Source organism: Tamandua tetradactyla, chromosome 17 (assembly GCF_023851605.1).
Source record: "Tamandua tetradactyla isolate mTamTet1 chromosome 17, mTamTet1.pri, whole genome shotgun sequence".
In the NCBI taxonomy this organism is placed as follows: domain Eukaryota; kingdom Metazoa; phylum Chordata; class Mammalia; order Pilosa; family Myrmecophagidae; genus Tamandua; species Tamandua tetradactyla.
Genome location: NC_135343.1, coordinates 20,274,674 through 20,396,569, shown reverse-complemented (window position 1 = coordinate 20,396,569; position 121,896 = coordinate 20,274,674). Strand labels below are relative to the sequence as shown.

The window sequence follows — 121,896 nt, the reverse complement described above, 5'->3', positions numbered from 1 at the left end:
CTCATTTCTATGCTGTTCATTGTTGCTGGGTCTCTTCAGTGGAAAGAGATATGAGAGTTGAAAAGAAAACCTCCTTCGTAAAAACCTTTTGATTTAAAAACAATACACAGATACAGAAAACATACATTTTTAACAAGAAATACCTATGAGTTGATATTGATATTTCCAATTAAAATACAGCACTACAGTTTTATTTTTTATTTAACCCCTCCTGTATCTCATCTTCCACACTGGTTTTCAAGAGCAGAGGTAATATAGAATATCCCACAATTGCCATTTACTTTATCTCACGTTACATACATATAGTCTCAGAAAAAAATACAACTATCATTATCAAGAACAGCTAAATTTTCCCCATATTTTATCTTCATTCTTCCTTCAGTTTTCATAATTGTACATTGTCAGATAGCCAATATATACCATACTCTGTCTTTTAACCCTTATTTAGTCTTAGTCCTACAAGTAGTTATTTATTTAAAGCTAATGAACAAACCTTATTTTGGTCATCTAAAGCTCTTTATCTAGTAGACTCCTCAGGGAGAGAAAAGATAAGCAGGAAATACTCAAGTATTTCCTGCATGTTGATAAATGTTTGTGCCTTTTATATTTGAAGGTCAGTTTTGTTGTATATAAAATCTTTGACTCACATTTTCTTACTTTTCATGTCTTAGCTATGTTATTCCATTTTGTCTGGCATGAAGTTTTGCTGTTAAAAAATCTGATGATAAGTATAAATATAAATATATTTGTCTTATGTATAAATCACATATTCCTTTTGCCTAGTTGCTTATAAGAATGTTTTCCTTCTTTTTCTTTAAAGTCCAGTAATTTTAGTAGATGATGACTTAGTGTTGGTTGTTCTGGGTGATATTCTCAGTTATGTGGTGTGCTCTTTCAATATGTAATTTCAGTTCTTTTTTTTTAGTTTCAGGAAAGTTTTCTGGTATTATAGGTTTTAATATTTCTTCTGTTCCTTCTCTTTGATTTCTTTTGGGGGACTTCCTATTATATATATGTTGTATCTTCTTTGTCTTCAATTTGTCATTTTTCTTTTAAATCATTATCTTTTTTATTTGTAGAATTCTTGTTCTTTTAAGCTTCTGGTTTTCTTAAAATATTATCTGTATATTTAATCTTATGGTCCTTCTAGTAAAGTCTTAATTTCTTAAATGATTTTTATTTTATCTCTGATTGTTGTCTTAGTTCTGTCACTTCATTTCTGAGTTTTAAAAATCTGATGCATGTCTTGTATCATTTTCTTACCATCTATTAGCTGATTTTGAAATAGAAGTTTATATTCTTGATATATTCTTGTGGACATATTTTTTGGTGTGCATTCATTGTCTGGAATGATGTCATTCTGTTCCTTATTCTTTCTTTCTTATAACTTATTGCTCATTTTAGCTGCTATTCTCAAATTGGACAGTTATATTTTCTTATAAATATCTGTTGGCTATATTTTCTACTCTGTACACAGCTTTGTCAGAGGCTCTGTTGCTGTCTTCTGTTTCTTCTTTCTACCACACAGATGGCAGTTCTATGGGTATTGGTGGTTTTTTCCCATATTCTTGTATCTTGGGTTTTCTGAGGATACCTGGAACCTAATTTTGTATTAAATGTTTTCAGTTTTGCTATTTAGCTGCCCTATTTGTTGCTATGTGGGAACTTGGAAAAATTTAATAAACTATGCTGCTGCTACCATCTTCTATAATTTCAATTATAAAACATTTTCAAACATATATTTAAAACAACAGTACTGCTCATCATACATCCCCAAAAGAGATGGCCTCTTGACACCGTAGGTTGCTTAGAGCTAGACAGAGCCTCCGGAGATGATCTTATCCGGGCCCCTGTAGACAGGCAAGAAGAGCACCATCCTAAATTCAGAATAGAAAACAGGAGCTCTCAGAAATTAAATAGGAAATAGGACCTTTGTTTCAGGGCTTTAAGATGTGATATTTCTTATGGTGTTCATACCATTAAAAATCTAAATGTATAATAAGTACTTAGATATGCATACAGTTTAAAAATACAAACATAAGGTATATGTTACATTTGGGTATGGATGAGTATTCACACCTTTGTATTAGTTATAGTCATGAATTGGAAATATTAACTAAAAATAGCAGTGAAAATCAACTGCAAGCAATAGCCAATTCAGTCAGTTCATAAATAGCTTTTTTTGCGTAAGCCAGTGTATATTAACACAAATTCATGTGAATTAACTAGGGAAGAATCTCAAGTGATGTAAAATTTTGAACTGACAAATAATAGGAGTATTTAAAACAAAAAAAAGGAAAGGGAAAGAAAGGAAGAAAACAGCTCTCTCATAAAAGAAATAACTACAATACAAGATGAAAATAATCTAAAAGCAAACAGAACATGTCATTAATAGAGCCTTTCATTATCTAGCAATCTGTAATGGAGGAAACAGCAAGTGTAATTCTGTTGTCTTACCATAGGCAGTATGCACATACTGTAAAATCCATCTCTTCATTTCCTGGTTGAAAAGATCATTGTAGAAAAGACCTGCCAGGGAGTAGAGGTCATGCTGATTTATTGGCAATTAAACCTGCAGGATTTCTGCACACCCTTCAAAACAAAGTATCTGAGGCTATTCAGCCAGGATGATTACCTAGTGGGCTATCTACTAAAACCCAGGAGTCTTTCTGTTAATGCACAACAGATACAATTGACTTGGCTGTATTTAGAAAATTACTGTTATTTTCTGTGCAGATTCTTGTTGTATCTTCTTCAAATTGCTTGGGCCCAAAAGAAATACCTTGCTTGTTAGTTTAATAAAGCAAAATCTTACCAAGTGGTGTGTAATACTTCTTGAAAGTAAAGAACCCTGGTTCAAATACAAATGTACAGCCAGAGTTACACTCATCTAAAGCAAGTGAATGTATTACTGAATCTATATAATTTAATTATGGTGCCTTGGCCCTAGCTTTCTGAAATGTTAGCTAATTTGGGATGATCTTTTGTGAATTGACACTGCACATTAATTAGCTTTGATCCATTCCATTTCTAGACATTGTACATTACTTAGGCTAGCTCATTACATCATGGATGCCATTTATACAGAGACATTTCCACATGTCCTACAGATGGTGAAGAGCAGGTTCAGGTGCTAGGAATGATGGAAGCGCAACATCACAGGTAGGTAGAAGAGAGAAGGAAAGTGGGACTAGGTTGGGTGAGGGTGGAGGAAAGTGGTCAGAGTAACATTTCTGCCTCTGCCCAACATCACCTAATCTGGTTCTTCAGATCCTTAGAAAACAGTATTTTGGCACCATACATTGTCCCATATAGGACTATCTGCCTCAGGGACAGGACTCAACTTCTTCCTCCCTGCTGGCCTGTGTAACTAAGGTCTTATTTATTCATCCATCCATCCATCCATTCAGTAAATATTTATTGAGACTTTACTATGTGCCAATCATTGCTCTAGGCCTGGCTCTGGAATGTACTTTTTTGTTATTGTTAGATTTTTTTATTTATAAAAATTTCTTTTAAAAGAATTAAAGTTATACATTTACTTTGGAAAATAAAGAAGAATATAAAGAAGAAATTTTAATCCACATATAATTCCAAAAAGTACTGTTAAACATTTCACTGTGTTTCTTTGCAGTCATTTTACCTCTTCTAATGTTTTTAAGTTGAAATATTTTCAGGCATACAAAGAGTTGGAGATCAATTAAAAAAACAAACAAACAAAAAACACTCTGTTTCCCATAACCCAGTTTAGAATAAAAATCTTACATAAACTGTCAAAGGCCGATTCCCACCTGTATTCACCTTCCTTGCAGTTAGGGGTTACCACTATCTTGAATTTAATTTTTATATTTTTATCACATAATGTGTTATATGTATGCTTTTACTATGTATGCTTTTACTAGGTATGGGTGATATATAGAATTTTTACATGTTTTTAAATCTCTATATGAATATCATTCTGAATGCGTTTTTCTGCAATTTGCTTTTATGGCTCAGCATTGTTTCTGTTTGTTTTTAATTTTTTTATTGTATAGTATAACATATTGTCATGGTTGGGGACATGTGTCAACTTGGCCAAGTTGTGGTACCTGTTTATCTGATTGGGCAAGTGCTGGCCTGTCTGTTGCAATGAGGACATTTCATAGGATTAGATCATGAGCACGTCAGCTACATCCACAGCTGATTCCATTTGTAATCAGCCAAAGGGGAGTGTCTTCTACAATGAGTGATGCTTAATCTAATCACGGGAAGCCTTTTAAGGAGGACTCAGAGGAGACAGGTCCCATTTCCTGCTTCGGCTGGTGAGCCTCTCCTGTGGAGTTCATTCAAACCATCCATGGGGTCGTCAGCTTCACAGCCTGCCCTGTGGATTTTGGATTCTGCGTTCTTGCGGTCACGTGAGGCACTTTATAAATTTTATATTTGCAAGTGTTCCCTGTTGATTCTGTTTCTCTAGAGAACCCTAACTAATACACATATATACAAAGCAAAGATTTAAAAAGCAATAGTTTTCAAAGCACTCTTCAAAAGGTGCTTGCAGGATAGATCCCAGAGTTTGTCATGGGCTACCAAATGACCCTCTCATATTTTCCCTTCTAGCTGCTCCAGAATATAGAAGGCTAGAGGGCTTAAATACATTTTTATCATTACAATAGACTTTTTTTTCTTTTTTTGTGAATAATAACATATATACAAAAAAGCTATACATTTCAAAGCATACCACCACAATTAGTTGTAGAACATATTTCAGACTTTGACATGGGTTACAATTTCACAATTTTAGGTTTTTACTTCTAGTTGCTCTAAAACACTGGATAAATGAGATATCAATTTAATGATTCAGCATTCATATTCATTTGTTAAATCTTATCTTCTATGTATAATTCCACCATCCCCTTTGATCTTTCCATACCTCTCTTTGGGGTTGTTTGAGCTATGGCAGTTCTAAATTTTTTATATTGGAAGTGTCTGTCACTAATATGGGGTTAGGGAGATTTAACTATCTGATGTTCTGGAAAGGCTGGGCTAAGTTTCAGAGCTTATCTGGACCAGAGACCCATCTGGAGGTTGTAGGTTTCTAGAAAGTTATTCTAATGCCTGGAACCCTTGTGGAATCTTATATATTACCCTGAGTGTTCTTGAGGGTTGGCTGGAATGGTCCTCGTTGGGGGTTGGCAGGTTACGATAGGTAGCAAGGTCTACCTAAAGCTTACGTAAGAGCAACCTCCAGAGTAGCCTCTTGACCCTATTTGCGCCATCACTCCCATACTTTACTATTACACTTCTTTTCCCCCTTTTGGTCAGGATGTAATGTTGATCCCATGTGATGAATCCATGCCTGGTCTGGATTCATCTTTGGGAGTCCTCTTTTTTTCTGCTTTTGTTCTGCTTTTTTTTGTCCTGCTGCTGTTCTGACTTGTGGCTTTGATTTTACCTGTTGGATTTTGTAAGGTGGAAGCTGGTAGGTTGAAGAGCTTCTATAATATACCATCCTTGACATGTGATAGCAGCTCTGACCCACCTTCAGTAAAAATTATGCAGTGAATGACTGTTTTCATCTTTCCTCTCTGTTATGGGTTAAATGATGTCCTCCATAAAGACACGTCAAGTCCGAGCCCCTGGACCTGTGGATGTGATCCCATTTGTAAACAAGATCTTTGAAGATGTTATTAAGGTGAAGCTAAACTGAATCAGGATGGGCCTTAATCCTCTATTACTGCGGTCTTTATAAGCAGGGGAAGTTTGGACATGGTAGTAAGAGACAGAAGGAGATAAATGACCATGTGATGGAGGCAGAGAATGAGTTAAGGATTGCTGGTAAGCCACCAGCAGAATGCTACAGACATCAGAGAAGCCAACACCCTAATTTTGGCCTTCTAATCCCCCAAATAAATTCCTGTGTTTAAGCCAATCAGTCTGTGGTATTTGTTAGAGCAGGCCTGGTAGATGAAGACACTCTTTTACCCTGTCCCGCCATTACCCTTACGTCATGACCAATGGTGGGCATTTGTAAGGTAGCTAGCAAGGGTTAGGGTTCAATATGAAATTAAGTGATTCCAAGACCTATAGTCATATCCTATTAGACAGACAAAACTTTAATAAGCACTCAGTAAAACTCTGCCATAGAGTTTGATCAGAAATCTCCTTGGAACTTCTACATAAATATAAATAATTTATTTTCAGAATGGTGAAGATCCAGAAGTGCATTCCAAAGCATAGAAGAACCAGTTAGTCAAGCTGTGTTCTGAGCTCCTAACTACAGCTTCACCTAGGCACCCCACAGAAATTTAGAATAACTGTGAGAATGACTGCTAGTCTATTTGGTCAGCTGTGTGATAATGTCTCTTCCTTAGGTTAGAGCACTTCCCCTTGCTACAAACCTTGTTTTTTTCACAACCTTCTTCACACTTGTACTTACCTGCTTAGTGGGAGCTGCCTACTATTGTATTTCCAGTGCCTGGCACTGAGCAGTTCCCCATTAACTATTGAGTAAATGAATAGAAGTTCTATAAAGGCATTTCTATTAAACACAGCAGTTTGAAAGTTCAAATTGTCAGGTTAGGTTTTTCAAAGCTATACTACACAAATATAACATATTCAGAGGATCTTCCTTGATCCCTGACAACAACCTCCTCCCCAGGAAGGTGCCTTAACCTCATTACATCTTAAGAATCTGTTGTGCTATTTATCACTGTGTACGGTATATCTTTTTGTTTTCTTGCCCATCTCACCCACTAGACAGAGTATGCCTTGAGGCCAGGATCCCTTCATCTTTTTATCTCAGAGTTAAGAAATGATGGTTGAATGAATAACCTTTCTGTTCCTGCAGTTATTAAAGCTGCGCCCACTTGTTAAACAATACATAGATAGGATCAAACTGAAGCAAGAGTTTATAGTATTTTGATAAGATATTTATAGTATTTATCCCTTCAATAAATATTTGTGGAAAGCTGTTACAGATAAATTATTTTTCCATTGCAATTAGTTTTCCCAAGACCTCTAAGCCTTCATTTCCCTCTCTGAGTAAACATCCATCATCTTTCAAGATCTAAGCTTGTTTTACAGAAAAATGTGGCAGAGTCTCTCTGACGATAGTTTGAAGATTGGTGGGGACCCTCATTGGAAGAATTGTTGCCTTTTCCTCTTTGGTAGAAAAAATTAACAAGACTCTAGAATCTCAAAAGTTGATATATGAAAGCTAATAGTCTAGAACTAATATCAGAAAATGGTAATTACCAGGAAGGTAATTATTTAACTGGAAAAGTAGGGGCTTAAGTTACTTGGGCACATAAAAAAGTAAGATATCAATGCATATGGAACATGGTTTCTACTGAAAACCAAGAAGTAAGCATTTAATGATTTTACTCTCTCTTTTAAAAATGAAGACCCTTTAACTTGCTGTATTTTTAATAATCTAAGAGAAAAATACTCAGATATGAATCAGGCTTGTCTGATTCCACAGGTTGTAATTTTCCCCTGCCTAAATTATAATTCTATGGAGAAACAAGTGGGATGCCTTATAAACAGCACTCTTAAGGATTTATGCTTTATATTCTTTGATAATATGGTGAGATCTCCTGTCCTCTGGCTACAAAGGATTGGTGATAAGTACTACTTCCAGGTGAACTACTGGTGTAGTAGAAAGAGTGTGAACTGGAATTCAGGCTTGGCTCTTTGGCTTACTACAGTACAGCAGCTTTAGGCCAGTCACTTTAAGTTCAGTGGGCCTCCATTTTCTCTCAATGGAGATAACCTATGGAGATAACATTTTGTGATTGACACTATGTGTCAAGCTCTAGCGTAAGCATTTTATGGCATTATCATATTTAACCCTCACATTATAATAGTAGCAGACAATAATAATAATAGATAGTAGTAATAGTAGTAGTATTAGTAGTGATAGTAATAGATAGCTCTATTTTCTCTGAGGAAAACAGTCTTAGAAAAATTAACCTGCTCAAGATCACTCAACTCCACTACCCACAGCTTCCAACATTTATCCAATAGCTTACTCACCATCTCCATCTCAATGTCAAATAGTCAACTCAAACTTAAGCTGGTAAATGATTTCTTTACTTATCCATTGCCATCTCTCCTTCCCAGTCTTCTATGTCTTAGTAGATGGTACCAACCTTTTTTTCTGGTTGCTTGACCACAACCTAGGAACCATCATTGATTTCTCTTTTTCTCTCAATCCTCCTAAATCACCACTCTTCCATAATGACCCCAGGTATTAGCTAGTCTTTTCAGTTCTGTCTCAGAAAGATAGTCCTTATTCACCTACTTCATATTACTTCCACAACTACCACAATTCAAGCCACCATCATCCCTTGCCTGGGCTCCTGTAATAGCCCCATGCCTCTGATAGTGCCACACCACTCCCCAGCCTCCTCCCAACCACCCACAGGAGAGAAGACAGAATCCCAGAACCTGCATGTTCCTTGCAAGACTCTCATTCCTTCCTTCCTCACCAGCGTTACAGCCTCCCTCTCATAGTTTATCTGAGCGATCATGGGCATTCATCCCATGTTGCCCTTTGTCCAGGTTGCCATGAGGCAGGACTGCATCTCTCCCAGACTTGCATGCAATGAATGTAGAGACAATTCTCTACATTTTCCATCTGATCCCATCTCTTTCCCCTCCATAACTCGAGAAAACTTTTCATTATGCCCCCTCGTAGTCCATCTGCAGCAAAATTCTCCTTCTCTTCCTGTCCTAACTGAAAATAGCAGATACTGTTTCCTTTGCAGTTCTCTCCAGTGGGGCCTGTGTTTTCTCCCACCTCCCCAGTGGGGTAGGTGATCTATATGCTCCTTATTGTAGCTTTAAGACCATCATCCCTCTCTCTCCCTAAATCCCCCTAAAGTTTGAATCTCTTTATATCAGACTAAACACCGACCAACTCTTGTAGCTATCTACAGACCTGGGGCCCCTCCCTCTCATTGCTTAAAGATTTTACCTCCTGGCTCACTGTCCCTTTCTTCAAAAATATTCCTTCTTAATTCTGGGTAACTTCAATGTTATGCTGATGATTCTTCTTATATCTTGTCCTTGATCTCTCTTTTGCCTCTCTTCAATGGTCTTTTATTCCATCCTACCTTTGCCACCTATTCCTGTGGTGTTAAGCTTTGTCATTACCAGTACAGGCAACCCCTCTATCATCCCAGTCTCTGACCCCACCTCCTAACTTTCCTGCATCCTCCCTCTAGTACCCTGGTAGGATTCTACCACTTTTTTTTTGCCATCCCTCAGCCTCCTCCTGCCTCACTTCCCTGCTTCCCCTACTTTATTAGGTTGCATGGTCTTTCCCTTCAATCACCCATTGCAAACCCCCTTGGTCTCTTACTCCCTTTCTATTGTCCTTGCCTGATAAAACTCAAACCCCACAATGTCGCCTTACTACCTCCTTGGCACCACCATCCACATGGATAAACAGCACTGGAAAACATGCTCACTGGTCTCATTTTAAATTCATCATGACTAACCTCAATTATCTCAGAGGTGCCAGGTAATCACACTACCTTTCCTTAATAGATTGATTTTTCTCATCCCTTAGGTGACTATTTCACATTTCTCATCTTTCCTAAAAACCTCCAACACTGGGTCCCCCTCCTCACTCTCGGCTGAGACTTTGCTTCATATTTTACTAACAAAACTTCAGCCAGAGTAGAGAAATTCCACTCTCTCCCACTGCTCTATCTACCCTCCCATCTGCATCTGTTCCTATAGTCTGCCTTCCTCTTCCATAATTGATGAATATGCTGTGTTCCTAAGGCCAAACCCTGTGCTTGCACACCAATTTCCATTCCTCTTGCCTTTTTAAGGACATATGCCTCCCCTTCTTATATCATCAATTTTTATCCTTCCCCATACATTGTTATTTCTCCCATCTTAAGAAAAACAACCCTTCAGCAATACTCTATTTTTCTCTTCCCCTTCGTAGCATAACTTCTTAAAAGAGACTTGTCTATCAGTCTCCAACTCTTCTTCTCCCTTTCTCTCCTGTTTTTTGTATTTGTCTATCTATTTTCATTTTGTTTCTATACTTAAGAGAAAAAAACATAAAAAAGAGAAAAATGTCAGTTAAAAACAGCAATTGTTATCTGAGTTTTTTTAAGGTGACAATTTAAATTAAATAAGGTGAATATAAATAAATGTAGATTTTTTTCCTGAATGGTTGAAATTTGAAAATAAGAATGTAAATACTAATAGATAATATTTATTAAGGACTTACTATATATTAGACACTTTACAAAACAGTTCAGATATGTTATTCCTTTTTATTTTTACCACAAGTCTAAGAGAAATGTGCTAACATACTCATCATTTGATAGATAAAGGAAGTTAAGGTACAGAGAGTTCTAATACTTAAAAATTAATTTTCCTTTAATGCACTCCAACTGAAAACTCACCCCACTCCTCCACCAAAGCAGCTTGAGTCACTGCTGACCTCCATGCTGCTAAACCCAATGATACAATCCCAGCCCTCATCTTACTTGACCTGTCTGCAGCATTTGACACAGCTGTACACTCCTTCCTCCTCAAAGCATGCCGTTTTCACTTGGCTTTGAGGACTCTTTTGTTTATGTGGCCGTTCTCACTCTGCTTTGCTGGTTCCTCCTTATCTCCCTGACTTTGAATACTGGAATGACTCCGGTGCCCAAAGGCTCAGTCATTAGACATCTTCTCTATCTACACTGGCTCCCTTGTGAATCTCATCTAATATTATCACTGTGAACCAATACAAGCAGTAACTTCCAATTTTTATCTTCAGCTGGACTTCTTCTCTGAACTCTAGAACTTTATATTTAACAGTATTAATACCTCCATATGGATATCTAATAAGAATCTCAAACTTAATGTGCCCCAAACCAGTACTGATTCTCTGCCTACTCCTACCCTGAAACCATTCCTCCTATAGGGTTTCCATCCTAGTAAATGGCTCTGTGCTTCCAGCTGCTCAGATCAATAACTTCAGAGCCATTTGGGACTGTTTTGCTTTCTTTCACACCAGAAATCCAGTCAATCAGCAAATCTTGTTGATTCCACCTTCAACACATATCTAAAGTATGGCACTTCAACAGCTGCCATCCTGGCCCAATTTGTTATCAATTTCTCCTGGATTTTTTGCATTAGTGTCCTAACTGGGGACACTTCTTCTAGCCTTGCCCCTTCCAGTTTTCTCAATGGAACAGCAAAAATTATTCTTTAAAAACCTGAGTGAGATCATGCCATTTCTCCGATCAAAGCCCTATAGTGGCTTCCCCATCTCTCACACAGTATAGCCAAATTATCGACCATGGTCTCGAAAACCCTACATGATGGTCTCGGAAACCTTACAAGATGGGAGCACTGCCACCCCCACCCCAATCACTCCCACCTCCTCTCCTAATACTTTCTCTCTCTTCTTCCTATTCCAGTCACACTAGCCTCCAAACATACCTGGCCTGCTCCCACCTCAACTTTGTGCCTGCTATTCCCTTGGCTTCCACTGTTTCCTACAGGACTCCTTCCCTTCCTGCCTTCAGTTCTCTGCTCAAATGTCACTTCATTAGCAAGGCCTTCCTCAGCTTCATCCCTAACCTTCTTTTCTTTTATCCCTGTTCCATTGTTCTCTATAGCACTTATCCCAATCTGATATACTATGTTTTTATATGTAGATGTATGTCTTGACTGCCTCCTCCTATCAGAATGCAAACTTCATGAGGGAGGAACTTTATGTAGTTCACTTCCATATTTCCAGCACCAAGAAAAGTGCCTGGTACCTAGTATTAAATAAATATTACTTGGATAAATAAATAATATATGAATTTGTAGCTTTATCACTATAAAAATATCTTATTGATGTTGTTATAATAGTTCAGATTTTCTCTTTTTTTAGCTGGCTAACTTCTATTCATCTTTCAAGACTTCACTTAGGAGTCCCAAATTTCAAGGACGTTTCCCTTCATCTCTAAGGCCCCTTCTCTGAGCTTCCATTGCAAGCTGAGCACATGGTGATCAGAACTTTGGTCACTTGATAGTGTCTGTTTACTGGGGTGTTTCCCTGGTGAAGCATGCCCAGGACCCAGGGCCCCATGTTTGGAATGAATTAAGTGAACTGTAGACAGTTGAATAAAGAATGTGATGGCTAATTTTATGCATGTCATAATAGACATACAGAAAATTTGCAAACATAATACAGTGAATTCCCATGAACACTGCAAGTAGATATCCCAGATGTTAGTATTTTCCAGATGTTAATATTTTCCATTTCCCTCTAATCTACAGTCCTACTGGAATTTCACTGATTGTTGCAGCAATGTGCTTTGTAGCAAAGTAATTGTTTTAGGATCTGGGACCCAGTCCAAGATCCCATGTTGTATTTAGTTCTCATGTCTCTAATTTAGTTTTCTTTGAACTGGAATGTTTTCTCAGTCTTTCACTGCATGACCTTGACAGCCTATTTAGGTATAGAATATTCCTCAGTTTGGGTCTGTATGGTGATTCTTCCTGATTAGACTCAGTTATGCGCTTTTGGTTGGAATACTGCAGAAGGAATGCAGTGTTCTCAGGGCACCATATCAGGAATCAAGGCATCTCTACTTGGTCCAGTGATGCTAATTTTGATGTCTTGATTAAGGTGATATGATGGTCAAGTTCTTGTGTTAACTTGCCTAGGTTATAGTGTCCAGTTGTTTGGTCAAGTGAGCACTGTCCTGATTGCTACAGTGGGGATATTCATAGATGGATATAAATCATTAGTTAGCTGATTGCATTTATGGTTGATTACATCTGCAATCAACAAAGAAGACTGGATTCAGGAATGAGAGGCATGCTCCTCATCCAATCAGGTAGAGGCTTTAAAGCAAGAACTGAGAATTTCAGCAGTCAGAAAAAGAACTCCAGTTCTACTTCAGCCAGCTAGCTTCTCCTGGGGAATCCAATGTCACTTTCATTGAGTCTCCAATATATATCCTGGCCTACAGAATTTGAATTTGCCAATCCCCATGACTGCATGAACCTAATCTAATGTTAAATCATATATATATATATATATATTCTTGAATATATATATTCCTGTTTCTTTTTCTCTGGAGAACTCTAATGAAGGAAGGAAAAAAGAAGGAGCAAGGAATATTGGCTGTGATTTCCACTTTAAAATAGGAATCACCAGATTTTCCTTTTGAATTAAAAAAAAAAAACTGACCTCTCGCCTTTCTCACCTCAGTCTTTGTGAGAGTGCCCATGTTCTGTCACATGTGTACCTCATAAGTATTCTACCTTCTTACTCTGTGCTGTGCCCTTGAATTCCTTCTCACAGCATGGCCAAGAACTAGAAACCAAAATCCAGCAACATGTTTTGGCAAGCCAGCCAGGAGTGAGTTCCCTTCTCCTACTGTCCAGACTGGTAAGTCATGACTATAGACCAGGAGGCTTGGCTGTGTGCTTTTACCTTTTTCTTCTCACCTGGCTCATTGCTATCCTCTCCTATTACCTCATACAATTCTGTATCCCTAGGAGTCTAAGGGTTCTAATCTGTCTCTCCCAAGACATAAATTCGATTCACTCTGAGCCTTTGGCTCCCTCCTTGAAGGTAGCAGGAGCCCAGCTTTCTGCTGTGTAGATCCAAGGAGGTGCAGGGTGGCAGGTGATACTGCCCTGCAGGAGCCCAGCTTTCTGCTGTGTAGATCCAGGAGGTGAAGGGTGGCAGGTGATACTGCCCTGCAGGAGCTCAGCTTTCTGCTGTGTAGATCCAAGGACGTGCAGGGTGGCAGGTGATACTGCCCTTTGAGACCTGACTGGAGGCTTCTCCCTGTGTCAAGCAGGAGTCCAGTGGGAGCCAAATCAAGTCTCCATCTTTCTTTCTCTCTTTCCCTCAGCTCTCCAAGACTTCTCCACACTCTTTTTTCCCAGCCCTCTGAGGACCCAGACCCTTCCTCCTGCTGAATCTCTCTTCACCTCTTTAACAGAGGCCCTCCCTGCCTCCATGAGAACCTCCCTCTTTCTCCTCTGTCTGGCTTTTAGTGCCTTCTGAGACATTCCATCTTTTGTTACACAGGACTCTGAGCTAAAGATTCTTATACCAAACAAGGGGTTGTCTTTAACATTCTAGGGAGTCACCTCTGGTTTATGCCCATGGGAATTAGGTGCTTTCTTATGAGAATGTCTCCCTCCAGGCTTAATTATTTAGTCTCTATTAAGACCCTTTGGAAACATCCTGGGGACACCTGGTGACTCACTCCAGGGATGCCTGGCAACTGTACTCCCCTTGTTCCCAAGTGATTGAGCTGGCAGAGAGATTCCTTGAGAGCATTGTCCTGGAATTTTTCCAGGCAGGACTGGGGAAACCCCCTAGTAAGTGTAGGTCCAGGCATTTCTCAGGAAAGGTGCTGTATGGGGTTTGAGTCCACTACTCCTCAAGAATGTTGTCCTGGAATTCTTCCAGGCAAGGCCTGGGAAAACCTCAAAAGCATGGGTCCAGCCATTTCTCAGGAAGGGTGTTCCAGGGTTGCCTGGTGACTGTATTCCTCATGTTCCCAAGTGATTAGGCCAGCGGAGAGGGAAAAGCCCTGCTCCGGTGCACGTCAGGATGCCACATGATCACACTGGTGCTAGTGAGTCTCCTCTTTTTCCTTTTCCAGAGAAAATGGAAAATGTCAACAGTTAATATAAACTAGAAAATAGGAAAGCATAGCCCTCCTATGGGACTCTCAATTGTAATACCATCCTCCAGTCTGTAAAAGATAAGGAAAGTGGTCAGAAATTCCCTATGTCCAGATGTTTATAGCTTTCTATCAAGACAATGACCTGAGAATGACTTGTCACTTGTTATTATGCCCACATTTCAATTTCTATTAGAAAAAAATATTTATAATACCCTTTTGAAACTTATTTGTTAAAAGACGTGAGAAAATGTACCACCAAGCCAGTTAGTTGTAATAAGCTAAAGCAAATCATTCAGGGGAAAGAAGAAAACCCAGCCCTGTTCCAGGGGAGGTTAGTGGAAGTCCTAAGGAAGTATACTAATATAAGCCTGGATTCCCAGGAAGATCAACTTTTGCTGGGCACCCATTTCATCAGCCAGTCTGCCCCTGACATTCAGAGAAAGCTGTAAAAGCTCTCATGGGCCTGTAAACTCCCATTAATGACTTATTAAAAACTGCCTTTTCTATCTTTAACAATTGAAACAAGGCCGAGGAGGAAAAGAAAGCACAGAGAGGTTATAAAATACCAGAGAACATCTGAGCTTACTGCATTCACTGTTAACAGCACCCTATCCTCTCAATGTCACCCAAATCGTGGGTCCAGACCTCCAGGGCCTTGCTTCAACTGTGGGTTAGAGGGCCCGTGCAGAAACCTCAAAATAACCCTTGACCTTGGGACCCACCAGGGCCCTGCCCTAGGTGCCACCAACATGTGCTTCAGGCCCAGGACCTGCACTGTCTCCCCAATGGGGAGCAGGACAGCCCCTTGAGGCCTGCTCATGGCCAGTGATGAAGACTGAGGGAGCCCGAGGCTTCATATAGCCCTACTAACTTCACATCTGTTCTAGTTCACTAACTGCCAGAATGCAATATAGCAGAAATGGAACAACTTTTTTTTCACTTTTCTTTCCTTTTTTTTTTATTTGAGTGCATGGTCTGGGAATTGAACCTGGGTCTCCCTCATGAAAAGCGAGCATTCTACCAAAAACCACCCATGCACCGTAAGAGTGCTTTTCCTTTTTTTTTTTTTTACATGGGCAGGCTCTGGCATGGCAGGCAAGAATTCTACCACTGAGCCACCATTGCACCACCCTGGAACAGCATTTTTTTTTTTTTTTTATTAATTAAAGAAAAAAAAATTAACACAACATTTAGAAATCATTCCATTCTACATATGCAATCAGTAATTCTTAACATCATCACATAGATGCATGATCATCATTTCTTAGTACATTTGCATCGATTTAGGAAAAGAACTAGCAAAACAACAGAAAGATATAGAATGTTAATATAGAGAAAAAAATAAAAGTAACAATAATAGTAAAAAAAAGAAAAGGAAAAAGAAAGAGAAAAAAACAAGACACAAACAAACAGACAAAAAAAATCTATAGCTCAGATGCAGCTTCATTCAGTGTTTTAACATAATTACATTACAATTAGGTAGTATTGTGCTGTCCATTTTTGAGTTTTTGTATCTAGTCCTGTTGCACAGTCTGTATCCCTTCAGCTCCAATTACCCATTATCTTACCCTGTTTCTAACTCCTGCTGGTCTCTGTTACCACTGACATATTCCAAGTTTATTCTCGAATGTCGGTTCACATCAGTGGGACCATACAGTATTTGTCTTTTAGTTTTTGGCTAGACTCACTCAGCATAATGTTCTCTAGGTCCATCCATGTTATTACATGCTTCATAAGCTTATTCTGTCTTAAAGCTGCATAATATTCCATCGTATGTATATACCACAGTTTGTTTAGCCACTCGTCTGTTGATGGACATTTTGGCTGTTTCCATCTCTTTGCAATTGTAAATAATGCTGCTATAAACATTGGTGTGCAAATGTCCGTTTGAGTTTTTGCCCTTAATTCCTTTGAGTAGATTCCCAGCAATGGTATTGCTGGGTCGTATGGCAATTCTATATTCAGCTTTTTGAGGAACCGCCAAACTGCCTTCCACAGTGGTTGCACCATTTGACATTCCCACCAACAGTGGATAAGTGTGCCTCTTTCTCCACATCCTCTCCAGCACTTGTCATTTTCTGTTTTGTTGATAATGGCCATTCTGGTGGGTGTGAGATGATATCTCATTGTGGTTTTGATTTGCATTTCTCTAATGGCCAGGGACATTGAGCATCTCTTCATGTGCCTTTTGGCCATTTGTATTTCCTCTTCTGAGAGGTGTCTGTTCAAGTCTTTTTCCCATTTTTTAATTGGGTTGGCTGTCTTTTTGTTGTTGAGTTGAACAATCTCTTCATAAATTCTGGATACTAGACCTTTATCTGATATGTCGTTTCCAAATATTGTCTCCCATTGTGTAGGCTGTCTTTCTACTTTCTTGATGAAGTTCTTTGATACACAAAAGTGTTTAATTTTGAGGAGCTCCCATTTATTTCTTTCTTCAGTGGGGAACAGCTTTTTAAAAGGGGAATTTATTAACTTGCAAGTTTACAGTTCTAAGGCCTTGAAAAGGTCCCAATTAAAGCAAGTCTATAAAAATGTCCAAATTAACACACCAACGAGAAGTTACCTTCTCTTAAGAAAGGCCAATGGAGTTCAGGGTTTCTCTCTCAGCTAGAAAAGCACATGGAATGCCTGCTAGCTTTCTCTCCAGGCTTCTTGTTTCATAAAGGGCGTTTTCCTTCTTTATCTCCAAAGGTCTCTGGCTGCGTGGGCTCTCGTGGTTCTCATAGCTCTCTCGAGACTGTCTCCAAAAATGTCTCCTCTTTTAAAGGAGTCCGGTAAACTAATCAAGACCCACCTCAAATGGGTGGAGTCACATCTCCCTCTAATCAAAGGTTAATCTCCATAATTGGGTGAGTCACATCTCCATTTAAGATAAGCAATATTGAATGAGGATTAAAGGACATGGCTTTTCTGGGGTCTGCAAATTCAAACTGGCACAACATCTAACCAACTTAGAGGAGTCCTGGGTGACATTGATGTGACAGATAAGATTATTAATTTCTTAATTAACACTAGAACCACTCTGTCCTAAACAGCCATTCTGGACCACTCAGACTTAGACCTAGTTATGGGAGTTGACTGTAAAACCAAAACCAAAACCTTCACTGAATCCTCTCCTTTGTAAGCTTGAAGACATGCTGGTATCCCATCAATTTCTCATTATCCCTGAATGCCACACACCCTTTCTAGGGAGGGATCCTCTTCATTCTCTGGGCGTCACTTTAAGACTAGTGTTTACCCCTTGCTTTCCCTGAGGCCCCTACTAGATTGAGGCCTCTTTGCATCCCATAGGAGATCCTTGCATAAACACCCTGTCTGTATGGAATGAGGGCATCCCCGGCTGTGCTCACAGAATAGTTCCTGTCTGCACTCAATTTTTCAATCCTAGACCTTAAAAACACATTTTTTTTTTTTTTGGTCTTCCTCTTCATCCTAACTTTCAATACCTATTTGATTTTAAATAACAGGGATTTAACAATAAGATTCCCCGCTCTGCTCACTTAGACAGTCCTGCCCCAAGGGTTTCAAAATAATCCCCATATCTTTAAGAATGCCTTAGCAGCAGACCTTACTGACTTCCTACTGCCTCAGAGCACAGTCTTGTAGTATGTTAACTTTGTGGACTAACATATTCCTAATATGAGAGTAAATTTTGTTTGTTGCAGTCAACATAGAGAATGGATATAGAATGTTGTAAAAGGTTTATGAAAGTAAGTTCTATTTGTCATAGTCAATACTAACCAAATTTACTAAGCCTGTTTATAATATTATTCAAAAAAATTTTTGTGTAAAACCATGTATATATACAAAACTAGAATTTAGTTCTTTTCTATTAATATAATGTAGATTGCTAGTCTACTCTTAACTGAAAGTTATGAAAAGTTTCTCATAACCATTTGAGTACTTTCTCTAAATATTTACGTTGACCTTCTCATTCTTTATTTCAGAAGACAAGTCCTCTCACTCTTAAAGGAAAACAGTTACAAAGAATGTTCTCTCACCTTGTAAATGTGTAGTGCTAAAATAGTTTTATATAAAAAGTAGTTAGGGATATCCATTCTTGGTGGTTCTAAGTGTATTGTTTGTTTTCTTCAATAAAAAAAATTTGAAAAAAAATGATCAAAAGACTTGAATAGACATTTCTCCAAAGAAGATATACAAATGGCCAAAAAGTACATTAAAAGATGTTCAACATCATTTGCCATCAGGGTACTACAAATTAAAACTACCATGAGATAACAGCTTACACTTACTAGAATGGCTACTGTTAAGAATCAAACAGAAGATAACAAGTGTTGGAGAGGATATGAAGAAATAGCATCACCTTACATTGTTGCTGAGAACGTAAAGTGGTGCAGCCACTGTGGAAAACAATATGGTGATTTCTCAGAAAGTTAAGTATAGAATTACCATAGGATCTGACAATCCCACTTCTAGGATTTCAATCCCAAAGAATTGAAAATAGGGACTCAAATAGACATTTGCACACCAATGTCATAGCAGCATTATTTACAATGGCCAAAAGGTAGAAGCAAACGAAGTGTCAATCGGCAACTGAATAGATAATATTCCATCAATTCCATCAGTAGAATATTATTCAGCTATAAAAAGGACTGAAGTTCCAATAAGTCCTACAACATCAGTGGATCTTGAAGATGTCACTTTGAGTGAAATAATCCAGACACAAAAAGACAAATATTGTAAGATCTCACATATGAAATAAGCAGAATATACAAATTCATAAAATCAGATACTAGAAATTTGCTGTAATCTCAGTTTATTAAGGGACCCAAGTGCCTCTAGGCTGATGTGATCCTCATCTTATTCTCCAATGGCATTATCCATTTTTCCTTTCCTTTTAAAAATATGACGCTAAATGCAAGCCAGCTCCTTTACCTCATGGTTCAAGAGGTGAGCTGATCAATGTTAGAAGAAAAACCATCTGTCTTGTATGGACTGTAAATTGTAGTTCAATCTCTTATGTGTCATATTATTAGAGAATTTCCAAGAAAAATTTTGACTCTATGTAAGCTTCATTTTAAGAACACAGTTCAGACCCTAAACTCCTGTAGATTGCAAATTCAGTTGACCATGTTGTATTAACTGGAGGAGTGTATTTTAATGTTTGTGGAATAAAATGTCTTTCTAAAAAAAAAAAATACATTGACTATCAAATTCTGGAAAAAAGTGTTTAGGAAATATTGCAATAGTTAAAAGAAACTTTCTATCTCTGTTAAGCTAAAGTTTCTCAAATATTTAGAAATTGTATAAAATTCCTGAGAACTTAACAATATTCTCATTTTCTATGTTATATCCTAATACTTAGCTGTAAAGTAACCAAATTTACTTGTCATTTACACTACTTTAAGGCTTCTTTAAAAGTACATGTGGTTAGGGTGGGCCACAGTGGCTCAGTGGCAGAGTTCTTGCCTGCCATGCCAGAGACCTGGGTTTGATTCCTGGTGCCTGCCCATACAAAAAAAAAAAAAAAAAGTACATGATAGTTAGGTATAAATCAGAACTTCATCTTCAACAAAAGAATTTCAAAAGAGAAGCAGAGAAATGTACAAACCATGTTCACCCTATTAATTAACTTAACCCTAGTAAATGTATTAAAGTAAAATAGGACAAAACTTCTGCTGTAGTTTGTCAAATATTTTTATTTCTAAAAGTAGTTTCATTAACCAAAACACAAAGAAAGCAACATCTGTGATAGTCAAACTAAGTGAAGCCAAAGCCCTGCCCCCAGGGACTTTAGCTCAAAAAAGCAGAACTAATTGCCCGCACCTGAAGTCTAGAACTAAGAAAAGGGAAAAGGCTGTCTTCTTAGCCCTGCATGTTCATGCAGCAGTGTAGAAAGAGCAAGGCTTTCTCCCAATTAAACACCACCAAGAAATACTTAATCTCTTAAATGCCATGCTTTTGAACAAAAATAGCAGTAATTCATTGCCCTGGCCATCCAACAAATAATACTAATATCTCTCAAGGAAATAACCAGCAGCCAAAATAACAGCAGCCAAAGCTGCAGCCCAATCAATCAAACCCCTTCTAAGCCTCATTCCTGCACCCCAGAACTTGCCACATGTGCAATCTTACTCCCCAGTTAAGCAGGAACAAGCCACCTAGCTAAAATTCACTTTTGGACCTGAAGGGTGGTCATTTCCTTCCCTTTTCTCCAGTCTCATTTAGGTAATGTCTCTCCTAAATCCACTCACTTACTATTCATTGGCCCTTACCTTTTTAAACTTCTCATCAAGTTTGTTAATTCCAGATTAGAAACTTTTCACAACAAACTTCTTGCCAGAGGCTATGCTGCTGTTCCCCAAGATCAACCAGCCACCTTCAAGAGTGTAGCTAGACTTCTATACTTCCACTAGTAGGGCCTATGACTACTAACAGCTTGAAGCAATTACAGAAGATGGACCATCAGTCCAAATTCCCTTAAGATTAAGGGTAGTGAGAAGTGTCTGAGGGGAAATGAGGTAGGGTAGAAATCGGGTGGTGACTGGTAAAGCAAAAGGCAAACTCCAAAAATGCAGAGAAATATACCTCTGAAAAGAACAGCAACAAACAGCACCTGGCAGCCAAACAACCCCCATGTGAGTGTGTCATCTACGGAGAAGGGTGGAGCCAACTGACCTACCCACCCAAATGCACTCTCTACCACCAGGCACCACCATAGAGAGAAGGGAGGGTAGGAAGGGAGAGGGGGAGCAAGTAAAGCTAATCTATAAAAACAAATGGCCCCACATTACCTTTGCCTCTCCCCTTTTTCACCTCTATCTTTGTGAGTGTGCCCGCGTGTTCTCTCACATGTGTACCTCATAAATACTCTGTTAAAAAAAACTCTTTGAATCCTTTAGAAATTCAATTACACACTTCAAGAATGTTGCAGACTTCCTTTTTAAATCTAAATACCTCTGCAAATAGGTACAAGTCTCCTGTTGTGAGTCTTTAGCCCAAAAGGCAACCAGCAGTTGTGCTGAGATGGGCTCTCAGAATTAGTTCACCAGCTGCATAGACAGTTCCTCCTCTCTGCTGGCTCCCTCTGGCCACTGCCAGCAGAGTCCCACAAATACTGTTGAGCAGTTTCTATTGTGCAAATTCACATGATTCCTGGTGCCCAGCTCTCGACAACATTAAATATACACTGTGAAAGTTACTCTCCTCTGTTCTCCGTGAACCACACATATTCTCTCTGCAAGCCAGTGGGCAGTCTCCCCAGGTTCCTTGTGGGTCCCTCTTCTCTCTAACACTGGACAATTTACAAAAGGCAACTGGAGAACCCCACAAGGTTTAGTCACAGGAAAGAGACAGCATAAAGGCAATAAGCAGTCTGAGTACATGGTAAGATCAAAAGAAAGTGAGGGCAGATTCTGCAGACGTGTAGTACAAGGTGACAAAGATCAGTGAACACCTGGCTGACCCCTTCCTTCAGCCACCTACCCCAGGGCATAAGTCCATCGTTCTGTGGAGTCCAGCTCCCATCTTAGGCACAGAGCAGTCCCAGTATCTTCGGTGTGTCTTTGGATCACTTTCTCCATATCCAAACAATTCTTATACTTCCAAAAACTTCTTTTTGTGCAGGCTAATGGAAGAGAAGCAATGACTTAAATGTTTTAACTGTTTAATTAGTTTAAAATTAACTGTTACTCTGAGTAAGTCAGTAAACTTCATGGCACCTGTATTTTCAACCATAAAATGAAGCTATTGGACAAGAAGTCTTTAAGGGCTTGGCCAGCTCTAAGTAATTTTAATACCACATCTTTGGATGATCCAGAACAATTTTTCCCTTTAGTTTTATATATATTTTTTCTTGGACATATTCACCCCATAAGGTTTTGCATGAACTAATGTTGAAATAAGTTATCATTTCCTAAATATAACTTAGGCAGAACAGGTCACTTGGGGTTATGCTGGCTAAATTTCAAGGACACAGTAATCCCTCAAATAGAGAGTTCACATATGGCCAAGAACTGCAAGGCTCCAACCAGTCCTGAGTCAAAGCAATTCTTTCTTATTCTGCCCTCAATGCTGTTCTCTTTAATACTGAGTAAATCTCTGAAAACCCAGAGTGAGATGTTTGTTGCTGTTTTTCTCTGCCAGGAAATTGCAGATTTGTGTGTCTGCATTTGCAGAGAGCTATGGCTTCTCAGTCTTTTTTCTCTTATTCACCACTACCTCCAAATGCTCTCATCTAAAAACACACCCCAAAATGTCACTAGATTAAATGGAAATATAAAAAGCTGCCTCAGAAATGAACATATTATATCAGGTGTGTGTTTGATGGTAGGCAAAGGCTATAATTTTCAAGGTTTCACTCCTTTTTATTCATTCACTGTCGGAGTCACGTTGCAACCAATGTAAAAAGAGAAAAAATTCAGAATTGTCATCATTTCCCACAGCATCAGCATAATTGAAAGGTAATGAACCCATGTTTGCTCTGGGCCAGGAGATCTCTCAATGGCTTTCCCAGCCTGTCGAGAGCTATTTCAAGATGCTGAATCAAGGAGAGTGAAACCTGGAATCACCCAGTTGTCTCTGACATACCTTTTAGTTGATGTCATTGAGCACTTCTTAGAGAGTCAAGCACACACCATCATCCTGATAGTCATGTTCATTTTCACCAATCTTTTTTTCCAAAAAAAAAATTTAATTTCTCAAAATAATCCTTAATACCTACTCATTTTATTTCTGAATGAATTTTAAAAACAAAGCTAAGCATGCTGACACAATTTAATGTGCACTTTTGATGCACTAGTCTAATGACTAGTGCATCAAAAGTACTCACAGAAAAGAATCTCAAAGAGAATTCTCAATTTTTAGAGTCCTTGACACTCATTTTGATACTTTATACGGTATAGGATAGCTACAAATAAAGGAAATAAATGGCTCTAAGGTAGATGGTTTGCAGGTTCCCTATTTTAAAATACCATATTTTCCGTTACATTAGTTCAACGGTTGCAGCGAAGAGAAACCACGCTGCCTATTTTAAGCAGAAGGGGATTTAATACAGGGAATCAGGCACCGATGGAATTGTTGGGGAGGCAGGAGTTGTGGGGTAGGCTGGGCCCTTCCTAATGACCAGAATATCACCTCTGAATTGTTGTGCTTGGGACAGGACAGGAAAGAGAGGAATAAGGAGCTCTCTCTGGAACTGTTCAGGAACAGAACACTGAGGCTGTTATCCAGGGATCCAGAAACTGCTACTGCAGCTGCCTCTTAACATCTGCAGAGCTAATATCTGGACCCAGGGGCAGCATTGCAGAAAACTCCAATAATTCCATTACCGTGTTGTCAGCAGCAACAGCCCAATCCACGAGAAGTTGGTGGCTGCCCTTTCTGCTTTCCAAATCTTGACAGTGCCTTAAACTTGTGCTCTCTATTCCATATCCAGCACCCCAGCTGCAAGGGACTATGAGAAGTGTAAATTCCTTTTTTGAACACAAATAATCATGAACTATTGTTGGGATAAGTATGATAAAGGCAAAGCACAGGATATCATGACATGTAACAGGACAATCTAGTCTTCAGGAGTCGAAGATTAATTTTCTCCTCTATTTTTTCACAAATGGTAACAGGTTATACACTCTCTTTTACATCTTGCCTTTTTCATTTAATAAGATATCTGGAAATTATTTTATAACAGTGCGTAATGAGGTTTTATAACCTTTCTGTTAATAATGGATGTACATAATTTATATACATGGATGTACATAATTTATCTTGCCAGCCCTCTGTCAGTGGACATTTAGACTGTTTTCAGTTTTTGCTATCACGAATAATGCAGCAGTGAATGACCAGGTATTTGCATAACTTCACACGTGGGCAAGAATAAATACCTAAAAGTAGAAAGACTATCTGGCTAGTGTTCATTTTCTAGTTATGACATAATTTTGCCTTGATATACTATAACCTAGGAATTCATTTATAAAATTAACTACTACCAACATACCTTATATGAAATAGCAAGGAAAGAGAGAGGAGAAGAAAATTGCTTATTATATATGATTACTGCGCGTCAAGAAGATAATATGGGTAGCTGCTAGAGTCCCTGTTTCTGAAACTGGTCATGAGGCCACAGTTGGTATTTATAACTTCCTTCCTTTGTACTAGCAATTCAGCTATTTGGGGTTCATTTTGTTTGTAAACTCAATAAGTGCCAGGGCTAGGCGTTTTGGACCGCCCAGGAGAAAATTCACAAAAGGTCCTCCCTCTCCTTTGTTTTCTCCAAAATGCAGATTTCCAGCCTTCTGGCACTGCAGGTGTATTTTGATATTATTGATTCCGATGAAAAGAGAAAAGCAAACAGGGACCATGTGTTGCTCTTTGTGCATAAATGAGAGTCCCAGGTGCAAGTTACAGCTTGACTACTCAGCACATTTAGTAAGTTAAGCAAAAGTGGATGGCTATAGTCTTAGAGCTCAGAATGTTCTGATAATTCTTAGGGAAGTCCCTGGCTGATTTCTCAGAATAAATAGAAGCTACAGTGCCCCTTGGATGGTCCTTCAGTCTCCCCACCCTGTCTGACAGTTACATACGTGAGTGAGAACATTGGTAAAAGAAGTGAATGTGTAAGTACAGCTTTATATCTTACTTTTTTCCAGAAAGGATTTGATGTATTGTACAATAATATGCCTATAAAAGATAAACTTATTAAAATTCAACTAGAAAACCTAAATCATATAAAGGAGGAGAATGAAGATTAATATAATTCATGTTACTGTTATATTTGTTGCAAAAGACTTGGAGGTGAGAGCAAACAGTAAAATCCAGTGGATCGTGTAACAATGAGATGGAAGATAGCATATTAATTGCTCAAGAAAGGCAAATATTTTTCGGTGAGAGTAGTAGCCAAAAGAAATTGATTAGATGCTACTGTTTTCAGGTGATTAAGAGACTGCCTGGAAGCAATAGGCTGAGCCCCCAATCTTGGGGTTTGTTCCATATGAAATTTAACCCCACAAAGGATAGGTCAAGCCTACTTAAAATTAGGCCTAAGAGTGACCCCCAGGAGAACCTCTTTTGTTGCTCAGATGTAGCCTCTCTCTCCAGCCAACACAACAAGCAAACTCATTGCCCTCCCCCTGTCTGTGACTCCCAAGGGTGTGGGAAATCCTCAGGAAAGCTGAAGGCCTATCTTTAAACCTAATTCACTGAAGGGGATTTTGCATGAGGCCATACTAACAAATACTAATCTCTGGCTTTCTGTTGATCTGTATAACTTTACATTAGAATAGAATTTAAACCAATGTTTATCAAAGCCCTACATCAGGATCCTGGCAGGGAGTGGGGGTAGGTGCTTGTAGGAAGGAAAAAGGCAAATTTCTGAATACTCCCACCAAACACAGAGAACCAGAATTCTCTGGGGTTGGAGCTCAGGAGTCTACATTTTTAATCCACAGTCCAGATGATTTTTATGTACCCTAAAGAAGAGCATCAGGGCTTTAGAAGCACTTTTAAAAATCTTATCACTCTTGTCAAGCAAGCTAGCTCTCCCTGGCAGCCTGGGGTGCAATGGTCTATCACCGATGGAAGAAAAATGGATGTGCTTTGAATTGAAAGCTGGCGAGTGGTAAAGGTGGCTCTGATTGTCGTCCAATTGAGAGGACTGACCCTGTGTTCAGGAAAGTCACCAACCTTGATCCAGAGAAGGTCAAGAAGGGTATCTGTAAGCAGAACTAGGGCAGTCCTCAAAAAGCAGTTTTGGAAGGGGAATAAAATATGTTTGTGTCCTCCTTCCTTTTTCATCAGACTCGGGTTTCCCTTCTCTCCCAAGCCTATGGTTACATTTGTACATGTCTCCTAAAATATCAACTGTTCATAATGTGTCAACTGATAAAAGATTGGCATAACCCCTTCAAGGGATATTTGCATTTCAACAAAGGATTCAACAAAATGGAAAAGATTTCAAAATTAGGAAGAGTAGAAATTAATGATAGAATAATGGGCAGTGGGATTGATCTGTTCCACCCCCACTTGATTTTGAGCAGAAGGTCCCACATGCCCATCAAATCATTCTATTGAATGGCCCTGTGATAGGGATTATAATTAGCCACGGGGGCAGGGTTATATCTATGTCTCCTGACATTCACACCATATACACATTTTATTTTCAGAGAACTCAAAGGTGGCTTTATTAATGTATAGCGCTATCCTTATCAAGCTCAGAATATGCGGGTAGGGGCTCGCCTAGATGTTTAAGACACAGAGCTCCAGAATATTCCATCTTAGACTATCCATCTATCTTCCAAAGTCATACCTGGTCATTAGGAGAGCGAACCATGGAACCAATGGTAATCTTTCGAGGTCTGTTTCATCTTCCAATTTAAAAACACTTCTTGGTGCTGATTTCACATTGGGAAACTCTTCATCAAGGTTGACATAAGAAACAGTGCATTTTAGATACTAAGTAGCAGGTGTTTAACATTAAGGATTTTTCAGGGGAGAGAAGGACAACTATTGAATAATATGGTAAACCTGTAAAAGGATTACTTTAGGTTTGCTTTAGGGGTGAGAGATAGGCACAACCTTTTGGAAACCCTACGTCTGCCCTGGGCAAGTCAAAGCAGGCCTCCAGCCCTCAGATCTTATACCAGTTTGGAGTTTGTGATCCTTTAACTTTGCCTTTGCACTATGTATGAGAATAAGATTAAACAAATTGACTAAAAGGAAAAGATTTCAGAGGGAGATAATGAAACTATTTTAGAGGATGAACTTTTGTCACAGAAATAACTGATATTCTAGTTGAAATGATCCTTACCTGTTAATTGTAACAGGCCCAGGCTAATAGTGTTTTATGTAACGTTATATAAAGCTAATAATGTTGCATTAGCTTTAAGTCTAGTTACTTTAGGTGCTCACAATTAGCTATAGCTGAATGCATAATCTACCTATAATCGACCTCCTAACAGGCAGTTCAAAAAGTGGAGCTTTATGGAGGGCTAAGTCAGACCATATACCGCAGAGTCAAACTGAAGAAAACCTTGAGTCCTTGCTCAAGAAGGCAACCCTGAGCTCTCTGAAAGCAGTAAAAAGCTTTCAATAGGAAGGAAGCAAATGACTTACTATTTGGATAGTCTGTCAAAGAACAAACCAGAGGAAACTGTGGGGTGGGTCAGGAAAAAGGTTAACTGGAAAGACTTCCAAAGTTGTAAACAACCCCGCTGGAGTGAGTGTACTTGTGGGTTTGGTAGCCGTGAGCTGAACGTCTGATGAATGTGAAGAAATGGATGGGTTGAGAATTTAAAGGACCTGGGGGAACCAAGATTTTGAAAACCTCTGAGCATTTTGTAGCCTTTAGACTTTGCAGGGAAACAGCGTTGACATCTGGAGGGGGTTTATCCTGAAACTTGCAGATAGAATGAGGTACATTTATGTTAGCCTAGCTACATAATTGAATGGGAAACCTGTTCAATTGAAAGGCAATTCTCTCAGGAAATACCCCCTATTATGTTGATCTAAAAGAGCTTTATACTGCAGTTTAAAAAAAAAAGTATTTGCTTCTGTTGAACTTGAAAATATATTTGCACTTTTAAACAGGTTTTCTTAAAGAGGTGCAATTAAGAAAACTGTAATTGCTGTGTCTATTTAGGTGGATGTTTTCCTTTTACGTGTATATAGACATTTGGCACCAAGCTCTCTGCCCTGGAGGTTGGCAGAGAAGAGAATGAGGGAAAGCCAGGGCACTTGCTTGTTAAAATATATATTAAAGAAAAAGTTTAATTACTAAATAAGGGAAAGGAGAGACAGAAAAGAATTTTCTGTCACAGAAATGACTATTCATAATATTTAAGTTTCACTTTTTTCATTTCTGCCATAGAAATAACTATTCATAATATTGGAAACTAACTTTAATTTTGTTAACAGCATTTTTCAAAAGGTTTTAAAGTTGTGACTTTCCATTTGGGATGCTTTATTTTGGCCCTGAAAGTTTGTACCAGCCTGCTTCTTTGGTTGTTCACAAACATCTCTCTCCCTGCTAGAATGGAAGCACTTTGGGGGTAAATTCTAGCCTCTTAACTCTCAAGATGCTTTGCTCCCTCCCTTTCCTTGTAAATCAACCACTGATAACTTTAGCCAGTGCTTTGATGCTGCCAGGACCAGAGGCATTGTTTAGGTATTAGAAATTACTGGAAGGCAGCCAGAGACAAATAGGAAAACTAAGCCCTCATCTGGAATTTTCACTTATACATTATACTGGTCACACTAGAATTCTGGAATTATTTGCAAGGAGTTAAAAAGAAAATGTAAAGGTAATCAAGGCTCCAGGGGAGCATGCCAAGGTAGAGATGAAAATAAGGCCTTCTTTGTTTACTGTCCTGCCACCATCTCTTGTGACATCTGCTAACAGAAGCTGCAAACCTTGAAATGGGTACCACCAGGGACTGTGTGCTCTGGAAAGCATCCTATTAACAGCACTGCCTCTTGAACATCAGGGGAAAAAGTTCATTTTCAAAAGAGCAGCCTGTGAATAAATATAATAATGTGCTCTTTGACTGTTTGAGTCATTTTCAACTTGGAAATAGAATGAAAAGATGCCAAGAAGGAAAACTGCATCTAGTGTTCTAAAACGATGTAAATCAAATCAGGCACAAAACTGAAGGAAGCCAGGGGCATGTGCAAGCCCGAAGACAATTTTATCAGGTGAATGGAATGCGTAGAAACAATTGCAGCAGTCGGTGGAGATCTGAGCACCTCACTGGTAGGGGTTGTGCTGGATGGCACTTCATCTCTCTCACCGATGCTTAGTGAACTTGGCTATTTGACTAGGAATGACAGTATTTTATTTTCTGGCCATGAAGCTCCTTTATCCATACCACTCCCACCTAATTACCTCAGCAAGAGCCTCGTGGCCACCTCAAGGCTGGCTCACGTCAGCTTTGCTCTTCTGTGATGCAGTGTGAGTCACCCAGAAGCACTCCTCTCATCATGTCACAGCCCCAACTGCAAACCACAGAAATGATTGCCTATCGCAATGGTGTTCAAAGTGTGGTCTCTGCATAATCTAAATCAACCTGTCTCAATAGCTCATTTGAACGACCCAGACTCCTGGGGTTTAGGGTGGGAATGAGACCTTGTAGTTCTGTGTAGCTTGGGGTAAAGTCAGGATTCATCTCAGACTGTGGTGGAATGATAATTGGGAACTGCTGGTCCCTTGAGGGATCAAAGAGGGAAAAAAATACACACACACACACATATGGAACTATTGAACTTTCCCATCTGGGAAGCCCCAGGTATTCTCTCAACCATTGGGGACTCCCAGGAAAATGGCCCAGGCTCTTGGCTCTGAGTCTTGACCATATGAAACTTGCTTCTGTGTGTGTATATGTGGCGGGGGCCGGGTGGGGTGGTGGAGAGAAGCTAAGACTGTTCATGGTGAGGCCTGGGAGTTGCTCCCAGGAATCTTGTTGCTTAGATGTGGCCACTCTCTCTCTAGGCCTACTCTGCAAGGAAAGTCATTGCCTTCCCCCTTCACAGGACATGACATTCATGGGTGAAGGTATCCTTGGTGTCATGGGGCATAGCTCCTGGGAATGTGTCTGGCACTATGGGATTGACAATGCCGTCCTGACCAAGGTGGGGAAAAGAGATGCAATAAATAAGGCATCAGTGGCCAAGAGATCAAATGGAGTCAAGAGGCTTTTCTGAAGGATACTCTTATACAAGCCTCAGTTAGATAGTGCTAATCGTCATGGTTTGCTAAAACCCAGCCAACATCGCTCCCAGTGACTCTTTTTTTCTAGTTGTTCTTTTTTTTAAACATATTTTTATTGTGAAATCTTTATACATATATAGTCCATCCATAGTATACAATCAATGGCTCACAATATCATCACAGAGTTATGTATTCATTATGATGATAATTTTTAGAACATTTGCATCACTCTAGAAAAAGAAAAAAAGAAAAAGAAAAAGACTCATACATCCCATACCCCTTACCTCTCCTCATTGACCACTAGTATTTCAATCTACCCAATTAATTTTACCCCTTATCCCCTGTATTATTTATTTACTTTTTATCGTAATTTTTTTACTCACCTCTCTGAACCCTGGATAAAGGGAGCACCAGCACAGGGTTTTCAATATCATATGGTCACATTGTAAAAGCTATATAGTTATACAATCATCTTCAAGAATCAAAGCTACTGGAACATGGTTCAACAGTTTCAGGTACTTCCCACTAGCCACTCAATATACCATGAACTAAAAAGGAATATCTATATAATGCCTAAGAATAACCTCCAGGATAACCTCTTGACTCTGTTTGAAATCTCTAAACCACTGAAACTTTATTTTGTATTATTTCTCTCTTCCCCCTTTTGGTCAGAAAGTCTTTCTCAATCCCATGATGCCAGGTCCCAGCAAATCCTGGGGGTCCTGTCCCACGTTGCCATGGAGCTTTACACCCCTGGGAGTCATGTCCCACATAGGGGAGGATGGTAGTGAGTTCATCTGCTAAGTTGGCTTAAGGGAAAAAGTCCACATCTGAGGATCAAAGAGTTCTCTGGGAGTGACTCCTAGGCATAATTTTATAAGTACGCTTGGCTTCTTTGAGGAATAAGTTTCATAGGGGTGAGCCCCAAGATCAAGGGTTCAGACTATTGAATTGGTTGTCCCCACTGCTTGTGAGAATATCAGGAATTCTCTTGATGGGGAAGTTTAATATTTCCTCTTTTCTCCTCAGTTCCCTAAGGGAACTTTTCAAATACTTTTTTATTCTCTGCCCAAATTCCTCTGGGATATTTCAGGACATTATACTAAACTCTACAAACCAACAAAATCTCACACCCTAGTCAGGATTCTATGTAATTATGGTGTTTGAATAAACTGACCATACAAGTTAAATTAGATAATGCACTACTCAAAATATAAATTTTGCACCAAATAAATATCTCTCCCTTTGGTCTCACATGGAAGTTGAAGCTTTAAAATATAGACCATATCATCTTTTACCCTGTATTCTGATTTTCCTTAGTCCTATCCAAATCAGCTTCATTCATGTCTCTAGCTGAAGTCTCATTGCTTTTTTTCACTTTTGTGAAAAAGTTGCTGTATGGGATGACGCTGACTTTTATAGTTCAGTGCTCCAACTCTGAGTCTCAGGTATCACATAAATACCTGAAGTTTTAGGGAACTGATCGGGTTATACACAAATAGCTCAGAATCGCAGAATTTAGAAATTGCAGTTAAACTACGGAATATATGTAACTACTGTAAGAGCTAACAATTTAGGACTCTTTACAATAGGCCCCCAAACTCACAACACTTGCTCTCAACTTCAATTCTCCAAATTTGTATATTATAGTTAGTCTATATGAGTGAGACATGATAATAATTGCCTTTTTGTCTCTGACATTGCATTTAACATACTGTCTTCAAGTTTCATTCACCTTTCTGTTGACTCTTGAGAACACCTAGCACTTGAACTGACTCTATATAGGTTTTACGTCCTAAATGCTTTTCTGGAATTTATAATTCCCAGAGGATTCCTAGGTCAGATAAATCCTGAAACCCAGAGGGACCAGCATCTCCAAGATTAATTACATCCCCCTATCCTTTAATGTCAACACTCCTTCTTAACATGAAAAAGTCAGAATGGGCATTGCCCAGAAATCCCCATAGATTGGGAGAAGGATCAAAGGAGAAGGAGGAGATATAACTGAGAGAATAGGATTTGGCAGATGAGTATGGCTGCTTAATCACTATATTGATATTCCTTCTAGCCTCCAGCGTTTAGGAGCAGCTAGAAAGGAAAATCTGAGATGGTGGAATAGTAGCCCATCACAAACTCTGGAATCTGTTTTATACCTACTTGTTGATGTGTTCTTGGAAAATTATTGCTTTTTACTTTCTTTGATTTGTATATATGTTATATTTTACAATACAAAATGTTAAAAAAAAAAAGTGGTCCCTGGACCAGCAGCATCAATATCACCTGGGAACTTCTCAGAAATGATTGCCTATTTTTATTTTTTAATGCATTTAATGTATAATGTATTCTCCCTACCTTAAACAGACATACTGAATCAGAAACTCTGCATGGGGTCCCAGCAATCTGTGTTTTAACAAGGCTACAGCTGATTCTGATTCATGCTAAGGGATGGGAGCCACTGGCTTATTGGATCTAGTGGAATCTCCTTTTCTATCCTTCAGAGCTCTCCAATATCTCCTCTGGCCTATGGATTTGGTTCTGCTGGTATTTAGTAAGCTTGTATTATGTGTGTGGGATTTTCTGAGAGGTAGCTTTTGACTACCTGGCTAGCTTGAGCCCTAATTTGTCAAACTTGGTATCACACTATCACCTTTCCATTTATTGACAATGTCAAGGAATAAACTGTCCCACATAAATGAAAATTCCATATGATCAAGACACATTCTTTTTCTTTCTTAGATCAAAAAGGAAGTCCCACTTTAATTACTTCAGAGTCAAACTTTATACATGACTCACACTTTTGTGTAAAATGAATGGCACACAACTAGAAGAAAGGTAGAACAAGGAAAGACAGCCTACAGGGCAGGCCACGGTGGCTCAGCAGGCAGACTTCTCGCCTGCTGTGTTGGAGACCTGGGTTCAATTCCCAGTGCCTGCCCATACCAAAAAAAAAGAGGGCCTATCAATTCCCCAAGTTTGAGGGAAGAATCTACTCTTTACTGTCTTATTTGCCCTTCTAAGATATATTCTTTTCTGTGCTAAATCATTGGAGAATGATTAGTAAAGATTTTTACATGAAAAATTCCTGATTTAGTTGTCTGTTGCTGGGTAACAAATTACCCCCATAATTACTTGCTTAAAACTACATGCCTTTATTGTCTTATCATCTCTGTGTATGGGGAATGAGGTGCAGTGAAGCTAGATGCCTCTATCTTAGTCTTTTACCACACTGCAAGCATGGAATCAGCTGGGGTTGTGGTCTCCTCCGGCTCTAAGCTCACTCACAAGGTTATTGCCAGGATTTGGTTTCTTATGGATTGTAGGCTGGAGGACTGTCGTTTCTCACCAAACCTTGGCAGGAAGCCTCCCTTGGTTCTTTGCCATGTGGACTACTCCATCATGCGGCTCACAACATGGCAGCAGGCTACCCTCAGAGTGACCCAATGAGAGCATGAGAGAGGGTGAAAGAGAAGCCATAGGCCTTGGATAACCCAATCCCAGAAATGGCATCCCATCATATTTGCTGCCTCTGAAGTGAGTCACTAGAGAAAGGGATTATACAAGGGTGTGAAAGCAGGAGGCAGAGCCATTGTAGAGGCTCTACCACAATTCCCAAATAATTTAACATAATTTCTTAAATGGATTATTCAGAATGCATTTAAAAATTTTTTGATGTATTTTTACTGAGACATTTCCACACACCATTCAATCCATCCAAAGTATACAATCAGTAGTTCACATTTTCACCAATTATTTGTGTATTCATCACCATGATCATTTTTAGAATGTTTGCATTATTCCAGAAAAATAAAGAGAAAAAAAAAAAACCCCATATATTCCATGCCCATTACCCCTTCCTCTTATTGTGTACTGCATTACAATCTCCCTAATTTTAAGATTTACAAGAGGTAGGTTAACTAAAGACAGTGTGGTATTGACAGATATAACATACACAGACACACACATATATGTATCAGTGGAACAAAAAAACCCATCCAGATGTAGATCCATACAAACACAGCAGCTGATTTTTTTTTTTTTTGCAATATAGTCATACAAACAGTATCAAAGATCAGGGTTGTTGGATTACAGTTCAGCAACTTCAGATATTCCCTTCTAGCTATTCTAAAACACTAGACTCTAAAAAGAAATATCTATATAATGAGCCAGTAGTCACAATCATTTTTTAAATTTTGATTTCAGAATGCATTTTTAACATCTGAATAAAGTCATCATTATTATCATTATAAAGCTGTGTTATGATATAATGACAAACTCAGCCACATGTATGGCTTTTTGTTTAAGTGATTATCTACTTTTTATAGTTTTTCTGTTTCCTCTTTTACTCTTCTAGTACATTATGAATACATACAGGCTTTAAGAATGGTAAAAATGGATTTTACATATTTTGGCACTTAAAATATTTCTGTTACCTGGAAAATTCTGATTATTATGGTGTCTCTTGGCAAACGTGAACTAGAGTCAAGCCTGTTAACAGTCAGTGCCTGGGTGTGTGCTGGTTGTTGATCCACACAGCAGGGGCCTCTGGATAATGACAGAGTCAGAGCTAAGGGAGGTAACTAGAAGCAGCACACCAGCCAGTAGCTGAAAAAATTAGGAATAAATGCAATCCCCTAGAGAGAAGGAACGGGCAAGGGCTGGACATGAGGCTATAATCAGACATTGGATTCGGAGCAGGTTTCCTTCAGGGGACCACGAGAACCAAAGGAAAGCCAAGTAGAAGCCAGTGGCCTGGATGCACACAGTTCACCTTATGGTTTAGGGACTCAGCTGGCTCCCGTGGAGCAAAGGGCTCACAGTTACAGCCAATAGACTAATTTTAGTTCCGTTCCCTGTTGGCTTGTGTTCCAAAGTCTACTTTGATGAAGTCTGATTCAGCGTCTGGTTGTCAGAAGGCTGAAGTCCCAGGGTTTAGGTGGAACTGTGTTTTCTTATTTTCCAATATTTACTATGTTTCCAGCACTTGAAACTGTCAGATAAGTAACTCAAGTTCCATTATTATTAGGCCTGACTAAAGCTTTCTTATATAGCACTTTTTATCTCATTCATTCAGTTCCACAAATATATATGGAGCATCTATCAGGTGCCAGGATTGTGCTAGAAGCTTGGGATGCAGCAGTGACTACAACAGTTTCTCAGTTCTCTCAGAGTTTGTAGCCTAGTGAGAGTGGAGGTAGAGGGAAGGGAAAATACGTAAGTAATAATGATAGTGTTCTAGTTTGCTAGCTGCTGGAATGCAACACACCAGAGATGGACTGGCTTTTAATAATAGGGGGTTTATTTCATTAGTTCTTCAGAGGAAAGGCAGCTAACTTTCAACTGAGGTGCTTTCTTATGTGGGAAGGCACAGGATGGTCTCTGCTGGCCTTCTCTCCAGGCCTCTGGGTTCCAACAACTTTCCCCGGGGTGATTTCTTTCTGCATCTCCAAAGGCCTGGGCTGAGCTGCAAGTGCTGAGATGAGGTATGCTGAGCTGCTGGGGCTGTGCTACATTGCACTCTCTCATTTAAGCACCAGGCAAATAAGTCAAACATCATTCATTGCAGCAGGCATGCCTCCTAGCTGACTACAAATGTAATGAGCAACAGATGAGATTCATGTACCATTGGCTCATGTCCACAGTAACAGAACTAGGTGCCTTCACCTGGCCAAGTTGACAACTGAATCTAACTACCACAGACAGTTTCTGATGAGTAAAACGGCAACTTTTGGAAACACAACAAGGATACCTAACACAGACATGGCAGAAATTCCTCCTTTGTGAAAGAAGCAATGTTTACACTGTGACTTGAAGGGTAGGAAATGAACAAAGCAAAGTACTAAGGATGATAGCAGTGGTCAGGTTTGCAGGGCATGGGAGGGAGGAAAAAAGATGGAAAGATAAGCAGAGACTAGAACTTAAGTTTTTTCAGTATGTCAAAAAAAAATCTGGACTTTATCTCAAGGAGAATTGGACTTATTAAAGGGTTTTAATCTCAGGAATGACATAATTAATTTGTGGTGCAGGAAATGGACTGGGTGGAGACCAGGGTGGAGGTGGAAGGACCATAGGAGACCACAACCCATCAAAACTAGTGGTGAACTGAACTGTGGTAAGACTGTGGGAATGGAAAGAATGGATGGATAGAGAGCTATTTAGGAAATAGAATGACTAGTATTTAGTGATTGATTGGATACAGAAATTTGGACAGGGGTAAAAATCAGATATGACTCAAGTTTCTGCCTGGGCAACTGGACGGATTGTGGTGCCATTTACTAAGAAGAGAACTCGAGAGGAAGAGCAGGTTTTCAAGAGAAGATAATTGATTTTGCATATGTTGAGATTGCAGTGCCAGTGGGACTTATGAGATGAATTATTATTGCACAGAGAAACAGAGCTCTGGAGATCAGAAGTGGCATCTGGACCATATACTCAGATTAGGAGATTACCAGCATATGGATAATATTTGAAGCAATGGTGGTGGATGTTGTGACTCAAGCTAATGTCTAGTGTTAAGAAGAGAAAGGCAGAGTTTCCAGGAACATGCCACTAGAAAAAGAAGAGCCCCCAGTGACACCAAGTGAAGAAACTTTCAAGAAGAAGGGTTGAGTATTGAATGATGTTGAGAGTCAGGATAAGGATTGAAAAGGGAGTCTTAAATTTAGAAATTATAAGGTCATTGGTAACCTGTGAGGAGGAGAACAGAGATAGAAGTCAGAGTGCAATCAGTGGTTGAGAAGAATATCAGCAGTGAGAGAGCAGACACAGATACTGTCCAGAGAAGGCTGGGAGAATTGGAATTGGCTCAGTTAACTTCCTGGCAATATCGAGGGTATGTGTTTGGTCCTTTTTTTATTTTGCATCTTTATCATCCGATGCTATTTTTTTTTAATAAACTGGATATTTTATTCATTCAATAATAAAATATTTTATTTATTTAAACTGCTGTGCTGGTTTGAAATGATGTATGTACCCTAGAAAAGCCATGTTTTATTCCTAATCCCATTTTGTAAAGGCAGCCTTTACAAAATCCCTATTCAGTATTGTATGTTTGAAACTGTAATTAGATCATCTCCCTGGAGATGTGACTTAATCAAGAGTGATTGTTAAGCTGGATTGCCTCCATCCATTTGTGTGGGTCTTGATTAGTTTACTGGAATCCTATAAAAGAGAACAAAAGAGAGAAAGTCAGGAGATTGGAGAGAGCAGAGAAGAAAGACATAGCCACGAGAAGCAGAGAGTCCATTAACCAGTGACCTTTGGAGATGAAGAAGGAAAACGCCTCCCAGGAAGCTTCATGAAACAGGAAGCCAGGAGAGAAAGCTAGCAGATGATGCCATGTTCGCCATGTGCCCTTCCAGCTGAGAGAGAAGCCCTGACTGTGTTCACCATGTGCCTTCTCACTTGAGAGAGAAACCCTGAACTTCATCGGCCTTCTTGAACCAAGGTATCTTTCCCTGGATGCCTTTGATTGGACATTTCTATAGACTTGCTTTAACTGGGACATTATCTAGGCCTTAGAACTGTAAACTAACAACTTATTAAATTTCCCTTTTTAAAATCCATTCTGTTTCTGGTATATTGCATTCCAGCAGCTAGCAAACTAGAACACATGTCTACCTATGAATGATAACAGAGAGGTAAGAATTATCTCCTAGGTGATGACATATCTAATGTCTTGTACTAAGAATCATCTCAATAAAAAGTAGCTGGAAAGCAAGGCCAAAAAGTAATGGTTAGTTTGCAAAGCTTCTCCAACATATGGTTGTTCTTTATCCATGGAATCTAAATCAAGTTCTAGTCTAATCTGGTTCAAATCATTCTGTATCCTGGGTATAACAGTTTATCCTGGAAGGTTCAAAGGTAAATTATTACTTTATTTTAGATGTTCCTACACCACACTGAAAACATGAGCAGCAAAAGAAAAAAAAAACCCCAGATAATTTGGACTTCGAAACTTAAAACTTTTGTGCTTCAAAGAACACTGTCAGAAAAGTGAAAAGGCAACCCACAGAATAGGAGAAAATATTTGCAAAATATTTATTTGATAAGGGATTTGTATCCAGAATATATAAGGGATTCTTCCAATTTAAAATAATAAAATGACAAATGATTCAACTTAGTTGGACCATCACCCTACTGTTTGCCTGGCTCATTGTTAAAGTATTTGGGAGCTGCCCCCTAAGTGCCCATACGAAATATCTATACTCTGAATTTTTGCCAGGAAACACATTTTGAATTCTTTGCTTTCAGTTTCTTATTTCTTAAAACTCCACAAGGGATTGTGATATAGCAGATCTGTAGACCAGCATTTTAGAAACACCATTCAATGTCTCTTAAAACTTCAATGTCCATAAGAATTTCCTGGGGAATTGTCAACTGTGTATAATCCTAATTTTCACACCAATAAAGTCTGGTCCAGAAGGGCTGAGATGGTGAATTGATGACTTTTTGAGTGCCATTTCACATCCTCACCTCCGTCTCCAGCCACGGCTGCAGAGACCAATGTCGTGTGGGCTTCCACAGCTTCGTACAGGTGTGACCGTGACAGTATCATATGCTGGGCCTGTGTGCCCCATGCTCCTTACTCTCTGCTCTGAAACTTCTCTGCATATCAGGACGGGGGATGTCTGCAGGAGACACTTGACATTTACACACCCGCAATGCTTTCCGTGCTGGATTCATTACAGCTAGTCTTTTATTTGGATCGTGAATTCTGGTCAACATTTGACCAGATGTTACACAAATGTTTAGCCTGGGAGAGTTCCAGTTGTGAGGGATGCCTGTTTCTAGAACCCTCCGATAATCCTACAGGACTACTGTATTCTTCTGTATCTGTTATCCCCGTGGATTTTATTTTCTTACTCTTCTCTTCCAACATGACACCTTTAACTATTTATTTTGTCATTTGGTTTTGTCTATAAGCCTTATTAAATCTTATGTGAAATAATAAATTTTAAAAGATTTTATGATAAATGAGATGAAACCATATTTATTCAAACCTAGCCTCAGGAATGATATAACAGATAGGTTTTATCTTAATAAATAATAAAAAGAGGAACATAACAAAAAAGATCTATGGTATGTAGAGCTTGGAAAAGGGACTTGGAAATCATTTGTATGCCAGACAGTATTTGCTATAAGAGTCATGTCAAAGTTTCCTTGGTAAATGTTTGTTTCACAGATGTTTAAAACCCTATTTCCTACTGAGGTCTGCCCCATCCCTGTGGTAGATACTGAGAGTTCTCTAGCCAGTCTATTCTCTCTTTCTTCCTTATTAACATAATCCTGGTTTTGTTCAGAATAGCCATGTGCCCAGCCGAAAAACTCAGGGATGGTCCAGCTCCAGTTGCTGAGCTGTAAGTGGAAATTGTTTTTGGGAAAACACTTTAAAAGGAGGCAAACTAAGCTAGCAATTAGGGTTTACCCCTTTGCCCTTTCTCTTCTTTCTGCCTGTAATATTGGAACAATGTTGTCTTGTACCAATGTTGTCCTCTACCAAGAGGAGTCTTAATCTGCCATCTTGCAACCACAAAGCAACAAGCTGGGAGAAGAAAGCTAAGTGGGATCCCTGGGGAAGAGCAGCTATATCATGGTACCAGACTAGCCCTGGAATGACTAGATTTGACTCCCTGAATTATGAGAAAAATCAACCCTTACTTCTCTAAGTATTATAATTGAACATTTCTATTACCTGTAGCCAAACATTTCCTAATATGATCCCTAATTCCTTTTAAGATTTTCTGAAGATTTCCTACTATTATAGTATTTTTATTTTTTATTTTAATGCATTTTTATTGATATATATTATATATTCATATACCATGTAATCATTCAAAGTGTACAATCCGTGGTTCACAGTATTATCATATAGCTATTTATTATCACAATTGATTTTTTTTTGAAAAATAACATATATACAAAAAAGCAATAAATTTCAAAGCATAATGTAACAATTAGTTATAGAATAGGTTTCAGAGTTTTGGTATGGGTTACAGTTTCACAATTTTAGGTTTTTACTACTAGCTGCTCCAAGACATTGGAGATTAAAAGAAATATCAATAGAATTATTCATCAACTATATTTATTTGTTAAACACTACCTTTTCAATATAACTCCACCATCAACTTTGATCTTTCTCCCACTCTTTATGGGTATTTGGGCTGTGCCCATTCTAACTTTTTCATGTTGAAACAGGCTTCTGATAATATGGGATAGGGGGATGGAAATAGTTGATGCTCTGGAGAGACTGGCCCCTCTGGGTTTCAGGACTTATCAGGTCTAGGAATCCATCTGGAGGGTGTAGGTTTCTGGAACGTAATCCTAGTGCATGGAACCTTTGTAGAATCTCATAGGTGTTCTTCAGGGTTGGCAGGAATGATTTTGGTTGGGGTTTGGCAAGCTATGATAAGTAGCAATGTCTAACTGAAGCTTGTGTAAGAGTGACCTCCAGAGTAGCCTCTCAACTCTATTTGAACTCTCTCAGGCGCTGATACTTTATTTGTTATGCTTCTATATTTAAGTACAATTTATATACAGATAAATCTTCTATTAAACTAATTCAGTAAGACAAAAGATAATTTGTTACAAAAATGACCCAATACTTTATAATTTTAGAACTTAAGCAAACCTTAGAATTTGAGTCACTGAATACTTATCACTGCCCGAAAAATTATATTATTTATATGAAAAATTAGATGTTTATAAGCTTATTTGCCTGTTTATTATGTTTTCCTTACGAATATGAATACAGCTCCACAAGGAAAAGGATGCTGTTGTATTCTTCACTATATAGTAACCACCTAAAACAGTGCCTGCCATGTTAGAGATATGATAAATATTTAATCAATGAGTGAATGTAATTAAGTTCATTAAGTGGTCTAGGAAACTTAATCTTAGAGAGAATATGACTTATCTAGTATCACAAAGCTATTAGGTTGAACGATATAAAACTGCTGATATGCAACCTATATTAGTCAGCATTCTCTAGAGAAATAGAACCAATAGGAGATATCTGTAAATATGAAATTAATAAAGATGTCTTACCAACCCTGGGAATGGAAAAGTCCAAAATCTTCAGGGCAGGCTGTGAAGCTGGCAGCTCTGATGAAGGGTCTAGACGCACTCCACAGGAGAGGCTTGCAGGCTGAAGAAAAAGTAAAAAGTCTCACTTCTTCCTTAATAGTCAATGGATTAGATTATCTCATTTGTGGGAGACATACCCTTAGTTGATCACAGATATAACCAGCCACAGCTACAATCAACTGACTGATGATTTAATATACTAGCCTTCTGGTTTATCAACCCACCACAAAATATCCTTGCAGCAATGGTCAAGCCAGTGCTTGCCTGACCAGACAACCTGGCACATCACCTGGCCAAGGTGACACCTGAACCAAACCATCACACAACCCTTTACTTTTTTTTAAAACCTATAAAAATGGCCATTCCATATGTTTCAGTCTAACAGTGGCAGAATGGAGATAAGAATCAACCTTCTGATTCTTGAACCAGTGCTTTTTTGGTTGTAATATATTTACTACTGATTATGATTCATATTGAAAAATAATTCTTCATTAAAATAATTTATCATCCTATACATAGAGAATCCTGAAAAATCCACAACAAAGACCCAGGAACTTGATATCTGCCAATACACTTAATCATCACAATATTTCCATTTATATCTAATATAGAACATTCCTGTTACCTTTAAAACAGATTCATATCTTTAGCAGAAAACAGCTGCGTCTGTTAGACAAATTTCAAAGTTAGAACATGAAACACTATAAGGCAAGACACTTGAAAATTTTCTGTGGCTCATCTTCATGCATCAAATCCCCAATTTCTTGATCACATATGATTTTGTAAAGTCTGTGCGCTTGGGTTAGTTGGCTAGTGGTTTAGGGAAAGGAGAAGTGTGAATTTAGAAAAGCAGCTGTATAGATACAGAATGATATCACACAGTCCTAAAATAAGATTGGTCAAAGATTGCTTATTCTTTCATGAATTGGTGGTATTTTCTGAAAGTTCTACATGTTACAATGATTATATTAAATCACCTCTCTATTTCTGTAAAATTAGGCTATCAGTGATTTAAACCTATTTGTAGAAGTCGTGCCTTTTTTCCAAATGAAATCTTATGTAGAACATTACATTAATATGTAAATCAGATAAGAAAAACAGATGGGGTGAAATATGAGCTTGGAGGCATGTTAGCTGAGCTCCAGCTTGGGTGGGGGAGAGCAAGTTGCAGAGATCCCTCTTCAGAATGCACCTAAGACATCTCTAAGGTCCATTGCAAGTCCGAAATTCTATGAACCAATGGCTCTGTTGGGTATGTGCACATTATTGCCATGAAAACTAGCCATACTGAACTAGGAGAAAATAATAACATCTCTGGGAACATCTGGTCTGGAAATTAGAACATTCGAGTTCTAGTCCCTGCTAGGCCACTATTTAAACCTGTTACCTTGGACACTGTTTACCCATCCATACAATGAGTATAAAATATTCTCGACCTATATTATTTCTAAATACATGTGTTTGGTAAGGTTAAAAATTACCTTTGAAATAAATAAAATTAGAATGCAACTGTAAAGTATTGCCTTCAGGAAGATGTTTGACAAGAGGTGTGGATGTTGACTTTTCTTTCCAGGTCACTACTGTACAGTTGCCACCTCTGTTGATAATTATGGTAATGATCAGAACATAAGGTCAATTAGTGCCCAGATATGGGGTCAGGTATTCGTTTTCATTTCTGCATAGTTACAAAAAGTTTTCAGGAGAAAGTGAGATAATTCCTTTTTTTTTTTTTTTTTTTGGCATGGGCAGGTACTAGGAAGCGAACCCAGGTCTCCGGCATGGTAGGCAAGAATCTGCCTGCTGAGCCACCGTGGCCCGCCCAATTCCTTTGTTTTTTAAAGATAACTTTGTTTTTATTGAGTTCGTATATTTTATCAAAATAATGCATTCATCCTTATTAAGATACAGAAGCAAAAAATTCCACCATTCAGACCCACAACAAATGATATTTGTTGAACATCATTCAAAACATTCTCTGCACAACTAAGAAATAGGATAGTTAGGTAGGTAGATAAGTAAATATAAGCAGAGAGAGATTGGCAGACAAAATGGAATCATACTCAAAATGGTATTTTAAAACAAAAATAACTTTAATTACACTTGTATTTAACAAAGGTAAAAGAAATTGAAGTGACATGTAAAAATTGCTGAATTTGAGATGTGTTTCTTCACCAAGAAAGTTATGTCCTAAGTTTTTTAAAGTTATGTCCTAAGTTTTTTTTTCAAAACTTTTTAAAACTTTCAAAAACTTTTTCAAACAAAAAACAAAACCACAAAGCAGTGAAATCACTAAGAAGACAATAGCAACTAAAAGAACCAAATATCTAGGAAAGAAATTTAACCAAAGATGTAAAGGAATGGTAAATTATAAAACATTGCTAAAAGAAATCAAAGAGGACCTAAATAAATGGAAGAACCTTCCATATTCATGGTTAGAAGACCAAATATTGTTAAAATGTCAGTTCTACCCAAAGTAATTTACAGATTCATGCAATCCCAATTGAAATGTCAACAGCTTTCTTTGAAGAAATGGAGAAATCAATCATCAAATATATATGGAAGAGTAAGGGACCTCAAATACCAAAACCATCTTGTAAAAGAAGAACAAAGTCAACGACTTACACTTCCCAATTGTAAAACTTATTACAAAGCTAAGGTAATCAAAACAGCATGGTATTGACACAACAACAGACATAAGGACCAATGGAATCTAATTGAGACTTTTGAAATAAACCCTCACACCTATGACCAACTTATTTTTTTTACAAGGGTGCTAACTCCACTCAGTTGGGAAATAATAGATTCTTCAACAAATGGGTGCTGGAAAAACTCAGTGACCAAGGCAAAAGAATGAAAGTGGATATCCTACCTTAGACCATATACAAAAATTAACTCAAAGACCTAAATATAAGAACCAGAACTAGAGAACTTCTAGATGAAAACATAGAGAATCATCTTCAGGACCTCGTGTAAGGCTATAGTTTCTTATATTTTAATAAGTACAAACAACAACAACAAAAAAGATAGATAAATGGGACCTCATCAAATTAAAAACTTGTGTGCCTCAAAGGACTCTATCATGAAAGTAAAATGACTGCCTATGCAATAGAAGAAAATATTTGAAACCCACAAGTATTGGTTTGTTAAAGCTGCCAAAATGCAATATACCAGAAATGGAATGCCTTTTATAAGTTATTAAGTTGCAAGTTTACAGTTTTAGAACTGTAAAGGCCTTAGGGCCTTGAAAATTGTCCAAATTAAGGCACCAGCCAGAGGTTACCTTTGCTCAGGAAAGGTAGAGACATGACTCCATGGAAACCAACAAATCAAAAGGTCCCACCCACAATTGGGTGGGTCACATCTCCATAGAAACAACTTAACCATATGTCCCACCCAGCAATACTGACTCAGGGTTAAAGAACAGGGCTTTTCTGGGAGTACACAACAGTTTCAAACCAGTGCACCACATATCTGATAAGGGGTTAATATCCAAAATATATAAAGAAACCCTACAACTCAACAAAAGACAAGGAGCCAATTTAAAAATGGGCAAAATGAATAAACGTTTCTCTAAAGAAGATAAACAAATGGCCAAAAAGCACATGAAGAGATAGTCAACATTATTAGCCATTAGGGAAATGAAAATTAACCCTACTTTGAGATACCACTTTATATGCACTGGAATGGCTACTATTAAAAAATGAAAAATAACTGTTGGAGAGAATGTAAAGAAATAAGAACACTCATTCATTGTTAATGGGAATGTAAAATGGGGCAGACACTGTGGAAAACAGTTTAGTGGTTCCTCAGAAAGTTAAGGATGGAATTTTCATATGACCCAGCAATCCCACTGCTAGGAATATACCCAAAAGAATTGAAAGCTGGAACTTGAATAGATATTTCCACACTGATGCTCATAGCAGCATTATTGACAACTGCCAGAAGATGGAAGCAGCCCAACTGTCCATCAACAGATGACTGTATAAACAAAATGTGATATTATTTGGCTGTAAAAAGGAATGAGGTTATGATACACACAACAAAATGCATGAACCTTGAAGACGTTGTGTTGAGTTAAACTATGCAAATTCATGGAGTCACAAAGTAGAATACAGGTCACCAGGGGCCAAGGTGGAGGTAGAGAGTGGGGGATGAATGCTTAATTGGTATAGACTTTCTGATTAGGGTGATGGATTAGTTTTGGTAATGGATGGTAGTGATGGTAGCACAAAATTATAAATATAATTAACAACACTGAATTATATATTTGAACAAGGTTGAAAGGGGAAATTTTAGGTGGTATATATGTTACTAGGATACCATTTTTTAAAAAAATCATAGGTTTTTTTTTTTTTTTTACATAAATGGGAACTTATTGGTCAGTGGCTTTGAGGCTGGAAGTCCAAAATCAAGGTGTCATCAAGGTGATACTTTCTCCCAGAAGACTGATTTTTTGGGGGCTGACTGCCAGCTAGCCTCATTGCCAGCTATCCACTCATTGTGGACGGCCCTTGTCAGCCTCTCCTCCAGGTTAACTTCCAACCTCTGGCTGCTCCCTGTGGCTTTCTCTCTCCATGGCCTTCCCTATAAGGCCTTCAGTGATAGGATTATGACTTATCCTGATCTTATTGGGCCACACCATAACTGAAGTAACTTCATCAAAAGATTCTATTTACAATGGGTTCACACTCACAGAAATGGATTTTAAGTTTAAGAACATGTTTTTCTGGGTTACACAGCTCCAAGCTACAATGCAGTTGGGAATGTGGCACAGGAAAGGAAGGCAGTGCAGACTGTACTAATGAGCAGGTTATGGCTGTGAATTATGCCTTAGTTGGTCACTAGGGTACAGTTCTACTAAGGAGCCTTTGGGTTACAAATTGTTCCACCTGAGGGATGATGAGCTGGGATATTTATTCAACTCTATTGGTTTGCTAAAGCTGCCAGAATGCAATGTACCAGAATAGATTGGCTTTTATAAAGGGGATTTATTAAATTACGAGTTTATAGTTCTAAGGTCAAAAAATATATATTCCAAACTAAGGCATCCAGAGAAATATATCCTGACTCAAGAAAGGGTCAATGATGTTCGGGTTTCTCTGTCAGCTAGGAAGACATATGGCAATGTCTGATAGCTTTCTCTCCCAGTTTCTCATTTCAAAATGGCTTCCCCAGGGGACATTTTCCTTCTGCATCTCCAAAGGATTCTGGCTGAGTGGGGTCTGAAACTTTTTCCAAATGGTTCCATCTTAAAGTACTCTACTAAGCAACTCCGCCTTGAATGGGTAGAGACACATCTCCATGGAACTCACCTAATCAAAACCTAACCATGGATTAGGTTCTCCATGGATCACATGGAGATCACAAGTGGGTGGGATCTCATCTCCATGGGAACAACTTAATAAAAAAGATCCCACCCAACAATATTGAATTAGGGCTACAAACATGGCTTTTCTGGGGCACACAACAGTTTCAAACCAGCATACTCACTAATTCCCTAAAATCACTGGTTGGATGTTGTTTCCTAGGGGTGCTAACTCCTTGGTAATTTCAGCCTGCTTCTATTGCAAGTTGAGATTGCTCCTTCTACCAGAAAAAGACCTTAGGCAGAGAGTTTCAGTGTAAACACTGAGTGCCAAAAGGATAAAGACAAGACATTAAGACTTACTGCCAGTTTTCTTCTTGATTTTTCCCTTCCTTCACCTGCTTCCTTTTTTGTTTTAAACATTTTTTATTATGAAAATAACATATATACAAAAAAGCAATACATTTCAAAGTACATTGTAACAAGTAGTTATAGAATAGATTTCAGAGTTTGGTATGAATTACTGTTCCACAATTTTAGGTTTTTCTTTCTAGCTGCTCCAAGACACTTGAGACCAAAAGGAATATCAATATAATGATTCAGCCATCATATTCATTTGTTAAATCCTATCTTCCCTGTTATAACTCTTCTTTTTTGAATTGTAAAAATAATATATATACAAAAAAGCAATAAATCTCAAAGCACACTGTAACAATTAACTGTAGAACAGATTTCAGAGTTTGGTATGGGTTATAATTCCACAATTTTAAGTTTTTCCTTCTAGCTGCTCTAACACAGTGGAAACTAAAAGAAATATCAATATAATGATTCAACAATAATGCTCATTTGTTAAACCCTGTCTTCTCTGTTAAAACTCCAACATCTCTTTTGATCTTTCTCCCACCCAATCTTTAGGAGTATTTGGGCTATGCCCATTCTAATTTGTTTATGTTGGAAAGGGCTGTTGATAATATAGATAGAGGGATGGCACTAGTTGATGTCCTGGAGAGGCTGACCCCACTGCATTTTAGGACTCAACTGGCCTAGGAACCCATCTGGAGGTTTAGGTTTCTGGAAAGTGGTCATAGTGCATAAAACTTTAGTAGAATCTCAAATAGAGCTCTATATGTTCTTTAGGGTTGGCAGGAATGGGGGTTAGCAGCAGTGGGGGTTGGCAAATCAGGGTAAGTAGCAATATCTAGCTGAAGCTTGTGGAAGAGTAGCCTTCCAAATAGCCACTAGGCTCTATTTGAACTCTCTCAGCTGCTGACACCTTATTTACATTTATTTTTCCCTTTTGGCCAGGAATGCCTTGTCAATCCCACAGTGCCAGGGCCAGACTCATTTCTGGGATTCACATATCCTATGTTGCCAGCAAGCATTTCACCCCTGGATGTCACATCACACAGAGGGAGTGGGTTATGATTTTACTTGCAGAGTTGGGCTTAGAGAGAAAGAAGCCATATCTGAGCAACTAAAGAGGTCCTATGGAAGTAACTCTTAGGCATAACTATAGGTAGGCTTAGCTTCTGTGTTACAGAAATAAGTTTCATAGGAGCAAGTCTCAAGAACAAGGGCTTAGCCTATTGACTTGGGAGTCTTGAATGTTTAAGACAGTATCAGGGGTTTCCCTAGTGATAAAGTTTAATAGTTCCATGTTTTTTCTCCTCTCCCACAAGGGACTTTGCCAATATTCTTATTTATCTGCTCAACATACTCTGGGATGTATCAGAGCATTAAACTAAGCTCTACAGAATTGCAAACCCTCATTCCCATTCTGGGCTTTGTGTGTTTGGGTTGTTTAAGTGATCTATCCAGCCAGGTTGAGTTAGATTACATGCTACAGAAAATTGAAATTTTGGACAAAATAAGCCTCTCTTCCTTTGGTCTCAATATTAAGACTACTAGGCTAGTAGAAAAGAATAATAAAGAATGGACTTTTTTGTTGCTACATGAGTATGATAGTTATTGCACTATATTAAGATATAATTGTTGTTTAGAACTGAAAGAATGAACTCCAGAGATAACCATTGTGCTTGAGAGCTTGTCTTTCAAAGAGGGAACAGAACAAGGAGCCAGAGGGCACTTTGATGTGGTGGGGTTGAAATTTCTCTCTCTTCCTCTCCCCAACCAATTTACTGATCAGTGTCTCTCTCTCAGTCTTGCTTGTGATGTAATAATGTAATAATAGCTAGTATTTACTGAGGCTTTCCATATAATAACTGCTTTGCTTGAATTATCTCATTTAATTCTCACATCAACTCACAGAGATGGTGTATTGGGGTCTCTAACGAAACAGAACAAACAGGAGATGTCTGGAAATAAAAGATTTTATAAAAATGTCTCATGCAACTGTAGGAATGCATGAGTTCAAATTCCATAATGCAAGCTGCAAGCTGGCAACTCCAATGAGGGTTTTCAATGAATTTTCCATGAGGAGCTGGCTGAAGTAGAGATGAAAGTTCTCTCTTCTGACTATTGAAATCACCACTTCCCCTTTTAAAGCCTTCAACGGATTGATGACTTTTACTGCTGAGGACACTGTTCTTAGTTGATTGTAGATGTAATCACTCATGGATGCAATCAACTTACTGATGATTTAAGTGCACAAGATGTCCTCACAGTAATGGTTAGGCCAGTGCTTGCTTGACCAGATAACTAACACCATTACCAGTCAACACATGAACCTAATCATTGCAGTCCACTCCTTGCCAACCTGGCAGCTACACATACCATCTTAAACCATACTTAATCTCTAAATGAAAAAAAGGGGGTACGAGGGTAGTTCGGTGGTAGAATTCTTGCCTGCCATGCAGGACACCTGGATTTGATTCCTGGTCCATGCACTTCCCCAAAACAAACAAACAGATGAGCAAACAAAAGAAAGAAAAAACAAATTTAACAAATGGTGCTGCAATAATGGGATACTTACATGGAAAAAAGAATGAAATGTGACCCCTGCCATACAGCATACAAAAAATTTGAAAAAACAAAAGCAATAACAGACATATTTTTTGTCTAACAATACTCAATTGTCCTGCCTACACTGGAAACCCACTAAATTTCTCTAGAATATGGTGCAAGTCCTTGGGTAATATTCACTCTTAAACTTGATATCCTATAACTTAAATACTACAACACAGGCAATACAACTTATGTCATATTATGAGGGGATAAGACAGAGAAGAAAATAAACATATTTGCTTTATGTACAAATACAAACATACTCACACAAAACAAGGAGGAAATAGTCATACTATTGCAATCCTCACTTCTGTAACTGGTCATGTGGTCATAATTCATATTTATCACTAGCTTCTTCCACCCATTCCATGTTCCCTTTACCTTCAGCAAGCATCTAGCTGGCCATGATTCTTTGCCTATTAGAGTGACCCAAACCTTCATTCCGGAAGTTTCTGGGCCTTTGGTAGTCCTGCCTGGTTTAGGTTGTTGCAGTTTCCCATTGACTTTAATCACAGAGCATGGCAGTAGTAAGAGACACCCTAGAGGATCTCCTGGATTCCAGGAAAGCTCTTCTTTATCTCCATTGTGTAGTTGCAGTCCTATTTCCCCTTGAGACTCTGGATCAATCACCCTAGCCAGTATACAGTCCCTTTCTTTGCCTGTTGATTCAGATGCATGAAAAGTCCAAGTGGCCAGGGGTCAGTCTTACCTTTCCAGTTGAATGGAATCATTATTGTGTCTCCTGGTGGAAGCATTCCTCCTTTTGGAACTAAGACCTGTAGAAGAGCAGAGCTTAAGATTTCAGGTTTAGGAAGTAAAAATCTTCCTAGTGAGTGGTACCACTCCCATTTCCATCCCTTGATTCATTTGTGAATCCTAGCTATGGGAGAAATAGTACCATAGTGGATGCTGATTTAAAGCATACACAGCCTCCCGGAAAACATTGCCCAAGCCCTGCAACGTATTGCCACCTAGTTGGCACTGTAATTGAGTCTTCAAAAGGCCATTCCACCATTCTATCAATCCAGCTGCTTCAAAATTATAGGGGACATGGTAAAACCAGAGAATTCTATGAGTATGTGCCCATTCCCACACTTCATTTGCTGTGAAGTGGGTACCTTGATCAGAAGCAATGTTCTGTAGAATACTATGACAGTGGATAGGCATTCAGTAGATCCACAGATGATAGTTTTGGCAGAAGAATTGTGTGCAGGGAAGCCAAACCCATATTCAGAATATGTGTCTATTCCAGTTAGAACAAATCACTGTCCCTACCATGATGGAAGTGGTTCATGAAATCAACCTGCCATCAGATAGCAAGCTGATCACCTCAGAGAATGGTGTCACATCAGTAACTGAGTGTAGGTTGCTGTTGCTAGCAGATTTGACACTCAATAGTGGCTGTGGCTAGGTCAGCCTTGGTGAGGCTTGGTTCATGAGCCCATTGGGCAATGACAGGAGTGGCTGGGGAAAGAGGCTGACTGGCATCCATAGAGCTGGTAATCTTATCCACTTGGTTATTAAAACCTTCCTCTGCTGAAATTACCTTATGGTAAGCATTCACATGGGACACAAATATTTTTTCATGTTTTTTGCACACTCAGAAAGGTCTATTCACATACCTCTTCCCCAGACCTCTTTGTCACCAATTTTCCAATCATGCTCCTTCATGCTCCTTCCAAGTCCCTGACCATCCAGTCAAACCATTAACAACAACCCATGAATCAGTACGCAAACACATCTCCAGCTAGTTCTTCTTCCAAATAAAATGAACAGCCAGGTGCACTTACTGCTCAAAGTTCTACCCACTGGGAGGATTTCCATTCACCTCTGTCCTTCAGGGATATCCTGGAAAGGGGCTGCAGTGCTTTCAGGTGATACCTGCATATCCTGCAGAACCCATCTGCAAACCAGGCCTGAGTTTTCTCTTCCTCAGTCAACTGATTATAGGGAACTCCCCAAGAGGCTAGCTCTGGGCTGGGAAAGAGAAGGTAATGTGGTAGGAGTGGGGGCCATAGGCGTTTAGGCAACTTCCTCATGTAACTTACTATTGCCTTCAGGACCTGCTTGAGCCCTATCTCATATATACCATTTCCATTTTATGATATAGTGCTGCTGTGCACATCCAGCTTTATGGCTTGGTAGGACAACATCTAGTTCATGATAGGCAACTCAGGTCTCATGGTAACTTGGTGACCCATGATTAAGCATTCATTCTCTACTAAGTACCATAGCAGGCCAAAAGCTCTCTCTCTCAAAGGGAGAGTAGTTATCTGCAGAGAATGGTAAGGCTTTACTCCAACATTCTAAGCATTGTGATTCTCATATAGGGACCTACCAAAGGCTCCAGACAACATCTCTATTTACCACTGATACTTCCAGCACCATTGGATCTGCTGGATTATATGGCCCAAGTGGCAGAGCTGCTTGTACAGCAGCCTGGACCTGTCAAAAGTCCTCCTCTTGTTCCAGTCTTCATTCAAAACTAGCAGCTTCTCTGGTCACTCAGTCAATGGGCCTAAGTGAGGAAAATATTGTCTCCCTAAAGGGACCGACTAGACATTGTGCCTCTTTTGGTCATAGGAGGATACAACAACTATTCTTTACCTGAGAAGGGATATCTTGACATGCCCCACACCACTGGACATTTAGAATTTCACTGAGGTGGAAGGACCCTTTATTTTTGTTGGATTTATCTCCTATCCTCTGATAAACAAATACCTTACCAATAAGTATATAGTAGTTGCTACTTTTCCTCACTAGGTCCAATTAACATATCATCAATGTAATGGGCCAATGTGATGTCTTGTGGAAGGGAGAAAGGATCAAGCTCCCTGCGGACAAGATGAATTGATACACCCCTGGGGTAGGAGTAGTAAAGGTATACTTCTGATCTTGCCAGCTGAAAGCGAACTGTTTGGCTGTCTTTACTAATAGCAATTGAGAAAAAAGCATTTGCCAGATCAATAGCTGCATACCAGGTACCAGGGGATGTGTTGATTTGCTCAAGCAATGATACCACATCTGGAACAGCAACTGTAATTGAAGTCACCACCTGACTAAGTTTACAATAATCTATTGTCACCCTCCAAGATGCTTTTGTTTTCGGTACAGGCCAAATAGAGTTGATTGGGAATGTGGTAGGAATCACCATCCTGCATTCCTCAAGTCCTTGTTGGTAGCATTCATCTCTGAAATTCCTCTAGGAATCTTGTATTACTTCTGATTTACTATTTTGCTAGGTATGGGCAGTTCTAGTGACTTCCACTGGCAATTCCTACCATAATACCCTTGTTCCATGAGTCAGAGAACCAATGTGGGGATTCTGCCAATTGCTCAGTATGTCTGTTCCAATTACGCATTCCAGGACATGGGAAATAATGGGTCCGCAGACCCACTGGACCAACTGTGAGATGGACCTATGACCTAAAACTCCATTGATCACCTGATTTCTATAAACCCCTATCTGATTGCAGGAACACAGTGATGTTTTGGGTCTCCTGGAATTAATGTTACTTCTGAGCCAGTGTCTAATAATCCCCCAAATATCTGATCATTTCCTTTTCCCCAATGCACAGTTACCTGGTAAAGGTCTCTGTAGGAAAGTCTGGCAGGATGATTAACAGTAAATTTTTGTCATTGTAACATGATTCGTCCCCAAGAGGACCTGGCCTTCCCCTAATTCAAGAGGTTTTGACTGTCTCAAATGTGGGAATTGATTAAGGGGCTGTGTTTCTCTGTTTTTGTAATTCAAGTTAGATTTTTGTTCACTTGTGCTAGAACACTTCTGCCTGTATGGATCTAGTAGGAACTTAGTAGACTGCCCATCTATTTTATTTCTAGTTACCCCATGATCTACTAGCCAACACTATAGGTCTCTGCAAGTCAGATTATTTGACTACTGCTTTGAGTCTGTTGTACACTATGGTAGCCACACCCACCTTGTCTTGGCAATTAAGTGGTGTCATGTGGCTTCTGCCAGCTCAGCATCCAATCATTCCCATGGTGTTTAAGGATTTCAGCTCAGTGACAGCAGTTCCCACAGTAATCTCTGACCTATAGTTAAGGGTGACTACAGAGCTCTTCAGAGATGATGGAGTTAGTGTCACAAACTTATTCCTCCATCCTTATGAAAGTTGTGTCCTCTGGGCATTCATGGAGTGGATGAGCAGGTCTTCTACAATAACTCCAATCTAACATTCCAATCTCTCTTAGCCTTTGGACCCCCTCATTTACATTGTACCAGGGCAGTTCTGGTATTTTGACCTCAGGAAATGTTGGCCACCTTTGGATCTGTTTCAACCAACTACTCAAACAAACTGCTAACCCTTTCTAACCAGAATCTCTGCTTAATGGGCCCACATCAATTAATTCAGCCTGATCCAACTTTCATATTCCTTCTGTTATCCCACACCCTCAATATCCATTCATGTACATATTCTCTTGATTTTCATCTATATAAATTGAAAACACAGGCAGTTTTCTTGGAGTATAGCATACCTCCACAGGGGTCACACTTTGTGCCTCATCTTTATGGGCCTGTTAGGACTTTAGTCTAGTTATAGGTCTGGAAGAAAAGAGGGGTGGTGGGGATGGGTCATGAAGTATCTTTCAAGCCAATTACCTCAGGTCATTCTGTTGCAGGTTCATCTGGTAACACAGGATTAATCTCTCCAGACAGAGGAGAGAGGGCTTTTTCTCTCAAGTGAGGTGGTTACAGGTTTATCAGGCACTGTAGGGTTAATCTCTTCTGGTGGATGTTGCATGGCAAATTCCTTGGGGCAGACTAGAAGTAGGGAAGCTGTTTCTTCCAGGCAGGCTGGAGGTCTGGTGGCAGTTCCTCAGGGAAGACCATTACAGATTTATCTAACAAAGACTCTGTAGAACCTGGGGCTTCAATGTCCCCAGTGCCATCATTATTAACCCATATATTGCCATTCCAATTTTCAGGATCCCATTCTTTGCTAATCAATGCCTTCACTTTAACAGTAGATATCCTGCAAAGTTGAGAATTTAGTTTATGTTGTATTTCTGTCAGTCACCAATAAGGCCCTGGATATGGTTTTCAGAGATCGCTAGTCTGCAGCCACAGGAAACAAGATTTTATTTTAGGGCACCCGTAGGAACTTTTACATCTTTCATATTGTGCTTAAATTGTACATTGGAAGCCTTCAGCTTATCTATTTCTTTTTTTAACTGTATCCAGTATATCTTGGAACAACCAGCCAATATCATTGTACCTTTTAACTTGAAAAACTGTTAAAATGCCAAAAATACTCTCACCCAGAGCCTTGCCTCTTATAAGTGTGTGAGTAGCAGTATTCAATGGTGATATTTTGTGTGTCTCTACTGCCAACTCACACCATAGATTGTCAATGACATCTTGATTATTGGAAATAGAGTCATTAGTGCCTTTCAGTCTAATCAGAGGAGAAAACCAATTGTATAAACCTATTTTCAAGATTCTGTTTCCCAAGAACCACTCCTGGTACCAGAGCTGTATTAGTCAGGGTTCTTGAGGGAAGCATAACCCTAGTGCATGGAACCTTTGTAGAATCTTATATAATTCCCTAAGTGTTCTTTGGGATTGGCAGGAATGGTGTTGGTTGGGGTTTGGCAAACTACAATAGGTAGCAATGCCTAACTGAAGCTTGCATGAGGGTGACTTCCAGACTCTATTTGAAATATCTCAGAAACTGATACCTTATTTGTAACACTTATTTTCACCCTTTTTTTCAGGATGGCATTGTTGATCCCACAGTGTCAGGTCCAGGCCCCTCCCTGGAAATCATCTCCTATATTGCCAGGGAGAATCTCATCCCTATATGTCATGCCTCTGAGAGAGAGAGGCCACATCTGAGCAACAAAAGCAGTCTTCTGGAAGTAACTCTTAGGTATAACTATATGTAGGCTAAGCATCTCCACTGCATACATAAGCTTCATAAAAGCAAGCCTCAAGTTCAAGGGCTTGGTGTATTGATTTGGGTATCCCTAACATTTGATGCAGTATCAGGAGTTTCCTCAGCGGTAAAATTTAATAGTTCCATATTTTTTCTCCCATCCCTCAAGGGACTTTGCCAATACTTCTTCATTATCTGCTTAATATATCCCAGGATATATCCAGGCATTACATTAAGCTATACAGGATTAACGACCCTCATTATTATTCTGGGCTCCCTGTGTTTCAGTTGTTTAAATGATCTATCCAGACAGATTGAGTTAGATTCTGTGCTGAAGAAAATTTAGGTTCTGGACCAAATAAATCTTTCTTCGTATTCTCAAAGAGTAGGGGAAGTTCTAAAATACAGACACTGTCTTCCTTACCCATATATTCTGAGTTACCTTAATCCCATCCTAATCTGCTTCATTCTTATCTCTAAATATGAGGTTACACATATATAAAACAGCCTCTCAAAATCAAGAAATAACAGTTATAACTCCAGACTAAATGTGATTGCTGTAAGAGTTTACAATCTGAGGAGGGAGTTAAGATGGCAGCTTAGCAATGTGCGCGTTTTAGTTCGTCCTCCAGAACAACTACTAAATAACCAGAAACAGTACAGAACAGCTCCCGGAGCCACGTCAGTGACCAAACACACAGCGTACCACAGTCTGGGCCAGCTGGACCAGCTGCAAGTCTCCCCAAAACCGTGAGTTCCCCAAGCTGCGGCAGCTGGCGGCCAGTGCCCCTCCCCCACAGGCGGCTTCCCAGAGGGAAAAGAAAGAGACTCTAAACCTGGTCAAGCGGAGTTTGCTCATGGAAAAAGAGGAAAGGGGGAGGAAACAGAGGTTTTAGTGGCTGTGTTTCTACGGAGACTTGGCAGCCTCTGGATTCAGTGGAGGAATTTCTCGGACTGCAACTACCCCAGGCATAGGCAGAAACGGGCTACTTTCAGGGCTGTCTCCCACCTGTGCCTTCCCCAGGGGAGGGGTGAAGCCCAACTAAGGTGGAATCCCTCTCTCAAGGAATTCAGACCCCAGGGCTTGGCAATTTGAAGCCATTAAAACCAGCCTACAACCTCTCCTCTGTCTCCACCATGCCCCCATCATGGAGAGCCTTCCAAAGTTAAAGGAGCCACAATATCTGTTGCTGGTGGGACCCGCAGACAGACAAGCACCGCATACTGGGCAGGATAAGAAAAACAGAGCCCAGAGACCACACAGGAAAGTCTTTTAAACTGCTGGGTCTCACCCTCAGGGAAAACTGATTCAGGTGACCCCTTCCCCCTGATAGGTCAGTTTAGTCTGAGAAAACCCGGCTGGAGTCTATAATACCTACGTACACCCTCCTAAGGGTAGGGAGGGAAAAGGCACCATACAAGCAGAGCAAGAAACAAGAAAACACAAACTGAAAAAATTATCCTCTGTTAAACAAAATCTAAGCTAGAGGTCCAGAAAAAGCTGAACTGAAGGTCAAAGAACAGATAGACAACAAATTCATCTAGCAAGAAAACCCTAGGTAAGAGAAGTGAAAGCAATCTCCAGAATAAACTAATTAAGGTAATTAAATGCCTAGACACCAGCAAAATATAACAAATCACACCAGGAAAATTGAAGATATGGCCCAGTCAAAGGAACAAACCAATAGTTCAAATGAGATACAAGAGCTGAAACGACTAATTGAGAATGTACGAACAGACATGGAAAACCTCATCAAAAACCAAATCAATGAATTGAGGGAGGATATGAAGAAGGCAAGGAATGAACAAAAAGAAGAAATGGAAAGTCTGAAAAAACAAATCACAGAACTTATGGGGATGAAAGGTACAGTAGAAGAGATGAAAAAAAAAGGAAACCTATAATGGTAGATTTCAAGAGACAGAGGTTAGCATTAGTGAACTGGAAGATGGAACATCTGAAATCCGAAAAGATACAGAAACTATAGGGAAAAAAATGGAAAAATAGGAGCAGGGACTCAGGGAAGTGAATGATAATATGAAGCACACAAATATACATGTTGTGGGTGTCCCAGAAGGAGAAGAGAAAGGAAAAGGAGGAGGAAACTAATGGAAGAAATTATCACTGAAAATTTCCCAACTCTTATGAAAGACCTAAAATTACAGATCCAAGAAGTGCAGCATACCCCAAAGAGAATAGATCCAAATAGACGTTCTCCAAGACATTTACTAGTTAGAATGTCAGAGGTCAAAGAGAAAGAGAGGATCTTGAAAGCAGCAAGAGAAAAGCAATCCATCACATACAAAGGAAACCCAATAAGACTCTGTGTAGATTTCTCAGCAGAAACCATGGAAGCGAGAAGACAGTGGGATGATATACTTAAACTATTAAAAGAGAAAAACTGCCAGCCAAGAATTCTATATCCAGAAAAATTGTCCTTTAAAAATGAGGGAGAAATTAAAACATTTTCAGACAAAAAGTCACTAAGAGAATTTGTGACCAAGAGACCAGCTCTGCAAGAAATACTAAAGGGAGCACTAGAGACAGATATGAAAGACAGAAGAGAGAGGTGTGGAGAAGAGTGTAGAAAGAAGGAAAATTAGATATGACATATAAAATACAAAAGGCAAAATGATAGAGGAAAGTACTACTCAAACAGTGATAACACTAAATGTCAATGGACTGAACTCCCCAATCAAAAGACATAGATTGGCAGAATGGATTAAAAAACAGGATCCTTCTATATGCTATCTACAGGAAACACATCTTAGACCCAAAGATAAACATAGGTTGAAAGTGAAAGGTTGGGAAAAGATATTTCATGCAAATAACAACCAGAAAAGAGCAGGAGTAGCTATACTAATATCCAACAAATTAGACTTCAAATGTAAAACAGTTAAAAGAGACGAGGATACTATCTACTAATAAAAGGAACAATTCAACATGAAGACATAACAATCATAAATATTTACGCACTGAACCAGAATGCCCCAAAATACATGAGGTAAACACCGCAAACACTGAAAAGGGAAATAGACACATCTACCATAATAGTTGGAGACTTCAATTCCCCACTCTCATCAGTGGACAGAACATCTAGACAGAGGATCAATAAAGAAACAGAGAATTTGAATATTACAATAAATGAGCTAGACTTAACAGACATTTATAGGACATTACACCCCACAACAGCAGGATACACCTTTTTCTCAAGTGCTCATGGATCATTCTCAAAGATAGACCATATGCTGGGTCACAAAGCAAGTCTCAACAAATTTAAAAAGATTGAAATCATACAAAACACTTTCTCAGATCATAAAGGAATGAAGTTGGAAAGCAATAATAGGCAGAGCACCAGAAAATTCACAAATATGTGGAGGCTCAACAACACACTCTTAAACAACCAGTGGGTCAAGGAAGAAATTACAAGAGAAATCAGTAAATATCTCGAGGCGAATGAAAACGAAAACACAACATATCAAAACCTATGGGACACAGCAAAGGCAGTGCTAAGAGGGAAATTTATTGCCCTAAATGCCTATATCAGAAAAGAAGAAAAGGCAAAAATGCAGGAATTAACTGTCCACTTGGAAGAAAACTGGAGAAAGAAAAGCAAACTAACCCCAAAGCAAGCAAAAGGAAAGAAATAACAAAGATTAGAGCAGAAATAAATGAAATTGAAAACATGAAAACAATAGAGAAAATCAATAAGACCAGAAGTTGGTTCTATGAGAAAATCAATAAGATTGATGGGCCCTTAGCAAGATTGACAAAAAGAAGAAGAGAGAGGATGCAAATAAATAAGATCAGAAATGGAAGAGGAGACATAACCACTGACCTCACAGAAATAAAGGAGGTAATAACAGGATACTATGAACAACTTTACACTAATAAATACAACAATTTAGATGAAATGGACAGGTTCCTAGAAAGGCATGAACAACCAACTTTGACTCAAGAGGAAATAGATGACCTCAACAAACCAATCACAAGTAAAGAAATTGAATCAGTCATTCAAAAGCTTCCCAAAAAGAAAAGTCCAGGACCAGATGGCTTCACATGTGAATTCTACCAAACATTCCAGAAAGGATTAGTACCAACTCTCCTCAAACTCTTCAAAAAAATTGAAGAGGAGGGAAAGCTACCTAATTCATTCTATGAAGCCAACATCACCCTCATACGAAAACCAGGCAAAGATATTACAAAAAAAGAAAACTACAGACCAATCTCTCTAATGAATATAGATGCAAAAATCCTCAACAAAATTCTAGCAAATCAAATCCAACAACACATTAAGAGAATTATACATCATGACCAAGTAGGATTCATCCCAGGTATGCAAGGATGGTTCAACATAAGGAAATCAATTAATGTAATACACCATATCAACAAATCAAAGGAGAAAAATCACATGATCATCTCAATTGATGCAGAGAAGGCATTTGACAAGATTCAACATCCTTTCCTGTTGAAAACACTTCAAAAGATAGGAATACAAGGGAACTTCCTTAAAATGATAGAGGGAATATATGAAAAACCCACAGCTAATATCATCCTCAATGGGGAAAAATTGAAAACTTTCCCCCTAAGATCAGGAACAAGACAAGGATGTCCATTATCACCACTATTATTCAACATCGTGTTGGAGGTTCTAGCCAGAGCAATTAGACAAGAAAAAGAAATACAAGGCATCAAAATTGGAAAGGAAGAAGTAAAACTATCACTGTTTGCAGATGATATGATATTATACGTCGAAAACCTGGAAAAATCCACAACAAAACTACTAGAGCTAATAAATGAGTACAGCAAAGTAGCAGGTTACAAGATCAACATTCAAAAATCTGTAGCATTTCTATACACGAGCAATGAACAAGCTGAGGGGGAAATCAAGAAATGAATTACATTTACAATTGCAACTAAAAGAATAAAATACCTAGGAATAAATTTAGCTAAAGAGACAAAAAACCTATACAAAGAAAACTACAAAAAACTGTTAAAAGAAATCACAGAAGACCTAAATAGATGGAAGGGCATACGGTGTTCATGGATTGGAAGACTAAATATAGTTAAGATGTCAATCCTAACTAAACTGATTTACAGATTCAATGCAATACCAATCAAAATCCCAACAACTGATTTTTCAGAAATAGAAAAACCAATAAGCAAATTCATCTGGAAGGGCAGGGTGCCCCGAATTGCAAAAAACATCTTGAGGAAAAAAAACGAAGCTGGAGGTCTAGCGATGCCGGACTTTAAGGCATATTATGAAGCCACAGTGGTCAAAACAGCATGGTATTGGCATAAAGATAGATATATCGACCAATGGAATCGAATAGAGTGCTCAGATATAGACCCTCTCATCTATGGACATTTGATCTTTGATAAGGCAGTCAAGCCAACTCACCTGGGACAGAACAGTCTCTTCAATGAATGGTGCCTAGAGAACTGGATATCCATATGCAAAAGAATGAAAGAGGACCCGTATCTCACACCCTATACAAAAGTTACCTCAAAATGGATCAAAGATCTAAACATTAGATCTAAGACCATAAAACAGTTAGAGGAAAATGTAGGGAGATATCTTATGAAACTTACAATTGGAGGCGGTTTTATGGACCTAAAACCTAAAGCAAGAGCACTGAAGAAATAAATAAATAAATGGTAGCTCCTCAAAATTAAACACTTTTGTGCATCAAAGAACTTCATCAAGAAAGTAGAAAGACAGCCTACACAATGGGAGACAATATTTGGAAACGACATATCAGATAAAGGTCTAGTATCCAGAATTTATAAAGAGATTGTTCAACTCAACAACAAAAAGACAGCCAATCCAATTACAAAATGGGAAAAAGACTTGAGCAGACAACTCTCAGAAGAGGAAATATAAATGGCCAAAAGGCACATGAAAAGATGCTCAATGTCCCTGGCCATTAGAGAAATGCAAATCAAAACCACAATGAGCTATCATCTCACACCCACTAGAATGGCCATTATCAACAAAACAGAAAATGACAAGTGCTGGAGAGGATGTGGAGAAAGAGGCACACTTATCCACTGTTGGTGGGAATGTCAAATGGTGCAACCACTGTGGAAGGCAGTTTGGCGGTTCCTCAAAAAGCTGAATATAGAATTGCCATATGACCCATTGCTAGGTATCTACTCAGAGGACATGAGGGCAAAGACACAAACGGACATTTGCACACCAATGTTTATAGCAGCATTATTTACAATTGCAAGGAGATGGAAACAGCCAAAATGTCCATCAACAGACGAGTAGCTAAACAAACTGTGGTATATACATATGATGGAATATTATGCAGCTTTAAGACAGAATAAACTTATGAAGTATGTAACAACATGGATGGACCTTGAGAACATTATGCTGAGTGAGACTAGCCAAAAACTAAAGGACAAATACTGTATGGTCTCATTGGTATGAACTGACATTAGTGAATAAACTTGGAATATTTTGTTCATAACAGAGACCATCAGGAGATAGAAATAAGGTAAGATATTGGGTAATTGGAGCTGAAGGGGTACAGACTGTGCAACAGGATTGGATACAAAAATTCAGAAATGGGCAGCACAATACTACCTAACTAATATCATTATGTTAAAACACTGAATGAAACCGCACATGAGAATGATAGAGGGAGAAGGGCTGAGGACATAAATGAAATCAGAAAGAAAGATATATGTTCAAGATTGAGATGGTATAATCTAGGAATGCCTAGAGTGTATAATAATAGTGAAATGTACAAGGTACAATTTTAAAAATGTTTTTGCATGAGGAAGAACAAAGGAATGTCATTATTGCAGGGTACTGAAAATAGATGGTAATTAATATTTTAAAATGTCACCTGTGTGAGACTAAAGCAAAAAATGTTTATTTGTTACAAAATTTATATTTTGACTAGAGCATTTCCTAATATAACTCATGTAGATAGTTTGATTGAATGCCATAAGTACTTGGAATCTCAGGTAGCACATGAGATTTTGTTGGTTTGTCCAGAGTGATGCCCTGATGAATCCCAGAGTGATTCGATCAGTGAGTGGAAAAGTATCTGCAAAGCCCCCTTTAGGGAGTGGTGAGAATGGGGAGAAATTCAACTTCCCCAAGTTGAATTCTTGATATTCTCACAAGCAGTGTGGACAACCAAAGCTATAGGCAGAGCCCCCAGTCTTGGGGGTTGTTCATATGAAACTTAACCCCACAAAGGATAGGTCAAGTCTACTTAAAATTTAGGCCTAAGAGTCACCCCCAAGAGAGCCTCTTTTGTTGCTCAGATGTGGCCTCTCTCTCCAGCCAACACAATGAGCAGTCTCACCACCCTTCCCTTCTCTGTGTGAAACATGACTCCCAGGGGTGTTGACCTTTCTGGCAACGTGGGACAGAGATCTTGGAATGAATGGAGACTCAGCATCAAGGGATTGAGAAAAACCCTAGAATGAGCTGAGACTTAGCATCAAGGGATTGAGAAAACCTTCTCAACCAAAAGGAGAAAGAGGGAAATGAGACCAAGTATCAATGGCTGAGAGATTCCAAACAGAGTCGAGAGGTTATCCTGGAGGTTACTTTTATGCATCAAGTAGATATCATCTTGTTATTCAAGATGTTATGGAGAGGATGGAGGGAACTGCCTGAAAATGTAGAGCTGTGTTCCAGTAGCCATGTTTCTTGAGGATGATTGAATAATGATACAGTGGTCACAATGTGACTGTGTGATTGTGAAAACCTTGTGTCTGGTGCTCCTTTTATCTACCTCGTCAACAAAGGAGTAGAACATATGGGATAAAAATAAATAATAGGGGGAACAGATGCTAAAATAAATTTAGTTTAAATGCTAGTGATCAATGACAGCGAGGGGTTAGGGATATGGTATGTATAACTTTTTTTCTCTGTTCTCGTTTTATTTCTTTTTCTGTTATCTTTTTATTTCTTTTTCTAAATCAATGCAAATGTTCTAAGAAATGATGAATATGCAACTAAGTGATGATATTGTGAATTACTGATTATGTATGTTGTTTTATTTTTTAATTGATAAATAAATTTTAAAAAATACAAAAAAAAATGAGTTTACAATCTAGGTCCCAGTTTTCTTATACGTATTTTCTTATATGACCATACAATGTTTGCTCTTTTGTTTCTTGTTTATTTGGCCTCACCAAATGTCCCACAGGTTCATTCACAATGTTGCATGCCTCACAACTTCGTTCCCTTTTGTAGCAGCACAATATTTAATCATATGTATATACCATCATTTATGAATCTACTTCTCAGTCGGTGCATCCTTCAGCCACCTCCATCCTTTGTGCATCATGTATAATGTCCAAAGTCAACGTCCATCAACACTCCCAATTTTAGTTAATTTCATTGTTCCCAAGAGAAAGCCCACGAATACACCCTCACCAAAGAAAATCCAAACTTCCCCTTAACTCTTATCCCTCCCCACATTATGTACCCTGGTATTGCTGTGGTACTATTTATTCTTTCCTATTAAACATAGCCCATAGCATGCAATAGTAGTTTTCTACCTATACCCTGAAATTATACACTCTTTGAACAAGATTCATACCTTTGCAGTAGTTCATGCAAGCACTTATTTATATTTGAGTGTTAATTGGCAGGACACATGGGTCTATACAACCCCTTTGAGTCATGTTCACCTTCAGTATGGTAATACTACTTATAGATGCACTAGTGAACTACCTTCAATTCTATCTATACCCTTACATTAGCTAACCATTCACCCATTCTAGCTTCTGTATATATCTAGGTCCCTTGTATGCTATATTATAAGCCTCTGGATTTACCTTTATGGTGGTAATAAAAATGGAATCATACAGTATCTATTCTTTTGTGTCTGGCTTATTTCACTCAGCGTTATGTCCTCAAGGCTCACCCATCTTTTCATGTTCTTCAGGACATCATTTTGTCTTACTGCTGCACAATATTCCATCATATGTATATACCACATTTTGTTAATCCACTCGTCTGTTGATATGGAGCTTTTGTAGAATCTTATATATTGCCCTAGGTGTTCTATAGGACTGGCTGGCATGGTTCTGGTTTTGACAGGTGGCAATGTCTAACTGAAACTTGTGTAAGAGTGACCTCCAGAGTAGCCTCTCAACTCTGGATACTTGATTCTTTAATTTGCTATTTTGAATGAAATTTTTCCTTAGTTAACTCCTCAGTTAGGTCATTGCTTGTATATAGAAACATTATGTTTTTTTGCACATTAATTTTATATCTTGCCATATTGCTGAATTTGTTTATTAGCTCAAGTAACTTTGCTGTAGATGTCTTAGGATCTTCCAAGTATAGTATCATGCCATCTGCAAATAATGAAAGTTTCACATCTTCCATTCCAGTTTGTATGCTTTTTATTTCTTGTGTTGCGCCATCCTTGCATTCCTTGTGTAAACCCCACTTGGTCATGGTGTATAATTCTTTTAATGTGTTGTTGTATTCTATTTGCTAGTATTTTGTTGAGAATTTTTGCATCCATGCATTGGGGGGATTGACCTATAATTTTCCTTTCTTATAGCATCTTTACCCAGTTTGGGTATTAAAGTGATGTTAATGTCTGTTCTAGTTTGCTAGCTGCCGGAATGCAACACACCAGAGATGGATTGGCTTTTAATAAAAGGGGATTTATTTTGTTAGTTCTTCAGAGGAAAGGCAGCTAACTTTCCACTGAGGTTCTTTCTTACGTGGAGGGCACAGGATGATCTCTGCTGGTCTTCTCTCCAGGCCCCTGGGTTCCAACAACTTTTCCCAGGGTGACTTCTTTCTGCATCTCCAAAGGCCTGGGCTGAGCTGTGAGTGCCGAGATGAGGAATGCCAAGCTGCTAGGCTGTGCTACATTGCGATCTCTCATTTAAGCACCAGCCAATTAGGTCAAACGTCACTCATTGCAGCAGACACGCCTCCTAGCCGACTGCAGATGTAATTAGCAACAGATGAGGTTCACGTACCATTGGCTTGTGTCCGCAGCAACAGAAATAGGTATGCTTACCTGGCCAGGTTGACAACTGAATCTAACTAACACAACGTCATAAAATGAGTTAGGTAGTGTTCTTTTGTCCTCAATTTTTTTGAAAAGTTTAAGCAGGATTAGTGTTAGTTCTTTTTGGAATGTTTGATAAAATTCCCCTGAGAAACCACCTGGCCCTAGGCTTTTCTTTGTAGGAAGATTTTTGATGACTGATTGAATCTCTTTATTTGTGATGGGTTTGTTGAGATCTTCTATTCCTTCCTGAGCCAGTGTAGCTTGTTTGTGTGTTTCCAGTAATTTTTCCATTTCATCTCAGTTGCTTATTTTGTCGGCATACATATTTCTTCTTGAGTCAGTGTAGCTTGCTCATGTGTTTGCAGGAATTTTTCCATTTCATCTAAGTTGTCTAGTTTGTTGGCATGTAGTTGTTTATAGTATCCTGTTATGATTATTTTTTTCAGGGACTGTGTTACATGCCCCTCCCCCACCTCATTTCAGATTTTGTTTACTTGCCTCTTCTCTCTTTTTTTTCTGTCAGCCTTGCTAGTGGTCTATCAATTTTACTGATTTTCTGAAAGTACCAACTTTTGGTCTTTTTTTTTTTTTTTTTTTTTTTTTTACATGGGCAGGCACCGGGAATTGAACCCAGGTCCTCAGGCTTGGCAGGCAAGCATTCTTACCTGCTGAGCCACCATGGCCTGCCCCCAACTTTTGGTCTTATTGATTCTTTTTATTGTTCTTTTCTTCTTCCATTCATTTAACTCTGCTTTAATCTTTGTTATTTTTCTTCTTCTATTTGCTTTGGGGTTAATTTGCTGTTCTTCCTCTAGTTCCCTCAGGTGAGTGGTTAAGTCCTCAAGTTTTGCCCTTTCTTCTTTTTAAATATAGGAATTTAAGGCAATAAATTTCCCTCTCAGCCCTGCCTTTGCTGGTCTTTTCATTTTCATTCATCTCCAGATAGCTACCAATTTCTCTTGCAATTCTTCTTTGACCACTGATTGTTTAGGAGTATGTTATTTAACCTCCATATATTTGTGAATGTTCTCATTCTTTGGTGGTTATTGATTTCCAGCTTCATTCCATTGTGATCAGAGAAAGTGCTTTGAATAATTTCAATATTTTTAAATTCATAAAGACCTGTTTTGTGCCCCAGCATATGATCTATCCTAGAGAATGTTCCATGAGCACTAGAGAAGAATGTATATCCTGGTTTGGGGGATGTAATGATCTATATATGTCCATTAGGCCTAACTCACTTTCAAATTGTTTATATTCTCTATTTCTTTGTTGATCCTCTGTCTGGTTGTTCTATCTATAGATGAGAGTGGTGTACTGAAGTCTCCTACTATTATTGTTGAAATGTCTATTGCTCCCTTCAGTTTTGCCAATATATGTCATATGTACTTTGGAGCTCCTTGATTGGGAGCATGAACACTTATGATTGTTATTTCTTCTTGGTGAGTTGTCCCTTTTATTAATATATAGTGTCCTTCTTTGTCTCTTATGATGTCTTTACATTTAAAGTCTATTTTGTCCAATATTAGTATAACTACTTCTGCTTTCTTTTGGTTATAGTTTGCTTGGAACATCTTTTCATTTTCAATCTATTTGTATCTTTGTGTCTAAGATGAGTTTCTTATAAGTAGCATATAGCTGGATTATATTTCTTAATCCATTCTGCCAATTTGTATCTTTTTTAACATTCAAAGATATTACTGTAAAGGCATTTCTTGAGTCTACCATCTTATCCTTTGGATTTTATTTATCAGATCTATATATTCTTTTCCACATTTCTCTTTTTATCCTTTAAATTACCCTACTGGTACTCTTCAATTCTGTGGCCTCCTCTAGGTCTCTCTCTCCTGTCTTTTTTTTCAGCTGGCAGAACTCCCTTTAGTATTTCTTGTAGGGTTGGTCTCTTGTTGACAAATTCTCTCAGCATTTGCTTGTTTGTGAAAATTTTAGTCTCTCCCTTGCTTTTTTTTTAATTTTTTCTTTCCAGGGAAAAGGACATTTTATTTCCATAAATACAATAATATTCCTGCTTTCACTCACACACTGACCCCACTCCCTACCATGGACCAATGGATGGACAAATATGAGAGACCCACAGAAGGCCCCACCAGAGGCCAATGAATGAAGAAGACATACAGAGAACTCAAATGCAGGACATGCTAAGCCAGGAGTCCCTAGCTAGGCCCACCTACCTCTGGCACTATCTCCAGCCCAGCAGTTCCAGAAGCCCTGCAGCTCCCCCAGGAGGCCTGACAATGAGGGCCCCAGGAGTGGAGGGAGACCCCCAGAGGAGTGGGGGACAGGCAGGGCTTTCCAAACTTGGTCCCCATTCCCCTAAGACCATGATGGCAAAGCCCATTCAGAAAGAAGGCAAAGAGTCAAACCATACACCAGGGAGGCACAAACAGCTGGGGGTACAGTATCACTCTCACACTTTCCCAGTTCCTATGGAGGAGGCCTAAGTTGGTTGCTGGCTCTAGCATGGCTCCTGAGTTATGGCTGGGCCTTCCCATAAGGTATAAGAGATAGGCAGTGATGACCCCACTGCTGGCTTGGTCTGGGTCTGAGGTCCTGGCCCTTTCCTGACAGCCATGCTTCTTCCCCAGCACCTAAAGTCCTTCCAGGGCCCTGCAGCTCTGTTTCAGGCTGCTGCCCAGTTGGAAAGACCCCAACAGTACAAACTCAGGCCCAGCATCCTGCTGGGTTTGGCTTATCAAGGGAGGGGGTAAGAAGGGAAGAGAAAGAGTCACTTGGGGGCCCATGGGTAAGGAGAGAAGCACACTGAGGGCTTATGGTGATAGGGACAAAGAGGATCCTGGTTGTCAGCCTCCCTCCCCAGGCTGGATGATGGCCTACCCCTCTGTCCCCACTCCCTCAGTTCCCCTCTGTTCTAGAGGCTCCTCCAGGTCTTGGGTGGGGGGAACTAGTCCATATCCCCCATCTTGTTGTAGGTCTCATTACCTAGGGTGAAGAAAAGCTTGTAGCAAAGGTGATTCTTCTCTTTCTTGGGGTTGGTAAGGAGCAGAATCTGGGTGATAGCAGTAGAGTGGACGATGGGGTTAAAGGCTGGCAGCTCCATGCCTGCCTCCCTCACTTTTGAAGTACAATCTGGCTAGGTACAGAATTCTTAGCTGGAAGTCTTTCTCTTTCAAGATCTTAAATATATCACAACATCCCTTCTCACCTCCAAGTGTCAGTTGAGTAGTCTGAACTCAGTCTTACATAATTTCCCTTGTGTGTAGTAGATTGTTTTTCTCTTGCCACTTTCAGGATTTTCTGCTTCTCTTCAACATTTGACAGACTGATTAGTATGTGTCTTGGGGAAGGCTTATTTGGATTTATTCTGTTTGGAGTTTGTTTAAGCTTCTTTGACTTGCATATTTATGTACTTTATAAGGGTTGGGAAGTTTTCTCCCATTATATCCTCAATTGATCTTCCTAGCTCTCTTCTCTTCTTTTTCCGGGACACTGATGATTCTTATATTTGTGTGGTTCGTTTTGTCTATCATTTCCCTGAGATCCAGTTCCATTTTTTCCATCTTTTCTGCCATTGCTGTTTTCTGTGGTTGAAGTTAATTGTCCTGTCCTCTAGTTCACTTATTCTTTCTTCTGCATCTTCAGATTTGATTTTGTGTGTCTCTAGTATATTTTTTATTTGGTCTGTAGCATTTTTAATCTCTGTGATATCTGCTATTTTTCTATTTATTCTTTCAAATTCCTCTTTATGCTCTTATAGTGTCTTTTGATCTCCTTTATGTCATTAGCCAAACCCTTGGTTTCATTTAGCATAGTTATATGATTATCTTTGATTAGTTGTTCCAAAGTTTGTGTCTCCTCTGGTATTTTATGTGGTCATTAGGTTGGGCTATAACTTCCTGAGTCTTGATAAGCTTGGAGATCTTCTGTTGCCTTCACAGCATGTAAAATCTTGATAGGGTTACTTTGGAAGTTGATTTCCTTCAGTAGTCTAAAGCTTTGTGTCTTCAGGACAGATGTGGAGCAGGATGTGAGGTGTGGGGCAAGACACAACCGTGTGGGGATAGGTTGTGGCATAAGTATGGGCACAGTTTGGGGACATTACACTGGTATCTGTGAGTGTGGGGTATGGGGCACAAGGTTTTGAAAATGCAGTGTACAGGCTGTGGAGGCAGTGGAAAGCTCAGGCATGCCTTGAAGTACAAAAGCAGGATGCAGTTTGGGGCACACAGAGATAGGGTATAGGGGGATGTGGGGGCTGTGCAGATACATAGGTGCTGATGCATGGGCAGGATGTGTTGGTCACGTGGAGCATGGAGGTTGTGGGTATCAGGGTGTGGGATACAGGGTACAGAGGTTGGGGCACAGGGATGGCAAAGCATGGGTAGGTCCTTGCATAGGGAGAGGGGTCCAGGGGAGCCAGGATGTGGCTGTGCGAGTGTGTAGGGGTGGGGCATAGGTTGTGGAGGTTGTAGGACATGGGTCAAGTATTGTTAGGTGGTTGTGGCCCTGGCATGGGTCTGCAGGTACAGGTGGGGTGGAGCAGGGTTGGGGCATAGGTTGTGGAGGTTGTAGAACATGGGTCAAGTATTGTTAGGTGGTTGTGGCCCTGGCATGGGTCTGCAGGTACAGGTGGGGTGGAGCAGGGGGGAACATGTGTGCAGGGCAGGGTCTATGTGGTACAGATGCGTATGTGAACACCTGCCAGGTGTGGGAGCAGGGCACTTGTGCCGAGGGTTGGGGCAAGGGTGCACATGTGCTCAGGGCAGGGGGACAAGGTCTAGGGGTTGAGAGGTCATTGCATGGATGTGTGGGTGCCCAACTGGGAGGACATGGCCATGCACATGCTTGGGTCTGGGGAGTGGGGCTCTGGTAGGTGTATGTGCAGAGCTCAGGGGCAGCAGGGTGGTATTGCGTCTGCATGGGCTGGGGGCGAGTGTGACTCAGATGTGCAGGTCAGTGCTTGCCCAGAGCTGGGGGTATGGGGTAGGAGTGTGTGTATGCGTGGGGTTGGGGGGGCTGGGGGGCACAGGGGTCAAGGAGGTGGAGCACAGATGCATGAGTGCCGGGGTGAGCAGGATGTGGATGTACATGTGCACGTGTGCAGGTCTGGGGGCCTGAAGCTGATGTATGCATGCACAGAGCTCAGGGAGGGTGGGGCGGTTTGTGACACTTAATGGGCTGGGGGCAAACAATCTTGTTGATCTTCAATGTGATAATATTACTTACAGACCCACTAGAGAACCCTATTCACTTCTATTCCCTTACATTGGAGTTCAACCTCATTACTAACCATTCACTCATCTCTAGCTTCTATGTATATCTAAGTCCCCCATATTCTGTATTATAAGCCTCTGATTTCACCTTTACCATGATCACAAAAGTAGAATCATACCATATCTATCCTTTTTGTGTCTGGCTTATTTCACTCAGCATATGTCCTCAAGGCTCATCCATCTTGTCATCTTGACAGATCTAAATGACAGCTTCAGGATGTCATTTAGTCTTACTGCTGTGTAATAGTCCGTCACATGTATATGCCACATTTTGTTAATCCACTCATCTGTTGATAGGTATTTGGTTTGTTTCCATCTTTTGGCAATTGTGAATAATACTGCTCTGAACATTGGTGTGCAAACGTCTGTTTGTGTCATTGTTTTCTGCTCTTCTGGGTATATACCAAGTAGTGCTATTGCTAGGTCATATACCAAGCTGTCTTCCATAGTGGCTGCACCATTATACATTCCCACCAGTGTCCCAGCTTCTCCACATCCTCTCCAACATCTATAGTTTTCTGTTTCTTTAGTAGCAGCCATTCTTATAAGTGTGAAGTGGTATCACATTGTCTTAATCTGCATTTCCCTTATAGTCAACGAAAAGGAACTTTCTTCATGTGCTTTTGAGCCATCTGTATTTGTTCTTCAGAACAATGCCAATTTATATCTTCAGCTCCTTTTATAATTGGGTTGTTTGTTCTTTTGTTGTTGAGTCATATGATTTCTTTGTGTATACAGGATATCAAAACTTTGTCTGAAACGTGATTTCCAAATATTTTCTCCCATTGAGTTGGCTCCCTCTTCACTTTTTTGACAAAGTCTTTTGAGGTGCAGAAGTATTTGATTTTGAGGAGTTCCCATTAATCTGTTTTTCATTTGTTACTTGGTATAAAGTTTAGGAAGCTACCTCCTATTACTAGGTCTTGAAGAAGTTTCCCTACATTTTCTTCTAGAAGCTTTATGGTGCTAGTTCTTATATTTGGTGTTTGACCCACTTTGAGTTAATTTTTGTATAGGCTGTAAGATAGGGGTCTGCTTTCATTCTTTTGGCTATTGATATCCAGTTCTTCCATGCCTATTTATTGAAAATACTATTTTATCCCAGTTCAGAGGATTTGGGGGCCTTATCAAAAATCAGCTGACCATAGATTTGGTGGCCTATTTCGGCATCTCAATTTGATTCCACTGGTCAGTGCTTCTATCTTTGTGCCAGTACCGTGCTGTTTTGACCACTGTGGCTTTATAATAAGTTTCAAAGTCAGGGAGTGTTAATCCTCCCACTTCATTCTTCTTTTTTAGAATGCTTTTAGCTATTCGGGGGCTCTTTCCCTTCCAGATGAATTTGGTAATTAGCTTTTCCAAGTCTTCAGAGTAAGTTGTTGGAATTTTAATTGGTACTGTGTTAAATCTGTAGATAAATTTGGGTAGAACTGATATCTTAACTTTATTTAGCCTTCCTATCCATGAACAGGGAATGTCTTTCCACCTGTTTTCATTCCTTTGATTTCTTTTAGCAATTTTATGTAATTTTCTGCATACAATTTTTTATGTCCCTAGTTAAGTTCATTCCTAATTACCTGATTCTTTTAGTTGTTATTTTGAATGGAATTTTTCCCTTAACTGACTCCTCAGTTAGGTCATGGCTTGTGTATAGAAATGTTACTGATTTATGCACATTAATTTTATATCCTGTCACCTTGTTGCATTTGTTTATTAGCTCAAGTAACTTTGCTGTAGATTTCTCAGGATCTTCCAAGTATAGTGTCATGTCATCTGCCAATAAGGAAAGTTTTAAGTTTTACTTCTTCCTTTCCAATTTGGATGCCTTTTGTTTCTTTGTACTGCCAGATTGCGCTAGCTAGAACTTCTAGTACAATGTTGAATAATAGTGGTGACAGTGGGCATCCTTGTCTCATTCCTGATCTTAGGGGGAAAGCTTTCAATCTCTCTCCATTGAGTACGATGCTGGCTATCAGTTTTTCATATATTCCCTCCATCATATTGATGTAGTTACCTTTGACTCCTATCTTTTGAAGTGTTTTTATCAGTAAAGGATGTTGAATTTTGTCAAATGCTTTTTCAGCATCAATCGAGATGATTATGTGATTTTTCTCTTTTGATTTGTTAATGTGCTGCATTACATTAATTGATTTTCTTGCACTGAACCATCTTTGTATTCCTAGTATAAACTCCTCTTGGTCATGTTATGGGATTCAATTAGCTAATATTTTGTTGAGAATTTTTGTATCTATGTTCTTTTGGGAGATTGGCCTGTAATTTTCCTTTCTTATAGTATCTTTACCCTGTTAGGGTATTAAAATGATATTAGCTTCATAAAATGAGTTAGGAAGTGTTCCTTTTTCTTCAGTTTTTTGGAAAATTTTGGGCAGGATTGATGTTAGTTCTTTTTGGAATGTTTGATAAAATTCCTCTGTGAAGCCATCTGGCCCTGGGTTTTTCTTTGTAGGAAGATTTGTGATGACTGATTGAATCTCTTTACTTGTGATTGGTTTGTTGAGATCTTCTATTCCTTCCTGAGTCAGTGTGGCTTGTTTGTGGGTTTCCAGGAACTTTTTCCATTTCATCTAAGTTGTCTAGTTCATTGGCATGTAGTTGTTTATAGTATCCTCTTGTAATTTCTCTTATTTCTTCAGGGTCTGTGGTAATGCACCCCGTCTCATTTCTGATTTTGTTTATTTTCATTCTCTTTTTTATTTATCAGCCTTGCTAGTGTCCCAACAATTTTATTGATTTTCTCAAAGACACAACTTTTGGTTTTATTGATTCTTTCTCTTGTTCTTTTGTTCTCCCATTCATTTAACTCTGCTTTAATCTTACTTATTTCTCTTCATCTATTTGTTTTGGGGTTAGTTTGCTGTTCTTTCTCAAGTTCCTCCAGGTGAGCAGTTAAGTTATGATTTTTGCTCTTTCTTGTTTTTTAATACAGACATTTAGGGCAATAAATTTCCCTCTCAGCACAGCCTTTGCCATATCCCATAAGTTCTTATAAGTTGTATTCTCAATTTCATTCATCTCGAGATAGCCACTGATTTCTCTTGTAATTTCTTCTTTGACCCACTGGTTCTTTAAGAGTGTGTTGTTCAATCTCCACATATTTGTGAATGTTCTCATTCTTTGGTGGTTACTGAGATCCAGCTTCATCCCACTGTGATCAGAGAAAGTGCTTTGAATAATTTCAATGTTCTTAAATTCATAAAGACTTGTTTTGTGCCCCAGCATATGATCTATGCTGGAGAATGTTCCATGAGCACTAGAGAAGAATGTATATTCTTGTGCTTTGGGGTGCAATGACCTGTGTATGTGTTTTAGGTCTAATTCATTTATCAAGTTGTTTAGCTTCTCTATTGTTGATCTTCTGTCTGGTTGTTCTATCTATAAAGAAAAGTGGTATATTGACGTCTCCTACTATTATTGATGAAACATCTATAGCTCCCTTCAGTTTGCCACTGTCTGTCTCATGTACTTTGGAGCTCCTTGATTGGGAGCATAAACATTTATGATTGTTATTTCTTCTTGGTGAATTGTTACTATTATTAATATATAGTGTCCTTCTTTGTCTCTTATGATGTTTTTACATTTAAAGTCTATTTTGTCTAATATTAGTATAGCTACTCCTGCTTTCTTTTGGTTACAACTTGTGTGGAAAATCTTTTTCCAGCCTTTCACTTTCAATCTATTTGTATCCTTGTGTCTAAGATGAGTCTCTCTGTTGTAAGAAGCATATAGCAGGATTATATTTCTTAATCCATTCTGCCAATATGTGTCTTTTAATTGGTAAGTTTAGTCCACTAACATTCAAAGTTATTACTGAAAAGGTGTTTCTTGAATCCACCATCTTATCTCTTTTATTTTATTTGTCAAATCTATATATTCTTTTCCCTCTTTCTCTTTTTTTCCTTAAAGTTAACCTCACTGCTATTCTTCAATTCTGTGCACTCCTCCAGACCTCCCTCTCCTGTTCTTTTTTTCAATTGGCACAATTCCCTTTAGTATTTCTTGTAGGGCCAGTCTCTTGTTAACCAATTCTTTCAGGATTTGTTTGTCTGTGAAATTTTTAATCCCTCCCTCAGTTTCAAAGGACAATTTGGCTGGGTACAGAATTCTTGGCTGGAAGTCTTTCACTCTTAGGATCTTAAATATATCATACCATTGTCTTCTCACCTCCATAGTGTCAGTTGAGTAGTCTGAACTCAGTTTTACATGGTTTCCCTTGTGTGTAGTAGATTGTTTTTCTTTTGCCACTTTCAGAATTTTCTGCTTCTCTTCCACATCTGACAGACTGATTAGTATGTGCCTTGGGGAAGGCTTATTTGGATTTATTCTGTTTGGAGTTTGTTGTGCTTCTTTGACTTGTATATTTATGTCCTTTATAAGGGTTGGAAAGTGTTCCCCCATTATATCCTCAACTACTCTTCCTAGCCCTTTAGTCATCTCCTGTCCTTCTGGGACACGACTGATTCTTAAATTTGTGCAGTTTGTTTTGTCTATCATTTCCCTGAGATCCAATTCAAATTTTTCCATCTCTCTCTCTTTTTTTCATTTGCTGTTTTGAGTGTTTGAGATCAGTTATCCGGTCCTCTAGTTTGCTTATTCTTTCTTTTGTCTCCTCAAATCTGCTGTTGTGTGCCTCTAGTATGTTTTTTACTAGGTCAACAGTATCTTTAATCTCTGTGATATCTGCTATTTTTCTATTTATACTTTCAAATTCCTCTTTATGCTCTTCTACTGTCTTCTTAATCTCATTTATGTCATTAACCATCCCACTTATTTTATTAACTAGAGTTATATGAACATCTTGATTAGTTGCTCTAACATCTGTGTCTCCTCTGTTGTTTAAATATGGCTATTAGTTTGGGCTATATCTGCCTGCACTGTTATGTGCTTAGTGATCTTCTGTTGTTTTCATTGCATGTAAATATCTTGATTGATTTACTTTGGGAGTTGATTTCCTTCAGTAGTGTAAAGCCTTGTGTTTGTGGGGTAGATGCATAGCAGGATGCAAGGTACAAGGCAGAGCACAACAGTGCAGTGATGTATTGCAGTGCAGGTTTAGGCACAGGTTGAGGATGTTATACTGGTGCTTGTGAACATAGGCACCCAGCTGCCAGGGAGGATGAAGCTGTGTGCGTGCATGGGTCTAGAAGGAATAACCCTGCCGTGCACTGGTCTAGGACGTGGGACTCTTTGTGTGCATGTACAGAACTATGGCCATAGGTCAGCATTGTACCTTAATGGGCTGGGGGCAGATGTTACCCGGCTATGCAGGTCAGTACTTTCTCAGAGCTGGGGGCATGAATGAGGGCCATGCACATGTGCAGGTCTAGGAGTGCTGTAAACTGATGTTCCCAGAGCTAAGGGGTGTGACTGGGGGCCAAGCACATGCATGGTCTAGGAGTCCCATGAATTGATGTGCAGAGCTTGGGGATGGGGTGGGGTGAAGCTGTGCAATACTATAGGCAGGGGGTGGATGTAGCCTGGGTATAGAGATAAGCGCCCACAGACTTTATATGCTGGTGACAGCCTGCAGGTAGCAGGGAGGGGGAGGTTGTGCTTGGGAGGGGTACAGGAAAGATGGGTTGGGCTGCATTCACGGTGGGGGTGGGGGTACACTGGGAGTTGGTGGGGTGGGGTACTTGGAGCACGGGGTGGGGGTGCAGGTGATGGGGTTCAGGTTGCGTGGGGTGTGGGGTAAGTCACGCGGTCACTGGTAAGTGTAGAGCATATAAGGACTATGGCTTGGCTTGCTTCCTAGTCCCCATCTCCCAGTCTCCCTGTACATGTACTCCTATGGGTCCTGGAGTACCCTTCTGCATTAGGCTCCAGTTTTCTGCTCTTGGTTCCTCAGCTTTTGCAACCAGGGCCCCACTATATGGTGCAAAAGACTTTCCCAGGTCAATTGCACTCTTTAATCACCATCTCAGTTGCCCTCCTGTCCCTTCTCTAACTTTTCCTTGGAGCAAGGCTAAACTCAATCTACCCTATTCTGCCATATTCCTGAAATGGCTTTTATAAAGGGAATTTATTACATTACAAGTTTACAGTTCTAAGGCCAGAGAAATGTTCCAAACTAAGACATCCAGTAAAAGATACCTTGACTCTAGAAAAGCTGATGTCTGCCACGTGGGAAGGTACATGGCTGGCGTCTGCTGGTCCTTGTTCCGAGTCTATTGCTCCCAGCTTCTGATATCAGTGGTTTCCTCCCTAAGTGTCTATGGGCCTTCACTTAGTTCCTCCAGAACACAACTCTGTTCTGGCTTGTTTAGCATCTCATGGGAAGGCACATGGTGACATCTGTTGGGCTCTGCCAATGTCTAGGCATCTACTCTGTCTTTCAGCACTCTAAGCATCTTCAAATATCTGTGTCTCTGTCAGCTCTGAAGCAACTGTTCTCCCAGCATCTACATCTGAGTTTTCTCCAAAATCTTTTTCTTTTTAAAGGATTCTAGTGAACTAGTTAAGTCCCACCTTGAATGGATGGAGTCACATCTCCATGTAATCAAAAGGCTATAACCACAATTGGGTGTATCACATTTCCATGGAAACAATCCAATCAACATTTCCCACCCCAAACAATAGGTCAGGTCTATAAAACTGAATCAGGATTAAAACAGCTTTTCTTGGGTACATGCCAACTTCAAGTTGGCACAGGTTTTTAATCTTTTTTGTTGTTATTGAATTGTAGGATTTCTTATATATTCTGTATATTAAACCCTTATCAAATATTTGGTTTCCAAATATTTTCTCCCAATATTTTTGCTTTCTTTACAAAATCCTTTCATGAACTAATTTTTTTAACCTTGGTGAAGTTACTGTTTGTCTATTTTTTCTTTTGTTTTTTGGGAATAACCCAAAATTTTATGCCTTAAAAAAATTCCTGTCTTTATTTAGGGATAGAGAATAGAGATTGTAGATGCCATTTGGGATAGAACAAGTCCTGCAAACTTTGGGATTGAGTTCATATTAAAATGATTCAAAATTTATGGTGCAAACATCTGCATTTGTATTTTTCCTTTGTATTTGTTTCCCTTTTGGCCTCTGTGCCAGTTTGAAACTATTATGTACCTCCAGAAAAGCCATGTTTTAATCCTGATCCAATCCTGCGGATCTGACCTATTGTTTAGGGTGGGAAACTGTGAGTGGATTGTTCCATTAAGATGTGACACCCAATTGTGGGTGTGGGCTTTTGATTAGATGGAGCTGTGACTCTACCCATTTAAGGTGGTTCTTGATTAGTTGACTAGAGTCCTTTAATAGGGGAAACATTTTGGAGAAACTGCTAATGCAGACACTTGGAGAACAGTTGCTTCAGAGCTGACAGACACACAGATATTTGGAGATGCTTGCAGTGCCAACAGGGAAAGAAGATGCCTAGACATGGAGAGAGCCCAGCAGATATCACCATGTGCCTTCCCATAAGATGCTAAGCAGACCAGCACCTGGAGAGAGCCAAGGGAAACCAAGCAGTGGAACTCAGCCCTGAAGAAGCCGAGTAAGGAACCCCCACAAGAAACAGAGGCCGAAAGCAACAAAGCTCAGGAACAAGGGACTAGCAGATGCCAGCCACATGACTTTCCAGCTGACAGAAGTGTTCCAGATAGCATCAGCCTTTCTTGAGTGAAGGTAACCTCTTGTTGGTGCCTTAATTTGGACATTGTCACAGCCGTACAACTGTAAACTTGTAACCTAATAAATTCCGTTTATAAAAGCCATTCCATTTCTGGTATATTGTATCCTAGCAACTTTAGCAAACCAAACAGCCTGCCATCATAATTAGTAAACTCCATCTATTTTGAGCTAATGCAATCCAAGGGAAGATCATTTTTGTTTGTTTGCCTTGAGCCAGAGTGCTTACAAGGCAGCAACATGCTCATGGCAGAGGAGAGCTTGTTGACAAAAGAAAGGTGGGAGTCATGGAGATAGCCATTCTATTACTTGAAGAACTTCCCTGTCTCTCCTGGAGAGTTCCCTTCAAGGGCTAAAACTTGGAATTCCAGTTAAGATCCAACAGAATGAAAAATATTGGCTTTTTAGAACTGGAATTGTTCATGATAAAAGGAAAGTAGGGAATTTATGGGAAAAGATGAAATCAAGGGGTTTTCATCTTTTTAACTGTCAATCAGTTATCCAGTTGATATTTGTAAGTCCACTTTGTGCTAATCCATCCCTAGATATGATCATTGAACGTGAAGCCAAAAATCAAACATGAAAAGGTAAATATGGACATGAGTAGAATAGAAAATCAAGTTAAAAATACAAGCCTCATCATAAAGCAACAAGCAAATAAGAAAATTTAGTAAATGGGCTATATAGGACCACCTGGGAGAGAGAGTCCCTGGACTAGGTGGTCTTCCATTATGAAGGAGTAAGGCTTGGAACTAGATATTTAACACAGTCTTAAGTGTTGGATAAGTGGAATGAGAAACAGCAGAAGCAGAAATGAGTTCCCAGGAGCATATAAGATATTTTATAGGGGCAGCAAGCAGATCTTTAAGAGTTAAACTAAGAGTTCCTGTAAGGGACTCATAGGCAATAAGGCCTAATGGTGAAGGGCTTCAAGTGCCAAAGTAAAGAGCTTGAGTTCACCCTCTGGGACATGAGACACTCGTAAAGATTTGTAAGGCAGGCAGTGAAACAATAAGTTATTTTTTAAGATAACTGGTCCATAGGGAGATGAATTAAAACATTATGGTAGAAAATCTTCAACATTTCTAAAGTAAATGAGTCTGGAGGAGATTTTTAACTGTGTCAAATGTTGAGGAAATCCTAGTTCTTTTTTTTTTTTTTAGTCTAACTGCTGACCTTTGTGGGGAAGAAGGGGGCAAAAAAGCAGGAAGAATTTTATCTAAAGGAGAACAGTTACTTTCCTAGCATTTACTCACAATGCTGACATTTTGGGGCCAAATGTGGCTAGGGTCACTTCCCTAGGAAAAGTGCAGCACAGTTTTCAATACACAGATTTAATGTGGTGAGGGTAGGAATCCTTCAAATTTGAGAGTGAATGAAGCCCTCAAAAGCCAATTTGATGTTTCTTTCTATTTTAAAATGTTTCTGCATTATTAAAAAAAAAGTTATTTAAAAATGTCTCTTTATATTAATATGACCAGAACAATTCATATATAAAGAACCAATTCCCTCTTCTAAGCTAGAAGTTTCTGTAGGCCCAGTAGGTGCCAAATTTCCTTTGCACAATAAACACCACAGAGACAGGGGCCTCAGCTATGGAAAACAAGTTGCTGTTGACTGTGAGGGATCAAAAAGTTGCCAAGATTGTTGATGGCACTGGTTTATCAATAATTCTTGGATTGTTTGGCTCCCAAACAGAACTAAATGGCTCAAGAATCCACTCTAAGCCATCAGAGTCAGGTGGAGGATAAACATAAAACAAGTTATTTATTGGAACAAGGAATGCTAAATAGAGAGTAAGGAGGCCCCAGTAGGCAAGGTCTGGGGATGGGGTGGAGACCACTGGAGCAAGAGGTCTGGGAGAAGACTCCTGGTCCAGTGCTCTCTCCATTACACCAAGAGGCATATATATCTATTATAAAGTATAGAACCTTTTGCCACCCTCTTGGCCCCAACTCAACCACCTATGATCCCTTATATGAAAGAGGTTTATACCCACTCCAATACCAGATTCTGCCATGGCAAAGAATAATTCGGGCCAGACCTTGCCTCAGAATCAAATTTATGTATCACAGGACTCTGATTGCTTGATCTGACATGTCCTTAATCTGTCCTAATCTTTGATAGCTGTTTATCCATCACCTACTGCCGTCCAATTTTTTTAACATATGATAACTGAGTTCCTGTACTCATACCAGCCTGATAATCTCTAAACCATTGATGTCCATTGCCTTGAATTAAACCTAGAAGATATGATATTTACTTTTCATGTGGCTTCAGGTGGTTGTGTTTACAAAGTCACTCCAGGCAGACACTTCCATCTAACTTGCGATTTGAATTTCAGCCAACAAGTGGCTATTGAGACTCCCTGGAGTTTGTTTCCCTTTGGAAAACAATGGTGACCTGGAGAGCTGAGATCTAGGAACCAGATCAGAACAATGGGGTGAAGGGTCGCTGGAGAACTGATGCAGCTTCAGGTTCTAGGAGCAAGTCCAGATCTACAAGGCATCAAAAGAGTGTGGCTACAGAGTGCTGGTGAACTGAGGCACAGGTAATTAGTGATCGGTGGGAGCAAGAGGCTTCAGAAATTGAGGCAGGTGAGCATGCAGTTCTGAGAAGACTGGGGTTGGCTAGTATGGGCCACTCTATTCAGGAGTGGTGAAGGTGGTTGTGATAGAACTTGGAGAGAGGAAGCCAGAGACTTGGTTCTGGAAGAATCAGGGTTCTGAGCTTGTTCCCTACATTTTTTCCCAGCCCAGAGGCTCAGTTGCTGGCATGCCATAAAAGGCTTCACCAGTTCTCTTACCTCAGGGGACATCTCTAGTCCCTTCTCCCCCCAACTTGCTCCTTTATCATCTTTGCCTCTGCTATTAACCCAAACTTTAGAGATATGGTTTTGCTCTATTCTTACTCCTTTGAACAAACCGTTGAGGTTGTTTTTTATTTTGTTTTGTGTTTTCTCTTCCCAGAATGTTCATGCCAAGGGTAAGAAGGAGCTGATTGGCCAGCTTCATACACTCTTAAGTCCATCCTGGTTTCAGACACCTTAGCCCAGGTAGTGCTCAGGACCCCAACATAACTGGAGGGGGAGGTTGGACATGATGGAATTAAGCAGTTTACTGTAACAGAGGTAAGGGAATCGGTATAGGGTTCTAGTTACTAGAACTAACCAGAATTATTAGAAGTAGGAGATATACAGGGTTTGAGACATAAGGCAAAATTCTACCTCTTGGAACTGGGGCAGCAAGTCTCAGATTTGCTTTCCAAATTTTTCCTCTCTAAGATCAGTGATTATTGAACGTCAATAAGATTTATAAGCAGTGCCTACACGGATTCAATTTCAATAGATCGGGCATGGAGAATGCAGTCTTAAAGTCAGCTATTTTTCTTGTATATCTTTCCAGAAATATTTTGTGCATATTAAGCAAATAAAGCATATGTATTTTGACCTTTCCATTTACCTGGTAGCATACCATACCCACTGTTCTGAACCTTGCTGTTTTTTTCACAATTTTTTTTATATTACACCACATCAGTATATAAAGTTTCCTCATTCTTTTTGATGACTACCAGGTATTCCATTATAGGAGTATAACATAATTCACTTAACCATCCCCTGCTGAGGGACATATAGTTTTTAAAAAGTATATTTTTATCATAAATCTTAACAAACATGCAAACATTCTTAACATACAAACATTCTATATGTGATATTCTTGACATACATTCTATACATGCTGTACAATCAATGGCTCACAATATCATCACATAGTTGTGTATTCATCACCATGATTATTTTTTGAACATTTGTATCTCTCCAGCAAAAGAAATAAAAAAGAAAAAAGAAACAACTCATACATACCATACACCTTACACCTCCCTCCCTCTCATTGACCACTAGTATTTCAATCTCCTAAATTTATTTTAACCTTTGTTCCCCCTATTATTTGTTTATTTTTATCCATATTTTTTACTCATCTGTCCGCAGCATAGATAAAAGCAGCATCAGACTCAAGGTTTTCACAATCACACAGTCACATTGTAAAAGCTGTGTCATTATACAATCATCTTCAAGAAACATGGCCACTGGAACACAGCTCTACAGTTTCAGGTATTTCCCTCTAGTCACTCAAATACACTATAAACTAAAAAGGGGATATCTATATAATGCATATAAGATTATCCAGGATAACCTCTCGACTCTGTTTGAAATCTCTTAGCCACTGATACTTTATTTTGTCTCATTTATCTCTTCCCCCTTTTGGTTAAGTAGGTTTCCTCAATCCCTTGATGCCAAGTCCCAGCTCACCCCAGGATTTCTGTCCCACATTGCCAAGGAAGTTTACACCCCTGGGAATCATGTCCCACGTGCCGGGGGTCGGAGCAGACAGTGAGTTTGTTTGCCGTGTCAGCTGAGAAAGAGAGAGAGGCCACATCTGAGCAACAAACTTTAGATAATTTTTAATCTCTTGCAATTGTGAGCAATCTATCAGTAAGTAAGCATGTCAATTTGTCTTTTCACAGAGTGATTATATCTGGATAAATCTTTTGAAGGGAAATTGCTAGGTCAAATGATAAGTGATTTTGTAATTTTGATAGATATTTCCAAATTACTCTTCATATGTTTGATGGTTAGGTTCTGATGTCAGTTTGGCCAAGTGATGATGCCCAGTTGTCTGGACAGGCAAGCACTGGCCTGACCATTTGCTGCAAGGATATTTCATGGCTGGTTGATAAACTAGAAGGCTGATATACTAAATCATGAGTCAATTGATTGCATCTATGGCTGATTATATCTGCGATCAAATAAGGATTGTCTCCCACCAATGAGATAATTCAATCATTCGAAGACTTTTAAGTAAGAAGAGAGATTTTTTTACTGCTTCTTCAGCCAGGGAGTGTAGTTCATCCAGACCCTTCATCGGAGCCTCCAGTTTCACATCCTGTGCTACGGATTTTGAACTCTTTCATTCCCACGGTTGCATGAGATGCCTTTATAAATCTCATATTTACAGATATCTCCTGTTGGTTCTGTTTCTCTAGAGAACCCTGACTAATACAATATGTTATATCAATATTATATCAATGTTATATCAATATATATCCATATATTCCTACTTGTGTGAGTGCTATTCTTCTACAAACACCAGCCAGCAAAGTGTGTTAAATTTTTGATCTTTGCCAATATGATAGGCCAAAAATAGCATCTCGTTGTTTAAATTTACATTTCTTTTACTATGAGAGAGGATGTGCATAATTTAATATGTTTAAGGTCATTTGTATTTTCAAGTCTGTTCATTTCCTTTGACCATTTTTCTATTGCCTTTGGCTTTTATTTTATTGGTTTGTAGGAACTCTATATTAGAGAAATGAAGTTTTGGCTGTCATATAATGTAAATATATTTTCCAGTTTGTTATTTATCTTTTGACTTCCCTTTTTGCTGGCCTCTTCAGGGTGGCTTTTTATAAAAGTTTAATTTTTATTGAATTCATTAATATTTTCTCTTATGACTTCTGGGTTTTATGTTATATTCAGAAAGACTGAGATAATGAAATATTATCCCATAGATTCTTTGAGTGAGCAATTACAATAAATCAGAAAGTATATCAATATACTTTCATGTAAACTGATTATACACATACAGAAACAATTCACTCATTCATTCAACATGTGTTAATTGAGCTCCTGTTATGCTACCAGGAACTTGCTAAGTGCTGGGGATGCAATGGGAAGCAAAACTAGAAAAAATGATTAATGTGTATGAAAGCATTTGTGTTCGTTTCCTATGACTGACATAAAAAAGTAATAGAGGGACTTCCAGGTCAAGATGGCAGCTTAATAACATGCGCGCTTTAGTTCGTCCTCCAGAACAACTACTAAATAACCAGAAACAGTACAGAACAGCTCCTGGGGGCATGTTAGTGACCAGACACACAGCGTACCCCAGTCTGGACTAGTTGGACTGGCTGTGAGCACCCCCCAGAACCGTGAGTTCCCAAAGCTGCGGTGGCCAGTGCCCCTTCCCCACAGGCTGCTTCCCAGAGGGGAAAGGAAAGGACTTTACCAGCAGCAGGGACTGGGCACAATCAAATGCCAATTGTGGAACTAATTAACAAATTCTGACTACTGAAAATGGGCCTCCAGCTTAGGTGAACCTGATCAAAGCTGAGGTTGCTCATTTTTGCCCCGGTGCCAAGGGGGCAGGACTGACAGAAAAGGGGGGAAAAAAAAAGAAGGAAGCAAAGGTTTTTGTGGCTGTGTATCTACAAAGGCTTGACTGCCTCTAGATACAGCAGCAGGACTTTTCAGGCTGCAACTGCCCCAGCCATAGGCAGAAGTGAGCTCTTTTGGGGGCTTGTCTGGAGCCTGTGCCTTCCCCAGGGGAGAGGTGAAGCCCAACTCAGGTGGAATCCCTCCCTCAAGGAATTTGGACCCCAGGGCTTGGTAATTTGAAGCCATTAAAACCAGCCTACAACCTCTCCTCTGTCTCCACCACACCCCCAGCAGGGAGAGTCTGCCAAAGTTAAAGGTACCGCATCATCTTATGCTGGTGGGACCTGCAGTCAGACAAGCGCCACACACAAGGCAGGATAAGAAAAACAGAGTCCAGAGACTTCACAGGAAAGTCTTTCAACTTGCTGGGTCTCACCCTCAGGGAAAACCGATGCAGGTGACTCTTTCCTCCTGATAGGAGGCCAGTTTGGTCTGGGAAAATCTGGCTGTGGTATATAATATCTAAGTAGACCCTCCTAAGTGTGTGTGGGGGGAAGGCACCACACAAGCAGGGCAAGAAACAAAAAAAACAAGAACTGAAAAATTCTCCTCTGTTAAACAAAACTTAAGCTAAAGGTCCAGATAAAGCTGAACGGAACGTCAAAGAACAGATAGACAACAAATTCATCCAGCAAGAAAACCCTAGATAAAAGAAGTGAAAGCAATCTCCAGAATAAACTAATTAAGGTAATTAAATGCCTAGATGCCAGCAAAAAATAACAAATCACACTAGGAAAATTGAAGATATGGCCCAGTCAAAGGAACAAACCAACAATTCAAATGACATACAGGAGCTGAAACAGTTACTTCAGAATGTACGAACAGACATGGAAAACCTCATCAAAAACAAAATCAATGAATTGAGGGAGGGTATAAAGAAGGCAAGGACAGAACAAAAAGAAGAAACTGAAAGTCTGAAAAAACAAATCACAGAACTTATGGGAATGAAAGACACAGTAGAAGGGATGAAAAAAACAATGGTAACCTACAATGGTAGATTTCGAGAGACAGAACATAGGATTTCAAAACTGGAGGATAGAACATCTGAAATCCGACAAGAAACAGAAACTATAGGGAAAAAAATGGAAAAATATGAGCAGGGACTCAGGGAATTGAAAGACAATATGAAGCGCATGAATATACGTGCTGTGGGTGTCCCAGAAGGAGAAGAGAAGGGAAAAGGAGGAGAAAAACTAATGGAGGAAATTATCACTGAAAATTTCCCAACTCTTATGAAAGACTTAAAATTACAGATACAAGAAGTGCAGCGTACGCCAAAGAGAATGGATCCAAATAGACATACTCCAAGACATTTAATAATCAGAATGTCAGAGGTCAAAGAGAAAGAGAGGATCTTGTAAACGGCAAGAGAAAAGCAATCCATCACATACAAGGGAAGCCCAACAAGACTATGCGCAGATCTCTCAGCAGAAACCATGGAGGTGAGAAGACAGTGGGATAATATATTTAAATTACTAAAAGAGAAAAACTGCCAACCAAGAATTCTATATCCAGCAAAATTGTCCTTCAAAAATGAAGGAGAAATTAAAACATTTTCAGACAAAAAATCACTGAGAGAATTTGTGACCAAGAGACCAGCTCTGTAAGAAATACTAAAGGAAACACTAAAGACAGATACGAAGACAGAAGAGAGAGGTGTGGAGAAGAGTGTAGAAAGGAAGACTATGAGTAAAGGTAAAAAGAAGGAAAATTAGATATGACATATAAAATCCAGAAGGCAAAATAGTAGAAGAAAGTACCACCCATGCAGTAATAACACTGAATGTTAATGGATTAAACTCTCCAATCAAAAGACATAGTCTGGCAGAATGGATTAAAAAACAGGACCCATCTATATGCTGCCTCTACTCAAAGGACACGAGGCCAAGGACACAAATGGACATTTACACACCAATGTTTATAGCAGCATTATTAACAATTACCAAGAGATGGAAACAGCCAAAATGTCCATCAACAGACAGTTGACTAAACAAACTGTGATATTTACATAAGATGGAATATTATGCAGCTGTAAGACAGAATAAACTTATGAAGTATGTAACAACATGAATGGACCTTAAGGACATTATGCTGAGTGTGATTAGCCAGAAACGAAAGGACAAATACTGTTTGGTCTCACTGATATGAACTGACATTAGTGAATAAACTTGGATATTTCCTTGGTAACAGAGACCATCAGGAGATAGAAATAAGGTGAGATATTGGGTAATTGGAGCTGAAGGGATACAGATTGTGCAACAGGACTGAATATAAAAACTCAGAAATGGACAGCACAATACTAACTAACTGTAATGTAATTATGTTAAAACACTGAATGAAGCTGCATGTGAGAATGATAGAGGGAGGAGGGCTGGGGACATCAATGAAATCAGAAAGAAAGATAGATGTTAAAGATCAAGATGGTATAATCTAGGAATGCCTAGAGTGTATAATAATAGTGAAATGTACAATGTACAAATTTTAAAAATGTTTCTGCATGAGGAAGAACAAAGGAATGTCATTATTGCAGGGTGCTGAAAATAGATGATAATTAATACTTTAAAATGTCACCTTATGTGTAAGACTAAAGCAAAAAGTTTGTTACAAAATTTATATTTTGACTAGAGCATTTCCTAATATAACTCATGTAGATAGTTTGATTGAATGTCATAAGTACTTGGAATCTCAGGTAGGACATGAGATTTTGTTGGTTTGTCCACATTGATGCCCCGATGAATCCCAGAGTTATTTGTTCAGTGACTGGAAAAGTATTTGCAAGCCCCCTTCGGGGAATGGTGAGAGTGGGGAGAAATTCAACTTCCCCAAGTTGAATTCTTAATATTCTCACAAGCAGTGTGGACAACCAAAGCTATAGGCTGAGCCCCCAGTCTTGGGGTTTGTTCACATGAAACTTAACCCCACAAAGGATAGGTCAAGTCTACTTAAAATTTAGGCCTAAGAGTCACCCCCAAGAGAGCCTCTTTTGTTGCTCAGATGTGGCCTCTCTCTCCAGCCAACATGACGAGCAGTCTCACCACCCTCCCCCTCTCTGCGTGGGACATGACTCCCAGGGGTGTGGACCTTCCTGGCAATGTGGGACAGAGATCCTGGAATGAGCTGAGACTTAGCATCAAAGGACTGAGAAAAACCCTAGAATGAGCTGAGAATTAACATCAAGGGATTGAGAGAACCTTCTCGACCAAAGGGGGAAGAGTGAAATGAGACTAAGTGTCAATGGCTGAGAGATTCCAAACAGAGTCGAGAGGTTATCTTGGAGGTTATTCTTATGCATTAAGTGAATATCACCTTGTTGTTCAAGATGTAGTGGAGAGGCTGGAGGGAACTGCCTGAAAATATAAAGCTGTGTTCCAGTAGCCATGTTTCTTGATGATGATTGAACAATGATATAGCTTTCACAATGAGACTCTGAATATGAAAACCTTGTGTCTGATGCTCCTTTTAGCTACTATATCAACAGAAGAGTAGAACATATGGAATAAAAATAAATAATAGGGGAAAAAATGTTAAAATAAGTTTAATTTGAAATGCTAGTGGTAAATGAAAGCGAGGGGTAAGGGGTATGGTATGTATAATCTTTTTTTTTCTCTGTTATCGTTTTATTTCTTTTTCTGTTGTCTTTTTATTTCTTTTTCTAAATTGATACAAATGTTCTAAGAAATGATGAATATGCAACTATGTGATGATATTAAGAATTACTGATTATATATGTAGAATGGAATGATATCTTAATGTTTTGTATGTTAATTTTTTTAATTAAAAAAAAAGTAATAGAAACTGGTGACTTAAAGCAATGGAAATTTATTCTCCCAGTTCTAGGGGCTAGAAGTCTAAAATCAAGGTGTCAGCAGGGTCATGCTCCCTTTGAAGGCTCTGGGGGGAATTCTTCCTTGCCTCTTCCTACCTTCTGGTGGTTGCCAGTGATCCTTGGCATTCCTTAACTTTTAGCTGCATCATTCCGATCTCTGCCTCTGTCTTTACATGGCCTTCTTCCCTCTATGTCAGTCTGTTTCTTTTCACACAGACTTCTTAAAAGGACACCAGCCATTGGATTTAGGGTGCAGCCTAATCAAGGATGACCTCATCTTAACTTAATTACATCTGCAATGACCCTATTTCTAAATAAGGTCATATTCATAGGTACTGGAGGTTAGGACTTTTTTCTTCATATGCTATATGGCAGGGTCACGTTTCATTGTTTTTCCACATAAGTATCCTGTTATTGCAGCACCATTTGTTGAATTTTTGTCTGTTTGGTTTTTATTATGTTTTGCTTGCTTATATGTTTGTTTTGGCGGGGGGGAGGGGGGAAGTACATGGACCGGAAATCGAAGCTGGGTCTCCCATGTGGCAGGTGAGAATTCTACCACTGAATTACCCTTGCACCCTCTGGAGGACACAGTTCAACCTATAATAGCCCTTATCAAAATGTGAGACAGAAAAAGTACCTGTGTTAATCAGAAACCATTGAACTACTCAGTTTAGATTTAAAACATAGTTTAAAAACAGTTAACTGATTAACTGTTTAATGGAGACAATGGGAATAAGAGATGGTGGAATCATCAAATTATTGAACCCACCTTTGACCCAGACACAGAAGGTGCATTAACCGAGTTGGTGGCTTGGAGTCCTGGAGTAGTAGGAGTGCCCTGTGCCCCCAGGGAAGAAAGAGGCTTTTTTGGAGGAAATGGGCTGGCGAGAGTGAGAAATTTCTCTACACTTTCACAGAGGAGTTACCCTGGTTAAGGCACACTACACTTACTTCTGTGAAATAGACACTAACTTTGGCTGCTTTTTCCTTTGGGGAAAGGTAGAAACTGAAATGCACTTCCCTGTTCCACTGTGACTGAGGGAAAACAAGCTACTAGGCTACTTGGCCTCGGCCAACCTTTCCTAAAGTGAGATCTGTTTCAGGTCAGGAACATGATTCTGAAAACATATTTCTAAGTCTTTTCCTACCAGGCTTTTCCAGAATCAATATTTTCATACAGACAGCAAAGTGACTGTGGTTAGGATTCCATGTTATTATCTCTATTAACATTACTTTTAAAATGTCTAGTAACAGATTCAGAGCCAGGCATTCTTGGAGGAACCCATACTTTCCTACTAGTGACATAAAAAGAACTGTAAACAGAAGTTCTACTTGATAATTTAAAAAAATATATATTTTTTAATTGCTACGTGGAAATCTAGCCCTCAGCTAGCCAGTGAAGTTGTTTCAATTTGCCTTCAGCTGCACCCAGCCATTCCTTCCCTAAACCCCACTTAGAGGCTCAGTGTTCCCTTCTCTCTCTTCCTCCAGGCCATGAAAACTCACTTGTAGAAAAGCTTTTCATAATCTCATTAAGTCAGCTGCCAACGGTTGATAAATGGTAAAATGAAGTTAGCGCGATGTGGCTGAAAGCACACTTGAGCTGGGATGAGAAGGCCTGGCTAGTTCAAATTCTACATCCTGGCACGGATGGAAAATACTCCCAGAGTTTTGCAGAGAGGCATTCCTGCATTTGGATCCTGACTTTAACACTTTTAGCTATGTGACCAAAGACACTTTATTTAATCTAGTTGCTCCTAACTCTACTTTTCTTTAAAATAGGTATCGTATGTTTACTTTACCAAGTTATTTGGAGGATTAGGAAAAGTGAGAGTAGCACAGTATCTAACATATAGAAAGGCATTCATAAGAAATGGCCTTCATAGTAATTTGCTAATAGAAGAGGCCTGAGGATGCTGTACTCTTAAAGAGAATGTGCCTTTGTCTTATTTGAATAGTCAGCTAGTGAGTGTTTGCTTCCCCTAACACCATCCAGCAGCATTGCAGTTCTGATGACCACTCTCCATACAACTTGCTCATATCAAGCCTGCCTCTGGGGAGATCTAGGGAGGCAGAGATGCCTAGACAGGAAGGCAGTCTGTTTTACCGCAGGAAAACTTTGCCAACACCCAGCCAGGGAAGAGGTTCCATACCTTTGACCAGTTGCTTCTCCAGTGCCCCCCATCCATGTTTCAAGAGCCTTAGACTTGCCTAAAAGACAGGCAGAAATGTGGAAATAGAAAGTAGACAAGCACATACCACCTGGACTATTCCTTTCTTGCTGTTTCTTTATTATCAAGTTCTCTCTTCTCCCTGAAGAATCCATCTTTTCAAGGATTAAATCAGGCCTTTGCAAAATAATAAAAAATTTCAAGTTTGTTCGATCTTCATTCTACTGGATCCCCCAGAAAGGAGATTACGTGTTTCTTTCATTAATTTTCCCATTCTTTTACTCATTTATTCATCATCATTATAAGATTAGTAATAATAGCCAACATTGAGGGATCTCTTTCTATATATCAGTTAATATGCTATGATTTTCCCATATTATCTCATTTAGGTATCCAGAACCCTATGAAATAGGTACCATTACTATCCCATTTTCAAATGAGGAGATTGAGGTACAGGTGTTAACTGCTCAAGTCACACAGCTAGCAAGTGGGAGAGTTGGGTTCCTAGAGTTTACCCATGTCTGTGCTAAGGAAACACTGTGAGATATAAAAGATATACAATGATAGTTCTTGCCCTCCAGAAACTTAAAACTTAGGTAGGTATGTTTTAGTTTGTTAAAGCTGCTGGAATGCAATATACCAGAATCAGAGTAGCTTTGCAAAAAGGAATTTATTAAATTGCAAATTTATAGTTCTAAGGCTGTGAAAATGTTCAAATTAAGGTACCAACAAGAGGTTATCTTCACTTAAGAAACGCAGTTGCCGTCCGGAGCACCTCTGTCAGCTAGGAAGGCACATGATGACATCTGCTAGCTTTCTCTCCTGACTTCTTATTTAATAAGGATTTCCCAGGGGTGTTTCCCTTCAGCATCTCCAAAGTTCTCTGGCTGTATGGTCTCTGAAGCTTTTTCCAAAAATGGTTCCCTCCTAAAGGACTCCAGTAAGCAACCCCACTATGAATGGGTGGAGATAAATCTCCATGGAAACCACCTAATCAAAAACTACAACTGGGTGGATCATATCTCCATGGAAATAACTTAATCAAGAAGATTCCACCCAACTATACTGGAAAAGAATTGAAGGGCTTGACTTTTCTGGGAAGCACAATAGTTTCAAATGAGCACAGCACATTAGACATAAAATGATTAAGTAGACAAATGGTGTAGCATGGCATTAAATACTAAAATAAATATTATTGGAAAAACAAAATTAGCATGTGCTGGGCCTGCAAAATAAGAGCTCATAGTCTCTGCAGGATGAAGTAAGTTTGTAAAGGTGTAGGGTTCAGGACCCTGGGTGATGTGAACGGTGGGAGGTAACCAAACATGCGTGGGGTTGGCAGATAGAGAAGAGAAGCAGTGCCTCTGCAGCCAGAACTGAGTGATGGGAGATAAGGACTGGGTCAGATTTGGGTGGGCCCTGAGTGTTTGTGAAAGCAGTTTACACAGTTCTATAGGCCAAGAGAAGCTGCTGAACAGCTTGTAATAAGAATTGTTATATAATCAAAACCATGCCATAAGAAGAGTAAAGGTGTGAAGTGGGGGGTGGGGGTGGGGGGAAGCAGGCATCTAGAAAACTAGGGAGGAGATTCCTTGAGCAGTTTAAGAATAAAATAAGGCCCTGAACTCGGCTGATGACAGTACAAATGGCCAGGAAGACATGATGGTGAGGATGAGGTATTTCAAAGGAAATGCTGATAGACATTTGTGATTGGTTGGTTATGAGTGATGAAGAAGGTGGAATAAAAAACTAATGTCTAGGGTTTAAACTAGTGAGATAAGGAAGTGGTGGTAATAAAGTAAAACTGGCAAGTTAGAGGAGGGGGATGTACATAGTTTTAGACATTTTAAATTAAATGATTAGATGGGTGGAATGCTCAATTTGAGCAGGAAATTCATGATTAGAGCTTGGGGAGAGAATGAGGATTGGAAAAGTAAAGTTGCTTATCACCTGAGAAATAAGCATGCCAGTGCCAGAACATGATTAGTGTTGGGAGATGGCTCTCCTTTAGCATCTTACATTTCTGCACATCTTCTGAGCTAAGGCAAGTAACTTACCTTTCATTCCATGCTAACTTTTCAAGTATGTTTGTGTACCAAATAGCCTTGCAAGATAGAGATAATGTCTTGCTCTAGAGAAATGAGCGGCCATACTTACTGTCCAACCTATAAAGAAAATATCTTGCTCCAGGGCAAAGGGTTCCCTAAGCTCAGAGTTCCTCTTCTTTAAGAAAGCCCACTGTATATACAGGTGTCCACTTGAGTCCATGCACATCATTCCATGGTACTTGGGGGTAAACGAACTGATGCAAATGTGCTGATACTTCTGCTGCTTGCTCTGCTTCAAGTAACAAAATTTGTTGTCTCTGGTTCTAGAGTCGCATGTCTTCTTCTAACATCCATGAAACTGTGGCAAGATAATTTGTTAGCTTGAAAGTATGGTAAGTTCTTAGGCCCCTTCAAAATTCTTGACTGTTAGGTGAGGTGCTGAGATAGAAGAGCCAACCACACTGGGTTCTGGGTCTCAGGGCACTCTAACCAAGTTGGGCAATTTTAAGAATAGAAGAATGTAGGCAGATAGAGATTGAAGCAGTGTACTGAAGAGCTCAATCATATGACTGCCCAACCCTCAGTGCCTTCCTTTTCTTAGAGAAGCCATCCCACCTACGGCCCTCCTGCTAATGGGAGACTCCTGGGAAATCATTTTCACTACTGTATGACCTCAATGCAATTGGTCCATTTAATTCCTTTGGTCAAAACTTTTCCCACCAAGCTTTCAGATAGGTACAGTTCAGCCCATGAATTGATTGCTTTTGGTCTGAATATTCCCCTATTGTCCAAACAGCCATGGCCAGAGGGGTCACAAAGTATCCAAGATTTTAGCCTCAGAAGCAGACTGGGAAGAGACAGGCACTGAGCAAGGAATGGCCAGACAATATGGACCAGCTGCAGTGAGACATGCAAGCTAGATATGCATTCCAAGCGGTGTGACAAACTCAGCTCTTGAGTCTAGATGACTATCAGAGGCTGATTCAATTCTTTGAATGGAAGCCTGGAAGCCTGGAAGAATGGAGTGCAGACAATAGGAGATATGCCAAACCAAGGCCAGGTAGGCCAGGGTACTGTAGTCCTTAGAAGGCAGGCACAGCTAGATCTCGGCCACGTTATAATTGTGTTGTAAGTGGGGAGGAGTGAATTCAGTTCAAGTCAGTTCATCAAAGGCTCATTACATGCCTATTGTCTGCTAGGGAGTGTGTGAGCTCCTGGGAATATGACGTCATGAGACATGGTTCCTAACACCAGGGCTCTAGGGCATGGCAGGGGAGGGGGAGACAACCCCATACACCAATCAATATTTTGGAGTATAATACATAGAATAATAAAGCCATGGGCAAGATATAGAAGAGATGAATCTTGGAGGGAGAAAGCTGAGGAGGGCCAGTGGAGGAGCAGACAAGTGAGAGGCACTTCAAGATGAGTGGCACTTTTCCCAGGAGGATGGAGCGGGTTTGAGGGAACAGGAAGGGTGTGGTAGGAATCAAGTAGGTGACAGAGCCCCAGCCAAGCAGGCTGGAGCTCAAGGCCAGACTCTGAAGCCAGCAGAGCATTTGAAGTATTAACAAGGAAACTGAGGCAGAGCCCAGGAATGTGATGGGCAGAGCAGAGGTGAGAAATAAGCAAGCCTCAGTGGGATGACAGTGCCATGGCTCACCCAGGTGTGCAGGGGGACAGTCCTCTGGTCATGTGACTAATTCAACACCTCTCCATGTGGAGAAGCTGATTTCGAGAGCATCTGCTGCCAGCTAAGGATGGACTCAGGGACAAGAGGATCGGACCTCCTTGGGTGACTGCCTCCTGCCTTCCACCCCCACCCCAATGGCTTTTGCAGAATGGGGATGGGTCCCTTCCTTTTGCAACACCTCTACTGTGTTCAGGCCCTTGGTTCTCTTCTGGATTATTAAAATAGCCTCTCAATTAGTTTTCCTGCCACCCAACACAAGCTTCTTTGATCCATCTTCCAGGCAGCCCTCGGGGTGCTCTGTCTGAAAGGAAAATGTGACAATGCCACTTTGCTGCTGAAGATCCTTTAGTAGCTCCACGTTGTCTGCTGGGAGGCTCCCTGCGCTTTAACAAGGCTCCTCACAAAATGGCCTGGCTAGGAGTAGATGCATGGGGAAGAAAATGAAACTGGAATGCCAGGAGCAGATGCATGGGGAAGAAAATGAAGCCTGGAATGGCAGGGCTCCACATTTCCGGGTCTTAGTGATGTGATGTGCTTCCATGGCTATTTTGTATTCTATCATCTAAGGGGCATTTCCCAAATTGTAAAACTCTAGACCCCACAAAGCCCAGAACTGCTATCTCTCCAACCTCACCTCATGGTAATGACTGGTCCCTCATACTCTCCACAGTCTGAGGTCATCTGAACACCAGCTGGAATGGCCCCCACCATGCTGTCTTCTGGCCAGCGTCAGCTCTTCAGCATGCTTGTGGTGCATCTCTCCTGAGGAAGGGCTGCCCTCATTCCCACCGCCACCCGCAAAAGTTCACAGCCTCCTCCTCCTTGCCACCCTGATGGCAGGTTTCCTGCGGAACTCCTACTTGCATGGCGCCACCTGGCAGGTATCTGTTTATATGTCTCTGCCCTGCTGAACGAAGAGCTATCCTCATCTGGGAATTCACAATGCAAAAGCAGTGCCTAAGCCTGAGAGGAGGGTTTCAATAAAAGCTTGTTGAATTGACCTGCCTGAACTGAAATGGCAAAGCTGCCGCTTATATTAGTTATCATTTACTGAGTGCCAGGGAATAAGTAAGGCATTTAGAATACATTATCTCTAGTCCTTGCGATAACCTGAAGTTCAATCAATGTAAAGGTGATATTAGGTTGAACCACATGAAACTGCTGTTTTTCCTATGGTTCATAGATTCAGCCTAATAGATTTAAACAAGTTCCATCCAGCCTAATTTAAACAAGTTCCATCTGTCTCTAAGGTCCATGTTCTTTACAGTAGGGAGAGAAAGAACCAATGCTGACCGGCTGAGGTAGAGGAGGCAAAGGCAGAGGAAGAGTGAAGGTGGAGTGGGGTGCAGGGCAGGCTTGCAGGGTAATACATCGGGGATGCATAGCTTGGGGTGGGGGGTGGCAGATGTGCTTGGAGCCACAGCTGCTCTTCAGGCAGGTAAATCTCCACAGTTCACTCACTTTCGTTGTGTGGGAGAAATGCATGTGCTTGTGTTTATTTCTATTTTTTTCTACAGACATTATTTTAACAACTATAGTCAAAATAATGAAATTATTTGTTTTGTCTCTCTTTTTTATCCTCTGAAGTTAAAATGATCCCATTAGGAAGGACTTCATGTTTTTTAGGAGGAGGGGAAAAAAAAGCAAAACAGAATTGACAAGCACAGATTCCTCAACAAAGACTTAATAACAAATCCTTGCTAGTTTTGTGAATATGAGAGCCCCCCTTATATATATATTTTTTACAAGATTATATTTTCAGTAACAGTAACTTTTACATAGCATTCCTTGCATAATTATTTTTTTAAAAAGGAAATTGTGTTTATATTTTGGGGTAGCTCTTAATTGCCAGGAACATAAGAACCTGGGGCAGCATCACTAACTGAAGCCTGAAAGAAAATAGAAAGCTTCCAGTTCCATCACTACAGTGCAACCCAAAGTCATAATTAATGTAATGTATAAGGAGGTTATTATCAAAGGAAGTGTGTCACTAAGCCCCACCAGCCCAAACTATTGATGTGATTTGGCTAATAATGGCTTTGTAATATTACCCCCAAGTCCATGCTTAACAAAATTGATAAATTCACATGGTCCGTACCACATATCCTTAATTGATTCTGCAAATGTATTTTGCACATTGCCTGAGGAAGCATTTTGGATTGATTTTCTGGAGCAGGATGGGAGAGAACAAGAACCTAAAACAGAAATCTGTGATTACAGCTCAGAATAATCTATAATCATTTCAAAGCACTGATCAGCAGCAGCTGATGACAAGCGAGACTGGCAATGGACTCCCCTTACAATGCACAGAATGACCTTCATTTTCCCCTGGTCCCTTTCTTATTTCCCTTCCATTCCACCCCTAACGCAGTTCTGAACCGGACCGAATTAAGCAGCTGCCACTTTGCCTTCAAACTAATCTGGAGCTAAGGAGCCACAGGTCTGGGCCTATGAGAAAGGCTTTCTCTGTCCTTTGCTGTCAGTCTAAGCCAAGCCTTTCCTGTTCCCCCTATTCCTTGAAAGATTCCCAATCTCAAGCAAAGTTCCATCTACAGCAGAAGGGAAAATCTCGTTTTGCAAACAAAATCCAAACTCTGAAGACCAAAAGAAATGGAGACACAGATTTGGGGGATGGCAATGACAGCTAATGGATGACTTATCAGTGAGGATAAAAATACAAGCCAGTTAATAATTTGCTTAAGATCATCCAGGACTCACATTCTGGTAGTTAGATTCAGTTGTCACTTTGGCCAGGTGAAGGCACCTCGTTCTGTTGCTGTGGACATGAGCCAATGGTACGTGAACCTCCTCTGTTGCTGATTACATCTGCAGTCAGCTAGGAGGCATGCCTGCTGCAATGAATGATGTTTAACTTAATTGACTGGTGCTTAAATGACAGACTCCACGTAGCACAATCCAAGCAGCTCAGCACACCTCATCTCAGCACTCGCAGCTCAGCCCAGGCCTTTGGACATGCAGAAAGAAATCACCCTGGGGAAAGTTGTTGGAACCCAGAGGCCTGGAGAGAAGGCCAGCAGAGATCACCCTGTGCCTTCCCTCAGTTGAAAGTTAGCTGCCTGTCCTCTGAAAAACTAATGAAATAAATCCCCTTTTATTAAAAGCTAATCCATCTCTGGTGTGTTGCATTCCGGTGGCTAGCAAACTAGAACACACATCTTCCCAGGATATTGACCAAGTGGCAAGACATTGTGGTACCCTTGGCTGAGTCTTGGGTTAGACTTGAGAAATGTGGGTTCTAATTCCCTCTCTGCTGCTAAGTAGCTAAGTGGCCTTGGACAAGTCATTTTGTTTCTGGGAGCTTCCATTTCCTCACCAGGAAAATGCCTGGATTGGGCTAGATCTGCAGTTCTCAACCTTTTTCACCTGTGACACCTTTCTATAACATCCTCTGATCAGATTCAGAATTTGAGGTTACTCCTTATGGGATGAGGCAGCTTTTTTTTTTTTTTCTAAACTCATGCCCTCTTCTGAAAACTGTAACAATATAGAGAAAGATGCTGTGAGACCCTTATGGCTTTAATATTCTCCGATCCTAAGTGGGATGATGAATTTTTTAATTTGTGCGTTTGTTTCTGTATCTGGTGTGTCTGAAGACTGCCTCCTAGAAAGCATTCAACAGAACTGAATTGGGTGCCTTAAATGTCATTCCCTTTTTTGGGTCAGAGGAGGTCCCCTTATTTTGTCTCTCCTCTCACGGGCTTTTGTCTCCCTTCCCCTCTTATCCCAAGAGGCGCTTGGGTAGTGGGACAGGTGAAGTCTGGCAGTGAATGCATTTTTATAACTTTAATCCTTGGCCCTGTGAAGCACAGACAAGCTCCAGGAGCTCTAAGCTTTGCTGAGTGAGAGAACCGAATGTCAGTTTTCCTTTCTCTTTTCAGCAAGCCAACTAGACTTACACGAAGCACACTGGAGTCCTTTTCTTCCTATCCTCCCTATATTTTGGAAGCTCCAGTGGAAATGTGGCCTGAATTTAAATACTTGGGGCCATGATCATTAACAGTGAGCACTTTTGTGGATTCATGCAGCCTCTCCTCTCCCATGGCCTTGAATGATCTTTTGTTTGTGGACAATTCGCTTGTTGTACTCCAGAGAGCAGGCTGATCCTGGCTCTCCCATTGTCTCTTATACATGCAAACAAAAGCAGACTTCTTAGGCCAGAGCACTGAGATGATAAAAGCCTGATTAAAGCCTCTTTTGTGATGAAATTTAATAGGTCTGTATTGGGCATTATATTTGATTAACCCCAACCAGTCATTACATAGCATTATGTATATAAGTACAGTTGTGCCCAACAGCTCTCAGCAGGGTGGGGCCTGGCTTTGAACTCTTGAATGTTGCCAAGACACTGTAGGCAGAGGTGGTCATCAGCAAAATGGAAGTCCATAAACTTATTTTGGAGGCCTCCAATTTTCCCTTGCAGTGCCCTTCCTTCTCCATCCACCCTTTATGTTCATTTTCTCCCAGGCACCCAATGCTTTCAAATTGTTAGGTTCTTTTCTGACAGGCAGGAAGATGTCTTATAAACTCATTCACATGGAGTCATTTAGGGGTCATGCTTTCCAAGAGAAGCTGCAGTTCAAAGAAGGAGCTTGGGAATCATGGAGTTTGAAGGGATGAAGCTGTCATGATGGTGTCAGAACCTACCCAGTTTCCCAGCTCAGCTGCTCCTGTCTCCCCATTGGGGGCTGGCTGGGTGGCTTCTACTTGCAGGTTCTCTAGAACTAAGCCTGCCCTCAGGTTGGAGGAATTGAAGAAAGTCTGTCTTGAGTCCTTATCAAGCCTCCACTGCTCTGGTCAGCATCCATCTTAGTACTGGATCTTGTTCAAGCCACCAGTCTGCCTTGTACTTCGACTCTGACACTTGGCCCACCCAGTTCCAGTGCCTTCTAAGAAGGGATCCTTACCAGTGCTGCTCTAATCTACCCCACCCCTTCCCATCACTATCAGAGCCAGTAGCTTTCTTGTTGTCTTCCTTGATTCCCAGGAATCCCATACTCCCCTGCTCCTCCTCCTTCCATCCTTTATCTCTTGCTGTACCTCCCTGAGGCTGACCTATGCCCGGGCAATGACTTGTCAGCCATCCATGTGGATTTCCTTCAGTTGCTCCAACCCAGCAGAAGTCATGGTTGCAGGTCCTAGGCCCACCTCGCTCTCCTTTTCTTCCCCTCCACGTCACAAGACTACTGGAGTGTCTCAGTTAGGAAAAGATCAGCCCTGATTATTAGAGACATTGACCCAATAAGTAAACCAAACATCATTCAAAATTCCACACAAACATCTCCTTCCGTCTCCCTATGTTCTTAAGGCACCTGTGCCTTCCTCCATTTCAGCCCTGATCATGCTCAACTGTAATTATTGATGTATTCATTTATTTGTGTCCCCACTAAACTGTAAACTTTACAGCAAGCATAGTGTTTTAACTTTAACTGAGCACATACTCAGCCTTCATTTTTTAAAAGGAGTTGAATGAATTGCACGAGTTATTTGAAAAGTGAGACCCACACTCTGTGTTGTAGAATCTCCTCTGTTCATCCTGCAAGGTCCTGCTGACACCTCATAGTCCAATAACACTTTTTCTTTGGTAAATATTTGTCTGGTTTAACTTTTTCGGTCCTTTTATTTTCAACCTTTTGGTGGGTCTGTGATTTGGCATGTCTCTTTAAAGTGCATATATCTGGATTTGCACTTATCATATGACAGTCTCTGTCTTCTAACTGTTGAGTTTAGACCATTTACCTCACTTGCATGACTGATATACTATGAATTATGCCTGCCATTTTATTTTGTGCTATTTGTCCAGCTTTTTCTTTTTCCTGACTTCTTTAGGATAGCTTGATTTTTTTAATCCATAATCTTCTCTAGCTACTTTTCAATTAAACTCATCCTATTCAGGATGAGCCTTCATCTAGTTTGGAATGAAGATATTTTTGGCTTATTTTTACAACGGAGTAGACTTTCCTTAGGCATAAGTAGCCGATTTTCAGATAATTTAGCATATCATCCTATCATTCCTTTTCTAGTAAAAATATGAACTTGTAATAAAAATAACAGCATGAATATAAACTTAATCTTTAATTTTGAACATTTGCAAAACAAAAGGAAAATAAACAACATAGAACAAAGTTCAAAGAAATATTACAACCTGGAGCAATCTTGTATTTTACTTAAGAAAATTTCAATCTTATTCGTCAGTTACATCTTTTTGGATTGCAAGTGATAGAAAACCCAATCCGCACTGGCTTAAGCAAAATGAGAAAGCCTTGGCTCATGTGGCTGAAAAGTTCAGTGGTGATGCTGGCACTGGGGCAGCTCAGTACAGGGGCTCAATATATCACCAGAACACAATCTTTCCTACTCTGTCTTCTGAATCTGCTCTCCTTTAGGTTGGCTTCAACTTCAGCCACACACTCCCCTTATGGCCAAAAGAGGGCTGAAGAACTCCAGACAAAAAAAATTCTCTCACGTACAAGTTCCACCTGAAAGTTACATTTTATTTCCTAAAAGTCCCAACAAAAGCAATATGCACTTAAAATCAATATTTAATTTATTCTGCTCTCCCTTACTAGGGGTAGGCGTAAAGCAGCTCTCTTTTATACCTTTTCTTAGATTAAGGTAAAAAGATTTCCGGGTGTTATGTATTCTCTGAATTGGGCACTAGCTTCTGAACTAGCTTTGAAATTAAAAGTCTTTACAGAGTTGTTTTACTACTGGGGGTGCAGGGTGACACTGAGATGCTTTAGTTATGGTAATGTTGAGTATTGTTTTCATAGCTTCTACTAATCTCAATTAGTACACCTGGGTTGTGGTCCTTTCTCTACCATTAATTTCTATTGTGATCTATAAAACAAAGGCAATCAGTAGTTTTCAAAATGCGCCCTGCCCGACTCCACCCGGATTTTTGGATCCTATTTGCTAAAGAACCGTTACTTGGAACCTAGGTAAACATAATAACAGAATAAGAAATCATAAACATGTGAATTTTTCAAGACTCTTCCCCTTCGCCTCTCCTAGCATGATTAAAAGGATAGTTTTGCTATATACCTTCTCCAACACAATTCTGAAGAGTTCATTTTTACCAGAGCACATCCTGGGTTTTTGTGAGTCAGCCCCAGGACTAAGCTGAGGCTAGTAAGGCACTAACCTCTGCTGCAAATTTTAAAGGGATGCCAAAAGACTCAGTAATCGATAAAAATATTTTAATGCAATTTTTTTAAGATATCAAAATTCGTGCAAAAAATCCCAGATGAACAAAATATCAAAAAATTAAAGACAATCTCCAATAGTGCTCTACCAAATCATATTGGAGCCAGAGGCAAAAGGAGAAATGTGTAACTTATGTATTTGGTCTTCTGTTTATATTTTACTGGTTAAAATAAAATAGCTGAAAAAATATTGAAAAATTTAAAAGTGGGCATATGAAAACATTATTATTTTAATTTAAAATATTTAATTTATATTACAAACATAATTTATTGCAATTTTACTTTGTTTTAGTGGAAGCAAATTCATTAATGATATTTCCATTAAAATCATTAGCCATTTAAACATAAACAAAAACATGTATATGGGGTGCACATTTTTAATTAATGAAGCTATGAATTAAATGGAGCAAGTTTTTCTAAATTTGCCTCTTAACACCTCCAGACATAAATGTGATTCTCCCCACAAACCTTTTGTTTTAATACATTTTTTGAATTTAAAAATTATTAGAGTAAAATTTTTCAAAATATTAGGCTATTGAGTGAAAAAAAATCACTGATAATCCCTTAACCTTACAATGATTTTGGGGGGCTATTTCCTTTTAGTCATTTTTGTCTTTCATTTATATTGTTATAATTATTATATACAAATACGTTTGGGACTGCTTTTTTCACTGAGCCACTGACCCATGTTGCTAAATAGTTTGCATAATTACCACTAAAACTTCATGCAAAACATACCATTGAGTAAATTTTAAGAGTTATCTGTTACCCAATTACCGTACATTTGGGTGGTTTCCAATTTTGCATTGCTATAAATAGTACTAAGGTGAATGATTTTATGCATATTCTTTTTCCATATATATATATTTTAAGATGGAATTTGTGAGCATTTAAAAAATACAATTGAGTTTTGTCTAATCAAAGATGGTGGACTGGGCTGATGCCAGAACCCCTGCTCTCCAACCCAAACATGAGAAATGCTAGTCAAGTGCTCCAGCAGAAGAGTGGCACGTCCAATGTCCACATCCTTTTTTTTTTTTTTTTTACGTGGGCAGGCAGGCAGAGGGAATAATCAAACCCGGGTCCTTGGGCATGGCAGGCAAGCATTCTTACTTGCTGAGCCACCGTGGCCCACCCAATGTCCACATCCTAATCCCTAAAGCCTGTGAGCAGGTTATGTTATACAGCAAGAGAAAATTAAGGTTGTAGATGGAATTAAGATTGCTAATCAGCTGACTTCAAAATGGGGAATTTAATCTGTATTATCTCAGCAGGGCCATGGGTGGGCCTGTGTAATCCTGGGTCCTTATAAGAGAAAGAGGGGGCCAGGAGAATCAGGTCAGAGTGATGCAGTATAGGAAACCCTTGACCAGCCATTGCTGGCTTGCAGACAGTAGGGTGCCATGAGCAAGGAATGCAGGCGGCCTCTAGAAGCTGAAAAAGGCAAGAAACCAGATATGCCTTTAGAGCCTCCAGAAAGGAACGCTGCCCTGCCAACACCTTGATTTTAACTCAGCAGATCTATTTTGGACTCCTGAGCCCCAGCATGGTAAGATAATAAATTTGTATCATTTTAAGCCAGCCAGCAAGCTTGTGGTAATTTGTCACAACAGAAGTAAGAAACAAATACAAACCAATCCTGAGAAATAGGAACTCCTAGCTTATATTGTACACATGCTGTAAATCTCCAACTGAAAATATACTGACAAATAGGTCTGGAACCAGTGAACTCAGTAGGCCCATACTTATGAATACTTTCAGCTATAAGTAATAGAAAACCTATTAGTAAGGTTTTCTATTACTTACTAATATATATATATATATATATATATATATATATATATATATATAACAGGTGTCCCTTATTCTCACATAATAAGAGGGTCAGAGGTAGGTAGTAGCTTGTTTTCCTCAGTGGCTCACTGACACTAGAGCTCCAGGTTGGCATCTCTGCAGTTCTTTGGCATTTTCCTCATAATCACAAAGTGGCCACCACAGCTCCAGACAGCACACCCTGGTAAAGGTGAAGAATTGGAAAAAAAGGCATTACTATTGGTGTTTTCTCCTCTTCTCGGGAAAACAGTAAGCACCCTCACCGGCCATAACTGGGTCACATGACAGGACTAGCAAAATATAATAACTAGCAATATTTTTCTGTTCATTCCCATTTTCCATGGCCTTCTAGTCCCCCTCCCGTTCCTCTATCAAATAATATTACAGGGCTCCGGAAGGGTACTTCAAATGGCTACGGAGTCATTTCAGGACGATTGTGTGACCCTTTACCTTGTCTTCTATTTGGTTCCCAGTCGCTTGTGGTATTCGTAGGTTTGAGGGACTATTTTGAAGCTCCTGCAAAAATGCACCCATCCCAAAACAGTGTTGGTTCCTGATTCTTTTGGTATAATGCTGCCATTTCCTTACATGTGACCCCTGCAGCCCCTTGAAAGTAAATCTACCCCCACACCAGAACCATTCTGCAGCAAAGCCCATTGTGTTCTTGTTGACGGGTGAAGAATCCCTTTCTCCCATTTATGCTACTCCCTGCTATGTGACTTCCAAGCAGTGTTGCCTTCTGCCCCCAGTGTCTCACAGGGATTTTCTGAAACATCCCTTTTGAATTTGACTTGCTTTTTTTTATTGATACCTTTCATCAGGGCTAAGGTAGAAACAAAACGTGGATATACTGATTACCTGACACCTCCCCTTGCATCAAACATCTATGCCTTGGCTCTCCCTGTTCTTTCCTGGGAGGCCTCAGAGCAAACCCACTACACAAGTTCTACCAGACTTGCTCAAATATGCCTGGTATTCTAGAGGGAATGGGGGCTGGCCAGCTGGGACCCTGACTGCACAGGCTTCCTCCAATTGTATTGGGTATCTATGGTGTCAAGCTACCTAGTATCCATTTCCCCTTTCCACTGTTAGTAGCTCCCTGATTTGTCCTGCAGAACTCAATTCTAGAACATTTGTAGTCACCAGTGCGAAAGAAGTGAGCCTGTGGCTGCCCAGGAGTGCCTGAATGAAATCATGGTAGAGGAATGCAGGGGTGAGAGACAGAGGGAGGTGAGTGCTGATAACATGTTTGGACACACTGGGTCAAGCATAACTGAAAGTGTCTTATGCCTACACTTTTCAGAGCTGTGGGCCAACAAATTTCCTTTTCTTGGCTTTTCTGTCACTGGTAACTAGAAGATCCTGGCTAATATATCTTGATAATAAAAACAAAGGTAAATCTGCTATCCCTAAAAAAAAACAAAGAACAAAAGAAAGGAAAAAAATCCAAAAATTAAAGAAAATCCATGTCCTAATTTACATGATAACTGTAACCTTTTTGTCATGGAGAAGTGAAGTATCTTGCTTGTTTGGTCCAGTGTAGGTTTATTGGTATGTAGGTTTTCTTGTTTGTTTGTATGCTATAACAGCCAGGGTCACATTTCATTCTTTTTCCATGTGAGTCTCCTGTTAATGTAGCACCATTTGTTGAATTTGGGGTGGGGGAAGTGCATGGACCAGGAATTGAACCCGGGTCTCCCACATGACAGGTGTGAATTCTACCACTGAACTACCCTTGCACCCCTGGTGAGAGTTCTGCCTGCTGAGCCACCGTGGCCCGCCCTGGTATGTGGTTTTGAAAGTGGTAATTCTATAACAGAATTCAAGTCAATGGACTAGAGCTATGACAATTGTGGGTCAGACATCTTGGAATGAATGAAAATGGATCAAGGTGAGATAAGAACCTAAAGATAACAGCTGTTGAGGGAGGCGTTTAGGAAAAAAAAAAGTTATAGCCAGAAATTTGAAGGGATTACTTTTATTTAAGAATAGAAAGGATAATTCCACTGAGAGAAGGCTAACAGAGCTCATTAGGAAGCAAAACTTTAGAGTAACTGGCATCTTTGGGGAAAAGACAGGATAAGAGGAGAAAGGATGTGGGTTTGAGGAGAATGATCATTTCAGTTTGCATGTGATTTAGGAAGTGAACAGTTTCAACATCAACTCAAAGATTTTACATGAGTTCAGCCAGAAAAGACCTTGCTTTCATCTAAATCCAGGCACTAAAGAAAAAAGGAAAATGTGGATCAGCATGAAGCTGAGGAGGAAAGACTGACTTGATTTTTAAGCTAAGCAAAGCTGAACTTATGACTAAGCTGCATATCTGTATTATTTTCTTCACCCATTTGTAATTTAACTACCCATCAAGGTTCACTGTGGAGCTGTGTAAAGTCAAATGTCCAGGCTTTACCCTTGGAAACTGAGATTCAGTTGACCTAGCATATGGCCTTGGAATATGTATTTTTATTAAAACTCTCCAAGTGTTTGAATATGCACCCAAGGTGGCAAAAAAGTTCTGTTTAATATGGAAATTCCTCGCCCAATGGTAAAGCCCTTCGAGCATATTTTTGTTCTGATGTCCTTTTCACTCATCAGTGAAAAAAGGTACCAAAGCCAAATGCACACAGTTTCACAGTTTGGTCAGTGCTCAGTCTAGCTCACCCCAAACCCCAAAATTTGAACAAGGTAATGCCAGGACTCTTCAAGTAGCTAAGAAACCTGGAAGCAGGAGCAGATGAAATCCAATTTCTGCAAAACAAAACCTACGCTCTTAGATTCTAGAGATAGAATAGGTGTTAGATTTGTAAGAAATAAGAATTTGTTTGGGAAGAATGTTAGCATGTAAATTTGTAGAAGGATCATTTTTGTTGCATATTAAAATAGGATACAGGGCGGGCCACGGTGGCTCAGCAGGCAGAGTTCTCACCTGCCATGCCAGAGACCTGGACTTGATTCCCAGTGCCTGCCCATGTAAAAAAAAAAAAAAAAAAAAAAAGCAAAATAGAACACATGCAGAAAATATAAGCTACCTTGGATTATTTGGCCTCCTTTACTTTTAGATCAAAACATAACTAAAGAGAGAGAAAAAAGAATAAATAACTGAAAGAATGGCATTTACCCGATAGCACCAGTGGGGATAGCTTAGGAAGATAAAATAATTTATCAGGCCAAGGACTGAGAAAGGGAACCCACAGACTGGGCCAGCCCTAAAACTGAAACTATATGAGTTTTAGAGCAAGGGAAAGCGAATGCCAGGGAGTGTGAGGGAAGAGGCCCATCAGCCAGTAGACCACCTGATTGAGAGGTAGGGCACAGGTGGGGGACCTCTAGGAAACCACAGCACAAAGGAATGGGGGCCCAGCGGCCACGGTGAGCCTAGCTGGGGGGACCCAGGAACTCCTGATAACCAGGAGTGCAGAAGCAAGGAGGTGCCGCCTCTGAAATTGTCATCTGGTAACAGTACCCTGGTCTTGGAGTAGGACTGAAAGAATAAGAAAGATCCGATACAGAGTGGATCAGAATATTGGACAAGTCTCCAAGCTGAGGCTTGACTCAGGAAACAGACGTGGAGGCCCAGTTGTCAGATACAGATGTCATACTTTCAGAGAATTTGTACTTTTCAAATATGTGAAATGCATATTAAATATATATGTAAAATGTTGGTTTTTAATCTCGCTGTGAAAGCATATACTATAATGTAACTGGAGTCACCTTGCCCTTTAGAGCTGCCAAAGATTGATTCCATTCTCAACTTTTTTTTAAAGTTCAGTGTATTCCCAATTTCTGGAATTTCCCAATTTCTGGAAAAGTCCCAAGGGCAAGTTCCTAGGCAACTCTAGTTCTCATCTTCTCCTTCTGCAAAATTAGTTGTTTGGGGGTCATTTTGCCACTCCCATGCTTTTGTGACCTTGCTTTATCACTATATGGACCCAGTCCCTGCTTCATCCCGTTTCCTTGATTCCTTCCACATGTACACCCAATACACTCCCCACTCCCACCCCACCCCTGTGCACTGCATGAGTCAGATAAGGCTATTATAGGCATAGCAAACTTGATTGAAGCTATCAGGTGACAAGAAGAATGTATATTGCAGCAATATACATAACTTATGGTAAAGAAACAGGTCAGCCCTGCTTTTAAAAACTCTTCACTATCCTGGCGCATTGTTCAGTCCTTTCCATTTCTTCTCTATTCTCTATTAAGTTCTCATGCCCTCAGGTCTTGCCTCCCACCCCAAGAGGCTTATCCAGGTGCAGCACTGCTCCTAAATCCATATAGGAGGAGCCCCCAGTCTTGGTCCTGTGCTTTAGAGGGGCCTGCTCTGGCTGTCCTCTGGTTGTACCCCAGCCTATAAGGCATTCGAGGGGCCAGGGGACATATCCAGAGTCCGCATCCTCAATCCCATACCTTCTAGAACTTTTTAAAATAAAGAGCCAGACAGCAAATATTTTAGGATTTGTGGGCCATATAGTCTCTGTCCCAAATGCTCAATTCTGCCATTGTAGCACAAAACAGTCATAACTGATATGTAAATGGACGTACATTGCTATCTTCCAATAAAATTTTATTTATGAAAACAGGCAGTGGTCCTGATTTGGCCCATGAATTGTAGTGTGCTGACCGCTGTTCTGGACCACACTCTGGGTACTGGAGACCCCAGAATTCCCTGCACAGTGGCTAGACTGACTTCCAGGGCCTGCCCCGCCCTCTTCCCCAGATCCAGCTCCCCAAGGTGGACTTCACTGCCCAAGTGCACGCATCTAGGTCTGAGATGTGGCCAAGGGGCTGCTGTAGGCAGGGTGTGTTCAGAGCTTGACTGTGAAGGCTGAGTGTCCTCAACTTTGTACAAGAAGTCCCTCTAGGTATGGGACAGAATTGGGGTTGGGAAAAGAAGGAAAGGGCCAGGAGCCAGGGCTCTGCCCTCAACGATATGTTCTGAGAAGTCCAAATTCAAATTTGGCCTTCAAAATATTAGGAAGGAATATTTGACAAATTAGGAGCCTAGGACAAATTTCATGTAACGGTTTGTTAACTTGATTTATAATCTTTAAATGATTAGATTTAAGAGGATTGCATTTAGATTTAAAGGATTTGTACTTTTCAGATATGTCAAATGCATATTAAATATATATTTAAAATGTTAGTTTTTAGTCTCATTATAAAAGTATATATAAAAGTAGATAGTATGTGGACCTCCTTCGTAATTTTACCCCATTTCCACAAATATCAAAGCATTTTTCTAAGCAAGGACTTTGTTTTCATCTTAAGAGAAATCCTGATAGAAAAAAGTATCTCATTCTGCTATAATAACATATCTCTTTTTCAGCTCTAAACATTCAAGTTAACACCGGACAAGTAGCAAGTATGCTTTGATGTTCTATACTGAGCATGGGCTTCTTACATCCCTCTTGCCCAAGTTTAGGGTTTGATCTAGTGACAGGCAGGGAGAGCTAAATCAGCTAGTGGGGTCCTGAAGTTCACCTGTGGGGAAAGATGCTTGCCAAGGTCAGGCACCAGGTAGACTCTGAAGACCCAAACTATGCAAGGATCGTTGGGTTTAGACATCAAATTCCCCACTAGCAAGGATTACTAAAAATGGAATTACCAGGATTTGCATTCACCGTGGGAATAAAAACCATGTGAAAAAGCCATGATGGGGATAATGAGCTCCATGTTGGCTCTGAAGCTGCTGGGCTGCAGGCTGGAAAAAGAAGGGCTTTTCCCTGGTGTTTCCCTTGGCCATCTGTCCTGAACCGTGCCATCAGCAGAATCAGAGAGGTTGGAATGGGGTGTGGGTAGAGCCTCATGTTGGCTCCACATGCCTCATTAGATGTGCTGCTCTTGGATTGGTCACGCCTGGGTGTGCACTCAGGACCCTCCATGGTTCTGCGCATTATGGTAATTAGCCATCTGCTGCAGCCTTTCCAGGGCTGGCTGATCACAAAAGGAAGCCAGGAAGCTCAGGACAGCATCAGAAAAGGAGGTGTAAGGAGGCGCTTCAGGTCCCTGGTCCCCTCCCCCAAGTTCTTTCCCGGATAGTATGAAGCTTTAAAGGTAACTGACGCAGCACTCAGCACAGCTTTCATTTCTCAGGACCGCCAGGGAAAGCAAGCAAATGCTCTTCCCACTGATGTACACAGCTGTCACCCTTCCAAAGAGAGGAGCCCAGCAGGGGACAGGAGTCTACAGAGACAATGAAAACATTTTCTGTTTCATGGGAGGGGGTGAGGGACAGAAACAGCATTTGGGTGAGAAGTGACTTTTCCTTTGGGAACTTGGCAATCCAGAGATAGCATGGATCAGCATTTTTTTGATTATCAGTTGTTATTGGAACTCTCAAATCATCACATGTATCTACATATATTAGTCTCTGATCAGTAGTAGCTACTGACATCCTAAAATTATTTATGGTATTTATGTGTCTGTGCATAAGTATATAGATGTACATTTGTGCAATGATATTGAGATCTATAAATACCTATTGGCAGAAATGTTGTCTTGTATAAACCTAGCCATCCAAGGATGGAACTTTTTCATTTTATGTGTGTGGGTACATAAGCTCTAGAATAGCTCTAGGATGTATCATCTTTATACATATCTATGCAGTATATATATTTTAAGGTTTTTTGTTTGCTTAACTATACATAAATATTTACATAAATAGAGAGCTACATCTGCATGGGGAGGAAATAGAATGCAGAGCCCAGGACTTGGAATTGATTCTAGCCCCAGTTGTGCCTTCCCACAACACACATGATTATACTCATGGGAGACGTATACTCTAGTAACAGGAAAAATGAAATAAAATAAATCTCAGCCCCCCAGTAGCAGACTCTTAGCTGGACCTGATTTTGAGCATTGATAGAGTTTCTGGAGAGTACTAGAAATATGGGTATGGTGTGGTGGGGATATGCAGGGAGAGAGCAAGAAGCTGGAGGTCGGAGGTGGCAGAAGATAGCATAGACTAGTGAAGTGTTACACGTGTAATTATAAGGGCAAGGCCAGAGGATGTACAAATACTCTGGGAGCCTAGTTAACTGGGAAGGTCAGGGGAAGGAGTCACTGCAGAGTTCCCTAGAGCATGATCCTGAAGGATGCACAAGAAATCACAGGTTAGGTTCTATAGCCAACAGTGACGTTGTAATATGCTTCCACTGAATGTAACAAAGGCATTATGCCAAAACTAAATGTCAATGGGGGGGACATGGGGGAGGGGTATGGATTCTTTGTGGTAGAAAAGGAAATGTCTTCAGATAGAGTATGGTAGTGAAAGCATGTCTGTACACTTGGGTTGAATTGCATGATGTGTGAATAAAACTGTTGAAAATGAACAGAAAGAAACAAGTGCTAGAGAAAATGAGAAGAAAGAGATGTACCTATTCACTGTTGGTAGGGAAACTGAGAGGTGCAGCCCCTTGGAGGGCAGTGTGGTGGCTCCACAGGAGGCCAGGGGTGTTGTTGCCATAGGTTCCTGCAACCCGTTGCTCAGTATATACCAGGAGGAACTGAGTGTAGGGACACGAATGGATATTTGCACACTGGTCTATCCTGAAGGTTATTCTTATGCATTATGTGGATATTCCCTTTTAGTTCATGGTGTATTGGAGTGGCTGGTGCAGGGAGGTACCTGAAACTGTAGAGCTGTGTTCCAGTAGCCTTGTTTCTTGAAGATGTCTATATAACAATATAGCTTTTAAAATGTGACCGTGTGATTTGAAAACCTTGTGTCTGATGCTCATTTTATCTAGGGTATGGAAAGATGAGTAAAAAATATGGATAAAAAGTAAAGAAATAATAGGGGAAAGGTAAAAATAATTTGGGTAGATGGAAATGCTAGTGGTTAATGAGAGGAAGGGGCAAGGGGTATGGTATGCATGAGTTTTTTCTTTTTTTCTTTCTTTTTCTGAAGTGATGCAAATGTTCAAAAAATGATCTTGGTGATGAACACACAATTATGCGATGACATTGTGAGCCACTGATTGTACACTATGTATGGAATGTTTGTATGTTAAGAATGTTTGTATGTTAACTTTTATCAATAAAAATATTTTTTAAAAATGTATATACATGAAACTAAACTTCTGCATATCATCATCCAGGACAAACATGGTTTCCAACTCTTTATAAAAGTTAACAACTGTCATTGAGAATTTACTCTGTCACAGAAATTTCATATATATTCACTAATGCAATTTTCATTAATACAATAGATTTCAGAAGCTAGATATTATTGAGAAAATGAAATAACAGCATGATCTGTCTCAGACCTATAGCAATATGTTAGTCCATCCCTAGCATATTGCTATGTTTAACCAGAGAAAACGGGTAGTAAGTCAAGCAGTTGAAAAATCACAGTGGTATTACCAGGTCATATGATAATACTATGTTAAATTTTTGAGGAATCCTCAAATTTATTTCCATGGTGGCTGCAGCATTTTACAATCCCACCAGCAGAGCTTGGGAGTTCCAAATTCTCTGCTTCATTGCTAATATTTATTATTTTCTGATTTTAATAATATCCTCATGTGTGTGTGTAGTAGTATCTTGTTTTGCTTTTGCATTGAATTTCTCTGATGACTAATGATGTAATCTTGTCATGTGCTTATTGGCCATTGGTCTATCTTCTTTAGAATAATGTGTCTTGAAATCATTTGCCTATTTATAAATTAAATTATTTGTCTTTTTTATTATTGAAAAAAACTTATACAATCACAAAAAAAGGGATCAGATTTTGAGTAGAGATACGAATGAAGCTGATATGGATAGAACTAAGGTAAATCAGAATACAGGGGAAAGGATGATATCATCCATATTTTAACTCTTCAACTTTGTGAGACCAAAGGAAGAGATGTTTATTTGATGCAAAATTTATATTTTGAGTAGTGCATTTCCTAAATTTAACTTGTAAGTTTAGTTGAACACCACAAGTATATGGAGTCTTGAAAATGGAGTGAGATCTTGTTGGTTTGTCCAAGTTACTGTGATACCCCCAAAATATCCCAGAGTAATTTGGGCAGTGAATAAAGAAGTATTTGCAAAGTCCTCTTGGGGGACTGGGGAGAAAGGAGGAAATATTCAACTTCCCCCTTTGGAGAATTTCTGATATTCTAGGAAGCAGTGTGGATAACCAAATCAATTGACTGAGCCCTCAATCTTGGGGTTTGCTCCTATGAAACTTATTCTTGCAAAAGATAGGCTGAGCTACTTATAATTATGCCTAAAACTCACCCACAGAGAGCCTCTTTTATTGTTCTTATGTGGGCTCTCTCTCTAAGCCAGCTTGGCAGGTGAACTCACTGCCATCCCCTCTACGTGGGACATGACTCCTGGGGGTGTAAATCTCCCTAGCAACGTGGGACAGAACTCCTGGGATGTGCTGGAACCCTGAATCATGGGATTGAGAAAGCCTTCTTGACCAAAAGGGGGAAGAGAGAAATGAGACAAAATAGTATCAGTGGCTGAGAGATTTCAAACGGGGTCAGGAGATTATCATGGAGGTTATTCTTATGCATGATACAGATATTCCTGTTTAGTTTATGGTGTATTGGAGTGGCTGGAGGGAAGTGCCTGAAACTGTTGAGCTGTGTTCCAGTACCCTTGATTTTGAAAATGATTGAATAAAGATATACAGTTTACAATGTAACTGTGTGATTGTGAAAATCTTGTATCTGATGCTCTTTTTATCCAAGTATGGAAAAATGAGTAAAAAAGTATGGATAATAAATAGATAGATAGGTAGATAAATAGATAATGGGGAGATAAAAGGTAAAATAGATTGTGTAGCTGGAAATACTAGTGGTCAAAGGGAGGGAGAGGTAAGGGGTATGGTATGTATGAGTTTTTCTTTTTATTTTTTTTTCCTAGAATGGTGTAAAAGTTCTAAAAAATTATCATGATGATGAATACACAACTATGTGATGATATCATGAGCCAATGATTGTACACCATGTATGGAATGTATGTGTGTCAAGATTTGTCAATAAAAATATTTTTTTAAAAAAGAAATTACAGGCCTGATGGGAAACATTTCTAGATTTAGAAATAGTATCTACCAAGGTTTAAATGCAAGACATGTCCTGGTGGTAGCAAGTTGTCTGGGGTGATTGGAGCTTAGGGTAATGGAGATGAGCCCCCCAGGTGGGTGGGAGGCATGGAGAAGGGCCTTGGGAGCCACCCTATCAAGTGGGGCTTTATCCTGTGGTCACTGTGGAGCCACCAAAGGTTTTAGGGAGTTATGAAATCAGGCCTAGGTTTTGGAGAGGTCTGACAGCAGAGAGGGGAGTGGCTGGAAGCAGAGGGTTGAAGGAGGCCAGGTAAGAGACAATGGTGGCAGAGGCTGTAGAGATGGATAAAAGCACCTCATGGGGACAGAATTGGTAGGACTTTGGGGCTTTTGAATGGGTGGGGTAAGAGAGAAGGAATAGACAAAGATCACGTTGGTTTCTAGCTTGATTAGTTGGGTAGAAGGTAATGCCCTTAACTAAAATAGAGAATGTAGGAGCAGGGTAGCTCTGAGTGGCAAGTTCTGTTTTTGACAATTGCTTTGAGTTGATCGCGAGTCATGAAGGTAGATACCACTAGAGTGGAGTGATAAGAATTACACACATCTATGCTCATTCACACCCTTGCACACACACATACACACACAAACTAAGGATAACCCACACCAGGAAAAGGCCAACAAAAACCTCACATGACCTGGCCCCTGGCTTCCCTCAGACATCTCTTCTATTCTCCTCTTGCAGCTCACTCTGCACCAGCCACACTGACCTCCTTGCTGTTTCAAACATGCCAACATGTTTCTCAGGGCTTTAGCTCTAGCCCTTCCCTTTTCCTGGAACAGTCTCCCAACCGGTGTCCATTTCCCTAACTTCATTTCATTCAAGTCATTGCTCAAATCTTATTGTTCCAGCTCCATGGCGTCCCAATCTCCCTTATTCATCTCTAGTTTCTTACATTTTAAATAAACTTAAATTTAAGCTATGTATTTATTATTTACTTCCTCCCTGAAAATGTAAGCTGCACAAAGACAGGGATCCTTGTCAATTTAGTTCACTGATGCATCCCAAGCACTCAGTACATGGTGAGCTCCCAACAAAATTTGTTGAATGAATGAATCCTAAAGTGACTCCACTTAAAATGAGGACCAAAATAGAATTGAGAATTTATCTGTAAAAAGAGAAACAAAACCTATAAACATATTTTGACATATATTTCACAGATATAGTATATAATTGCAACTATTATAATTCTTAGAGCAAAGCATAAGCCAGCTGTCAGTTGTTGTGTGAAGGTGCATAATTTTTCTGACAAAATTATTTGATAGCATGATACAATTTAGGCCAATTCTTATTTGACATTTGCCATGTGACAATAGAAAAGATTAGTTTTTGTAAAAATATTTGAGGTTTTATCAGTTTTCTCTCTTCGTATGCATGATAATTTTTATGGAGATATAATACATATGCAATAAAATGTTCAGATCTTAAGTGTACATTCTATCAGTTTTGATGAATTAATATCAAGTTGGAACACTTCCATTAATCCAGAAAGCAACCTTGTGCACCTTCTCAAGCAGCATCTTCTCCCCAAGCAATCACTGTTCTGATTTCCATCACCATAAGAAAATTTTGTTATTCTAGAATTGCAAATTAATGAATTCATCTAGTACCTAGTTTTGTTTCATTTTGTTTTACATCAGCCTTCATTCACCGCACATAATGCATTTGAGAACCGTCCATGCTGTCGCATGTATCTGTAGTTCATTTATTTTTATTGCTGAGTGGTATTCTTTCCAAGAACTTTTATCTTTTGAAAGACTCATTCTGCTATCATCCTTGTGGATTTTATCAATTGCTAATAGCTCTACCTCTGACAGTTGGCATTGCATATAGTTCAAGTAGCTCTCTTTCAATTTATGAAGTTTGGTGTCTTCTGTAAGACTTGCCACTTTACCTTTAATTGATTTCCATCGTATTTGCAGGGTATTGTCAAATATGTATTTAACAATGCATAAAAAACTGACCAAAAAAGAGTTTGACAAAGGCTATGAGGTCAGACATTACTAGTTAAAATAAATAAATAAATAAATAACATAAAAAGAGGGTGTTTGGGGTAGGGGCTAATTTTATAAGTAGTGAGTTTATTAATGATTATTTTCACATTTTGATCACTTTTGTTTCACGAAGCAATGTTACAAATACAGGGACCAGGATAAGGAACACTTGTACTGGGGACTTCTCTACCCTCACTTGTGTGTATTCATGTGGGGTTGTGTGTATTCATGTGGGGTTGTGTGTATTCATGTGGGGTTGTGTGTATGCCAGTATAGATAACATATGCGAGTTCACTGCCTGGGAATTACAGAATCACTTGCATGTCCACATGCGCTAGCTTGTTCTTACTGTCTATTTGAAACTATCAACTCACAGAAGTCAGGTGCTAACTGTTTCTCTAATTCACAGACGTCTATTTGATCAAGCCACATCAAATTGCTAATATTTGAGTGTCTCAGATCTCCAAAACCAGCAGCAATTTTGTATTCAATTCAGTGATCTTTACACTACAAGTTGTCACCCATTAGTGGATAATGAAATCAACTCAATAGATTGGGATTAGCATTTTTTTTAACAAAATAGACTAGAATAGAAAATATGACAAGGCATCGCATGTTGTTAAGAGCAGGTATTGTTTTTCAATAATGTATACGTGTATCAGTTAACTTAGTGATTTGGCTATTTTAGCAGAGATCAAATAGCAGAGGCTTAATAAGAGAGGTTTATTTCACTTTGCTGTAACCCTGAGCTTGTAGGCTGTGCAGAGCATAGGTAGCTCCTTTCTAGGCAGCCATGCAGGCACCCAGGACCCTTCTACCTGGTTGCTCTTCCATCCCCTGGGTGCTGTCCTCATCCATTTACTTGAAGCTTTTTTATCTTCATTCTACCCAGGAGAGACAATACAAAGTGCTACTGCATCTTCATTCTAGCCTCTAGAAAGGGAGAAAACACAAAGTGAGGGCAAGCTGCTTTCTTTTCAAGACAACATGGGGCAGAGGTCATGCCTGCTCAAAATCCAATGGTCTCATGTGGTTGAATGACTACACCAAGATACAAAGGATGTTGGGACACAATCTTTAACTAGGAAATATGTAAAGAAAATAAAATTCAAATAGCTCTGGAGGCTGATTCCCTCACTCTTTTGATAACTAAGAAGACAGCTGGCTCAATGGGTCTGACTAAACTCAATGGAAGAACAGACTGCTATCAACTGTTGAGCTCTAGAATTTTTCCTTTCCACCAGGGAACATCCTCATTACATCCTCACATGGATGTTCCCTGTTCCAATGTCCCTATAAATATATAGAATATGGGTGTGGGGGATCTCTACTGGAAACTGACCTGGGTGAGTGGTCCAGCTATGCCGACCTAAGCAAATCTCTCAGGAGGTTGTAAGTGTTCTACCACTTCTTACTTCACAAGTTTGTCTGTCCCATATGGTGCTACATATGTAAGTAGCTGATATTGGGATTATGGGTAAGAAGAAATACATTAAAAACTCCTCGATACTGGTGAGGAAGGGTTAGAATTAGGGTGGTAGCTGACTGGATGAGCAAAGGGCAAATTCCAAAAAGCAGTGAGGTTTCAAGAAGAAAGATATCTCTGAGAACAGCAAAAAACAGCACGTGGGGGCCAATGGGCCCCACCTGAGTGAGTCATGTAAGCTCAAGCATCAGTGAAGAAAGGAAAAGGGGAGGATAGTAAAATAGTTAATAAAAATACAAAGGGAACAAAAATCTGTAAAAGCAAATTGCCCCAAAGTTGCATGTCCTCTCGCCTCTCACCCCTCTTTTTTTGTGAGAGTGCCTACATGTTCTCTTACATGTGTTCTTAAACTTTCTACCTGCTTACTCAGTTTGAACTGTACCCTTGGATTCTTTCTCATGGCATGGCCAAGAACCTAGGAAGCAGAATTCAGCAACATATTTTGTGAGCCAGCTAGGAGGCACTTCTCTCTGACCTTGTGGACTTTTAAGTCATGGCTATTGAACAGGAGGCTTGACCATGTGCTCCCACTTTTTCTTCTCACTTGGCTCATTGCTATCCTCTCCTATGTCCTCATGCAACTCTGCCTCTTGGAATGTGGGAACTCTGATCCAGCTACCCCAGGACATAAGCTCAGTCTACTCTGAGTCTCTGGCTCCCTCCTTGGAAGTGGCAGGAGCCCATCTCTGTGACATGCAGATCCAAGAAGACTCAGAACATTGGGTGATGCTGCACTTGAGACCAGACGGTAGGTTTCTCCCCATGTTAAGCAGGAGTTCGATGGAAGTCAAATCAGCTTTTTTCTTTCTCTTTCTCCCCCTCCCTCTCTCTCTTCCTCTTTCTCCCCCTCTCCCTCTCCCTTTCCCTTTCCCTCTCTTTTGTTCTCCAAGACATCCTACCTACACTCTCTCTTTTCCTCCTCTGGGGTCCCAATCCCTTCCTTCTGCTGGTTCTATTCCTTTTTTTCACCTCTTCCACAGCGGTCTTCTCCCCTGCCTCCATGAAAGTTTCCTCCTTTCTCCTCTGATGGCTTTTAGTGCCTTCTGAGACATATCATCTTTTGTAACACAGGATTCTGGGCTAAGGACTGTTTTCTAAATAAGATACTGTCTTTGACATTCTAGGGACTCATCTCTGGTCTATGCTCATGGGAATTGGATATTTTCCAATGGGAGTGTCTCCCTTCTAAGCCTTGATCAAGTACAGACAAAATGTAGCCAAATGGAAAGCTTCCCTTCTTCTAAAGCATGATCACTTTTTAGCCCTCAGGAAACAGGAAACTTAGAGGGGGTAGTGTTATCCTGGACTACTCTAAGGTGAGGCAAATGGTGCCACCTTGGGAGCACAGATCTAGACATCTCCCAGGGAGGAATGTCCCAGGGACACCTGGTGATGTTACTCATCTTGTTCTCAAGACACTGGTCTAGTGGAGAGGAAGGTCTCCTTGAGAACATTGTCCTGGAATTCTTCTGGGCAGCACCTGGGAACGCCTGTAAGTATAGGTCCAGACATCTCTCAGGAAAGGTGTCCCGGGGACACCCAGCAACTTTACTCCCTATATTCCCAAGAGATTGGGCCAGCAGAGAGGGAAATGCCCACCTCCGCACATGTTGGGATGCCAGGTGGTCATACTGGCACTAGTGAGTCTCCTCTATTTCCTTTTCCTGAGAAAATGGGAAATGTCAACAATCAGTATAAGTTAAAAGATGGGGAAGCATAGCTCATCCATCAGACTCTCAATTACAATACCAGCTCCAATCTGTGAAAGACAGAGAAAGTAGTCAAAAATTCCCTATGCCCAGATGTTTATAGCTCTCTATCAAGTCAAGAAGCTGATAGGGACTTTTCACTTGTGTTATGTCCATGTATCAATTTCCATTAGAGGAGATCTTCTTAATGATCCCCTTTTAAAACTTGTTTGCTAAAAGGCATGAAAAAATATACCACCAAGTTGGTTAATTGTAATTAGCTAAAGGAGATCACTCAAGGGAAAGAGGAAAACCTAGCTCTGTTTCAGGGCCTAAGAAGCCCTACAAAACACACTATTGTAAGCCAGGATTCTGGGGAAAGTGAAATTTTGTTGGGTACTCATTTCATCAGCCAGTCTTCCCCTGACATTCAGAGAAAGCTACAAAAGCTCTCCATGGGCCCACAAACTCCCACTAATGAATTTTTAGAAACTGCCTTTTTTTGTCTTTGACAATTGGGACAAGGCTGAGGAGGAAGAGACGGCAAAGACAGGTAAACAAAAAACAAAAACAAACAAACAAGCAGAAAACAGGCTCAGCTTATTGCAGTCACTGTTAAAAGCACCCTGTCCTTTCAAAGTTACCTGAATTGTGGCTCCAAACCTCAAGGGCCTTGTTTCAACTGTGGGTCACAGAGCCAATGGCAAGGAGCATGCCCAAAACCTTGAGACAACCCTCAACCTTGGGACCCCGCAGGGCTTTTCCCCAAGTGTCCCAAGTATGGGCATTGGTCTCAGGAAATATACTGTCTTCTGAAGGGGGAGCAGGACAGCCTCCACGGACCTGCTAATGGCAAGTGAAAAGACTGAGGGTGCCCGAGGCTGCATATGGCTCCTCTGACTTCACATATGACCATCAGCCTAGAGGAACCTCAGGTGGCACTTGGCATGCAAGATTATTAATTTCTTAATTAACACTGGAGCTACTTACTCTGTCCTAAATTGCCTGTAGACCTCCCTCTTCTTGGACTTGCCTAATTATGGGATTTGATGGTAAAGCTACAACTAGAACCTTCACTACCCCTCTCCTTTGTAAGTTTGGAAACAATCTAGTATCCCATCAATTTTTCATTGTCCCTGAATGTCCCACCCCTTTCTAGGGAGGGATCTTCTTCACTCCCTGGGGGCTACCTTAAGACTTGTAGCCCAGGCTAGTTTCCTCACTTGTTTGTCCCAACGTGCCTACTAGATCTAGGCATCCCCAAGGAGATCCTTGAACAAATAGACCTGTCTGGATAAGAGGAAAGCATCCTGGAGCAAGTCCCCAAAATAGCCCATGTCTGTGTTCAGGTTCCCAGTCCTAGATCTTAAAAATGCTTTTTTGTACTCATCTTCACCCTGACCCTCAATACATATTGGCTTTTGAATGACAGGGACTTCAGGATAAGATTATCACCCAACACACTAAGACAATGCTTCCCCCAATGATTTTGAAATAGTTCCCATATCTTTAAAAATACCTTAGCAACAGAATTTACTAACCTGCAGCTGTTTAGAACATAGTCTTGCAATATGTTAATTTTGTGAACTTGTTCCTAGTATGAAAGAGACTCCTGCTTGTAGTCATTGCTGACTATGAGCCCTAAATGGATATAGAAAGTTGTGGAGGGTTTAAGACAGTGAATTTTATTTGTTGTCATTGCTGACTGCAAGCCCTAGATGGGTATAAAAAGTTGTAGAAGGTTTGAAAAGCTGAATTTTGTTAAAATACTGTGTGCTGGTTTGAAAGGATTTATGTACCCTAGAAAAGCCATGCTTTAATCCTAATCAATCTGTGGGAGCAACCATTTCTTCTAATCCCTATTCAGTACTATAGGTTGGAAATTTGATTAGGTTATGTGACTCACCCAATTGTGGGTATTAACTTTTGAATAGAGAGATATGTGACTCCACCCACTCCAGGTGGGTCTTTTACTTTACTGGAATCCTTTAAAAGAGGAAGCATTTTGGAGAAAGCTTGACATGATGAGAGCAGCAGAGACACTACACGAGAGCTACAGTGTCCACCAGCCAGCAACCTTTGGAGATGAAGGAGAATGCCCCTGGGAGAGCTTCATGAAGCAAGAGGCCTGGAAAGGAAGCTAGAAGATGTTGCCACCATGTGCCTTTCCAGTTGAGAAAGAAACCCTGAACATCATTGGCCTTTCTTGAGTGATGATAACCTCTTGTTGGTGCCTTAATTTGGACATTTTTACAGATTTGCTTTAATTGGGACATTTTCTTGGCCTTAGAACTATAAACTATCAACTTCTTAAATTCCCCTTTTTAAAAGCCATTCTAGTTCTGGTATTTTGCATTCTGGCAGCTAGCAAACTAGAACATACTGTAAATTATTAGTTTGCTCTTAATGAAAGGTTATAAAAAGGTTTTCTTAACCCTCTGAGTACTCTGTCTAAAACATAAAAACTTTATAATATATCAAAGTAATATTTTTATTGATATTTATGTTGACTTTATTATCCTTTATTTCAAAAGACAAATCTCACTCTTATATGAAAACTAACAAAGAATTTGTTCGTTCACCTTATAAAAGTGAGATGCTAAATAACATACTATATAGTTATAGTGGTTAGGAAATATTACAATGATTGAAAGAGATTTTCTATCCTTCTGTTAGCTAAACTTGCATGGGTGAAATATTATTCATATATTTATAAACTGTTTAAAATACCTAAAGTCTTGACAATATTCTCACTGTCCTTGTTATATTCTGATACTTACTGATCTATGTAATGTTAAACAACATTATAAACATTATTACTCTGGTTTTAGTCATTCTTAGAAAAAAGTTGCAGACCATAAAACAACCTATTTTGGCTTTATTTGACATGAAACCTAAAATAAAGAATAAAATCTTAATCAAAAAGTAAAAGTTTTTGCAAAGTCCCTTAATGGACTACAAAAAAGGTGAAACTATTAAACTTCCCCATCTGGGGACTTCTTGCTATTCTTTTAAGCAATAGGGGCTCCAAATTTCATAAGCCAAGCCCTTGATCTTGACACTTGCCCTAATAAAACTTATTTTCATAATGACAAAGCTACGCCTAAGGGTCACCCCCAAAGAACC

General features: G+C 39.7%; 2 long non-coding RNA genes across 3 annotated transcripts; one reads left to right on the top strand and one right to left on the bottom strand.

The window, feature by feature from the left end:
- Window positions 1-856: 856 nt before the first annotated feature.
- Window positions 857-13,590, bottom strand: LOC143661519 (uncharacterized). 2 transcript variants are annotated; one of them, XR_013164650.1, is made up of 3 exons: window positions 13,190-13,590; window positions 2,458-2,529; window positions 857-1,877 (listed from the first exon to the last, which is right to left on the bottom strand). It is a non-coding gene; the product is annotated as an uncharacterized LOC143661519 (long non-coding RNA). The 2 variants fall into 2 exon arrangements; XR_013164651.1 differs by having other exon boundaries at window positions 13,206-13,589.
- A 940-nt stretch (window positions 13,591-14,530) lies between these two features.
- Window positions 14,531-95,452, top strand: LOC143661518 (uncharacterized). Its single transcript, XR_013164649.1, has 3 exons — window positions 14,531-14,597; window positions 93,120-93,184; window positions 95,156-95,452. It is a non-coding gene; the product is annotated as an uncharacterized LOC143661518 (long non-coding RNA).
- The last annotated feature ends 26,444 nt before the right edge of the window (window positions 95,453-121,896 follow it).